A 144,179-nucleotide genomic window follows, 5' to 3' on the forward strand; every position below is an offset into this window, starting at 1 on the left:
TATAGCTATATCGTGTTTTATAAAGTGATAATTGAAATCATATTCAAATTCATAGACTACTATATTTCCCCGAATACTTCATGTAATGTATATAGAACAATGCAGATATTTTATGACTCAGATTAAGTTCATCTACGCTCCATGCGAGGCTAATGTAGTGAATACAAAAGTTAAGTTGATTTAATCTATATTGCAAATGGATAATTTATCAAACCATACAACCAAGAACAGTATACACCTTGTTTAAAATTCATAAACTCAAATAAGTACTTAACATTTCTCTAATATCTTGCTATAAATGCCCCTTGTGTATCACAAACAATCTTTGATAAATAGCGTCATAGCATGCCATATGTGTACATTGAAAACAGGGAATTGATATAAGCAAACAATGAAAACAGGGAAAACAGGGAATTGATATAAGCATACATTGAAAACAGTGAATTGATATAAACATACGATGAAAACAGGGAATTGATATAAGTATTCAATGAAAACAGGGAATTAATATAAGTATACAATAAAAAGAGGAAATTGTTGTAAGCATATATAATGAAAACAGGGAATTTATATAAGCATACGCTTAAAACAGGTAATTTATATAAGCATTTACTGAAAACAGGGGATTGATATAAGCATACAATGAAAACAAGAAATTGATAAAAGCATACAATGAAAACAGGGAATAATATAAGTATACACGGAAAACAGAATTAATATAAACATACACTGAAACAGGTAATTCATATGAGCATACAATCGAAAAAGGGAATTGATAAAAGCACGCACAGTAATATGGATTGATAAAATCATACAGTGAAAACAGAATTGATATAAGCATACTCTGAAACAGAGAACTGATACGAGCATACACTAGAAATAGTGAATTGATATAAATGTACATTGAAAACGCGATCATAGTTTAATATAAACAAAATTTTATGTACTTTGTACCATTGGATAAATTGAATTGTGATGGGCAGATAGTTGAACAATTTTTCTCTTGAACAAGTAGAAATGCATGAGATCCATGTATGGAATGCCACCTGATACTTAGAAAGAGGAAAATATAAACAGTGTAGCGAAATAGAGGCTCTTATGGTTTATCTATTTAATCGTACCAGCGTTATGTCTTGGTCTGGCTTCTGTAATCCTAATAGACACAAGTTTCTGCTTTAATTTGGATATGAAAATAGTGTCTGACTACCACCACTCAATATGACCACTAGAATTATATAAATTAGTTTATTTAATTAAAAGAATACCTGCATACACATGTCTTTGTGCAAACACAAAACCTGCCACACAGACATGCACCGTGTGGTTTCCGGTGCAATAACAAAATTTGCCATGGTATTAAATAACTACAACTTACAAGAAAAATTAGAAGCAAGGTCGAACGATATTTCAAATGCTGCCAGTAGCACATAGTAAATGTTAATTTGGCACTTTTGCATTTTGACAGAAATGGTTATCCAAAACTGCTATCAGGTCGACTCTCAATTTGGGTCCCCAAAAACTATCCTGGATGACTATTGACCATTCTGTCAGACGGTTTGTGGATGGTCAAACTATACACAGCTGATTGGTATATAATTTTTTTAAAAACACAGAAATCTACATACATTTTAATACTGACTCAGTGATGTTTTAACGTTAAGACGTATTCAATCAGCTAGTCCTTTTTATTTTGCAACGTTATTTTAACCTGCTAATGCCACATTATGGTCTAGAATGTGCTGATGTGCAATCAAACAACACACAGGTAATGCTAATGATGGAAACGGACCATATTTCTTATGCCAGGAATATCGCAGATGAAGCTACCCTATATACCCAGTGATAGGTCATTTGTTTTATGATAAACCCATTCCCCTTCGCTTGTGATTGATTGATTACCTTGACTTCCTGTCCATGTCACGTGAGAAATTACACATGACTTTCCAATAGCATGCATCGACTTCAGAGTTCTAATCCATTAGCAATATTATAGAACTACTTCTAGTGGCACTGGTGCAAGACAATGATTTAGATGACACAAAATGTCTGATCATTTTCAAACAGAGTCAAATTCATGCGTCTAAACACGTTTTTCCTCAGACCTCACTTATGGCATCGTTTTTTTTCAAACCACACTCACTACTACGAACTATTCAGTATAGATTCTGTGGTATACTGAGGCAGGCAATGCGGGCGCAGTTTGTGTGAGATTTACATTTTTTATCTCCTTCTTAGGTCTATAATAAATCTTATTTTATTTGGTGCATTTGACGGCCTATTACTGATTAGCCTATATACTGGTCCACATCTCACCTTTTCTTTCTGCGACGTACTCCAAATTACCATCTGTATTGTAATGTCTGTTTGGATTCTTCTCCTGCAGATATGCCGATAAGGGTATAATTATTTGGTTGACTAATGCACATTTGCTGTAGGTTATAACCCACTTTGTGTGGGGCCGCTAGTGGCCGAGTGGTCTAAAGCGCTCACCGTTACGGATCACTGCCATGTCACCTTTGTCTGTGTGGGTTCGAGTCTCGGATTCGGCTAATGTGGTTATGTGAGAAAGCTTGGCAGTATCTTCTCGTGAGTCGGTGGTTCTTTCCGGGGTTTTCCCGGGTTCATCCTCCACCATTTATACTGGCCGCCATGTATAGCCTATCTTGTGCTGAAAAATGGCGTTAAAACCCTACAACAACAAACCACTGTGTGCTACCATACTTTCGTCCAATATATCTATATATACAGACTAACATAACTTAATATTGTTTAAAACTGTAATAGGGAACCGGACGTTTATCTTTCCCTAACATGTAATTGACTAGAAGAAAATAAGAAAATCTATCGAACTTGTCTTGCTGATTTTATGTGCAATAACAGTCTTTGCCATGGTGTGAAGCTTAAGCATAGAAATTGAAGAAAAAGGCCGAAGATATTCAAATGTTGTTAATAACACAGAGAAAGTATTAATTAGCCGCGTTTTCGTCCGACAGAGATGATAATCCAAAAATGGTGTCATATCTATCCTGGTTTATACATACATATGGTTATTATAGAGAACAATATACCTACTATAAATAATTGTATATACTATAAAATGAATGCAAAGAAATTTACTTTAATGTATAGATTTTTAACAGCGTACTGAATTACATACATTACCTGTATGGGTTTTTGCACATTACTTGCATAGGGTTTTGTCTTATTTGTAGTATTCAGAACTGCCGTTCAGTGACAATCAGGTTTGTTGTTATTGTTCTTTTCGTGGTTGTTGTTTTCATCTGAGCACTGTGTATCCATTAAAAAGTCATAAGCTTATTAATTTTATATTTATGGCAAATTTACCAGTCCTGAGAAACTTTTCACACATTTATTTGCGTTTGGGACTCTCCATATGGGTCTACATCGAAATAAAATCCTCGATGTTGATGATCTCTCTCATTTAATGAGTCGCTCCAGTCTTCACACCTCACTTGCATGTCGTAAAAAGAAATACAAAATGTCAAGTTCTAAATAGAGAACTTAGCAAACTTTCATCTCCACTAAACTATATATGTAGTCATTGACACAAACAAGTTTTAAACAAACACAATTTTGAATTGTTTCAAATTCATGTCTAAGTGTATTGACAGGAACACGTTTTCTTCACTGCATTCAGTATATAAAGTACTGTTGAAAATAAATCTGGCACTGTTCGTAAAGATGAACAAAATATATACAGCTGCCTTCTGCAAACATTCTAACAATTACTCCTGCATTTTACTCATTTTTTTAATTTACAGTTTTACACTTATTCAGTTTGCTAGACTTTTAATCGCTCTTGTACTTTAGTTAAGTTAATAATGCAACCATATGGTCTGGAATGTGCTTATGTGCCACCAAACAACACTCACTCAATAAATTTATGTTACTGCAGAAATTTTATCCCGTCTTTTTATGCCAAATATTTCGCATATGAAGCTAAAGTATTTATCCGGTGATAGGTCGTTTGCTTGATAATAAAGACATCCTCTACTTTTGATGGTTACTTGTGCTTCCAGTTTATATCACGTATGAAATGAATATCGTTATACAGGGCTTTCCAAAATCATAAGACAACGGCCGAGTTCTATTCCATTAACAATGTTAGTGATCCATTTCGTGGGCATTGTCCATTGGCACTGAATCAGGACAAGGTGTTAGTTGACATAAAATGTCTGCGGATGACAATTTAATTATTGTGATATCTTTAGTCATTGTCAGAATACAAAGTCCCAAAATTATGAATAAACGTTTCTCAATTTGCAATGCAAAGGACGATTTTATACAAGGTTGACTATGTTTTTCACCCTTAGCATGCATAAAGATATTTCAGGCATGGATATGTACAAAAGCTTCACATGTTTATTACTTTAATTATGCAGTTATAGACACTGTGTATGGTATTAATATATGATTTACACTACTTCAGTACCTTGTCATCTCGCTTACCCACGCAGTTCATTATATTGCAAATTCGCTTTCCCACACACATTGCCGTCTCGCTTCCCCACGCACTTCAGTACCTTGCCCTTTCGCTTTCACATGCACTTCAATACACTGCCATATCGTTTCTCAACACATTTCAGTACAATGCCATCTCAAGTCAACACACACTTCAGTACCTTGTCATCTCGCTTCCCTACACTCATCAGTACCTTGCCATCTCGTTTCCCCACACATTTCAGTACATTGCCATATCGATTTTCCACCCACCTCAGTATATTCCCATCTCGCTTCCCCACACACCTCAGAAAATTTCCACCTCGCTTACACACACACTTCAGTACATTGCCATCTCGCTTCCCCACACACTTCATTATATTGCCATCTCGCTTCCCCACATACTTCTATATATTGCCATCTCGCTTCCCCACACACTTCTATATATTGCCATCTCGCTTCCCCACACACTTCAGTACCTTGCCATCTCGCTTCCCCACACACTTCAGTACATTGCCATCTCGCTTCCCCCCACACACTTCAGTACACTGCCATCTCAAGTCACCGCACACTTCAGTGCTGCCAGCACTGGTCACCACGCACTTTTGTTCCTTGCCATCTCAAGTGTCCTAACTTTTGAAAGTGTTGTTTGAGACTCAGAAGGGACAATCTGAAAAAAAATCAGATCTCCACTGTTCAACATATGAAGATCGAAAAGGGACCGATTAATGGGTCATGTTCTGCTAAGCTATGTCATTACCATAATTGTTAATTTCATCAACAAATCAGACGATGTCTTATATCTTCGCGTTTGGAGACTGATGAGCATGAATGTGTACAGAACAATTTGATTCACTTTCAGATGTTTGAAAGCTGCATTTTCATTGGCTAAGTCAAAAGTCAAAAGAACATGACCTTTAAGCGGTCGTCGTCCGATCTTCACATAGGACAGCAGAGATCTGATTTTGATCAGATGTGACCTGATATTCCCTGACCTGACTCGACCAATCCCAGTTTCAGACTCTGGTGTAGGGCCAGGATTCTCCTATGTTGTGTGCTTTCAGGCAAATGTAACACTACCTGTTTATGTAGTGAAGACAAAAGTTCTGTTTATTTAATAATCTACATAGCAAATGAATAATTTATCATACCATACAACTAAGAACATGATACACCTTGTTGAAAATTAATAAACTCAAAGGTACCTCAAATTTTTCTAATATATTGCATGAATACCCTTGTGTATCACACCCAATCTTTGATAAATAGTGTCATAGCATGCCATATGTGTACATTGAAAACAGGGAATTGATATAAGCAAACAATGAAAACAGGGATAGATATTAGCATACAATAAAAAGAGGAATTTGATAAAAACATACAATGAAAACAGGAATATGATATAAGCATACACTGAAAACAGGGAATTGATATAAGTATTCAATAAAAAAGGTAATTCATATAAGCATACAATAAAAACAGGGAATTGATAGAAGTATACAATAAAAAGGGGGGACTTGTTATAAGCATACACTGAAAAAGGAATTGGTATAAGCATACACTGAAACAGAGAACTGATATGAGCATACACTAGAAATAGAGAACTGATATAAACATACACTGAAAACGCAATCATAGTTTAATATAAACAAAATTTTATGTACTTTGCACAATTGGATAAATCGAATTGTGATGGGCAGATAGTTGAACAATTTTTCTCTTGAACAAGTAGAAATGCAATCGATCCATGTATGGAATGCCACCTGATACTGAGAAAGATGAAAATATACAACAGTGTAGCAAAATAGATGCTCTTATGGTTTATCTATTCAATCCTACCAGCGTTGTCTTGGTCTGGCTTCCGTAATCCTAATAGACACACAAGTTTCTGCTTTAATTGGGATATGGAAACAGTGTCAGCCTACCACCACTCAATATGACCACTAGGATTATATAAATTAGTTCATTTAATTTAAAAATACCTACATACACATGTGCATCCTGTAAAGTCTTTGTGCAAACACAAAACCTGCCACACAGACATGCACCATGTGTTTTCCTTTGCAATAACACAATTTGCCATGGTATTAAATAACTACAACTTAAAAGAAAAATGAGAAAGCAAGGTCGAATGATATTTCAAATGTTGCCAACAACACATGGTAAATATTAAATTGGCACTTTTGCATTTGACAGAGATGGTAATCCAAAACTGTTATCAGGTCGACTCTCAGTTTGGGTCCCCTAAAACTATCCTGGGTGACTGTGCTGTCAGTCATTTTTTTGGATGGTCAAACTATACACAGCTGATTTGTAAAAAAGACAACAACACAGAAATCTACATACATTTTAATACTGACTCAATGATGTTTTTTACGTTAAGACGTATTCAATTAGCTAGGCTTTATGGTCTAGAATGTGCTGATGTGCTATCAAACAACACACAAGCAATGTTAATGATGGAAACGGACCATATTTCTTATGCCAGGAATATCGCAGATGAAGCTACCATATATACCCAGTGATAGGTCATGTGTTTGATGATAAACCCATCATCCTTTGCTTGTGATGGATCGACTACCTTGACTTCCTGTTCAGATCACGTGAGAAATTAGACATGACTTTCCAATAGCATGCATAAACTTAGTTCTAACCCATTAGCAATAGTATAGATCTACTTCTAGTGGCACTGGTGCAGGACAATGATTTAGATGACACAAAATGTCTGATCATTTTCAAACAGAGTCAAATTCATGCGTCTAATCACGTTTTTCCTCAGACCTCACTCTGTGCATCGTCTATTTTAAACCACACTCACTACTACGAACTATTCAGTATAGATTATGTGGTATAATGAGGCAGGCAATGCGGGCGCAGTTTGTGTGAGATTTACATTTTTTATCTCTTATTTGGTGCATTTGACGGCCTATTACTGATTAGCCTATATACTGGTCCACATCTCACCTTTTCTTTCTGCGACGTACTCCAAATTACCATCTGTATTGTAATGTTTGTTTGGATTCTTCTCCTGCAGATATGCCGACAGGTGTATAATTATTTGGTTGACTATTGTACATTTGCTGTAGGTTATAACCCACTTTGTGTGGGGCCGCTAGTGACCGAGTGGTCTAAAGCGCTCACCGTTACGGATCACTGCCATGTCACCTTTGTCTGCGTGGGTTCGAGTCTCGGATTCGGCTAATGTGGTTATGTGAGAAAGCTTGGCAGTATCTTCTCGTGAGTCGGTGGTTCTTTCCGGGGTTTTCCCGGGTTCATCCTCCACCATTTATACTGGCCGCCAAGATCACGAGGAAAGGTCTTTATTCATACTTCACGTTGATTCTCTCTCTCTCTCTCTCTCTCTCTCTCTCTCTCTCTCTCTCTCTCTCTCTCTCTATATATATATCGATTTAATAATCTACATGAGTCTAAATGAATAATTGATCATACCAAACAACCAAGAATATGATACACCTTGTTTAAAATTAATAAACTCATAAAAGATACCTCAAATTTCTCTAATATCTTGCTATAAATGCCCCTTGTGTATCACACCCAATCTTTGATAAATAGTGTCATAGCATGCCAATGTGTACATTGAAAACAGGGAATTGATATGAGCAAACAATGTGTGTGTGTGTAGGAAACCGGAAATTTGTATTTTGCTTTTATTGTGCAAGACATGGTGTTAAGTAACTACAACTTCAGCGCAGAAAAAGAAGCAGCAAGGCCAAAAGATATTTCGAATGTTGTCAATAAGACAGAGTAAATATTAATTCAGTGACGTTTAGGTTTGTTGTTATTGTTCTTGTCGTTGTTGTTGTTTTCATCTGAGCATTAAAAAGCCATAAGCTTGTTAATTTTATAAATTTACCAGTCCTGAGAATTTTTCACACATTTGTGTGAGTCAGGGACTCTCCCTATGTGTCTACATCGAAATAGAGTCAGGGACTCTCCGTATGGGTCAACATCGAAATAAAATCCTCGATGTTGATGCCCTCTCTCAGTTTATGAGTCGCTCCAGTCTTCACACGTCAATTGCATGTCGTAAAAAGAAATACAAAATGTCAAATTCTATATACAGAACTTGCTTCACTTTCTACTCCACTGAACTATACCATTAGTCTTTGACAGAAATAAGTTTTAAACAAACAAAATTTTGAATTTTTTCAAATTTATTTCCAAGCATATTGACAGGGACAGGTTTTATTCACTGTATTTAGTATATAAAATATTGCTGAAAATAAATCTGGCACTGTTCTTAAAGATGAATAAAATGTATACAGTTGATTTCTGCACACATTCTAATAATCACTCCTGCATTTTACTTATTTATTATTTTTACACTTATTCAGTTAGCTAGACTCTTAATCGCTCTTGTACATTAGTTAAGTTGTTAATTCAACCATATGGTCTGGAATGTGCTGACGTGCCATTAAGCAACACTCAGTCAATCAATTTATGTTATTGCAAAAATTTGATCCTGTTTTTTATGCCAGGAATATTGCATATGAAGCTAACGTATTTATCCAGTGATCGGTCATTTGCTTCATAATAAAGACATTCTCTACTTGTGATGGTTACCTGGGCTTCCTGTTTATATCACGTATGATATGATGTCGTTACCTAGGGCTTTTCAATATCATAAGACAACGGCCGTGTCCTAGTCCATTAAAAATGTTAGTGATCCATTTCGTGGGCATTGTCCAGTGGCACTGAATCAGGACAAGGTTTTAGTTGACATAAAATGTCTGTGGATGACAACTTAATTATTGTGATATCTCTAGTCATTGTCAGAATACAAAGTCCCAAAATTCTGAATGAAGGTTTCTCATTTTGCAATGCAAAGGACGATTTTATACAAGTTTGACTATGTTTTTCACACTTGGCATGCAGAAAAGATATTTCTGGCCTGAGTATGTACAAAAGCTTCTACATGTTTATTACTTTAATTATGCAGTTATAAACACAGTGTATGGCACTATTACATGATTTACACTACTTCAGTACCTTGTCATCTCGCGTACCCACCCATTTCAGTATATCGGTAATATGCTTCCCCACACACATTGCCGTCTCGCTTCCCCACAGTACCTTGCCATTTCGCTTTCCCACAAACTTCAATAGAGTGCCATCTAGTTTCCCAACACATTTCAGTGCAATGCCATCTTAAGTCAACACACACTTCAGTACCTTGCCATCTCGCTTCCCCACACACTTCGTTTTATTGCCATCTCGCTTTCCCAAACACTTCAGTACCTTGCCATCTCGCTTCCCTACACATTTCAGTACATTGCTATCTCAAGTCACCGCACACTTCAGTGGTGCCATCACAGGTAACCACGCACTGCTGTACCTTGCCAGCTTAAGTGTCCTAACTTTTGAGAATGTTATTTGAAAGAAGAGAAAATCTTATTAAAATCTCATCTCCACTGTTATACATGAAGATCTGACAGGAACCGCTTAGGGATCATGTTTTGGTAACCTATCGTTAATTTCACCAGAACATAACCCTTAAGAGGTCCACGTCAGATCTTCACGCAGGACAGCGGAGATCTGATTTTAATCAGATTGACTGAATTAATTAATTTAAATCCGGCTGACGTAAGAACTCTGCGAAATGTATGGCGTGCCTTTTTGCCATAATTACGATACAAAAAGTAAACTACTCAACAAATATCCTTTATTTAATCATCCCTCTTTAACATCTTCCAAGGGACACTAAAGCTGGGGGTGGGTCAAAAACATGTCCCTTCTTACATAATATTACTATTCAAACAAGAAAAATATCGAAATTGGTTAAATTCCATCAAGCAGCTTTCGAATACATACAGAGTAACGGACAGATGTACAAAGAGCCATATGGTCATTGTAACAATATTCCCAATGCGAAAGGATGCGGAACAAATATGTGTATATACAGTCATAACTACTCTGTTAACTACGTGTATATAACAAACTGTGTCTACAAATTTTATTTCCATAGATTATATTTATACATAAATCATTGATCTATGTATATGTATATCAATACAATATGTCAAATATACCAAATTTAGAGTAGTTATTATACACACGTTTGACTGTATTTGTCTATAAAATTTCTGTGAGCATTGGAATGTCAATACAATTAAAAAAATATATGCATGCCAAGAATTTACTGCTTCAGCAACAAGGTAAATATCTTAAACTACTCCTCCTTCAAGGCCAGGTTACTGGCTTGTTTTTTTTTTTTTTTACATCAGCTCTGTCAATTTCTGCTTGGAAGACTGATTAGCCTCAAGCTGTACCTTATACATAAGGGCAAAATAGTTGTTTCGATGTTTGTATGAGTCACCAAATAACATGTAAGTCGGACTTTCAAAGTACTGGTGTAACAGTTGCCTTGTACATTACCAAACTGCGTGTAAACTATTTTCGTTGCAACATGCTCGACGAGTGTATAATCAGAAATTGGATACCAACATCAACCACTAAGTTACAGTCAACGGGAATGTCCATCTGATTAAAATCAGATCTCCGCTGTCCTACGTGAAGATCTGACGACGACCGCTTAAGGGTCATGTTCTGATGACCTTTGAATTAGCCAATGGAAATGCAGCTTTTAAAAATCTGAAAGTGAATCAAATCGTTTGGTACACATTTATGCTCTTCATCCAGAATGCTCTGTCTCCAAACGCTAAGTTATAGGACTCCATCTGATTGGCTCATAAAATTAGCGATTATTGTAAGAATAATGGTTGTCAGAACATGGCCCCTCAGCGGTCGCTGTCAGATCTTCATGTATAACAGTGGAGATCTGATTTTGATCAAATTGCGGTAACTTGTAAATCTCTGAAACTTGCCTAACTACATACTGACAGTGAAGTTGACGTTGACAATGTCGTGAGCAAGAATCTATGATGTCTTGATTATATATACCGTCAAATATAGATCAGTCAACACCTGCAATGAACTCCATGTAGCACAAGTCATGAAATACTTGGGTCTGTTGAAGACCCACACATTTATCACATTCCCTGACCTGACTCGACCAATCTCAGTTTCAGACGCAGGTGTAGGGCCAAGGCTTCTCCTATGTTGCGTGTGCTTTCAGGCAAATTAACTATGAGGCGCCGTAGCGGACAAAAGCTGGTCCAATGAGAAAGTTGCAGTTGAAATTTTGATGTCATATGTCGAGAAATACAATATCACGCGTTGGATCAAATTGCATGTCCTTAAAGTTTCATTTTCAAGATCGAGATTTTAGATTTTATATGTTGAGTTATACAGTGGTGGTTAAAAGTTCTATTTCCTATGTCGACGTTTTACAGTGTATATTTTGAATTACGCAGCGGTGGTTGAAATTTCAATATCATATGTCGTGAATTCCTAATTAAAACGTTGTATGTAACTGTTTATAATGAAAGTTCCATATTATATGGCGAGTATCTAGATTTCATCTGTTAAATTTCACAGCAACGAGAAGCAGCCTCCTTGTTTAAAAATAATGCGATCCGTTCACGTGAGCGACCTCTAGCGAAGAAATTCATAGTAATTCTCTAACTGTGAATGATAACTTTCAAACTGTAAATGCATGAAATGTAATGGCTCTTCATAACTGAATACACGAATGATGTATCTTAATACTCGATATCATTTTAAATATTTAAAGTGGACATTGTATAATGTTACTTTTAACACCAATACATCATTTCACCACAAAAAATTAAAATGCTGACAAGCACAATAAAATGTCCAACCATCGCTGTGTAATTCAACCAATACAATCTAAATACTCAACATACAAAATGGAACTTTCAGCACAATCAATGTGATTCAACATGTTAAATAGAAACTCTCGACATATGACATTAACATTTCAACAACCGCCGTGAAATTCTAATTCAGAAGATACAGTCTAAAAACTCGACATTGGACATCAAATTTTCAACAATCGTTGTTGAATTCAAGAGATGAAATCTAAATACTCAACATATGAAATGGAACTTTCAACATAAACTTCTATGACCAAAACGTAAATTAGGAATTCTCGACGTATGACATTAATATTTCACCCACATCCGTGTAATTCAAACGACACAATCTAAAACCGAGACATAGAAAATATAACTTTCAACCACCTCTGTTCAATTCAACAGATACAATTTAAAATCTCGACCTGGAACATGGACCTTTAAGGACAAGCATTTTTTATACAACACGCGAAACTGGAATTCTGGACACATGACATTAACATTTCAACGACAATGTTCTGATTGGAACAGCTTTTGTCCGCTACGGCGCCTCATAATTAACACCACCTGTTTATGACTAAACTGTAATAACTTGTCAATTTTATGACCAAAGATTTAAGTTTCCTTCTTCAGAAGCATTGTATGTGAGATCTTCCTCCACCACCGTCGGTGTATGTGTGTGTGTGTGTGTGTGTGTGTGTGTGTGTGATCTGGATTTGTAACGTAACTTTAACAATTTTTCAGTCATTTCGCTACGATGTCCGCACTGTAACAGTTTATAGTGATGTCTAGCACTGGGGCATCATGCCGCAGACATGTAGCATAATGTCCCACCCCGTCACAATATCCTGACACCAAGCCGACCAGTCCTAACACTAACCTCTTAATTCTGAACGCCAAGCGAGGGAGCTGTTAGTACCATCTTTGTAAGTCTTTGGTATGACTCGGCCGGGGATCGAACCCACGATCTCCCGCATCCAAGGCGGACGCTCTAACCACTAGGCCACCGGAGCTGTCCACCACCATCGGTAATAACAGCAATGGCATACACTCAAACATGGTAGTCACCTCTTTTAATCGCAACCTGTCTCTCCCCTGCTCCTGCAACCACCATTTTTCAGATTAAAGCATAGCTTCTACTGCTCGCCTGTTTCTATAACCGCGGATGAGAATTATGGATTAACTGATCAATGTACATTCATTCATTCACAGCACGGTCCTGCCTGTACAAAAGAGCTACAAACATCGATTTGTAGTTTCATGAAATTTGATAAGGCAAAGGTCATACTTTGTATTGGTGGTCATACATGTTTTATTCTCCGGCACATTTGAACAATTCAATCAGTTATTTCTTTTAAAAACAACACTGAAAAAGTACTCAACAATACCCCCTCAGATCTGAATGTTTAACACAACATCGGTATAACGTTGTAAAAATGTAACACTATCCAAGGAAAGATTACACCATTTGCTGTGCAGACTGTTATACTGATTGCGTGTAAGTGTTATTTACAAATTTTGTATTCTTTTGAGCTTTGAGGGCTATTAAAATCATGTTTATTTGCTTCCACGACGTTATTTCAGAAGATAGCTGAATCACAACCTTACAGCAACGTTTTAGTTGCAGCAATTTGCACGATTATGAAATGTTCTGTGCTTCAGGCCCGATGAATCCGATATTGCCAGCATATCATTCAGATATGCAGATCCGTTTCCGGTGACCGTACTGCCCCCAGAAATCTCACATTAATGTTAATGTGACTGCCCTTCTCGGGTTTTAAGTTGAGGACTTGTTTCAACCTTGAAAACCCTTGTTGAATCCTCGTCAATAAAAATGATCCCAGTCCACGTGATTCTTCTTTCGATTCCAAGGTAATGTCACGGAAAACCTTCCAAGCTATTATTATCGCTGGTTAACGTGTAAAAGTTTGAAGGATAATTTTAGGGGTATGCTTTTCAAACAGTAAAATTCATCATGAGTCTTTAATCAAATTTTTTCTCAGATTTCACCCTCTAGGTCCTCTATTTTAAATCATACTACGAACCATCCTATACAGATTTTATGGAACATTAAGGAAGGCATTGCTTGCACAATTTGTGTTGATTTTCCATGTTTTATAATAACTTTTAATTTACTTGTTGCATTTGACGTCCTATTGCCAATGAGCCCGTATACTGGTCCAAACGTATTGAGACATTGCCCTTTGTGTCTGTGACATATTCGGGAATTACCACTTTTAATGCAATGTCTCCTTGACTTCATCTGTTGCAGATATGCCGATGGCAGTATAAATATCTGGTTGGCTACATATATAACGTCTGCTTGACGTCATCTCTTGCAGATATGCCGACAACAGTATAAATATCTGGTTGGCTACATATATAATGTCTAATATCCACTTGGTGTAGATTATAAACCACTTTGTGCTACCATATTTTAGTTCAGACCAAGAGGAGTTGTGACTTTATTTAAAATAGATACTTCACATTGAAGTTTCCTATATTGATACATATACAATATACTGACAGAATTTGATATTTCAAACTTTAATAGGGAACCGGAAGTTTACAATTGAATAACATGTAACTGAGGAGAAAAACATGTAGCAAAATCTACCAAACTTACCCTGTTGTTTCCCTGTACATTAAAATTGATCATGGAGTTGAATAACTACAACTTAAGCACAGAAAAAAGAAGCCATGGCGAAAGATATTTCAGGCGTTGTTAATAACACGGAGTAAGTATCTGTTAGCCGCTTTTTCTTCTGACAGACATGATAATCCAGACATGGTATCAGGTCTATCCTGATGTGGGTGATATTTCATTAGAGTAATTATGGTATGTACAATTGTGCCTTCCACAGAGTAATTACATTAGAGTAATTATGGTATGTACAATTGTGCCTTCCACAGAGTAATTACATTAGAGTAATTATGGTATGTACAATTGTGCCTTCCACAGAGTAATTACACTTGCGATTGTCATTGGTTCAATACTATTTCTCTGCTAAAATCGCAACTTGCTATTTGTCCCATGCGCCTTGCCTTGTCCAAAAATAAAGTTCTAAGGTATATGATAATCAATGCAATGTTTATATACACATACGGTTGTTGTAGACAAATATACCTACTCTACATGAGTGCATACACTATTAAATGAATGCAAGTAGTGATGCAACCATATACTGGTATACCGGTATCTTGCTGTTTGCTGTTCTGGTAATACATACCGAAATATAGTCTTCTGTAAATGCGATTTTTTTTCGCGGTCTTGATTTCATTCTACAAATCTGTGTATTCCTCACAATTTTTCCAATTTAATTCAAGAATCATATTTTCGTTTTCTCCTAGATACACGCTTACCACGAGATCGCAAGAAGATATAAAACGCGATGCACAGTTCCATTATTCGGTATTCTAAGTTTAATGTGGAGGGGGAGGGGGCAGGTCAAGACCAGGGGATATTGTTTCAGTTAAAATTAATAATTTATAAACTACACTTTGCCTCATATTTTTATGTCCTGTTCCTAATGCAACTAAATCAACAGTACTCAATCCAGACTTGACTATGTCCTGTTCCTAATGATACTTAATGAACTGTATTCAATCCAGACTTGACTATGTCCTGTTCCTAATGATAATAAATGAACTGTATTCAATCCAGACTTGACTATGTCCTGTTCCTAATGATGCTAAATGAACTGTATTCAATCCAGACTTGACTATGTCCTGTTCCTAATGATGCTAAATGAACTGTATTCAATCCAGACCTGACTATGTCCTGTTCCTAATGATACTAAATGAACTGTATTCAATCCAGACTTGACTATGTCCTGTTCCTAATGATACTAAATGAACTGTATTCAATCCAGACTTGACTATGTCCTGTTCCTAATGATACTAAATGAACAGTACTCAATCCAGAATTGACATGAGTGAAACATAAGGTTGATCTGGTCAGGAATGAATCCATAATAATGTTGGATGAAGATCCTTTGAAATGGTGGAACGCTCAACGTTACACGTTTCCACTCTTTGCACATGTAGCCAGGAAAACGCTATGCATTCCTGCCACTTCTGTGCCATCGGAGACAGTCTTTATTACAGCAGGATACATTGTTACTGCACCGATGGCTGCTTTTAGTTCAGATGTTGTCATTATGTTAATATTTCTCCAGAAAAATATACAGTGACTTATTTAACGTCTTGCTTAAATGAAAATTAAGAAAGACAATTCAAATGTTTTGAGACATTTGGAACAATGCACCTGTGAAGTTTAAATTAAAACACAGACAGAATACTAATAGCTGTGAGAGTTCTCGCTGTTGATAATTTTACAGTTTCAGGTGTTTGCAGACTTGTCTCATTTTTATGTTAATTTATATGTTCAGTTGTCTACCATTTGAAGTCTTCTAAGGTAACATCGCCTAGAGACGTTGTATTTTTCAAGTAGTAAATGTTAAAGTGATTATTTTATTATTTTTATTAAGTATTACTGTATTGTAATACGTATTGCATTATGGGTTTGTTGAATCAGCAATATATCGCAGTAAAGTTTAGAGCGTATCATTCCACCCTAAATGCAAGTAAATTTACTTTCGTGTGTAAACATCCAACATCATATTTAATGACATGCTTTTTACCTGATTACATAAGGCATTTGTCTCTTATTTGTAGTGCTCAGAATTGCCCATCAGTGGCGATCATGGGTTTTTGTGTCTTTTGTTTTGATTTTATCTGAGCACTGCCTATCATTTCAGTCATAAAAGGTATAATATTACATTTATCAAACATTTACCGGTCCTCGTGAAATTTTCACACATGTCTATCTATGCGTCAGGGATTACCCGTAAGGATCAAATGAAAAATAAAATCCACGACGTCCGTGTTGTCTCTCAATTTGTGAGTCTCTCCAGTTTTACCTCATTAGCATTCTGTAAAAAGAAACACAAAATGTAAAATTCGATAAGGGACAATTTAGATAACTTTCTACTCCAATGAATTATATCATTAGTCTTTGATATAAACACTTTTTAAACAAACTTTTGAATTGTTTCAATTTCTTTGCTAAAACTAATGACTGGGAGACATTTTGCTCAGTTTATGTAAGTATGTGTTCAAAGATACACCTGCTACTGATATTTTAAAGATGAACAAAATTTATACACGTGATTTGAAACCTTTTTTTTTTCTCTGCATGCACTGACTCACGCAAATTTTGCCATGTCTACACTTATCAACTATGCTAGGTTTTTAATGGCTCGTGTACTTCAGTTAGGCCGCTAATGCAACCATATTGTCCGGTATGTGCTAATGTACCATTAAGCAAGTCTCAATCAGTCAATCAATGCCAATGGAGAAATCTGACATGTTTTTATGCCAGAAATATTCCATATGAAGCTACCGTGTTTACCCAGTGATTTGCTTGATGATAAACCCATCCCCTACGTGTGATAACATTATAACTTTGGCTTCCTGTTCAGATCACGTAAGAAATGCTGTCATACACGGGGCTTTCTAATATCATAAGACAACGACGAAATTCTAGTCCATTAACAATGTTATTGATCCTTTTCATGGGCATTGGCCAGTGGCACTGAAGCAGGTACACTGTTGTGCAATGACATACACTTAAAAGTAATCATACGATAGTTGAATTAGTATACTAGCAAAGAAATGTCAATGACTGCATAGGCACCCCAATCCCGCGAGAGGTTAACAAGGACGTTACTCAAGCTCAGCATCTAATAGGTAAGTATCAATGATTTTAGTAGCAGTTGTACGATTGAAGCCACTTCAGCACCTTGCTCAACACACGCTTCAGTACATTTCCTTCATAAGTCCTCTCACTTTTATGACAAACTGTGCTGTTTGAAAGAAAGCACTAGACTGAATTTGAGATGCCCACGTGAATTTTGTGAAATGTAAGGGTGTGTTTCTTGAGATACTTACTTAAACACGGAGAACTAATATGTGTATGCAGTGAAACCTGTTCTTTTGACTGCCTGCATATAAGGACCAGATGTGTCTACAGACGTTATTTCTATACGTCCTATTTATACATAAATCAATGATCTCTTATTTGTATAGAATGATTTTTTCGACAAATACTAAATCTATTGTAGTTATTATGCACATATTTTACTGTATTTGTGCATAAAAAAGCGTGTTCGTATTGCAATGTGCATACAAAATTCGTGCTGGCATTGCAATGTGCATAAAAAATTCGTGTTGGTATTGCAATGTGCATAAAAAAATCGTGTTGATATTGCAATGTGCACAAAAAAATCGTGCTGGTATTGCAATGTGCATAAAAAATCGTGTTGGTATTGCAATGTGGATAAAAAATCGTGTTGGTATTGCAATGTGCATACAAAAGTCGTGTTGGTATTGCAATGTGCATAAAAAAGTCGTGTTGATATTGCAATGTGCATAAAAAAATAGTAGTGGTATTGCAATGTGCATAAAAAATCGTGCTGGTATTGCAATGTGCATAAAAAATCGTGCTGGTATTGCAATGTGCATAAAAAATCGTGTTGGTATTGCAATGTGCATAAAAAAGTCGTGTTGATATTGCAATGTGAACAAAAAAATCGTGCTGGTATTGCAATGTGCATAAAAAATCGTGTTGGTATTGCAATGTGCATAAAAAATCGTGCTGGTATTGCAATGTGCATAAAAAAGTCGTGTTGGTATTGCAATGTGCACAAAAAAATCGTGCTGGTATTGCAATGTGCATAAAAAATCGTGCTGGTATTGCAATGTGCATAAAAAAATAGTAGTGGTATTGCAATGTGCATAAAAAATCGTGCTGGTATTGCAATGTGCATAAAAAAGTCGTGTTGGTATTGCAATGTGCATACAAAATCGTGTTGATATTGCAATGTGCACAAAAAAATCGTGCTGGTATTGCAATGTGCATAAAAAATCGTGTTGGTATTGCAATGTGCATAAAAAATCGTGTTGGTATTGCAATGTGCATAAAAAAGTCGTGTTGGTATTGCAATGTGCATAAAAAAGTCGTATTGGTATTGCAATGTGCATAAAAAAGTCGTGTTGGTATTGCAATGTGCATACAAAATCGTGTTGGTATTGCAATGTGCATTAAAAAAATCGTGTTGGTATTGCAATGTGCATAAAAAAATAGTAGTGGTATTGCAATGTGCATAAAAAAGTCGTGTTGGTATTGCAATGTGCATACAAAATCGTGTTGGCATTGCAATGTGCATTAAAAAAATCGTGTTGGTATTGCAATGTGCATAAAAAATAGTAGTGGTATTGCAATGTGCATAAAAAATCGTGTTGGTATTGCAATGTGCATAAAAAATCGTGTTGGTATTGCAATATGCATAAAAAAGTCGTGTTGGTATTGCAATGTGCATAAAAAAGTCGTGTTGATATTGCAATGTGCACAAAAAAATCGTGCTGGTATTGCAATGTGCATAAAAAATCGTGCTGGTATTGCAATGTGCATAAAAAATCGTGCTGGTATTGCAATGTGCATAAAAAAGTCGTGTTGGTATTGCAATGTGCATAAAAAAATAGTAGTGGTATTGCAATGTGCAAAAAAAATCGTGTTGGTATTGCAATGTGCATAAAAAAGTCGTGTTGGTATTGCAATGTGCATAAAAAAATCGTGTTGATATTGCAATGTGCACAAAAAAATCGTGCTGGTATTGCAATGTGCATAAAAAATCGTGTTGGTATTGGAATGTGCATAAAAAATCGTGCTGGTATTGCAATGTGCATAAAAAAGTCGTGTTGGTATTGCAATGTGCATACAAAATCGTGTTGGTATTGCAATGTGCATACAAAATCGTGTTGGTATTGCAATGTGCAAAAAAAATAGTAGTGGTATTGCAATGTGCATAAAAAAATCGTGTTGGTATTGCAATGTGCATAAAAAATCGTGCTGGTATTGCAGTGTGCATAAAAAAGATCATGCTGGTATTGCAGTGTGCATAAAAAATCTTGCTGGTATTGCAATGTGCATAAAACAATCATGTTGGTATTGCAATGTGCATACAAAATCGTGTTGGTATTGCAATGTGCATTAAAAAAATCGTGTTGGTATTGCAATGTGCATAAAAAATCGTGCTGGTATTGCAATGTGCATAAAAAAATCGTTCTCCTATTGCAATGTGCATAAAAAAATCGTGTTGGTATTGCAATGTGCATACAAAATCGTGTTGGTATTGCAATGTGCATAAAAAATCGTGTTGGTATTGCAATGTGCATAAAAAATCGTGCTGTTATTGCAATGTGCATAAAAAAGTCGTGTTGGTATTGCAATGTGCATAAAAAAATAGTAGTGGTATTGCAATGTGCAAAAAAAATCGTGTTGGTATTGCAATGTGCATAAAAAAGTCGTGTTGGTATTGCAATGTGCATAAAAAAATCGTGTTGATATTGCAATGTGCACAAAAAAATCGTGCTGGTATTGCAATGTGCATAAAAAATCGTGTTGGTATTGGAATGTGCATAAAAAATCGTGCTGGTATTGCAATGTGCATAAAAAAGTCGTGTTGGTATTGCAATGTGCATACAAAATCGTGTTGGTATTGCAATGTGCATACAAAATCGTGTTGGTATTGCAATGTGCAAAAAAAATAGTAGTGGTATTGCAATGTGCATAAAAAAATCGTGTTGGTATTGCAATGTGCATAAAAAATCGTGCTGGTATTGCAGTGTGCATAAAAAAGATCATGCTGGTATTGCAGTGTGCATAAAAAAATCTTGCTGGTATTGCAATGTGCATAAAACAATCATGTTGGTATTGCAATGTGCATACAAAATCGTGTTGGTATTGCAATGTGCATTAAAAAAATCGTGTTGGTATTGCAATGTGCATAAAAAATCGTGCTGGTATTGCAATGTGCATAAAAAAATCGTTCTCCTATTGCAATGTGCATAAAAAAATCGTGTTGGTATTGCAATGTGCATACAAAATCGTGTTGGTATTGCAATGTGCATAAAAAATCGTGTTGGTATTGCAATGTGCATAAAAAATCGTGCTGTTATTGCAATGTGCATAAAAAAGTCGTGTTGGTATTGCAATGTGCATAAAAAATAGTAGTGGTATTGCAATGTGCAAAAAAAATCGTGTTGGTATTGCAATGTGCATAAAAAAGTCGTGTTGGTATTGCAATGTACATAAAAAAATCGTGTTGATATTGCAATGTGCACAAAAAAATCGTGCTGGTATTGCAATGTGCATAAAAAATCGTGTTGGTATTGGAATGTGCATAAAAAATCGTGCTGGTATTGCAATGTGCATAAAAAAGTCGTGTTGGTATTGCAATGTGCATACAAAATCGTGTTGGTATTGCAATGTGCATACAAAATCGTGTTGGTATTGCAATGTGCAAAAAAAATAGTAGTGGTATTGCAATGTGCATAAAAAAATCGTGTTGGTATTGCAATGTGCATAAAAAATCGTGCTGGTATTGCAGTGTGCATAAAAAAGATCATGCTGGTATTGCAGTGTGCATAAAAAAATCTTGCTGGTATTGCAATGTGCATAAAACAATCATGTTGATATTGCAATGTGCATACAAAATCGTGTTGGTATTGCAATGTGCATTAAAAAATCGTGTTGGTATTGCAATGTGCATAAAAAATCGTGCTGGTATTGCAATGTGCATAAAAAAATCGTTCTCCCATTGCAATGTGCATAAAAAAAATCGTGTTGGTATTGCAATGTGCATACAAAATCGTGTTGGTATTGCAATGTACATAAAAAATCGTGTTGGTATTGCAATGTGCATAAAAAATCGTGTTGGTATTGCAATGTGCATACAAAATCGTGTTGGTATTGCAATATGCATACAAAATCGTGTTGGTATTAACATGTGCATTAAACATTAGTATTGTGATTTCCAATAGTTTACTGCTTCAGTATTTAGGTATAGTTCTGTTATTTTTACTTCAATGCCAGGTTACCTACTCTTTATTTTAAGCCTCTGATGCTGGAGGTCGCGGGTTCGATCCCCGGCCGAGTCATATCAAAGACTTATCAAAAATGGTATTTACAGCTCCTTCGCTTGGCTCTCAGTATTAAGAGGTTAGTGTTAGGACTGGTCGGCCTGGTGTCAGGATAATGTGATTGGGTCTGACATGATGTTACATGTCTGCGGCATGATGCCCCAGTACAAGACATCACTATAAACTGCCACACTGCAGACATCGTAGCGATATGTCTGAACTATTGTTAAAGTTGCATTAAAGATCCAAATCTCTCTCTCTCTCTCTCTCTCACACACACACACAGTTTATGTTTCTCTTCTGGACATCACCTCTTTATGTCTTTCCTAAGATCGACGGAGAGACTAACAGTGACCATGGTCTGAGAGAAGATGGATCCTCACTAACAAATCTGTTAAAAAGATCTCGACGTGATTGCTCTGGCTGGGTGGGTGGCTTACGGCCGATAAATCAGCCCTTCATTCGTGATGATGTTGATTTTTCGGGTGAGGGGTGGATATCACCTATTCATTAAAAGCTGCAATTATCTGCATCCAAATTTGCATGCACACATCGGTGTACAATTTACTTGGAACCTGTTTCTGGATCGGAACAAACACAGACCAATCACCATCTGCTATGAACCTCATGTACCAAAACTAATGAACTTGTTCTGTGTGTTAAAAATTCTAATATGTTATATCACATAACATGGCCTGATTCGATACGTCCCAGTTTCTAAACCAAAGTGGGACTCATGCTTCTCCTGTGTTGTTTGTGCTTTCTAGCCAAAGTAACACTACTTGCTTATGACTCCAAAATATGTAGCAACTTGTATATTCAAAGACTATACAAATTTATCCAGAAAAATTGTAACTGTGTTTATGCAGAATTACTCCACCCTTCATCGGTATTTACAGCAATGGCATGCACTTCAACATGGGAGTCACCTCTTTCATATCAGACCGTTCTGGTGGCCTAGTGGTTAGAGCGTCCGCCTTGGATGCGGTAGGTCGTGGGTTCGATCCCCGGCCGAGCCATACCAAAGACTTACAAAAATGGTACTAACAGCTGCCTCGCTTGGCGCTCAGAATTAAGACGTTAGTGTTAGGACTGGTCGGCCTGGTGTCAGGATAATGTGTCTGGGTGGGACATCATGTTACATGTCTGCGGCATGATGCCCCAGTGCTAGACATCACTATAAACTGCCACACTGCAGACATCGTAGCGATATGACTGAAAAATTGTTAAAGCTACGTTAAAAATCCAAATCACTCACACGTTTTCATATCAAGCTGTCTTTCCTCTGCAACAACAGCCACCATTCTTCAAGCGAACCTGCTTCCACCGCTCACCTGTTTCCAGAACGTTATAATTAAGTTATAGATTAACTCATCAATGTGCATAGCTACGCAGTTCCAAGCAGTAACAAACGACACGTTTCAGCTACAGTACGTCCTGCCCGTTCAGAAGCGTTACGAACTTATGCTGGTAGTTTAGTGAAAATTTGATAAGGCAAAAGTCATGTGTCATGATTGAAATCATTCAAGTTGACGAATGACATATTTGTATTTTATTTTCTTTTTTGGTCGGTACCACGTCGTAAAATTATAGCATATGAAACCGTTTGCTGTGTATACTGCTATACTTGTTGCATACAAATGTTATTTATAAAAAATTTTTTTTATTCTTTTGAGCTTTGAAGACAGTTAAGATCATGTTTATGTGCAATGTTATGGCACAATTTCCGAATTTCCGCGCGTAACTAAATCACAACCTTATAGAAACGTTGCAACAGCGTTTTGTCTTAACCATGTTCTTCTTCAAGTTTACGAAAATGCTTTAGGTCAGTGTTTCCAAAACTTATAATATTCCCATGCCACAACTATGAAATCGGTCTTATCGGTGTACCCCTTCTTCCAGTGCAGTAGTGTTTTTGGTGCGAGGTTTTGTAATTTGTTTTCTGAAACTCTCTTTTGTACCAACGGTGGAACGGTGCCAAACTTTGAAAAACATTGCTTTAAGCAAATATTTCCGGCAATCATACTCCTCCAAACGGCTTCCCTGTTTTCAAAGTCTTGTTGCATCCACTACACTTCACCAGTCAATCTGATGCCAATCCATGTAAGTCTTTTTTCGATTCCAGTGCTATGACAAAGGAAGCTTTTCAAGCTATTATTGTTGCCGGTCCACTTGTACATGCAGGAATGGTAATTATGGAAACATGTTTTTCTAACAGTCAGATTCTTGTGTATATTGCCACAACACTATTCAGACTTCACACTGTGTATCGTCTACTCCAAACCATGGTCACTATTACGAACAATGGTCACTACTACGTACCATGGTCACTATTCCAAACCATGGTCACTACTACGAACCATGGTCACTACTACGTACCATGGTCACTATTCCAAACCATGGTCACTACTACGAACCATGGTCACTACTACGTACCATGATCACTACCACGAACCATAATATATAGATTTCGTGATGTATTATATGAGACAGTGTCTCTTTCGAATTTGCATGTTTCCACTCCTAATAACTATTTTTATTTGTTTCATCTGACGTTATTTGACTACAAGACGATATACTGGACTGCCCGTTTTTACGCCTCTCTTCTTTCCGTGATGTCGCAACAAACCAGCTTTATAATCATGCATGCTTGTCTTCATCTCTTATTATTCCATTACATGCTATTGTAATGTAACTTTATTTACTGGAATAGAGTTAAGTTCTGACTGATTTGTTTTTATTTTTGACGTAAACAACTTTATAGAAATGTTGTATCTAATGCTGATCTAGTTCCAGACCTTAATTCAGAACCAGTATAGGGTTCTTGTAAACAACTTTTAATTTTTAAAAAAAATTCTTGCCCAAAGTAAAATCATTGGTTTTAGTCAAGGCCATAAAGGGAACACGTGGTGTTATGCATGTAAAAAGCTTATATGTTGTTCTAGAAGGGTGATCATGTGACCCTAATATGGAAATCTGTTTTGCGTCTTAAATTAGTGTCTAACTGTCTTCTATAGATAATTTGGGCATTCGGGCTGTAAACAATTGACACTTAAAGGTGTTTTGTTGTGACCAGTTTGAGTTCAAATTATATTTTTTAGAATACAAGTGATTCTTTTCCCTGGAAATATACATGTGCTCATACAGAATTCTTGGACAAGGACAGTTACAGAAATTTACACGGAGTTCAAACAATGGTATACCATTTTCTGTGATAGGTCATATCCTTCCATTTTGGATTTCATTGGGATTCGAACTCAGGTTCATTAGGACTTTTTATTCCCTGGACTTCTATTTTTTAAATCTTGGATTATTTTTGGATTTGATTCGTAAAACCGTAAGTTCTTTGTTTCATGTTTACCTTGTCTTTCAAGGGAAATAAAGTTTTTGTTAAATGTTACAAAGCTTGTTTTATTTACTCTTTTTGTTCAGTTTTGTAAGAGCCTAAACGTAACTATATATATATATATATATATATATATATATATATATATATATATATATATATATATATATATATATATATATATATATATATATATGAATATTTAAAATTTTGATCATTATTTATTCAAGAAACAATGTATCAAATTATCACATATAACAATAAAATCTATATAGAATTTCAATCAAATTATCAAATATAACAATATAATTTATATGGAATTTCAATAGAAAGCCGGAAGCTTTCTGAAACCTCTTCCTATTGCAGAGTAAAATTAATAATCAATAACTGTCTGCCGATTTAATGTAGATAAATCATATATGACTATAAAGGTATACTTGAACTTTTCTTGTACACATAATTATTGCAAAGATCATTTAATGGTAAAAAATAAAGCTGGAATACTCTTGTGTGGTTGTGACCTGCGTGTTAGCTTAAAATCGTTTTGTTAATTGTATGAAGGTTTGCACTGCCATAAATATATGCGCATTGATTTCATCGGAATACATTTGAATACATCGGATTAGCGGATAATAATGCATTAATTGTAAGTCTAATCGATAATGTGAGAACATGATGTCTCAGAATTGTATAAGTTCTACATTCTGAAAGAAGGTCTTCAGCTGTTTCTACTTGTCACGTACAGGTGCGGTATTTATAATTAGAAACATGATTTAGGAATAAATCATTATTTAAGCCATTGAATCTGGTTCTCAGTCGTGTATGCTTAACTTGATCCACCCAATAACCAGCAAAATAATACGAAGGAATTTTATGTTTTTCTCGGTCCAGGTAAAGTTTATAATTTTTAATGGATGGTTTACTAATTATTTCAATCGGCAACGTGTTCCACAGTTGAAATGTGGAGGATAAAAATGATTTTTGATAGTGTCGTTCGACATAAAAGTGGTCGAATAGTATTGAATGATCGAGAGGTATAAGGATCGTTATTACGAACAAAAGGCTGAATTATACCTTGTAAGTAATTTGGTGCAAAATCGTAGTACAATTTAAACAATTGAATTAATTTATGTTGATAGCGTCGATGAGTCAGGTTAACCCACCCGCTTTCCTAGAATTATAATGCCCGAGCTACACTCTTGGTAGCACCTGATACTATTCTCATAGCCTCCAAATTTATTTTGTTCCAGTGATTTTTTTTTCCTTGCGTAGCACACTTATCCCAGATACAATCAGCTTAGTCAAACATGGGTAGTATAAAAGATGTATACATTCTTTCCAAGGACAAGCGGTTTAATCTATATTTTAAAATTTAAAAAAAAAATATGTACGTTCTCCCAGGCCTTTTCAGACAAATGATTGACATGAGCTTGCCATGTGGAATCACAACATAATACAATAACTAAATGCTTATGTTAGAATACTTCTTGAATATCATTACTGGATATCTGCAGTTTAGGATGGTTATTTGAATTTGCTTTCATGTTATGAGCATAGGTTCTGTTATGTCTGGGTTAAAGCAAAGACGGGAACAGTCCTATAATTTTTTAATGTCTAAATTTAGAAAAACTAAATATGATAACACAGAGATTAGCATCACCTGAGATAATTGTCAAACTCGTCGTCAGTATCGTCAAAGTTAGTACGGGTACGATTTTGTTTGGATTCGTAGTTTCGTGTTACAATGTTGGTTGCACGAACCCCGCAGATACAGTAGTGTGTCTAATCAGAATGTAATACTTTAATAAGGGGCCAAAATATGACCTTTGCCGAACGTGTAACTCTACTGAATACAGGAAAACCCGTCTTTGTTGTAACCTGTACTAACCTGATCTGTGAAGTAAGCCTGATATCATGTGTATCAGGAAAACTTCGCTTGATATCAATGCCTGCTTAATTTCCTTTGTGACCACTATCTCTTTCCTTATGTACACCGCTGAGAAAACAATGCACCGGAAATGAATATAAAAACATATCATTCTCTCACCTTCACTGCAAATATAAATTCCTTTGTCAAAATGACAAATATTTTAATTCTCTTTCTATCTACAAAAGTTTAGATAATTTTGGTACCCGATAAACATCAATAATAATAATAATACTTTCAAATCGGAACTACTTTACATCACGGGGCCCCGAGTGGCCGAGTGGTCTAAAGCGCTCTCCGTTACGGATCACTGCCATCTCATCTCTGTCTGCGTGGGTTCGAGTCTCGGATTCGGCTAATGTGGGTATGTGAGAAAGCTTGCCAGTAGCTTCTCGTGGGTCGGTGGTTCTTTCCGGGATTTTGCCCGAGTTTTTCCTCCACCATTAATACTGGTCGCCATGTATAGCCTATCGTGTGCTGAAAAATGGCGTTAAACCCTACAATAACAACAACACCTTTACATCCGACAAGTAAACATAAACTACGCAAATGTTCCCGTTTCAATGTTTGGGTTTCAAAATGAAAAAGCCGTGAAAAAGCCATTTATAGTTACTTTATAACGTATGCATAGGAGAAAGGTTGTCTGCATGAATTAACAACCAGTCACCTCATATTTACGGATGCTACAACCCCAAAACTTGTTTGATAGACATCCATAAAGGTCAAGATTTGCTGACGGCAAAGGGATCTTAAACGTTAAAAACCTACAGACAAGCATAGATTTGTCGACAGGAAAGACCGACCAAAAATTTCTTTCGATGGGGCAAGAATTATCATCAGCTCTAATGTTGACGCTATGGAGACAGCCGTTCTCACTTCTGTTCTTGTTGTAGCTAATTTTACCCGTACCAAAACCAATTAACACCTGATGTTTGAAACGATGGCGGATAATGATGTTGATTACATTGATGAATTATCTAATGCTACAGCTCATTTTCATGAAATGTGCAAAGATCATGTTTTATGGAATGGGTATGATACGACGCTGCACGAAATCGACCAATCAACTTGTTCGATAGTCATCCATGGTTCCAATCAATCATGTTTACTTACAGAATGCGAGTAAGTCATCGACTTCACAACAGTGAAGAACAACACACTGGATATGTTTTTTTTACCAATCGTCCATCTCTGATCAGCAGATGTTCTCATCTGCCTGGCCTGAGAGACCATGAAAAGGTATTTATTGATACAATCGTCATTGTAACGAGAAACCAACTCAGCGACTTACTTATATACGTGTGGTAGAAGGCAACCATAACCTACATACTGAGATAACTCATAGGACTTTCATTGAAATGACACTGCTATTTCCATCCAAGTGGACTCCTTCTGGACGACGTTCAAAGGGAACTGCATTCACGTTATGAATGCTCACGTCCGTACTAATCTGACGTCTACCAGATTCAAGCAACCCTGGTGTAACAGATATGTAGACTCTCCCGGAGGAACCACAGTTCATACAACAAAACTAAACGTACCAAAACCAAAAAAGAAGCGACAGGTCCACGCCAGTTTTCTTCATATATTTGAAAGAAGACAGCATCCCAGAACACGCGTCCTTTTACAAACCTCCTATAAGCAGCATATCCTGGTCATACGGGGTGTGAAAAATGCGATTGTTAGAGTCCTCGATAACGTCATCAATTATTTCGATAAGAAACGCTTGTAAGACTAAAACATTCACTTATAGACCAGTGTCACAGACCTCATTGTGCTGTCCAGTCACATAAAATATCAGGTATAGCCTCCTAACAAATCTCCTCGAGGAAATAAGCTGCTATCAGACAGAACGGCCTTAGAACGAACGTTTTGCGACAGTTGGCAAATTATCGTCATAAAGAACTTGGCATCTAGACTAAATAATACGCAACTGACAGACTCACTCCTAAATAGATATTAGGAAAGTAGCCACACATAAACGTATTACAATCACACTACATTATGGTGTCCGTGGCAAGAGCCTGCAGTGGATGATATGTTTTCTAGGTGGTTCGTAATAGCAGGAGCTCTAATTCTGTCCCAGTAGGGTTCGTGCGCCCTTTTGGCTATTATGCCGTGTATTTTGGCCATTTGGCTTCCAATCAGCACCATCACGAGCAATACAATGTAATTACTTCTAAATTATAAGACCGTCCAGATTACATTTGTTGCAATTAAGTTATAATTAAGTTATAATAAGTTATTAAGTGCCACTAGAACAATGAATTTTTAAAAAATATTTTTCAAACCTTCGCAAGAAGTTGTCAAAGTCCAAAAGATCCAGATTTTGTTTTAAATTCACCTCCTAAAACTCATCCACAGCATCAGTGACCACTATGGTTTGAATAGATGACCACTATGGTTTGACTAGATGACCACTATGGTTTGAACAGATGACCCTGTGGTTTGAATAGCTGACCCTGTTGTTTCAATAGATGAACAATATGGTTTGAAAAGATGAACACTGTGGTTTGAAAAGACGAATACTAGTTCAGAAGATGAATATTGTGGTTCGAAAAGGCAAACATTATGGTCTGAGAATATTAACAGTATGGTTGAATATGTGACAATTGTGGTTTAACTAGATGAACATTATGGTTTTGAAAAGTTGAACACTATGTCTCAATAGATAAACAATATGGTTTGAATTGATAAATACAATGATTTGAACCAGTGCCGGATTACCAAATAGGCAGCGTATGCACCGGCCTATGGGGCCTCGCGACAACGTTTGTGTAATAATATTTAATAATTTTTGTTTAATAACATAAAATGTTAATTTGAGTAATACCATTAATAATTGTTAATATCTGTTTTGTGTAATAAAATTAGTTTATTAAAATTGTTGGTTGGTAAAATTAAAAAAGTACATGGAGATAATTTGCGACGGGGTGGGGGCCCCAAGAGTTCGACTGCCTAAGGGCATCTGCAGGGTTTAATCCGGCACTGGTTTGAACAGATGAACACTGTGGTTTTAATTGATGAAAAGTATGGTTTGAATAGATTAACATCATGGTTTAAATATATGAGCACTATGGTTTGAATAGATGAACACTATGGTTTGAATAGGTGAATAATGTGGTTTAAATAGATGAACACTATTGTTGGAATAGATGAATAATGTGGTTTAAATAGATGAACACTATATCCTGAATTGATGAATACTGTGATTTGAATACATGAACACTATAGTTTGAATAGATGAATAATGTGGTTTGAATAGATGAACACTATTGTTGGAATAGATGAACAAAATGGAAACAAAGCATCTAACATGTCCATGTTTTCTCGTATAAATGTATCGGGGTTACGTGGATATTGTTTTGAAACGTTTCGACTTAGTCAGTTTCTAGTGAAGTTTTGGAAGCTAAAATTAAATGGCCGATTTGACCTTGAGAACTAGTTCATGACTGTCTGATTTGCCGACAAGTAAACTTGAGTAAAAAGTTATTACAAGAATACTTCAGTCTACTCCAATGAGAGGAAGATTAACTGGACGACGAACATCAATCCAATAAATACAAATTTATCCACATCACCAACAACACAAGAGTTGTAACAGTCAGCTATAATGTCCATGTCCAAAACCTAACAACCACGTCAAAGGCCAATTATCTAGGAGTCAGAATAAATAGTACGTTATGGAGGAATAGCCGGGCTGATTCCATAAACAAGAATGCCAACTGTACCTTTCTACGCAGAAACATCTTCATCTACCCTAAGGCTAAAAACCTGGGTTCGTTCACAGTTGGAATACGCGTCCATGGTATATGAAAGTTCAACCATGTCTAACATAACCAAGTTAGACGTAATAACTGGTACAGCGGCTCGCTTTGTCACAGGAAACTACCCCCAACAGTCAATGTTCCAATCATATTGAAAGGTTTTAGATGAGAAGAATTTTGAAGCGCAGTCTGCACCATAGGAGTCAGACGTTTTATCAATAAAGTACGATGAAATCTCTGACTTTAGTTTCGTCATTACGGTCACAAAATCTTTCTACAGGACTCCATCAGGCGGAAGTGGCCGATTTCACCAGATTATACCCTGCAGTAAATAAGCGTTATGGAGCAGAGTCTTTATTATCTTTTAATACTACCGGGTCTAGCATCGGTCTTAGCTTTAATATTGGAAATGTGATAACGTCATAAACCGTCCTTTCTACTATTCTAACTTTAACTAGTTATTTCTATTCAGTAAATTTATATAAAATCTTCATGTGATACGATCTAAAATAGAGAGCAAGTTAAACATTTCATTCTGTGAAATTACTTTCAAAGTGTTATTCATCCCGTGGCAGAATCTGCTACTTCCGCCTGATGGAGTCCTGTAGAAAGACTTTGTGATCGTAATGCTGAAAAGAAAGGTTAATTCGTAGGATTAGGTTCCTGCGATGGTCGTCTAAGAGTTTTGCCATTTGGAATCCGTTACTTTTGAAGCTTCCTGTTCTCCAGGCTTGTTGATGCCCAGTCTCTTCACGCCTTCAGTCCTCGGGGAGGTGCAGCATTCCGGGAACTCTAGTCAAGAGGTGTTTTTTTATGAAACACCGGTGCTGTCTGAAGATGAAATGTCAAGTATATGACGTACATACTGCTTTATATGATGTGCCTTTGTCCTTATATTATGCGTAAACTTCTTTATATGCGGTGCTTTCGTCCGTATGTAATGTGCAAACTTCTTGATATGCGGTGCTTTCGTCCGTATGTAATGTGCAAACTTCTTGATATGCGGTGCTTTCGTCCGTATGTAATGTGCAAGCTTCTTTATATGCGGTGCTTTCGTCCGTATGTAATGTGCAAACTTCTTTATATGCGGTGCTTTCGTCCGTATGTAATGTGCAAACTTCTTTATATGCGGTGCTTTCGTCCGTATGTAATGTGCAAGCTTCTTTATATGCGGTGCTTTCGTCCGTATGTAATGTGCAAACTTCTTTATATGCGGTGCTTTCGTCCGTATGTAATGTGCAAACTTCTTTATATGCGGTGCTTTCGTCCGTATGTAATGTGCAAACTTCTTGATATGCGGTGCTTTCGTCCGTATGTAATGTGCAAGCTTCTTGATATGCGGTGCTTTCGTCCGTATGTAATGTGCAAACTTCTTTATATGCGGTGCTTTCGTCCGTATGTAATGTGCAAGCTTCTTTATATGCGGTGCTTTCGTCCGTATGTAATGTGCAAACTTCTTTATATGCGGTGCTTTCGTCCGTATGTAATGTGCAAGCTTCTTTATATGCGGTGCTTTCGTCCGTATGTAATGTGCAAACTTCTTTATATGCGGTGCTTTCGTCCGTATGTAATGTGCAAACTTCTTTATATGCGGTGCTTTCGTCCGTATGTAATGTGCAAGCTTCTTTATATGCGGTGCTTTCGTCCGTATGTAATGTGCAAACTTCTTTATATGCGGTGCTTTCGTCCGTATGTAATGTGCAAACTTCTTTATATGCGGTGCTTTCGTCCGTATGTAATGTGCAAACTTCTTTATATGCGGTGCTTTCGTCCGTATGTAATGTGCAAGCTTCTTTATATGCGGTGCTTTCGTCCGTATGTAATGTGCAAGCTTCTTGATATGCGGTGCTTTCGTCCGTATGTAATGTGCAAGCTTCTTGATATGCGGTGCTTTCGTCCGTATGTAATGTGCAAACTTCTTTATATGCGGTGCTTTCGTCCGTATGTAATGTGCAAACTTCTTTATATGCGGTGCTTTCGTCCGTATGTAATGTGCAAACTTCTTGATATGCGGTGCTTTCGTCCGTATGTAATGTGCAAACTTCTTGATATGCGGTGCTTTCGTCCGTATGTAATGTGCAAACTTCTTGATATGCGGTGCTTTCGTCCGTATGTAATGTGCAAACTTCTTGATATGCGGTGCTTTCGTCCGTATGTAATGTGCAAACTTCTTGATATGCGGTGCTTTCGTCCGTATGTAATGTGCAAACTTCTTGATATGCGGTGCTTTCGTCCGTATGTAATGTGCAAACTTCTTGATATGCGGTGCTTTCGTCCGTATGTAATGTGCAAACTTCTTGATATGCGGTGCTTTCGTCCGTATGTAATGTGCAAACTTCTTTATATGCGGTGCTTTCGTCCGTATGTAATGTGCAAACTTCTTGATATGCGGTGCTTTCGTCCGTATGTAATGTGCAAACTTCTTGATATGCGGTGCTTTCGTCCGTATGTAATGTGCAAACTTCTTGATATGCGGTGCTTTCGTCCGTATGTAATGTGCAAACTTCTTGATATGCGGTGCTTTCGTCCGTATGTAATGTGCAAACTTCTTGATAAGTTATGTGTGTGTGTGTCCTTATAATATGCGTTGCGTTGTTTCTTTGTATTTGGTGCTTTCGTCCTTATATGACGAAAAACTTTACATTCGTTCGAAACCTCTGTATGAATATGAGCCAAGAGTGAACTTTCGCCCACGCGCGTAGGGGTCTAAGGTGGATATATTGTATTACTACAAGGGACTATGCTCTTAGTGACTTCACTGAAATAAAATGTCAGACTGTTAGTCTAATATCCTCAAACAAGTGAATTTAGGTCCCTAATTTGCGGTCTTTATAGAGCAGAAAATCTCGCCCGATATTGTGTGCAAGCCATCATTGTACGACTTTCAATGCCGGTGATTAATCAATAGGTTTGACTATAAGAAACGTTGCATGGAATGCGTAAAATACTAAGTTGTCAACCCGATTTGGTCAGCAATCCCCTTGGCCGCCAAGAATTTCACGTTCAAGATTGCTATTTTAAAGCGGTTCTTTAGGCAGGATTTACAGTTCTGGATAACAGTAACTCACTGTCTGTTTCAAAATATACAATATACTTGAGAACGGGAAAATACAACCTCGGTAATTCGATTTCACGGATGTTCGTAATCAAACACTCGACTTGTCATTGAAATATATACGATATTTCCCACTGTGTGGCTAATAATGATAAGACAAATCTTGTTCCAGAAAAATTTCAAGGTTTCTCTTATTCTTTAACATTGTTACGATTACATTTTGGTGACACTTAGAGTAGCCACCGGCTCATATACCATGGACAGTAAATGATTTCATATATTGAATATTTCAATTTAACAGAACATTAATTTCTTTTTTATCTCCACAAATGACACAGAAAGACTTGCTTCCCTTGTCAATGGGCATGTTGTGTTCTTTGGATTACATTGTCTTGAATGGGAAATCGTATGTCTTGCGCCACCTGGACGGAACACATTCAGCCAAGAAATTTTGTTGTTAGACCAATTTGCAAAGGACTTTTTATAACTGACCTTGAAAAGTGATAACATTAAGTTTAAACTTAGATTATGCGTCTCGCGCCTCATTGATGGCTAGCTTTGTTACTACAGAATATATGACATTATGTCATACTGTTAGATAGGTAAATACCACCCATTTTCAGACGAAGCTTTGTGTGATTAGCCTGTTTACTTGGTTACTTCAGAGTATATAATATTATGTCATACTGTTAGATAGGTACATTTCACCCAATTTCAGAAGAAAGTTTGTGAGATTAGCATATTTACTTTATCGTGCCATTCTTGCATATTACAACAATCTATAAACCGCTATCTGAATTGCACAACAAATAAATCAACATCGCCAATATCACTGTCATGATATCCACACAAAGCCAAACCCGTATTTGCAAAGTAGCTAATACAAGTGGTTCAAGTTATTCTCTCTCTATTATCCATTACCATTAACATCATGTAGTATTTCCTGCGATATATTCACCAAGACCTCCCGTGTTTGAAGATTGTCTTCTACGAGACAAATAAAACTTACAGAACAGTTGATGGAATGTTTCTACAGATGTTCTGCTCTTGTATCCTAACTCTTTGATAAACAGGATAGAATGTGCTTAATACGAACATCAAAGAAAGCACCACGCAATGGGTCACAAATTGCACTTCGGAATCAGCATCAGTGCCTCATTAATCACTGTGCACTCTCGTCAAAATGCTCACAAACAACCACACCATAATGCTCCGATTCTAACTAATATACAATTACCTTTAAATCACTACCAAGAATTATAAATCTCTTATATCATCACTAAAATTAGCGAGAACAAAATGCTTTAAAAATACTGAAAAGGAAAAGGAACCGGAAATAACAATCGTGACCCGAGTCCATACGTAGCTTTAAATAAACAAGGGTCATAACTCATTTGAACAGTAATGGAGTATAAAGAGTGATAAAAAAATATATGCAATCTTCAGATGACGACCAGGTTGCGCAACATAGATCATTGGCATTACATTTCATTTTCCCAAGTAACCTAAACAACAAAAATTCCAAGTGTGGCATAAATAAATGTTATCGCCACACAACGCCCAAGTGGGCAACAAGTTTTTATCGATGATTATCTGAATTTCGATTATTTTGTATTCTTGAAAATAAAAATAAATAACCAAAGATAGGGTTTTCAACATATAAGTTTCATAGTAAATATTTTGGATTGCATTACGAGCGATTTCTTCTTGGGCAACCAGCTCATCCTGTCAAGCAATCTGATATTTCATGCTGAAAGTTTGTTTATCAAATCAATAAATCATGGTAAGCGTGTGGTGTACCGGTGTAGTAAGACAATACATCCCCTTCGCTCTTCTACAAAAGTCCCGGCTTTGCTCTTCACAATAAAGAAGTTTAGACCGAATATAAGGAAGTTTAGACGGACCATAATTGTTTTTGTGTCGCTACATAATATAAAGACTAAAGCGCTACATTTAAAGAAGCTTGAACATAATGTCGGGACTAAAGAACCGAATATAAAGAAGTTTGCACATGATACCAGGACGAAAGCAACACATATAAAGAAATTTGCACGCACTATCAGGACAAAAGCACCATATATAAAGACGTGTGTCCATCATATAAAGGCAAAGACAAGACACATAATATAAAGAGGTATGTTCATCATATAAATATTTGTTATCAAAAGACAAATCCGGTGTATTATAACTTTTACCCTGGTTGTAACCTGTATATACAAAACTTCCTAAGGTACCGATATGCTAACCCTATCTACACTTTGGCTCATCGAGCTGATATTTATGTGCTTCGGATCTGCGAATTTCATTGGGTGCGGCCGCAAGCCACTGCATATAATCAAAACTGAGTTGTTCAAATTTGAACACTGTTCCTACCTGATCGAGACAAGGGGAGCACACAGTTTGAATGGACCAGTAAATAAGCAATTTTCCAGTGCCGGTCCGTGTTTGCACAAAATCTTTAACTCAAAAAGACCTTAATGACTGCCATTTGGTACACAATCACACTTTCGACGTTAAACTTACAAAGTATCATTTTTAGGTCAATTGCATCCACCATTTTCGGCCGATGTACAATCAGGCCCGGCCCTATTATGTGCGGGGCCCAAGGCAGCAAGCGATAAGAGCGGGATCACCAGCAAAAACAACTGCAGTGCGGAGTTGATTTCATGAAAGCGCGGGGCCGAAGGCGGTTTTACTGGTTCGCTTTGCCCTAGGGCCGGGCCTGTGTACAATGCATCACACTATTGGTTAGCTGGCATAACATACTAAGGGAGGCAACTCATGAAATCCAATAGCTGTCGCTGGACAAAGCACAAATATATCTATTCGATCCGCCAAGGTGTAGACAGGATTATCATATCGGAACCTTGACTAGCGAAGATAAACCTTCCATTGTGTGTACACAATTACTGTTGTGCACCGGAATAAACCCAGTACAACATTGGAAGATGCTGACTAAAGACGATGTACGGGAACGCCGGACAACTGAAGTACAGGTTTAGACAGGGAGACTCAGCTGGTAACTCGTTTTGTGCAGATTAGATATATATGCAGCCAAAGTTAGTCGCACCATTAAAATAAAAGATAATTTTAAATTAGCTTGCAGTTTAATTTATTCAGCGATCGTGTGCCATTACACAAGCCTACATGGTCTATTATCACACACACAAACACATACGTACACACACACACACACACACACACACACACACACACACACACACACACACACACACAGGGGCCCCGAGTGGCCGAGTGGTCTAAGGGGCTCTCCGTTAAGGATCACTGCCATCTCACCTCTGTCTGCGCCGGTTCGAGTCTCGGATTCAGCCAATGTGGGTATGTGAGAAAGCTTGCCAGTAGCTTCTCGTGGGTCGGTGGTTCTTTCCGGGGTTTTCCCAAGTTCTTCCTCCACCATTAATACTGGCCGCCATGAATAGCCTATCGTGTGCTGAAAAATGGCGTTAAACCCCACAACAATAACAACAACAACACACACACACGTGTGTGTGTGTGTGTGTGTGTGTGTGTGTGTGTGTGTGTGTGTGAGAGAGAGAGAGAGAGAGAGAGAGAATTTCAAAGATATTCACACCCACAAAAAAAGAAATCATTCATGTTAAGTACACATTGTTCCATTCCTCGACTCTCTTTTATATACAGACATCGTTTGCATTACCTCTGTCGTGTTTGCTACTTATAACACGCCTGTTTAAGTGTAACTTTGAAAAAGAAACTTTACTTGTATGTATAATACGGCTGATAATCGTGGATTGGGTGCTAGATCATTTCCGCAGCGTAACTTGCCATCCGCCATCGTACTCAGTGAAAATGGTACAGCACGAACTGCGTCGGTCGATTCACTGTTATTACGTTGTTGTTGTCATAAACCCTTATCATAAGCTTACTCTTAAGTTTCGTGAGGGATTTCTTTTATATCTGATGACTGTGCTTTATCAGATGCATGATGACTAAAACTGCTTGCAGGTAGGAGCATAAGCGTGCCATGAGCATAAATACCAACATCCATTTTTCATCCGCTTTTTGGAGTTTAGAAGAAATCAAATCATCTAAATTTCAAACAGACATACGGTAAATAACGACAAATAAATAAATACATAAATAAATAAATAAGTAAACAATCATTAAATGTGACGGTTTTGCTCAAACGTCATACTTATAGTACAAAAAATGATTTCATAAAAACGAAGTGCACGAAGTACTGTACTGTTAATACCAAACGTTACACCCTTTTGCACCCCTTGTTCACTAAGTTTAAATTAGGTGTACACTTACATTTCACATTAAAGTGAACACTTTTGCACGAAGGTAAGCCCAACTTCAAGCGCTCTTCAGTGAAATGACATAGTTTCAAATCGTATGTATCACTATGTGTGTGCTTCTGTGTAGCCAAGAGGCATATATGGCAAGGATCCTAAAATTAGAGTGGATCCTATTCATTCATTCATTTATTTATTACACACCATTGCATAATTTTACATTAAATATTTTAACAAAGTATAACGTTATTATTAAACATGCCAACTAGTAAAGTCTCATCACGCATTCAGCTGACAGCAACGACTTTATGTTGTGTGAGTGTGCGTGCATATATATATATATATATATATATATATATATATATATATATATATATATATCCAAATTAATAAATTCGGATGTTTGTTCTTCAGATAAAATACGTTGTACTTCTTAGCTCTTTGACAAGAGATACAATTTTCGGTCTTACTGTGACATCTTTGGTTCAATCCATTACAGATAATTTTAAAAGAGGTCACCATGTTTCTTTATTATTTTTTCGTATACTTTGCTTAAATGTTTGTTTATTCGTATTTTTATCAAAGACATCCTAATTGATTTATTTTGAAATAAATATGAACACGTAAGTGTATTTTTGATTAATATAACATTATCTGATGGATGGATCGAGGATAGACAGGAGGATTAGGGAAAAAAAAGCCTTTCTCGCATTGATCGTTGGTTATATGTAAGCTTCAGGTCGTCACGTGCTTTTGGTAGATGGAAAGGAAATTAGTTCGTCGTCGATTTTACAGTACTTCGTATTAAACAGAGACTTTACACCACTGCCCATTGGCGTGTATTATAAAGACCCAGCCACGTGTACTCTTACGTATATTTATACTAAATCATTTCCTCAGGGTTTCATGTAAATTTTGATGTTTACAGTACCACTTTTTATACCTTGGCGTGTACCTGACATAAAGCATGACAACCCCAATGAAACTTACTAATACCTTCTCGCGGCAGGTTGTAATCTACCTAGCGTCACTGTCCTTGAACAGGAAATTAGAACACGCTGCCTTAATAGTCCGAGCTTGCTCTGACCATTCCCACCCCGTGAACATTTATGTTGAGGTATTGAGTGACAACGTATTTGGTATCGAAAACACGGAATTTGCAGAAACCACGCCGTAGCGACACGAGTAATCTCGTTAAACAAGGGGCTACTAAATTCAGCACTGGGACAAACTTGACTGCTCATGTCGACAATCAAAATGTTTATCTTCTCACTCATAGCAATTAAAATCGATTACACCTCTCTGCACGAGCCAGAAATCATCACGATATGTAGTCATGTTGTGTAGGGAGAAAGCCGATTGTAATCGAATATTGATGTCGAGCGATTTGGTGATCATGAGAAGAAGTAATGCTGCATGGATAAAAGGAGACTGTAAATCGGTTCATTTATCTACCTATTAAAAATACAAATTACATTGTCTGAGAAGATGAATAATCGGTTTATCGATACGCGGCGTGTAGTTTTATTGTGCTAGCCTCTGTCTCAAGTTTATACTGCGTTGTTTCGGTGCATATCCTGTTTTCGATAGGACGTACACTCTGACCTCACACCCCCAACCAGTGGCGTCGCTGGGGGGGTGGGGGTGGTGCGGATCGCACCAGGTGACACCATCTCAGAGGGGTGACACCAAAATGAAAAATTGCAAATTTTACAGAGCACACACTGCTCGGTCTAGTCGGATTTCATAAGCGGATAACCGATCATAGTTAAATACATGACTGCAGTCTGCAGAGCGTCTGGTGCTTATTTGAATGAGATTCAGAGCTGGTCGAAGCAAAATTTGGAGTTATTTTAAGAAGAAGAAATCCACGGTGGAAGTCTGGAGGGGTGACACCATGAGTTTACCGCACTGGGTGACACCAACCCTAGCGACGCCGCTGCCCCCAACATAAATATTACAAAAAGAATATTTAAAACGTGGGTAAGATTAGAGGAAACTCGAACTAACAACTTTAACTGGTATCTTCTGTACTTGAATCTACAAGCCATATTCGTTACTAGTCTTTACAATAAAGAGTGAAAATAATTATTTGATCAGAAATCACCCTTTATGATTTTAACTTTCGTTATGTTGTAAGCATGTGTCCAAAGATATTGTTTGTGAGACAAAATATTTTAACCATGAGACACTGATTGAAAATTATTAAGTATCCTTTAAACTTGGGTCAACTTGAAATTTTTCTCAACTTTTCTTCTGAATTGTCTGTTCGTTTCAAATATTACAGGATCGTTCAAGATGTAGTTTTGCACTGAATGTCACGGATTTCTGATAGTTTCAAACAATATATAAAATCTAGTTTAGAAACTAACTCATATCTCTGTCTGTCCGTCTGCCTGTAGCTCTGTACAGAATGGCTCTTCTACACCCCAAAGTGGAACTATGCAAAATTCCATTGAACACATTCGCTTGTTGCCCATGTGGTAGAGGGATACACTATGTCGCTGCATCACTGTGGGTTGGTGGATGCCAGAAATAGGCCAAAGGTCATGTGTATATCCATTTCAATTGCATTTAAAATATCTGACTATACGTTTTTTATACATAGTAATGGTAAATATACACATCATATATGTGGAAAATATGGGTTAGTATTACCAATTCACTATCAGAAAGATAGGGTTGAGTTGGAGAAATAGAAACAATATATTATGCATATTTTTACAAAACGAGTGTATTTGCAAGGGAAACAAAATGTTATTTGGGTTTATTATGTTGGCGTTATTATTATTATTATTATTCCTTTATTTATTTATTTTGCTAATCACCTCGAAGAAACATAAATTACTGAGATGTAAGATTGCAACGTATCAATCATGGGCTGTAGCTTGATTATATAATTTACGCTATCTTGACTGTTTGGCCTTATTTTCGTCCAAGGTGTGACGTACTCCGTACCAATCATGTGGCCTCTCGAGTTAAAATAAAATAAATAAATAAATAAATAAATAAATAAATAAATAAACATGCTTGTTAGACCACATCATCCAAGTTAAGTTTAAGATAATGCGCACTAAAACAGAGAATAAATAACATAAGAGTATTAAAGTATCAAACTGAATATTTTGATTCAATAGAAAATTATCCGGGGCAAAGTTGTCAGGGTCTCGTAACCCGCAACAACTCCCCACCGGTTGGTCAAACCAAAATTGTGTTTCCATGTATTTCCTTCTCCAATCAAGCTACACATTCCGATACAGTATCAGACCCCTTTTCAAATCCCCATTATATCATGGTTATCATTACATAATGGTAACTAGTGCTTTTCGGCTCCCTCAATGTCGGTGTGATAAATGCACTGTCAGTTACCGCCCCCGACAAAAGAAAAATCCCTGAAGCCACGTGACTTAATACAAATTTCGGACTTGGTAACAATTCCGGCCACTAAGTCCGGCGGCTTTACTGACAATTTCATTGAACCTTTTGTACCGTAAGGCACCCCACGAAATGAGGCATAGGTCACGTGATCGGTCATAGAACGCAAGACCAAAATGATGGTCAGTTAGTGGTTTTAAAGTGAATAGTTATCAAGACAATCGATGTATGTGCATCTTCCTCGGTATGTGTTTCAGTTATGTTTATTTTACATTACTGTGATGTAGTCTATCGCTTTTTATTTTATTTTCGACAGACAAATGAGCCACCGTCTCTTCGACCATCCCCTTTTTACCTCTGATCTATTGCTGGCAATAATTATATCTGTGTGGGGTCAGAGGGAGTAGCACTAATGGGAAAAAATGAAATAGTGTGTGTGTGTGTGTGTGTGTGTGTGTGTGTGTGTGATTTGGATGTTTAACGTAGCTTTAACAATTGTTTAGGAGGCCCCGAGTGCCGAGTGGTCTAAAGCGCTCTCCGTTACGGATCACTGCCATCTCACCTCTGTCTGCGCAGGTTCGAGTCTTGGATTCAGCCAGTGTGGGTATGTGAGAAAGCTTGCCAGTAGCTTCTCGAGGGTCGGTGGTTCTTTCTGGGGTTTTCCCGGGTTCTTCCTCCACCATTAATACTGGCCGCCATGTATAAGCCTATCGTGTGCTGAAAAATGGCGATAACCCCTACAACAAAAACAAGAACACTTTTAAGTCATATCGCTATGATGTCTGCAGTGTGGCAGTTTATAGTGATGTCTTGCACTGGGGCATCATGCCGCAGAGATATAGCATGATGTCCCACACAGTCACATTGTCCAGGCTGCCTTGTTCCCCGTACATCCTAGGGCTGGACCTGGGCAGACCAGTCCTAACACTAACCACTTTATGTTGGATGCCTAGCGAGTCAGCTGTTAGTACAATTCTTATAAGTCTTTGGGATTACTTGACCAGGGATCGAGCCTGCGACCTCCCGTATCCGAGACGGACGCTCTAGCCACTAGGCCACCGGAGCGATCCGATATAAAGTGAATAAGGTTAGACAGACAGAAGGTTTGAATTGATAATGAACTCAAATAAACAACCAATAAAGGACACACGTGTAATCTAAACTATATCAATAAAAAAAGAGTGAGGAAATGACGATCAGGTTTAGCATTGTGTTAATTTTAAAGTTAGGATGAACAAATGAGAAGGAATGTTTGTAGTCTTGAATACATTCCATAAGGTTAGGGGCTGAGGTGCATTCTAAAGGTCACAAGTACAAAACTGCGGATACTCTCAATGGCATCTTTGATAGCACACTTTAGCCGGGTTTGTACTTATGTGCTCTTAAAGCCAGTACATCTATCCATCATACCTACTTCACTACTGACCTACATACATACATACATACGTACGTACGTACGTACGTACGTACCTACCTACCTACCTACCTACCTACCTACCTACATACATACATACATACATACATACATACATGCACACATACATACATGCATGCATGCATGCATGCATACATACATACATACATACATACTTACGGGCAAGGTTATAAGGCGTTTAATTTTGTGAAAATACCATTAAAACGGAGTGTGAAACAAGATTCTAAACGCATGTATGAAACTAAATAATTAATTTAAAATTGTTAATTAACTTGTGTGGTTGTATACAACTGGAGGGTAATTGTTTCGAACACACACTCCCACCCTGTATAAAGTCAGTATGGGTCTAGCTTTTCCAAGGTTGATATTATCGGATATTCTGGCACATCTGCGCTTAATGTTTCATTTCATATATCAAAGTCTGGGCCAATTACAACTGGTCTAGTCTTGTCCTTGTGTGTGTGTGTGTGTGTGTGTGTGTGAGAGAGAGAGAGAGAGAGAGAGAAAGAGAGAGAGACAGAGATGAGTGTATCACTCCATAATTCTTCCTATATGCATTAGGGTGTGACGGGACAGCCCTTCATCAATACTAGAAGAAGAAAGAACACTCTTTATTGCTAAAGATCCTATCAGCCCCTGACAAACATATAAATATACAAAATGCATTAGTTAATCCCAAACTAGTATGCATCATAATATATATATATATATATATATATATATATATATATATATATATATATATATATATATATATATATATATATATATATATATGTGTGTGTGTGTGTGTCAAACTATGAATCACTGTCATTCTTATATCTATGTTAATTGCTACAAAAGAAGTAACTAAACATTCTTGAGACGACAAAGAAAAAGAAAGAAAGAATGGAAAAGTACACACAATCACATCAAAAGGAAAAGAAAAAGAGGAGTACATTATCAGAAAACTAATTAGTTAAACAATAAATAAAATAAATGTATAATAATCATCCTATGCATCAGTTTATCGAGGCTAGTTGAGAAAATGTACTTTTCATTAAATGTTTAATATACTGATGGAATAATTATAGTGCACATTTAAATAATTCACTGTGAAGTCTAAAAGATCTAAATACTAAACTTGTAAAAATTACCACTGGTTTATTGCTTTTAACGGTTAGAAAATATACATCGTATTCATTGCAAAAAGGCAAAATGATTTTTTTGGTGTAAATTTTCTTTACATGAACTTGTTTTATGTGAAATTTACTTTTTTGTCTTCTCTTTTATTTTTACCTCTGATGTCCATCAAAAGTTTTAGTTGCCTGATGCAAGAAAATCTTGATGGATCAATTATAGCCAGACTTGGCAGTCTGATATGGCAACCTAACGTAAATTAATCATATTTGGTATATATAAAACTGACTTAGCTTTTGTTTAAAATATAAATGTTAATGTTCAAAATAAAGTAAGCAAACTCTTACAGAATCTAGAAAATCAACCATGGATTGCAAATTAAAAAAGGAAGGGTTGATGGATTACCAATTAATGACAGAACTATTTATTTGATATAGGAGAGAAAATATTTGAGGTAAGTTCCACTTTTTGTTGCTACCTTTTACATGTTGCAGAAAAGTCTGATGTGAAAAATTAATTTTACATTACAACCAATGCGTTGAAATCTCGACAACTCCTTCTGTTACACAAATGCATTGAAATCTTGACAAGTCATACTATTTGTACATTTCACTCACAGCAATAAAATCTTCATATCTCATATTATTTTACGTTTGCATTCAATACATTTAAATATTGACATACGATATTATTACACTCAATGCACTGAAATCTTGATAAGTCATACTATTTGTACATTGCACCCAACGCATTGAAACCTTGACAAATCATACTATTACACTCAACGCATTGAAATGGTTACAAATCATACTACATACTACACTCAACGCATTGAAATCGTGACCAATAAAAATATTTGTACATTACACCCAACGATATTATTTTATATTACACTCAATGCACTGAAATCTTGACAAATCATATTTTTATACTACAGTCAACGCATTGAAACCTAGACAAATTATATTATTTGTATACTACAACCAGTGCATTAAAATCTTTATAAATGATATTATTTTATATTGTACTAAACGTATTGAAATCATGACAAATTATAATATTTGTAAATTACACCCATTGCAATAAAATCTTAACAAATGATATTATTTTATATTACAGTAAATGCACTGAAATCTTGACAAACCATATTTGTACATTACACCCAATGCACGATTCTTTTTTTACAAATCATAATATTTGCATATTACACTCAATACATTGAAATCTTGACAAATCATACTATTTTTATATTATTCCAAACACACTCAGAACTTGACAAATCACAAATTTGATGAATGTTATGGAACATTTGTTGCTGTTATTATTATTATTATTATTATTATACGGTTCTTCTTGTTTCTATATATATAAAAAGAACTGTAGGGATTTTTTTTTACAAATTTTAAATTTATTTATATTTATTTATTTATTTATTATTATTATTATTATTATTATTATATGGTCCGTCTTGTTTCTACCTGAATAAACTTCATTATATATAATATAACGTTCTGTCCATGTATGTATGTACGCATGTACTATGAATTTTGTATATGTATTGCTTTTCCTAGTATCTCTTGAGGCGACCTGTGCGTACAATAACTATATTACATCTCTAATTTCAAACAATAGAATATTTCATTCACTTAAGGGGGATTGTCTAAATTTTGCATTTATTTAGGTTAAAAACACTAACAAAATATATGACTTCAGCATGAATTAGATGCTCTTTTCAATTGCTTGTATGCAGACTTGTTTTAGCAGCCTGTAGTGGTGTTAGCTACATGTAAGTTGTACTTGTTGTAGCTGCCAGTATTGGACCTAATTACCTGTCAATTATACTTGTTTTAGCTACATGTATTGGTCATAGCTAACTGTAAATTATACTTGTCTTAGCTGCCTGTATTGGTCCTAGCTACCCATAAATTATGCTTGTCTTAATTACATGTATTGGACCTAGCTACCCGTAATTTTACTTGTCTTAATAACATGCATTGGTCCTAGCTACCTGTAAATTATACTTGCCTTAGAGACCTGTAATTTATATTTGTCTTAATTACATGTTTTATCCTAGATATCAGTATTATCTGTTTGTCTTAATTACATGTATTAGTTCTAGCTACCCGTAATTTGTACTTGTCTTAATTACGTGTATTGGTCTTAGCTACCTGTAAATTATACTTGCCTTAGAGACCTGTAAATTATACTCGTCTTAGCTACCTGTATTTTTCCTAGCTATCTGTAAATTATAATTGTCTTAATTACATGTATTGGTCCTTAGAAAAGCATAAAATTATGCAAGACTTATTATTTACAGCTAGCTAAGAAACGTATAATTGACGTGCAGGTAAGACCAATACAGGTAACTAAGATAAGCATAATGTACATGTAGATAGGACCAATACATGTAATTATGACATGTATAATTTGCAGGTAGCTAAGACAATACAGGTTTCTAAGACAAGAATAATTTACAGGTAGCTTGGACCAGTGCATGTAATTAAGACAAGTATAATTTACAGATAGCTAGGAACAATACAGGTAGCTAAGGATATTTTATATCTTAAAAGTTACTGGCAACCTAACGCTAATCTCAGTTAATAGGAACATGTTATTTCACAGATCTAAAACAAAGTCGTACTTGATAATATACGTGTAAGAAAAACAAGTCATCATCATCATCATCATCATCATCATCATCATCAATTGACCGATTGTCAGTGCATGAAAAATATCTCTGTTTGTTTGCCTTCGTTATGCAACGATCAATGATTCCGTGCACGTGAAGCAGTCATATATTATACTTTATAACGAAAAAAATTATTTATGATCTTGTTTAATTACAATAAAAAATTTCTATAAAATATTTGTAAATATTTGTCTGATTTTTCCATCTTATATGTAAAATGATTGCAGCATTGCCTTATAACTTGTCATTTGTACCAAACTTAACTGGCAAAAGGTAACTAGATTTTTAATGCTAAAATAGTATTCCCATTTCATTAAAAATATACGCATACATTAAAAGCCGATAAGATTAATAACAAAAATTATGCTCTTTACAAGATAGACAATACTGAATTAATCATATAGATCCCAAGCCATGTGCCCCCAGTAAATTTGAATTTCTTATCTCGCTATAGATTTTAATATTGTAATTGTTTACATAATTTTATATGCTCATTCACACACACACAGACGCGCGCGCGCACACACACACACACACACACGCGCACACACACGCACGCACACACGCACACACACACATACATACATACATACATACATACATACATACATACATACATACAACATACATACATACATACATACATACATACATACATACATACATACATACATACATATTGTATTGCAGCATTTGACACAATAGACCATGATATATTACTTCACCGTCTCCAGCATGTATTTGTCATTTATGATACAGCCTTACTGTGATTCAAGTCCTACTTGGTCAACAGGACACAAATTGTGTCTGCAAATGGAATACACTCCAGCCCAGTTAATCTATGTTGTGGTGCTCCACAGGGGTCTGTTCTTGGACCTGTTTTCTTCATTCTGTACACTCAGCCGCTCTCAAGTGTCATAGATCATCATCCAGTGTCTCACCAACTGTACGCTGATCTGATGACACACAAATATACAAATCTAGCCACCCAACTGAAGCTGATACTACCATCCAAGGTGTAGAGAGGTGCATTTCTGATGTGAAATCATGGATGACATGTAACAAGCTGCAGATGAATGATGATAAAACTGAGGCTATTCTGATCACAACACAAAGACTTTCTCATTCACATCCTTTACCTCAAACAATAAATATCAGCAACACCAACATTAAATTCACACAGTCATTACGAAACCTAGGTGTTACTCTGGACAGTAATCTCACATTGCACCAACATGTCATGAACATATGCAAGACTGCATATCTTGAGCTGAGACGCATCAGCTCAATTCACAAATGTCTTTCAGCTGATGCCACTAAAACACTTGCGTGTTCATTAGTACTTTCAAGACTGGACTATTGTAACTCAACTCTGTCTGATTCATCTCAATACCACTCCAGAAACTTCAAAAAGTTCAAAACACAGCTGTTCGGATCATATTTAGAGTATCACGATCAGAGCACACCTCCCCGCTGCTCTGTACCCTACACTGGCTATCCATTCGATCCAGAATCAAGCACAAAAGTTGTTCTCTGTGCTACGTTTCACTGACGGACTCGAGTCCAACATACCTATCCGACCTCACCCATGTGTACACACAAGCAAGACGCTCCTCTTCTGACAATCGTATACTCATTATTCCCACTATGAAAACGAAGTCATATGGACAACGTTCTTTTGCATACCAGGACCCAGCAACGAGGAATGAATTGTCCATTGAACTTAGACACAAAGACACGGTGATCCCATTCAAGAGTGCTCTTAAAACCCACTTATTTCGACTGCAAAAACAAACTTGAAGACCAAATAATGTTTCCTACCTTAAATATTTTCAGCATGTTTTTTATGTTTTCTAATTTCATGGTATTTGTTTTTTGTAATCGTATCATTATATATTTTTTTATGTTATAGGTGTTGTCTAATGTTGTAAAGCGCTTAGAGCTTCTAAAGATTAGGCACTATACAAAGTCCCCATTATTTATATATATATATATATATATATATATATATATATATATATATATATATATATATATATATATATATATATATATATACATATATATATATCTATCTATATATATATATGTATATATGTATATATATGTATATATATGTATATATATATGCATATATATATGTATATGTATATATATATATGTATATATATATGTATATGTATATGTATATATGTATATATATATATATATATGTATGTATGTATGTATGTATGTATATATATATATATATATATATATATATATATATATATATATATATATATATATATATATATATATATGAGAGTGTAACATTATGCAAACAACCACTGCCAAAATAAATTTCCAAAATCTCTAATCTTTCCCCACTAGTGAGCTATAATGCTAAAATTCATAATTAGGGGCCTTATCCTGTGGGCAAACTACAGCCCGCCAAGGGCTTTCATGCGGCCCGCCAAGGGTTTTCATGCGGCCATGGAACAAGTCATCATTCGCACTGACTCATGTTACTCTGTTTATCAAATAGATGTGCTTCTTTTGAAGTATAAATTTAAGTTTTCAAATATTAACAACATATTGACAACTGAAAATTAATTAGATGTTATCTAGAAAAACCTTTTGTTTTTGCTATTTCAAATATTAATTCTTTTACTTAATGAACTATGCGGCCCGCGACAAGGTGTAAATTTGTGTATGCGGCACCTGCACTGGAAAAGTTTGCCCACCTCTGCTATAGAGAGATTAGAACCCAATCACGTAAATGCAAAATAACAAAAAAGCATACTGGTGTACCACATGGTTCAGAAAAAGAATCCAACTGGACGATGCGTACAGTAAGACTCAGCTAATGTATAGTATTACACATTTGTCTCGAGAATAGTGATACACATCTGTCTGGTTTTACTTTTTCCATTTGTCAATAAATAAAACGTGTACCTCGTACGCAATAAAACTCGAACTATCAAAGTGGGTAGATTTGGGGTATGCTGGAATAGAATTCCTAAATGGCTGCCAGTTTCTCAGCTGACTGTGGAATTAGCCTCAAACATGCCTACCCGGATCTCGACAGGCAAGAAAAATAAACAAGACCAAGGCTAGTACAAACACCCGAAATAAACCTATGGTGAAAGTTATATGTCATCTTGCGAAAGAATATTTACCAGCTGATTTCATTTAATGCACGATCTAAACCTGTTAAGCGTTAATCGTGACCTTTCCAATAACTGAAACCGAAAATGCCAGGTTTGCAGTCGATACATCAACGAAAACAAGGATGAGGAATTTATCAATAAAAATACCTTCACAATATAAAGACATTCTTCATCTAGAATAAAGCAGGTATCCATTGTGAATGTGTAGACTTTGCTGAAAAAAGGTGATTAAAACGTTGCGACCTTAATCTATATCACTTTTGTTCAGTTTCACTCGGTGGAGGTGGTCGATGACCAGCAGTATACTTCATCAAGTTGGACATGTGACACGATGAAGTAAACATCGACATGGACAGTTTTCTTTATCAATTATATCTGACAAATGTCATGTACATGGTCTTCTGTCCGCCACGCACCTCTAACAGGTAAATCTTCATATTTAATGATTTGTCATTCTACCTATCGACAGCGAAGTCTCGCAGTATTATATAGCACCTGATCGATAATCCGTCATACATACAGCAAACAGACTGGCTGTCGTTGTCAGTATATCAGTAGTAGTAATAGAGTCAATACGTCGAAATCATATAAGGCACAGATGGTAGACGACATTTCACAAATCAGACGACGCATACAACGGGAACTCATTTAATGATATTATGACTGTTGCACACAAGGTGGGGTTCTTTCTGCCTGCCGTTTCATTGTCGTTTTAAGTGCTCGACCTACTTATTTGCAGGTATTTAACCTGGACGGTGTAAATATTTAGAGAGCTCTCTCTCTCTCTCTCACGTGACAGTTAGCCAGTTGAATTGTTTTGCATTTGTCAGGAAACATACGACTGATCGCCGATATATTATTTTCAACCATGTGACAGCGGATGTTACCGGCATTTCATGCGAAGCCAGTAGTGGTGTTGGTTACATTCATAAAGTGGTTAATTTTTTTTCCCTATTGTGACTTATTTGCGCATAACATAACAACTGGAATCGTGGGATTAAACAGGTACGTACACGATTTGTTTGTAAAAGTCTAATGTTGTAAAATAATGTAAGACCTGCTTAGTATTTATATCGGCTAAATCGGTTCCTGTTTTATTTTAGGAGAATGCGCAATGGTGCATTACATGTGTTTTAATCTATTCTTAAAATCAGAGACGATGTGTGCTAAGTGGTAAACCGAAATAATATCTTGTAATGTAGGGTCTGTCCCCCAGGCGGTAACGTACATCATCCATCGTAATGGCGTAGTATTCTCACGGCTTGACACGACATCAGGGGGAACATTTTAACGTGTTTTCTTGCTTCCTACTCAGCTTCCGACGCGAGATTGAATCACGCGAAAAAGAAAGTATATTTTTGTTTTGTTTTAAACGAAGTACTATTATAACGACATTTGCACAGAAAACTGCTGAAATGATGTATCGTGAAAAGAATAAATAAACACTAGCAACCAGGTTCGTGTACCTAAAAGTCAGATGAAAAAAGCTTGGCTAGATGCGTTGTCGCTAAGGCATCATTTCGATAGGCTACAGAGATCTTGGTAACGTGTCTTCGCTTCCAGGCTCCCAATTTATTTTCAAAAGAGATTCCATAGTGTTTTTACTTCATGAAGGGTCCTAACTTGATATGGTGGAGTAGGGTATTTTTGCTTATTTGTTTGTTTTGCTGTATTGTTTCGTCTTTTTGCTTTAAACATTCACCTTGTTATTTTTCAAAATCCAAATATGTACTATTTTGCCTCTCACCCAACCCCTTTCTCATTATCCCGATTCCGTCATTGTCAGGTAGCAGACTTCTACTTTTCAAGATGTTTCCGTAGTTTCATATGCATTGGATTCCTTGTTATTTTTTGTTAGCATTGTGCATCATTTTGGAAAAACGTTAGACCACCGCTCCGGTGGCCTAAGTGGTTAGAGCGTCCGCCTCGGATGCGGGATGTCGCAGGTTCAAACCCCGATCGAGTCATGCCAAAGACTTACAAAAATGGTACTTGCAGCTGCCTCGCTTGGCGCTCAGCATTAAGAGGTTAGTGGTAGGACTGGTCGGCCTGGTGTCAGGATCGTGTGAAATGGATGGGACATGATGCCCCATTGCTAGTCATCACTATAAACAGCCGCACTGCAGACATCGCAGTCATATGACCGGATTTTTTTAAAATATAAAGCTACGTTAAAAATCCAAATCACACACACACACACACACACACACACACACATCAAAACGTTGGAGAGAACACTGGATTTTATTATGCCCCAGTAACTCTCTACTCACCTGCCACCCATTTCTTCGGTCTGGAGTAATGGCGGTTATTTGGAAGCTTAAGTTAGTCATCAGGCTGTGGTTCAGATACCGATTTTCTAACCCATAGTCGAATTTAAACGGTAGGTGGCGTGTTTATATGGGTTTTTGAGGTGTTATTCCGTTTATGAGAATGGAATCGGTACTTATTATTATTATTTTTTTTAAATTATTATTTTGGCAACCATTCATTTGTCTGATGAAGGTCGTTTCACGCATTATGCTCATAGTGGAAATGCCACCACTTATGCTACTCATGTACTTGGCGTGTCCTTGTGGCATACATGTAGGTCTATGTGTTAATAATAAACAGTGTCATAAGCATGAATAGCTATTTATCACATGACTACATAAAGACAAATAACGCATAAAGAAATGCACTGGAGGTACAATTATATGTTTTAACATCATAAAACATTCATTCTACACTAGAGTGAAAGTTTTATTTTATAACAATATTTTGTATGATCCTTCAATATTCGAAGCCCTCGGATTTCAAAACTAGTGTAAATACGCAGTAGGAAAATTCATAGATTAGTTAGGTCTTTTAGTCTCTAATTTTTCCTTTATCACATTTTTAAAATAAAAAAAATTATAACTTTTTATAAAAAAAAGACTTAAGAAGTTCCGGAGTTTTTCAAACCCAGTCACCTCTGTTTAGGCATTATGGGATTGCAGATTACATGCAGTATTTAATTATCTCTGAAACCGAGAAGCCTAATAAACGTGCAAAACTACATACATCCGAAATTGAAGAATTGACGACGAAAGTGCTCAAGTAAGCAAGATATTTAAAAATCACATGCTAACACATTTTTAACGTAGACTTTTATTTAGTTTTAATTGCAGTCAAGAGATATATTAGACTGACTTGAGCAAGTCATAAAATTCAATAACATAATGGGCCCAAGTGTTCGGAACTCTTTTGTTACTCGTAATTTACAGACGCAACCTCTGCGTAATGATAATAACCAAAACTGGATAGTAAATGGCTCCGATAGCAGCCGAGTCGCTTACTTGGCGGCAATGGTTCAGAGAATTTGATCTAACTTGTCTTCACCGTGTCATCGATGATTATTTTTTCCACCTGCTTTGCTATCTGGTTAATTACTTTCTTCATATTTCAATATTCTTAACATCAAACCAGTCCTTCTTTTATGTTTCTTTACACTGTGGCAATCAATAGTTTCAAATCGCCATCCACCTACCACATCATCAAAAGTTTTCCACTTCGACTCAAAAACTCTATGTAGTATTCTTCCGCAAACGAAGGGAATTCAGTACATGCAGCTCGGGACCATAGACTTAAATATTTTAAAAACTAATTTCGGCCCTCTAATACCTTGCTCCGATCTGTAGAGGAAAGATAAACACTTATTATGTCCATATATTTATTATGTTGGTTATCAATGAAATGCAATTTATTTAGGTACAAGCAAAATATACTCGTTGGCTGAATAAAAAAAACCCCCAGATCACCAGATCACTTCTCCCTCCACCGTCGAAAATTAAATTGTTGTTCTCTTATCGATAATTTTTGCCCTACACGAATATATATATATATATATATATATATATATATATATATATATATATATATATATATATATATATATATATATATATATATATATATATATATATATTGCAGCCCATATCCATTAGGCAGGAGTGTAATTTCTGTATGGAATGTTTTATTTTCATTATAAGGTGGCTCTGACAAATACGTCACATGGCCGAGTACAGGCATCTCACCTATAATTTGTCTCTCAGCTTCCCGCCCATGTGTGATACATATATCAGGAATTAACCAATCAAACAATACAACCAGTGGAAGATGGGGCTTTAGGGGCTTTAATAATTTTGCATAGGTATGAGAGCCTTTCTGTTGGGATGTTTCAGTGGTCTATAGGTGAAATATATATGAATTATCTGAACCATACTTTCCACCCCACTCTATCCCACCCCATCCCACTCTACCCGCGCAAAATACAGTACGAACACTTTTATCTCTACGATATTTCACAATGACATGTGTAAGATCACAACCCAAAACGAACTTCCACGATGAACCCCTATAGTTAACACGCGTCGTGACGCACTGATATTATATATTTTACCTCAAACAAAACAAAAATAGACATTTTTTCATAACTCACGAATGCCCCACCGAAGTGGCACGGGAAAATGCCTTCGAAGCTAATCTAAACCGGACAGACTAAGTATTTTCGCGAGGAAAAACAAAAACAAAAAACAAAAACAAAAAAAAAATCATTACAGTCAAGGTGGTGGGTTTGTAATGTAATGTCACCGAAGTCTGGCAATTTACTCAGGTAGCGACTTTCCTATAATCTAGGACCTTTCCGTTCGCCAGTGGGAATATGAAGGCATTTATCTCTACATATGGCATTGTCCTGTTTTAGTAACGTGATTAAATAACTCCAATGTGCATTCGAAAGATCGAGGCCAGTCGTACGATCATATCATATCCCAAATGTATGCGGGTAGATGCCACTACCGCTGCTGTTTACGAAACAATGATTGTCCGAGACTTTGCCAATGCATCTATATTTTCTTTTATAACTTTTATAACTTGTCGTCCATTCTGCAGTCACTCATCTTGTAGAAATAGCAGGTGTGGTTGGAATATATTTTCTTTCTGTGCAGAGCATTTTCTGGCGAACAAAATGTATGATTTTTCTGCAATTTACTGCGCTAACATATATCTAAAGCATAACTGCGCTGACATATATCTAAAGCATAACTGCGCTGACATATATCTAAGGCATAACTGCGCGGACATAAATCTATGGCATAACTGCGCTGACAAATATCTAAGGCATAACTGCGCTGACATATATCTAAAACAACTGTGCTGACATATATCTAAAGCATTACTGCGCTGACATATATCTAAAGCATAACTGCGCTGACATTTTTCTACAGCATAACTGAGCTGACATATATCTAAGGCATAACTGCGCGGACATATATCTAAGGCATAACTGCGCTGACATAAATCTATGGCATAATTGCGCTGACAAATATCTAAGACATAACTGCGCTGACATATATCAAAAACATAACTGCGCTGACATAGATCTATGGCATAAATGCGCTGACAAATATCTAAGGCATAACTGCGCTGACATATATCTAAGGCATAACTGTGCTGACATTTATCTAAGGCATAATTGCGCTGACATATCTGAAGCAGAACTGCGCTGACATATATCAAAAGCATAAGTGCGCTGACATATATCTAAGGCATAAATACGCTGACATATATCTGAGGCATAATTGTGTATCACAGAAATAATCGAGGTGGCCCGAGTGTCCAAATGCTGATAAATAAGTTACAGTTGAGTGTGCCTGACAGACGTATGCACTTATTACGCATCTTAGACAAGGCTGTTACTAAACGATCCTACCCTATTCTTCGTGCAGGTGTTTGAAAACCATCATCTTTTAATGTCTCAATTAAATTCAAAGTCAACTTCATAATGAGTCTTGTTATTGTTCATCAAATAACAAACACAACACGACATACACACCCACGCCACTCTGATTATTGCATAGTTTTATGAATAAATTACGCACAGAGTGTTAGATTCTGGTAAATTCCCTTTACATTTAACAATGTGAGGAACATGTTTGTGAAGACCATTTAGTACAAATCAACAATGTCTTCGTTACGAAAGAAAATCAAGACACGAATATCTGAGTGATATTGTACAAGCCATGTTTTCTACCTGTACACAGGCAAAGCGACAATGCCTGACCGTACAAAGTATAATTACATACGCTTGCTGAGTTTCTTGTATATCATAATTGTATATATACATCATTCCCCTCTTAGTGACACTAATGGCTGATATGTTAGGATACCACAAAGCCATCAACTACCGATGATCTCTCTCTCTCTCTCTCTCTCTCTCTCTCTCCACGAGCAAGTGTTTTCTTTAATTAGATTATTATTCAGGGGTAGGAATAATACATTATAATTTTAATAAAGTTACGATGTAGCAGGTTTATAATCAGAACAGTAAAAATATGCATTTACTACGCCAAATGAACGGTACGTTATCACAATTTTTGTCAGATTGCAGATCCACTTTTTTATCTTCACCCACGTATGTAAGGCTAGACTCATCCATTTGCAAGGTCAAATATGCTAAACGTGTTTGTACAGCTGTCTTACTTTGTACAGCTGTCTTACTTTGTTTAGCTGTCTTACTTTGTACAGCTGTCTTACTTCCTTCGAGCAACAGACATCACACTCAGGCCAAAGACAAAATGTGCTATATCTATTTTAAATCAGTTACGACAGAGGACGTGTCTTTTTGACTGTTTGCTTTCCATTAATATCAATATTGGCAAATCAACGTGTTATAAAATATGCCCTAGATAGAAATGTGCAAATTGTTCGTTCCTACTTTATTGTTCATATTGATTATGCTAAAGGAACTACAATTGCGGTAGCGAATTTTCTTTATGACGTTTCTCTTTATTTCGTGTGTTATCGATACACGCCGACTGTGCTGATTACGTGGTATTTTCAATGCATAACTAGCGATGCACAGCATTGAAATTACGTAGCCCTAGGATTAAGGAACTAAAGCATTCAAGTTGATATTATTCTCGTCTCTACACAATGGTATTTGTTCAACCTCATTATATGGGTTGACGCAGGCTATTCTGAGAGCTGCGATCCCTATATTCAAGACTTCCGCATCCAAATGTGAGAGTTTACAGTAGATAACTGGTTGAAGGAATGTTTGTATTAGTGCTTATATGTTTAGGAGTGTGAAAAATGATGAACTATTATTACTACAACACAATATACCGTGATTTACTGATAATAAGAAATGGTATGCCATTTTCTTTCAAAACTTCGGAGTACGACTCTCATTTAGAATGTAGGCAAGGTCAAGGTTTTTTGCGAGAGGTTAGGCACCGGCTACACGTGGCCGTGCCTGTAAATCGCAACTTCGAAATAATGGTAAATAACGCCATAGTTCTATTTTGTTTTAGGCATGAAGGTTAACGCGAAAAGTGAACTCTAATGACGATTCGACAAAGCAACAGCAGCTGTGAAGTGTTGTTGTCATTAGTCTCAAACAAAACTGATAACACCCAGTTATGTGTTATCAACGGTAGCCTTAAATCTTGCGCACATACGTCAACAAAAGAAAATGAAACAAGTATAGTCAATCATATTGTTTACAAGCTGGAAAACGCGTATTTCTTCACGTATCGCATGCACGATACTGGACAGCCCTAATAATTTATTACGTGACACGAACTCGGAGGTATACAAATTGTAAGGACTGAATGCAACAACATAGCGATTTATACGGCAAACAGAATAGAATCTCGCACTCCAAATAAAATCGTTCACAAAAAAACTTGTCAGAGGACGGATATGAATAGCAATTTTTTTAATATAATTCTCATTTGTGTTATGGACAAATTTGGTGCATCAACCAGCCTAATATAAAAATTCATTGAAAAATTACGACATACCAATGATGCCAGATAAATCCATATTTTATGCATAGTTATAATTAATCAAAGCATAAGAATGTCGTTCGTTTAACCTGACAAGTTAATGGCTCATATCACCCCCGCCCCATATTCACAAATGAATTTTTCATCTCCGAAGGTAATTTTTGAAGCAAAGTGGTGCAATACAAACGGAAGCCCTTTCCCTGTGTGATAAATTTTACAAAATATTCCACCCGAATTATTTCTGAGTTATCCTACTTGTCATGAACTCATCGTGTTTATTGGTTTGTTTGACTAATTATTCCGCTAAACCAACTGCTATCATATCATTGTCGGGAGACTGCGTTGTTACTAGGGTAGGTGTACATACCTCACGTCAGTTTTTATGAAAAAAATCCCCACTCATTTACATATACATGTATATCTATATCTTCAATCATTAAACAATAATAGCTGAAAATGTCACTTCATAGTCTAAAGTTAAGAAATTTGACAACGTACAGTTTTCTTAACTATCCCTGATATATGTTTCTCCATTATCGTACAAGAATGCGCACACATTTTGCTTATTACGAGTAGCCGTTCGTGACATATATGGTAAAATTAACGAGTTACATTTTTGTAAGAACACAACACGATAGCGCCTTACAAAACAGTAGCTAAAATTTTAATTAAGTTTCGAACTGCAAATTGGTAGGTGGGTTAATGTTCCCACCTAAGAAAGATACTTGCACACTTTGTCAAGTCTCGATAAATAGTGGATGAATATATCTATCTTCTATCTTGTTCATATTTTCACGATGGAAGATGGTAAGTTATAACTCACTTTTACACTTCAAGGACTAACGTTTATAAATATAATCAGTTAATGAATATAGATCACGTACGACTCTTACAAAACATTTGCAGGTGTTTAGATTGTGTTTTCAAAATAGTGTAAACCCTGTTAAGCATTGTGTATCATCTATTCTTGTTCTTGTATCTTATATCCCTCATATGTTGTAACCTTTACAACCTGAGTGTATTCAAGTCGTGTCTTGACCTGGACAAAAAGCAGCATGTTTTTTGTACTAACGCTTTACCGTTCATGACTAAAGTAAAGTATTATGCAATTCTTTACCTTTCATGACAAAAATAAAGCGTTACCTTTTGTTGCTCGATTTTAACGGCTCCTTTAAGAAAGCTAGTGATTGTATTATATGCAAAGGAAATGGGAGCTAAGGACACAGAGGCAGTCGACCTGGTTTGGCCTGGGCGGATACCGAACCCACTAGCCTTGGCTTACAAGTACTACGATCTACTAAGCTACCTTGGCACTATGTTTCACTTTAGTAAAACTAACGCGTTACCATTTTTAAAATAAATACCAGTCGACCAATGAAAATTAAGATGACAAATCATATGGTATAACGGTACCAATTGCGCAAGTCCAGGTGGGCGGAGCTTAAGGTGTATGGAACATTGTATTCAGAATTAAAGAACAACACTAGCTGTGATTGGTGCATTATGTAAGAGTTGTACTTTCTGTTTGGCTTAAAAAAAGTTGAGCCTCTTGGCAACATGTGAGTTTGTGTTAATTTCTATCTAGATCATATTTTGTATTTTTTATGATTTTATTTTAAATATGGTACACATGGCTGAAAATGTGCTTGTTGTGACTAGATAACTCTTACCCCTGTCTAGTTCCAGTAGAGTTATCTCTCTTAAATGCAGTGGAGTACCTGGTTATGTCATTGTCAAATTGACAATCTAGCATTGTTCTACATGACAGTGTGTGACATGCATGCCCAAGTAGGAAAGAAAGTATATTTATTTCACAAAACATTAGCATTGAGGTATATGGAAAAACAATTGGTACCGTGATACCATATGACGATAATACTTCGAGATCCATATTTTAACGTCAATTAATCGAACAGAAAGTGCCTAGATCTGATAGATATCCGAAAGGTCCCATAATTCACTGCATGAAGCTGCCTTTCTGTTTAAAGTGGAAAATAATCAATATGTAATAAATTGAAACATTTTGGACAAAAGAGAACAATATGATCTCTTCCCTGTCGATCAGTATAATAATGAGAGTATTGATCAGGTTTAATACAAACAACATTCTATGCACATCAGATGGTTTGACAATGAGTAAAGTACCGCCCAAACAACTCCAGCAAATTGTGTGTGTGTGGGTGGGTGGGTGGGGGGCTAGTTGGGAACAAAATTCCCGTCAAGCAAGTTTCTTTTATTCGGAGGGAGAGCCATAATTAAGTTTACTGGGTGGGTGGGGTGGGGGGAATGAAGTTTTTGATACGCTGATGCCAGGTGGGATTTCATTCTTTTATTTCTTTATTATATTATGTTTTCTGCAATGCTAAACGTGTTTAATAAGCAACGTCGCCGTGGACTTTAGTCAACTGGGCTAATTAATACATGTCACTCTTTGATTTTAAATAACACTGGTCAACAGTGAAATCATTACTGACTTGAAAAGGCCCTAATCTGTAGTATTTTGGTGTGCCGAACACGAATATAACCGTGAAAAATTTGTATTGGCTCTCGTTTTGAAGATATTCATATACCTCATTTTCTATGTTTCACTGTGTAAATTTCTCCAGTAGGACTGCAGCAACATCCGGAATAATGATGTAACATTGCATAATACCATCATGCTCACATCATCCACAGTTGATTGCATCATTTTCTGATGCAATGCAATACTAATGCCATGCGGCTGCTGAAGTAAGTTGACGTCAGCAGTGTACTATACATGTGTAGGCCTATTATACTAATGCCAGGCGGCTGCTGAAGCTGACGTAAGCAGTGTACTATATAAAGCCCAATCAGATAGGTTCAGCATTTAAAATATTTTAGACGTTGTGCGAGACAGTTCAAGCTACTGTTACATAAAACTTATTATTTTATCCATTTACGTACAATAAAGAACAGTAATGCCTCGAAAGTGTGTTAATACCGCGGACAATTTTTGCTATATTTGTGGGGAAGTGACATTTGCCAACCAGAAGAAAAGTATCAATTCTCAAGTGAAGAAGGCATATCATCTTTACTTCGGATGCAAGGTTGGTGACCAAGACAAGCCTTGGGCTCCGCATATATGCTGTGCTACATGTACAACACAGCTTTCACAGTGGTTGAATTGCAAAAGGTCATCAATGCCGTTTGCAGTCCCAATGGTGTGGAGAGAGCCAAGCAACCACCTAAATGACTGTTACTTCTGCTTGGTTCCTCCTCTTTCCGGCGGAATAACGAAGCGAAAGAAGTCGAGAATAGTCTACCCAAACATTCCGTCTGCATTGAGACCAGTTCCACATGGTGAGGGACTTCCTATTCCAGAACCTCCAGCAGAATATTCTCTTGATTCATCTGACGAAGACAAAGGTGAGTCGACCTGTTCTTCTCCTGGTCCATCAGCATGCAGTGATCCAGATTTTCACTGTGGTGCATCATCAACCCCACACAGAATAACACAGGAAGAACTAAATGACCTGATTCGTGATTTGGACTTATCAAAGAACAAGGCAGAATTGCTAGGATCAAGACTCCAACAATGGAATCTTCTAGAAGAAGATGTCACAATTACTGCATATCGAAAGCGCCACCAGCAATTGGAGCCTTTCTTCAGAAAGGAAAGTAATCTGATATTCTGTTCCGATATTGAGGGCCTCATGAATGCTTTAAAAATCACTCATGACCCACAAGAATGGAGACTATTTGTGGACTCTTCGAAACTGAGTCTCAAGGCTGTGCTTTTGCACAATGGAAACATTCTTCCATCTATTCCAGTAGCGTATGCTGTCCACATGAAAGAGACATACGATAACTTAAGGCAGCTACTGAATTCCATTGAGTATAACAAGTACAGCTGGCACCTCTGTGGTGATTTGAAGGTAGTTGCCCTTTTAATGGGACTGCAGCAAGGATATACAAAATACATGTGTTTCTTATGCGAGTGGGATAGCCGAGCAAGGGAAATGCACTACATGAGGAAGGAATGGACTCACAGGCAGAATGTAGCCATTGGAGAGAAGAATATCCAACACCCAGCTCTGGTTGAGGCTCAGAAAATCTTGCTACCACCCCTTCACATCAAACTAGGTTTGATGAAGAACTTCGTGAAAGCCATTGACCGGACTTTGCCAGCATTCCGATACCTGCATGAAAAATTCCCTCGACTCAGCGAAGCAAAGATTAAAGAGGGAGTTTTTGTGGGTCCTCAGATTCGAGAGCTTTTCAAAGATGACCGGTTCAACAACTTGCTGGAAGGTGACGCGAAACAAGCATGGAATGCTTTTTGCCTAGTTTCTACAAACATCCTCGGAAATGTTAGGGCAGAAAACTATAAGGAACTAGTAGAAGACATGTTGATGAAGTATAAGAAACTTGGCTGCAATATGTCTCTAAAGATTCACTTCCTTCATTCCAATTTGGATTTCTTTCCTAGCAACTGTGGTATTGTTAGTGATGAACACGGCGAACATTTTCGTCAAGATATCGCAACAATGGAACAAAGATACCAGGGAAAATGGTCCACTACAATGCTGGCTGACTACTGCTGGACACTCCTCAGAGATGCTCCCGAACAGCTGTACAAGAGACAGGCGAAGAAATCTAAGATGTAGTCAATGACTTGATTTTTTATAGGTAGGCTATTACAGTTGACCTTTTACTATTGGAATGCATTTCGTTATGTAAACATTAATTTCTTGCAGATTACAAAAAAACTAGAGCCAATTTTGCAATTTGACTGTCATATTCGTGTTCAGCACATAAAAATTGATAAGAATTGACTAATTTTATTTCAGTAACATGACTTTTGTAAAAATTTGTTGTCCAGTGTAAACCAACCGTTTGCTTGCCCATTACGTCACGCTAACAGCCGATATCCATATCAACATCAGAAAACAAACCTAGGGATAAGGGTGGCCCTAAAGCAATCAGCAGTCAACTAAGGAAATCTCCTTCAAACGATCCGCCATAATTAAGTCTGAATTGCTACGCAATTATAAGGCGTTTGTCTCCACTAGGAATAGAGGACGAAAATCTTGTCGACTTAGTAGCTATAAGTTTTATCAGGATTAATTGGCCAGCCGGAATTATACAAATCTTGAGGATTTAAAGATAATTACTCCCCTCCCCAATTCCATGGTATTTTTACTTGATTTGAGAGAGAGAGAGGGGGGGGGGGAGGAGAAGGGGAAAGGGACAGGGTAGAGAAAGAAACGTGACAACTTCTCAAAACAGTATATCACTTCTAGTGGCAAAGGTTCTATAATTCTAGTCATAATAACATAAATGAGAAACATGATATGCTGTCATGCTGCATAAACTACACTGCATGACAGTGTTGTGTTTAGTACATTTTTAATATGCGTCTCCGCGGTGTTACATGTTGTCAGTTATGTAGGTAGCACGCTTGGTGACTACCTTACCCCACTCACCGGTATAACCAAAAGCAATTTAAAAATGTCATCATCCTCATAAAGCGTTATTTCATTTCATCATATTGGGCATGATTACACCGGCAGTAGGATCTCGCGGATCTTTCCGCACATGTGTGTGTGTGTGTGTGTGTGTGTGTGCACGCTTTTCCTACTTGTAGAATTTTAGGTGAATTTTCATATCTGAAAAATACAAAATGCAGAAATGAAATAAACTATTTAAAAACCAAGAAAAGAACATTTCCACGTTGTTTTCAAACAAGAGAGTCAATGCACAAATGTCTAAAACCATGGTTGTTACTGCTGTTACGAGTGGTGAACTTCAGCTTTACAAATGTCTAAAACCATAGTTGTTACTGCTGTTACGAGTGGTGAACCTCAACTTTACAAATGTCTAAAACCATAGTTGTTACTGCTGTTACGAGTGGTGAACCTCAACTTTACAAATGTCTAAAACCATGTCTGTTACTGCTGTTACGAGTGGTGAACCTCAACTTTACAAATGTCTAAAACCATGTCTGTTACTGCTGTTACGAGTGGTGAACCTCGATTTTACAAATGTCTAAAACCATAGTTGTTACTGCTGTTACGAGTGGTGAACCTCGATCTTACAAATGTCTAAAACCATATATGTTACTGCTGTTACGAGTGGTGAACCTCAACGTTACAAATGTCTAAAACCATATATGTTACTGCTGTTACGAGTGGTGAACCTCGATTTTACAAAAGGTTGTTTAGGGCTTCAATTCAAAATAAAATCTCAATATTTTGGACTTGGTCAGGTTTTTGTGAAGTTTGAGAATCAAAACATAAAACTAAAATTATTTGTTTTAGTGGCATTTTCTTAAGTACTTTATTTTAATTAATTAAAATTACCATACTCTAGTCTTTTTGTTTGTATTTCTTGCATTGACATTGTTGTTTGTTTGTTAATTATCATCCAACTGTTGGCTGCGCCCTTAAAAATCTATGACCCTATTTCACCTGCACTTGTGAAAACCCATATAATTTGACTCTTGGAAGATTTTTGTATTTGAATCTGTTAATTCAGTGTACCCTCAATGTCTTGGACTGTACTTGAGCTTCACTCTTGATGTATTTTAATCAGGCAATTCGTTTTATATTCTATACATATGACTCTATCTAAAAGACACTCATGTTATTTGGTGTGTATCTACATGGCAACAGTTTAACTTAAACATTTCAAAATTAGGTCCACCTGATCCAGTTTTCACGCTTAAGTGATTTGATTTTAAGCTTTTCGCGACAGTCACAATATTATCGGCCTTCAGATACACTCGCAAAATTTGGTAAAGTTCCTGAGACACAACCATAACACAAGCAATTTAGAAACCGCTGTCGGGTGATTTTTTTCCAGCTTGGGTGAATTTTGTATTTTCAGGCATTTTTTTTATATTTACGTCCACGATATCCGAGATCCTAGTTCACCTGCACGCACGAAAACTCTATGTGGATGAGAGCGAGAGTAACCCAACACTATCTAAAAATAGGTCATGCTCATGTGGCGTTCGTATTTACCTCCCTATATTTACCTCCCTATTAGTCTGTATATTGTCAGTTACTCCAAACGTACTTCCGGTGACCTCAGAATACTTAAAAACGAAAAATTAAAATTTGGTAAAAATGAGAAAATACAAAAATACAGTTGTGAAATGTGTTTCGAGGTTGACTAAATACATATTTTCTTATGTATTATAACTCATAAGAAACAGAGTTTATCAAAGAATAAAACATGTTCTTTTTTTTTATATTTTATTGTTGTCAGCCTTCTGTCATTCGTCATAAGCTATGACCAAATATGGAGGTCGTTTTTATTATTATTGACATAGAGATAAATACTACATGCATGAACTACATATATCTTAGTGAATTATTTGAACCAGAAGACAAGCAAGGGGAAGATGAAAGGTGAGAGGGAAGGAAAAAAGAAATTATTGAATAGAAGAAGAAATAGCTTGCATTAAATAATTTCATGATAACATATAAATACATACGATAATATTAGTAATTCTAAAGAAAAAATATGAGGGCATGCATAAACCGTCATACTTATGTACGAAACAATTCATATACGCATATATACACATTTATCTATACCCGCATTCATCTGCATATATGTGCATCCCTGCCCACATACACGTACGAGAAAGGGAGTGAGAGAACAAGGGTTATATTTTTCAGTCAACTTTTCATTCAGTTATCACTTTATTCCATTATTATGGCATTACTCTATTTCCCGATAAAATATGTTTTCCCATGATTCCATTTAGTAAATAACTTTTTTGTAGCTTTGGATCTTCCAGGTTAAACTTAATAGCTTCAAATGTAAAATGAAATATCTAATCAGAGTAGAGCTCTTGCAGGTTATTTGTTGTTGTCGTTTTAATATTTCGATCTAAATATAATATATTTTGGTAGTAGTAATACTAGATTTACAAAATTTGACTGACAAGAGTCGTTTAAATCTCCAAATGAAATAAGATGTTCAGAAATCTCGAAATTCACCCCAAATCTCAGCTCTACAAAAATGTAAAACCCGTCCCCAAAAATGCTTTACAGCAACACAGTTGCAAAATAAGTGTTTCATCGTTTCTTTTTCACTATTACAGAAAGAAAACCTGTTTATCAGCTACGAAACCAATTTTAAACAGAAATAGTTTTCTGTTCAAAATATGGCGGTCTTTTGCGACTACCATCTTGTTTCTGGAGATTGTCTATTCACTGGTTGGGTTAATGGCATCATACGTTCATATTAGGAAGGTCGCAATAACGCATTAACAGTGACCAAAGGTGAAACATATATATGGTCACGATCGCAAAAATAATACTTTATAATTTCGTAGTAGATATCGGTACAAAAGGCTCATAGTACATAAATAGAGCTCGATACAAATTCCGTATTTTGCCAGTAGATATTTCACTGTGTATCCTCTAATCGACGATTTTTGATCGTGCTAATTGCAGCGTGAAGGCATAGGTAGTTCACCCCTATATACCCCAAAGGAATGATTTATTAATGAAAGGAAATGCGGCACGCTAAAATGTTTATTGATATAGTGACGTAATCTTATTAAGATGAACGTATTGACTATTTAAAGTTCATATCTGATGTCCTTTGGCCAAATGTGTAATGTCAATACATTTTATAAGGATATTTATATAGTTTATTTTACTTCTATTATATTGTACGTTATTATCCTAAAGTATATATATTGAGATAAAGATAAGAATTAGGTGGCCAAGAAATTGTAATATTATGCACACCATACTGTATAATACAACCACCTAGCGAGTAATGCGTAATTAATGACACTAATAGAAATAGAATTATATGAAAGATAGGATGTGTGGGAACGGAAGAAAAATGTGTTACAAAGTAGAGACGGTTTTGGCAAAAAAAGTTGCATGTACCCTGTCTCTGCACTGAGACCTTAACGTACATGCTGGATTTACATGTTAGTGACACTGTTATTTAATGTTATGTCATTTTATTATATTTTCAACTTTGTCGCAATTACAGTGATGCTATATGTTTCTGTTACAGGTAAAGGTTTATGTACATGTTCAGTTTTAGGGATGATTATTCCTTCGTTTTGTTGACATGTCCTTTTTAAGAAATCATAAACCGGTGTGTGCGTGCGTGCGTGTGTGTACATCAAACGCGAGGCCACGTGCTTGATTAATAAAACCCTGATATTTAATTAAACCAACAAGACACACACGCTTTTCTATATTTTCTATTGATCACATATACAAATGAATAGCATCAAAAACAATTAGATAACAATCAGATAACATACTCTTTCTTAAACGGCTTAAATACAAGTAATTTGTAAAACAAACCGCCTTAATATCCGTCTCTTTTCAACAGCGGAACGACTTTAGATTAGTCTGTTGTCAGCCCTAATCTATGTCTAATCATGTCTAGTAGTTTTAACTTCGTGTGCCCTTGGGACATTTTTCTGGACATTGTCTCGCAGATACGCCTAGTGTATGCTTACCGTAACTATTCTGTTCCAGCAGCGCGTGTCAGGATTTTAGCAGCTAAACAAAAATTTCAGCAGTTAGTGGGTGGGACATCATGCTACATGTCTGCGGCATGATGCTCTAGTGCTAGACATCACAATAAACTGCCACATTGCAGACATAGTGGCGATATGACTGAAACATTGTCAAAGCAACGTTAACAATCCAAATCACACACACACTTTATGAGATGGTACCTCGTTCAGTTCTGGTACGTGTCACTCTAATCGTGAAGGTTAAACGAAGTATAGCGCATTACATGGTTAGTGACGGTGAATATGACATGTATTCATGTATATATCCATGTGCTTGTCAACATTGGATTCTATGGTGTGTCGAATATGCCACGTATATAGGTCAGGAGTTTACATTTACGTGTACAAATTAATTACATACATATTAGTGGTGATTTAGTGACTTTTTATGTATTTGTGACTAGTTATTTTGTGTTGATTTTGTATGACATTTAAAATCTGGACTCGATAATATTAGATTATATCATTGTACAGTGTAGTTATTTACAAAGACACAGGTGCTTTAGAAACATGCATATAGTGATGCACCTGAATCTGACTGGCAGGGCCGTGGAGAGCGATCACGGGCCCTGGTGTAAGAAACACCCGAGCCTCTCATAGTTCTTGTTTAAACAAAATTTATCCTTTACAAAATTAAAAAGGACCGCTCCGGTGGCCTAGTGGTTAGCGCGTCCGCCTCGGATGCGGGAGGTCGCGGGTTCGAACCCTGGCCAAGTCATACCAAAGAGTTACAAAAATGGTACTAAGCGCATTAAGCATTAAGAGGTTAGTGTTATGACTGGTCGGCTTGGTGTCAAGATAATGTGACTCTGTGGGACATCATGTTACATGTCTGCATCATGATGCCCCAGTGCTAGACATCACTATAAACTGTCACACTGCAGACATCGTAGCGATATGACTGAAAAATTGTTAAAGCTACGTTAAAAATCTAAATCACATACACGTACAGTTTGGAAAGTTGAATTTTCAACAGTGGTACAATAGATAGTTCAATGTGTACATAAAAACATGTGAGCAGAGAATATGAATATTCTGGACTCTTGATTTTGGGAAGCGTGATAAATTTTGCGACAAAAATTATATCATTATTATTGTTACCAAAACTAACATGGAGAATTGTGCTATTATCTTCATGATTAAATGCTACTTACGGCCAACACAGACCTTCGTACCTCATTTTCACTGCATACAGACTCCATACACTGCATCAAAGGACAACAAGGTATGGAATTGTTTTTATTAAAAGGTATTCTTTCACACTCACTTTTAAATGGTGCATGATATTTAACTGAAATAAATGGGAGTACCAAATCCCACCCAAGTGTACCGTATTGTGCATTACCAAAAGCACTTAAAGAAGGAAAAGATTTGGGACTCCCACACCAAAACGGACTTGAGGTGATTCCGGTATATCATGGTTTTAAGGTATCTCTTACATTCCCCAACACCCATTCTCTTCTCTCCCTTTGCCGACGTACACAGCACACGCGTACTTTTTGTATCAGAAGACAACAACAATGGAAGTATGCACTGGTCATTTACAATTATATACATGTATTAAGACTGGCATAATAAGAATTTCTTTACTTTATTTATTTTGACCTATATAACCAGTCCATAGATATAACCGCTCATTCTACGCAACACTGGCACATCGTATACTTAATAGTCCTTGGCATAAATTGCACGTGCGGACTGCACTAATGTGCATGCCGGGCTTCAGTAATGGACGCCAGATTTCTGTTTCGTGGAATAATCTTCAACTCTCAAGGTAACAATTTCTAATATAGATTGGAAAATTATGTGGCAGCTGCCAGAGTATGAGAAATATAGATATGAATTTCCATTTCACTTGCATGGAAACTTGACATGTATAACATACTCTTAACGTGCACATTTTATTCGTAAGTGCAGTGTAGTTCGATTCGAACTAGGAATGAAAGTGTACCAATTTCTTTCTCATATATAAATTGGGACGACCTTCATTTTGATCCCAAATCCTCTACATGGCACCTAGTATCAGAAACCCCGTAGAAATGAGTAACTACAAGGGTCTGTCACATTTCATGTTTGTAACCATATATACAAGGTTTATTTACAGTATATGCAACTGTTTATTTCAAGACAATAAATTTTTTTTCTTTTTCTTAAGGACACTAACGAGCACTAACAGGTCACATGTCGTTCTTCCCTTCTCCTTCATTCCGCCTCTCTCTCTCTCTCTCTCAACATTCTACCCGAAGTTTTGCATACACTATGCTTCTTTGCACGACAACTCTACTAAAGTACTTTGATATTCACATTCTTAATTTGTTGACGTCACAGATTGATGTCATACATGTAGAGACACAACACAATCGGATGGCTTCCCACATGACCTGACTTGGTCAACTCGATTTAACCGTTGTCAAATGAACATACCCCAACCTGATTCATTATATCCAGGGATCAACCATTCAGGCTGCAACTTCTATAAAATGTTAACTGTGCATTCTGATACACTCTGGAAGTTTGTTGAAATGACAATTTCCAATTTCTTACCATTTATTTTTTACCCTGGTCTAGAAGTATTATGAAATACATGTAAAATAGAAGGAATAGTCTTTCCTCGTGTTACGTTTGTTGGTCAGTACAGGTATCTATTTAGAATTGTTTTATTAAATATTTTTTCATCGTCTCCTGACCGCTTCGTTGGCCTAGTGGTTAAAGCGTTCGCCTCGGAAGCAGGAGGTCGTGGGTTAGTGTTAGGACTGATCGGCCTGGTGTCAGGATAATGTAGGACATCATGCTACATGTCTGCGGCATGATACCCCAGTGCTAGATATCACTGTAAACTGCCACACTGCAGATATCGTAGCCATATGACTGAAAAATTAAAGCTACTAAATTAAAGTCTAGCACAGGGTCATCATGCCACAGATATGTAGCATCATGTCCCACCCAGTGACATTATCCTGACACCAGGCCGACCAGTCCTAACACTGACCTCTTAATGCCGAGCGCCTGGCGAGGCAGCTGTTTGTACCATTTTTATAAGTCTTTGGTATGACGTTTCCGGGGTTCGAACTAGTGACATCCTGCATCCGAGACGGACACTCTAACCACTATGCCACCGGAGCGGTCCCCTTCCAAATGAATGGTCGTTGCTGTTGTTGTTGTTGTTGTTGTGGGGTTTAACGCCATATTTCAGTACACGATAGGCTATGCATGGCGGCCAGTATTAATGGTGGAGGAAGAACCCAGGAAAACCCCGGGAAGAACCACCGACCCACGAGAAGCTACTGGCGGGCTTTCTCACATACCCACGTTACCCGAATCCTAGACTCGAACTCACGCAGACAGAGGTGAGATGGCAGTGATCCGTAACGGAGAGTGCTTTAGACCACTCGGCCACTCGGGGCCCCATGAATGGTCGTAATAACCTGTGTTTTGCACAGAAAGACTTGTGATGTCTAGTTTGTCCTTAATGAAAATAGTGCAGCTCGTAGTTCCACTATCGTTACAACTGTCACCATCTTGAGACTCTTGTTATCGCCACTTCTCATGAAAATACGGCCGTATCAACATGGAGATTTAAAAGAAGAAAAAAAATTCGCATAATGTCAAGTTGGTTCTAAATGAAAATGTTGCTGCTTAGACCTCCAATGTCGCCAACACATTGTCATCGTGAAAATCACTTCTGAATAAGTGAACATATCAGTATTGGGTTTCCACTGAAAGACATGTAATGTTTGGGGCCCCGAGTGGCCGAGTGGTCTAAAGCGCTCTCCGTTACGGATCACTGCCATCTCACCTCTATCTGCGCCGGTTCGAGTCTCGGATTCAGCCAATGTGGGTATGTGAGAAAGCTTGCCAGTAGCTTCTCGTGGGTCGGTGGTTCTTCCCGGGGTTTTCCCGGGTTCTTCCTCCACCATTAATACTGGCCGCCATGTATAGCCTATCGTGTGCTGAAAAATGGCGTTAAACCCTACAACAACAACAACAACAACATGTAATGTTTTGTTCATAAACAAATATGGCGCCGTTCTGACTTCCAATATGGCCACCACAATGGCCATCTGGGAAATCTTACTATCGCTACTTCTCCTAGACAAATCATCATATCGATATTGTGCTTTAACCAGAAGACGTTTTTATGATGTCTAGTTTATCCTGAATGGTGGCTGTTGTTGTTGTTGTAGGGTTTAACGCCATTTTTCAGCACACGATAGTATATACATGGCGGCCAGTATTAATGGTGGAGGAAGAACCTGGAAAGAACCACCGACCCACGAGAAGCTACTGGCAAGCTTTCTCGCATACCCACATTGGCCGAATCTGAGACTCGAACCCACACAGAGAGAGGTGAGATGGCAGTGATCCGTAACGGAGAGCGCTTTAGACCACTCGGCCACTCGGGGCCTCTATACTAAATGGAAATGGTGCGCATCTGAAACGTAATGTGGTCGCCATGACAGCCATTTTGAAAATCATGCAGTTGTTACTCCTCCAAAATGAAAAGACCAATCAAGAGATGGTTTTAACCAGAAAGTTTCCTATAATGTATTGTTGGTACCAGATTACAATAGTGCTGAATGTACATCCAATATAACCACCATGGGGACCATCTTGAAAATCTTGTTATCACTGCTGTTCAGTGGAAAGTTAGTTTAACATGGGGTCTTCAAGAAGAGTTCCTACGGTGTATAGTTGATTCTAAATGAAAATGGTGCAAATCAACCCTCGATATAGCCATCATGGCAGCTGTCATGAACATATTGCTATCTGTGCTCCTCGCAAATGGATGGTTACATGTATATTAACATAGGTTTTCACCGATATGATACCTAGCTGATTCTAAGTGAAAATGGTGCCAATCAAACATCCAGTATGACTGCCACGACGGCTGTCTTCAAACTTTCGCTATTCTCCCTGAATGGATGGTTATATTGACATGTGATTTCATCAGAAGAGTTCGAATGATGTCTGCTTGGTCCTAATTGTTAAAACTAATGTCATTCTGATATCCAAGATGGCCATCACATCAGCTAAATTGAAATTATTTTGTTGCTGAAGAATATTAGAGATAATTTCAACACTCACCAGTTAATAGGAAGAAATAGTCTTAATTTGAATGCCATGAAATTCTTTTCGCTCACTAGGGCGTCAGGTCCTTCAAGGGACTCCTGTTCAGACTCACGACAAGGAGAGTGCTGAGTTCAGTCCTGATATGTACAGTGCTATTATAGCTGGGAATCACTGAACATATTTTTGTCAGTATTTTAAAAATATAAAGAAGAACCCAATTTGCGTTCTCAGTGGTTTAGCGCATTTCAGATGGCAGGAACGTGAGCTTATAGTTTCATCCCTAATGCACATTTTTTGCGAGGCGAAATTGTTGACGTTTGAGCATCTAGTAAATATGAGATATATTTAATGACTTAATATGAATTTGCGACATGTTTACTGACTTTCTCATAACGGAAAGAAGGCAAGGGGTTGAGGTGAGGTAACAAAATATTTTGTGGCAAATTGAAACAGCCGTATTTACAGAAGACCCTTCACATACTGAACGATTTCAGGTACTCACACATACAATTGTTCTTTGTTACGTTGTTTTCGTATAAGCAAGTTCTGTTTCTTTCGATTTGGTCTTCCACACCCACTTCAGGGTTCAGTTATCTCCTCAAAACATTTACGTTATTGATTGAATTCGTTTTTATTTACCCTACCACGAAAGTGGAAGAGGCATATATTTTTATGATTATCCGTCTGTTTATCCTTGTGTCCGTCAATCTGTCCGTCTGTCACGGTTTGGTTAGCTTTTGTATTCAGTTTTCAGAACAGTAGTGGAGCATTCGTGTTCCATAAATATTTTTTTGAAAAAATGTATTATCTTTTATTCAAGTGTTAATCTAATCACCAATGTCACCTTGCACTGGAATTTTAAGAATGTTATGTGATGTGATGTGATTTTTGATTTTTAACGTAGCTTTAACAATTTTTCAGTTATATTGCTACGATGTCTGCAATGTGGCAGTTTATAGTGATGTCTAGCACTGGGGCATCATGCCGCAGACATGTAGCACGATGTCCCACCCAGTCACATTATCCTGACACCAGGCCGACCAGTCCTAACACTAACCTCTTAATGCTGAACGCCAAGCGAGGCAGCTGTTAGTACCATTTTTTAAGTCTCTGGTATGACTCGGCCGGGGATCGAACCCACGACCTCCCGCATCCGAGGCGGACGCTCTAACCACTAGGCCACCGGAGCGGTTAAGAATGTTATGTGATTTTTTTGTATACTTTTGTACCCCCATTATCTTTTTCGTCCTTTTGTTAAAGATACGAGTGTAGTTACATAATCGGGTATCTCAAATCGCTTGTATTGTCTACAACGTGTTGTTCTCGGCAGAAGCGGCTTGAGTGTATACGTAATTATTAAATGTGTTTTATATACAGTGGCGTGTTTAGGAGGGGGCGAGGGGGCGGTCCGTCCCGGGTGACATCCAGAAGGAGAGGGGGTGCCATTGGGAGAATCGAAATATCAGTACAATTTTCAAACCAAATTAAACATTCTTATTTCCAGTTTGCTTATGACAGCACTGTACTCTTAAAAACGTACTTGCAAACATAATATATTTTTCAGTGTTTACATTTTAAAATTATTTGTGGGGGTGCCAAAGGAAGGATCAGCCCCGGATGCCAAATACGTCAGGTACGCCCCAGTTTATATCCAACCATTATTTTAGAAACCAAAAACAAACTCCCAACAAAATAAAAATACGAAATCGTGGTACATTCCTCAAGGTGGACGAGTACGAGTACATTCATGGTGAAAATACCGCACTCCACCTTGTTTGGCTTTGTTCGGGTATCACGATTCGTTAAGGGAGTGTATCAAAACCTGTGTGTTTTTTTTTAAAGCGTTATTTCCCTGTGACGGTGCGAAACTGACATTGTTCCTGATGACCGGTACGTATCAGTCTAAATGTTTTTTTTTTGTTGATAGTTCGTCTGATCCAGGTACGACAACACAAGGGACAGTTAAATTCTGGACGATCTGCAGGTGAAGGTGTATTGATTTTTCAACATCAACATAGTAATTTGTGAAGTTAAGGAGTGAAATTTGGTAGATAAGTTATCCGCGTGTAAAGCCATATAGGTATGCAGAAAGGTACCTGGCTGACAGGAGTGTACATGCAGTATTGAAATATTGCCGTGGAACCATTCGCTTACGGATAGGTATGCTTCTTTTCACCATCGGAATTTAATTACATGTAATATGGGATGGTATTTTATGCAATGTCATGCGATTTTGGTAGTTAGTGAGAGTAATTGGAAATATGCCAAGAACAAGATTATTATTACGTACACTTTATAGTTGATCATCATATCAACTGCTAGGATAAGTCTCTCTTTCTCTTTCTCTTTCTCTTTCTCTCTCTCTCTCTCTCTCTCTCTGATGTGGGAGGTCGTGGGTTCGATCCCCGGCCGAGTCATACCAAAGACTTGCAAAAATGGTACTAACAGATGCTTCGCTTGGCGCTCAGCATTAAGAGGTTAGTGTTAGGACTGGTCGGCCTGGTGTCAGGATAATGTGACTGGGTAGCCTGTTAGGACATCATGCCACATGTGTGCGGCATGATGCCCCAGTGCTAGACATCACTATAAATTGTCACACTAGACATCGTAGTGATATGACTGAAAATATTTTAAAGCTACGTTAAAAATACAAATCACACACACACACACACACACACACACTTTCTCTCTCTCTCTCTCTCTCTCTCTCTCTCTCTCTCTCTCTCGCTCGCTCGCTCGCTCGCTCACACACACACTGATCATTGCTCTTTCGGGCTGTATGATTCTGCCGCTGCTTGCTATGTTCATAATGACACAACTCCCCCTGTACCGTTTAAGCTCGAAAAACACGGGGGTATATTTTGTTGTGGTCTTTATATCTGCCTAAACCGTGTAAGATTAAGACTTAAAACACTGGGATCTGTATTGGTGGTGTCTTTAGACCCTCACCGCTTCGATGCAGCCTTTGGGGTGGGGGTCGGGTTGTTTATTGTAAATTTAGAATAACTCCAAAATTATGACGCAGATATATTATAGAGTTCATTAGTTTGATAGATAACCAAATTTAGAATAACTCCAAAATTATGACACAAATTTGTTTTAGAGTTCATTAGTTTGATAGATGACCCAGGCGATGACAAATGTGAAATGGGAATTCGAATGAGACCACTGGGTCATGCCTCCAGGCATACAGTCGTGTTCCCTGTGCCATAACTTTAAAATGATTGGGACGCTAATTTATGTTAGTCAAACGCTTACTGGACATAAAAAGACGAATTTTGAGATATAACTAACATTGGCCCCAGTGTCTATTCTTGCCGTATGAATTTCATCGAGGGGCATGGCGGGGGTGGGGGTGGGTGAAAAGGCGGGGTTGGCGCGCGAATATGTTTTATAATAAACAGTTATTGATCTACATAGCATCATACAAAAGTTGGCAACTGTCCTATATTCTCTCCATTCATACTGTAATGTTTGACGTCATTGTCTCATTGATTATCGATGTGTGGCAGTATTGTTATATCATGACTGGTAAAATATAAGCACATTACGGGTTAAGAAAATACGCCTTCTACAAATCATGTCATTGACACACTGACCGCGCCCTTGGTTTAATGATATCACGAAACTTGGAATACGGGCATGGTCCTAATGGTTAGAAGAGGTACTTTAGGGCATCCCCCCACCTCCGATACATACGTACCGAAACAGAAAGAACCAACCGACTTAGTTTTCGACAAGCTATGCTGCAGACCATTCAAAATACGAGTAAATTAAATGATTCAATACGTTGTTTTGTTTTTTAAATCTTAGATATCACAATTTAATTGCGAGCAGATTTTTATTTTTATGCAGCATTGTCTACTTGATAGATTTTATTTTCATCAGGATGCTGAAAAACTCGTACTAATAATGTAATCAGCGCTTTGTGTACAGGACCGCTCCTGTAGCCTAGGTGGTTAGGGCATCCGCTTCGAAGGGTTCGAAACCCGGTCGAGTCATACCAAAAGCTTATAAAAAATATTACTAGCAGCTGCCTCGCTTGGCACTCAGCGTTAATTGGTAGTATTAAGACTGGTCGGTCTGGTGTCAGGATAATGTGGGATATGATGCTGCATGTCTGCTGCATGATGACCCAGTGCTAGACATAGGGACTGCCACAATGCAGACATCGAAATGGTAGGACTGAAAAATTGGTACAGCTTTGTTAAAATTCTGAATCACACACACACACACACACACACACACAGTGTATACTTACTGGACTACTGTTCTCATACTCACAAGGGACCCGGGTTGGACGAGTGGTCTAAGGTGCTTGCCTTTACAATTACTCACACGTCTCAGCTGTCTGCGTAAGTTCGAGTCTCAGCTCGAGCAACAATGGGTATGTGACAAAACTTACTTGTAAGCTATTCGAGCGTCGGTGGTTCTTTCAGCGGTTTTCACGGGTTCTTGCTCCACCATAATGGCGTTAAACATATCAAACCCAAACCAAACGCCATACTCACAAGAAATGCGTTTCTAACACACATACAGATTTACAGATATAGAAGAATTTTATTCCTCGTTTAAAATTGTAATGATTCGGCAACTTGGTTACTTGATTTAGATGCATGCATCTTTAGAAATGTATTCTCTGTTTTGAAAAGAATCATGCATATGTTTACGCGAAGATAGTTGACCCTAACTTGACGATGGTTAGTCGTGTGGTTTTAACACTATTTTTAAGCACATGATAGACTATACATGGCGGCCAGTATCTTTGGTGGAAGAACCCAAAGTGACCCCTTGAAGGAACAACCGTCCTACGCAAAGCTGCTGACAAGCTTTCTCTCGTTTCAACGTTGGCTGAGCTGAGGCTAACACCCACGCAGGAGTGAAATTTCGATAATTTGTACAAAGGCAATCGCCTTGATCGCTTGGCCATCCGGGGCTCTCCAAACTGGACGAATCATTCAGTGAAAATACTTTTCTTATCGTCGTACATTTATCATCTGTGCAATGGCGATTTGATAACTGACTTGGAAATTCATTAGTGACTAGGTTCAGTTTTTGAACTTAATTGAATTTCTCTGATGCCGTTTCCCTGTAAATTCATGAAACTCAGTTGATGTCCGTGTTCGTCTCGAAAGGCATCACTTACCATGGACATCAAACCACCTACCTCTTACATTCTAGCGAGCATGTAAATCCTTTGTATTGTGCCGACCCCTTCCTAACAAAAGAATTCGATAAGAATTTACCATTTCCCCTCCTTCCGAAGCTATCTTAACATTTGCTACTCCGCTGCTCGCATGTGTTCTTTTCACCAGGTAGTGAATGACTGGGAATATGGTTTCAGAAGAATAAAATGTGACCCGTAATTATCAGGAATGTTGTGTTAGCGTGTCATTTTTATAATTGCTAGTAGTGAATTAACATGTAATCCGGACATAATACGCAAGAGCTGATTCAGTGCATTTTTTCCGACATAACTCAAGTAGAAGCAGAAACGTTGTGCACACGTGTCCATTATGGTGTAGCTTATGACACTTTTTGTAAGTCTTGAGTTCTGTATGCCTGGCCACGAGACTGATGCATAATATATTTAATCATTTGCACTAACACAAGCTTTAAGTAACATACAGGTATGTGCAATCCGTAGAAATATTACCTGTTACCTTAGGCATGCAGTAAAACTGGTCTAATATAGTTTACCTGGTATTTGGTCGCGTCTGTTTTGACAACTTACTTAATATTACTGGTTAATAGATTTCGAAAGATTTATCATCCGGTTGCAGGGTGTACTTTTTTTTTATTAAAGGGAAAGTTGCTATCTAGAAACTAGATTCACATGAAAATGTACATCGTAGATGCCGCACCTCCCTTTCTTAGCAGTTATTTATCCGATTTATTGTCAGTATAGCAGTGATACATGTACATAGCGTATGCAGATTCATACATGTAGCTTTACAACTTTATCAAGTGGCTACGGTAAGGTGAATATATATTCTAGTAAGTAGATTTTGTTAGGTTAAATTAGTTGGACCGCTTTAGTGGCCTAAGTGGTTAGAGCGTCCGCCTTGGATGCGGGATGTCGCGTGGTCGAACACTAGCATGGTCATACCAAAGACTTCTAAAAATGGTACTGGCAGCTGCTTCGCCGGGCGCTCAGCATTAAGAGGTTAGTGTTAGGACTGGTCGGCCTGGTGTCGGGATAACGTGACTGGGTGGGACATGATGGTACATGTCTGGGACATTATGCCCCAGTGCTCGACATCGCTATAAACTGCCACACTGCCGACATCGTAGCGATATGACTGAAACGTTGCTAAAGCTACGTCAAATATCCAAACCACACACTCTCAATCATTTGACATAATTTCTGACACAATTGGAATGCCTCGCCGCAACATTGTAAGGACATAAAGTATTATCTATGTCCGTCATACCTTTGTTTGTGTTGCTTTTAGGTAAGCGCCTAGGCACAGTGGTGCGGCATCCGTGTTCCAAGAACACATTTATTTCTTGTTTTCTTTCGGTTTATTTGGCACAGATGATTATAACAAGCTGCTCATCCACTCGCTCTCTCACACTCGACCACATGCACGCACACATTGGTGAGATTAGCAATGGACTAATGCATACTTTTTATATTGAATTAGCAGATATATATATATATATATATATATATATATATATATATATATATATATATATATATATATATATATATGATGCACAAAAGTAAGTAACTTTAATTACGTTATATTCTCCAGAGACTGTATTCATTTCTTGCAGCGGAGCCAATGTTTTCAAAAAAAATTCTGGTGCACACACACATACATACACATTCACACACATACACACACATTCACACACCAGTGATTATCCACGAATTCTGTTCGACTCCATGAATCACATCATCCTTTTCCTAAAAATATCAGGTCATGTATCTGAGGGATGTAATTTCCTTGAAACATGGGAAATCATTATGCTTTTAACAGATCTTGTACGTTAACATACCGGTATTTGTGCTATGTTATGGGGTATGGCAATATAATGTCTGACATCATCTCCACTCCTTAAGATCTTTTTGTTATCCTTATCTACGGAGTTATTGCCCAGATCGAATAATTAACATAAAATATGAAAATAAGGGATAGATTAACAGAGGACTGAGCAGAGATATAGAATAGAGCAACACGAACCCCCGTATATAAAACACAATAATTTATTCAATTACATAAAAAGTGACATGTGAATGACATATGAATGATTCGCTTTTTCTCCGCAATAGAGTTACAAAATTATGCGAAATTCATTTTATCTCATATATCCCAGAGTCGAGATTTCCCTTTCGGCAGAAACACTTGGACTGGTCAGTTTTATGAGGGCGACTAATCTAAACCCTGAATTCCTTATGGGAACACACTCCTCATTTAGTTTAGCCAATCAGACTTACTACTTCACCCGCCAAATTCCTATTGGTCCCGTTGAAGTCAGAAAATTCTTTCCAATCCGCCCTTATGAATAGCTATTCTGGGAAACATCATTTTATGGCACCATTTTCAAATGGACCACAACTTCCTAAAATGTTCTCTGGTTTATATCTGGACAGTTTACTGCTGTGACCTCGCGTTAACACCGCACTCGTGTCGGGCTCGAACCGTTAATCAAGTGAGCCCTCATTAAAATTCAGTTCATGCCCAAGGCAAAACAGATTAATTATTGCAAGTAGCCAATACATCAAACTTAAAGTTTCCGTACCACGTTGACCCCAAGAAATGCACTACGAAAGGGTGTACTTTGAAATGTATACCACAGGCAAGTTACTCTGTATACAGAAATATTCTACGAAATGTTGCACCATTACAGACACAAATTTGTATTTTAGTCAACTTTACAAAGACTTTGTTTTTAAAGAAAATGTTGTTGTGCATTCAAAATATCTTCATTGTTTGGGAAATTACCATATTCTCTGTTTTGCAGGTCAAAGGAGAAGAGAACTTAGGAATCCAAGAGGGATCCAATATTTTCCACATCACGCCATGGAGGCCGAGTTCGCAGTACAGTACTTAGGTGATTCCATGCTGTCTAAGGGAACCACCGGCTTGGGGGTCATTCAGAAGCCATTGAAGGATAAATACTTCCAGTATCGAAAGTCAGATGACAGAAAATATGCGCCAGATATTAGCATTCGGATAAAGCCTTCGGGAATATGTTTGGTGTTTCCCAAAGGATATCCTGGGAAAAGGTCTGAGGAATACTTCGACATTTCGTCGGTTCATTACGTGGAGGCAGTTAGATTCGTCACGGAAAAGAAAGAAAAGAAACAATACTTTGCATTTCTTCCAGTAGATGAAGCTAGTGCTACCAATGCCTCCAATGAAAAACTATTCTCAGTTCTTGAAAAGAAATATAACTTTCTTCTCAAGCAGCACCATCCTCCTATAGTGGCATGTGTCATGCGCAGAACCAGTGGTGTCAAAGCAGTTGACTGTCATATGTTTATTACTTACAACGAAAGTGATGCTTTCGGAATTTCCTCAGTGCTGAATTCATTCCAGAAAATAGGAGCAAGAGAGTATTCCGGTCCGCCTTCTGGACCGTACGGACCCTCCGCCTACACGAGCAACCAAAGAAGCCAGGATGACATATCAAAAGATAGAGATGAATTCGCACTAAGAGACAGCAGACAATTTGAACTGAGAGATGACTATTTCAGAGACAGTTCTAGGGGAGAAAAAGCAAGCTACGATCCAAATCGTAGCTCAGGAAGCTACTATGACCGTGACCACATCAAGGAAGTCAATAGGTCGTTTCCCAAGGACTCAAAAGAATACTTGGGATGGGAAAGAGAAGATCGGCCGAATCTTCGTTACGATGACCGTTACCCAAACGTTCCACAGGGCAGTAGATACTTAGAGGAAAGAGGGCGACCCCCAAGTGATCATGATAAATATGGGCGTCCAACATCGCCAAGTCTCCCAGGTGGAAGTAAGTATTATGATGACAAAGAAGATAAATATAAAGTGCATGAGATGCAACGTGCAAATGACGTTGAACAAAGGGAGTTGTTGAGGATGCGTCAGGTCTCTGGCGCATACGATAATAAATTCGACGATCGCTACAATAATCGACGTTCAGATGACTACGAGCGTAATAGAGATGACATGTATTCCCCCAGGATGATTGCTCGGCCCTCATCCCCTGGATTTAGAGACGGAGCTAGGCCACCCGACATGTATCAAGGCCCCCCTCCAACTTCTGGAGATCCATTCAGAAAGTCTGCTCCAGGGAGTCCACGTGGGCCCTCGACACGTGCTTTCTCACCAGGTCGCACGAGATCTCCTCCTCGTGCGAGATCTCCCCAGCGGGCTCTTTCACCAGTTCCCCGCGGTCCACCACTTGACGAGGTCTACTCGGCATCGAACCTCGAAAGTCGACAAGAATTTGACAGAGGATCCGATTCGAGAGGAAGACCTGTTGCTAAAGTTCCCCCTCATATGGTAGGTGGAATCAAAGTGTTACCTACCGGAGGTTTTAAAGTCCCCCTCAAGCCAGCCACACCTCGATCACCACCCATCTCACCAGTTTCTAAGCCGAAATCGTACGATGATGATGGGCATAGTGATGAGAACTCGCCATATGATAACGCCTATCCTAAAATCGGACTTCTTGCTGTAAAGAAAACTAGACCCCTCTCGGACAACGACAAACCTCCATATAGGAATCCATACGGGGATACTCGAGATCGCTTTATAGAGGATAATAGAAACATTGGACGGTCAAAAAGTGAAGTTTACTACCAAAATGACGAAAGTTATGATCGCCATAGCAATAATCCTGTCGACAGAATAGACAGTTCAAGGTACAGGGAAAATAGCGGTTTTGACCAGTCGTGGTCATATCAAGAGGAGATAGATAAATTCTCCAAAAATGGAGGTTGGAGGAACGAATATAAATCCCATTCGGAACAAGACTTCTCTGAAAGACCTTATTATTCTGAGCGCGCGAAAGGGAGCGGGCATGATAGTAACCGTTCGGGATCGGGTCGCTCTCACAGTAGGGACGCGGAAATAGCTGATATGTTCACAAATTTACGAACCGGGTCCAGACCTTTTGATGCGAACTTGGAACAAGGACTTGGATATTTGCCGTAACATGCTTTTTATCTTTGTATATGATCTGATTTTATAATCAAAACAGACGAATACACAAAGCTTGTTACTCGATATAAGCAATTGGTGTCAAAACTCTTGCGTAAGGAGCAGATAGTCTTTAGTAGCGTCGTCACTATTTCTTTTGGAATAATAATGAATGGACAGATCTAAACGCATGGCTGCCATTATCCGGAAGTGAAACGAACAGGTTGGATCCATGAAGTCCCCTAGAATTACTTTATTTTTCTTTCTAAAACACCTGGAATTAGCATAAATTTTGCAAACACATTGTTGTACATACATACATACATACATACATACATACATACAAGCATGCGTCGATGCCTAATTTCTTTTTCTCCTACCTATCGACAGCAGTGGTAGGGTGGGTGGATCAAACAATAAAATACCTGAATATGCAATTTGTTTGCCTATACGCTAAAAAGGCTGGTTTGTTTGCGTTATTGCTGGATAATTTTCTACACAGTTTAATGTATAGCTACATGGTTAAAAATTGTGTAAGCCAATGACCGTACCTCCCTCGACGGCCTTGCGGCATGCATATAGCATGGAATGCAGAAGTTAATACGTTGATTGGTACTTTGTCTCATAATTTCGATTCTTTTAGTAGTTATTCGGAAAAGAGTATCCAATAATTGTTTCTAACATATTACAGTACGATAAAAAAGATGTGGAGGGACGCATGTCATTTTTTTATGAGAAAAATTACATTTGTACATGCACTGGTACGTAATTTATTTTCTTCATTTTTTCCTATATTTTGATAATCTTTTTTTTCTTCTTGCTTACTTGAATCATTTGTAAACGCTGTCGAATAAATGGCAAGCCTTTGTTCTCTAAACGGTATCTTGTTAGATGTTGCTATGTATATTTCCAGAAATTACTAGCGTAATGAATGGTTTCAGGGCATTTTGTAAAGAGAACCAACTCAAACTGAGACTACTATGGATATTGATGGCCAAATAAGCTTGCAAGATTCGCCTCCCTTATAGGGTAGGTGCCTGGAAAAAGCTTATCAGAATTAGAACAACTTTCTGATGACATCATGGAATACCTTCTAATCAGTGCTTAGATATAGATCTTCATGACAGTTGTAAAATTTAAATGCAATTTCATATATTTTCACTTTTTTTTCCTACTCAAGAACATGTATAAATATATTTTGTGAGTTAAACTTGTTTAATGAACAAATCCAAATTCGCAATGTAAATGTAGAATCGATGCACTCGGTGAAAATTTCAACTACTCCATTTGATTTTAGAAATTGCAGCTTTAATTTATTGTTAATCCAGGGTTTGAAAATCCTGAGATCATTTCACGCATTAAACACCAAAAGCATAAAATATGTCAGTAATATATGCGCCAAATGATCGGTCTGGAGCAAAGTTTTGTATTCCTATACGAAGAGATGATCCATCCCGTGCATTTTTTAAATTCCTATACAGTTGAAATATCTAGTGCATAGTCGATGTTCCTATGCAAACAAATGATCTGTCTCGTGCATAGTTCATATTCTTTCACAAACAGATGATCCATCTAGTGCATAGTTTGTATTCTTTTACAAACATGACCCGTCTCGTGCAGAGTTGTTTTCATTACTATACGAAGAGGTGATCCATCCCGTGCATTGTTTATATTCATATACAAACATGATCCATCTCGTGCATAGTTTCTATTCGTGCAAAAACAGATGATCCACCTCATGTATAGTTTGTATTCACACACAAACAGATGATCCATTTCATGCATAGTTTGTACTCGTACACAGATGATCCATTTCATGCAGGGCCGTAGAGAGCGATGACGGGCCCTGGGATAAGAAACACCCTGGCCTCTCCTAGTTCTTGTTGAAACAAAACTTTTCTTTTATAAAATTAAAAAATGTTGTTCGGCCCTGGCCCCGGGGATGTATCTCTACCCCCCCCCCCCGTCGGCCCTGATGTCATGCATAGTTTGTATTCGTATACAAACAGATGATCCACCTCATGCATAGTTTGTATTCGTATACAAACAGATGATCCACCTCATGCATAGTTTGTATTCGTATACAAACAGATGATCCACCTCATGCATAGTTTGTATTCGTATACAAACAGATGATCCACCTCATGCATAGTTTGTATTCCTATACAAACAGATGATCCACCTCATGCATAGTTTGTATTCGTATACAAACAGATGATCCACCTCATGCATAGTTTGTATTCCTATACAAACAGATGATCCACCTGATGCATAGTTTGTATTCCTATACAAACAGATGATCCACCTGATGCATAGTTTGTATTCGTATACAAAAAGACGATCCACCTGATGCATAGTTTGTATTCGTATACAAACAGATGATCCACCTCATGCATAGTTTATATTCCTATACAAACAGATGATTCATTGCATAGTTTGTATTCGTATACAAATATAAACAGATGGTTCATTGCATAGTTTGTATTAGTATACAAACAGATGATTCATTGCATAGTTTGTATTTGTATACAAACAGATGATTCATTACATATTTTGTATTCTTATACAGATGATGCGTTGCATAGTTTGTATTCGTATACAAACAGATGATTCATTGCATAGTTTGTATTCGTATACAAACAAATGATTCGTTGTATAGTTTGTATTCGTATACAAACAGATGATTCGTTGCATAGTTTGTATTCGTATACAGATGATTCATTGCATAGTTTGTATTCGTATACAAACAGATGATTCATTGCATAGTTTGTATTCGTATACAAACAAATGATTCGTTGCATAGTTTGTATTCGTATACAAACAGATGATTCGTTGCATAGTTTGTATTCGTATACAGATGATTCATTGTATAGTTTGTATTCGTATACAAACAGATGATTCATTGCATAGTTTGTATTCGTATACAAACAAATGATTCGTTGCATAGTTTGTATTCGTATACAAACAGATGATTCGTTGCATAGTTTGTATTCGTATACAGATGATTCATGTATAGTTTGTATTCGTATACAAACAGGTGATTCATTGCATAGTTTGTATTCGTATACAAACAAATGATTCGTTGTATAGTTTGTATTCGTATACAAACAAATGATTCGTTGCATAGTTTGTATTCGTATACAAACAGATGATTCATTGCATAGTTTGTATTCGTATACAGATGATTCATTGCATAGTTTGTATTCGTATACAGATGATTCATTGCATAGTTTGTATTCGTATACAACCTCATGGATAGTCTATATAATATAAGAAGTCATATCCAGCTACAAGCATTCTCATTTTGTTATTTTTAAAAATTATATTTAGTGTTCTCAAGCTGTATATTCTCCATTTTGAAATGATATCTTGAGTTTATTAGTACCAAGGCATCTTCATGTAGAGTCTTAGGAGACTTTCATCTGTTATCAACTGAATGAAATAGGTCAACTTAAGCGACGAAAACTGTATTTATGAAGTGTTAAATAATTAATTCATGTTATATTATACTTACAATGTAGATGTAAGTTTAGAAGTCGATTCATAAATTAGACTGATGACATGTACGGAGAATGCTGGTGAAGACTGTTTATTATATTTTGTAAAAACAAAATATTGTTACGGTGCATTGATACTAGTGCATATTTGTCAAATTCCTTTCCAGCTCTCACAAATGTGCATAAGTGGATGCATTTGGCACATACATTTCTGTGCCGTAGATACACATGTTATATATATATATATATATATATATATATATATATATATATATATATATATATATATATATATATATATATATATATATATATACCATCTGTGTCATTTAAATACGCGTCTGCGTTGCATACAAATACCAATATAAATATCATGTCACTTGGACAATGGACAATATACACTATACAATATTCAGTCTGAGTAATCAGCTTTTTTTAAAAATACCTATTTCATTTTTAAATTACCTGAACTATGTTCATGGACCACTATTTTAGAAACGTTTATAGGTAAATGATGTGTAATCAGATTATAAATAGCTATAGCTGCGACCCGTTTTAAGCAGAGTTGTATGTGCAGATGTTTCTTTTGACCTACTCCTATGCCTAACCATTTTTTATCGTTTGGCAAGCGAGTAGGAAAACATTCAATTGAGGAGGTATTTTTGAGAAATTTAGTGAAACCTCCCTACCTCTCTCTCTCTCAGTTATCAGTATAATTTAACTGTATAAGGTGTGTCGAGACTGATGTTCTGAATAAGAAATTATAACATTTTTCCTTTCTTTCTAATCTTGCAACTAGTAAAGTTATCAAACCTCAGCATAGTTTGAAATATGATCATGAATTTGAATTTATGCTCAGTGGACTGCTGGACTGGACCAGGAGATACAAAAACGCTTGAGCTAGATTAAAAAGGTCACTTTTGATTGGCTTATTCGTTTTTTTTAAGCCGGTTTAATATGAGCTTATTTAATATTTTGGAACTATAAGTGCATTACAAAGGTCATCGATATAGGGCTGCTTTTTTCTTCTTCGTCGTCTTCGTTTTAGATTATTATTATTATTATTATTATATTATTATTATTATTATTTTTATTATTATTATTATTATTATTATTAATATTATTATTATTATTATTTTTATTATTTTGTTGTAGTACTTGTTGTTCTTTATGATGATAATTATGGAGGAGGATGGCTATGACTACATCCTATGCAGTCATTCTGTACTATTAATGACTACAGTTGTTGGGCGTTCATTTACAATGATAAAAACTGTATTTTTGTGTTTCTCCACCACATACGGATACCTGTCGGTTAGACAAGGACACGATCAGATCAAGAGCCATAGTGGACTACCTGTTATCTATCATTATCTTCGTTTGTCATTTCATTCTTTATTGTTATTAATGCACGAGTGTGTCACAGAGAGAGAGAGAGAGAGACAGACACACAAACAGACAGAGTTGATATTCATCATGGATAAAAAATAATTTATTGTTATTATTACGTTTTAAGATATGTGATCATGAGAAATCACATCGATGCATTTTAACGTATGTTATATTTTGAAAAGAAAATGAATACTGAGATTTGTACATACTCCACATGAGGCAATTCAAGCATGTTTTCATTCTTTGTTACGGTTGAATTTCCTCTTCCTTTGAAATAAACAGAACTGTATAAATAATTTTGTCTTTATTTCCATTCCTTTTGATTATTCGCATAAACGCATCCCCTCCGAGGATATGAATACATGCTACGAAAGTACACTAAGAAGTTAAAGACCGCTCCGGTGGCCTAGTGGTTAGAGCGTCCGCCTCGGATGTGGGAGATCGTGGGTTCGATCCCCGGCCGAATCATACCAAAGACTTATAAAAATGGTACTAACAGCTGCCTCGTTTGGCGCTCAGCATCAAACAGGTTAGTGTTAGGACTGGTCGGCCTGGTGTCAGGATAATTTGACTGGGTGGGACATCATGCAAAAATTGTTAAAGCTACGTTAAAAATCACACACACACACACACACCGAGGATATGAATACATGCTACGATAGTACACTAAGAAGTTAAAGTAAGTGGGAATTTTGGGACTGAAACTCGCTTCATATTTGTTTTACTTGATATAACTAAACACGTCACGTTGATATAACTAAACACGTTGATTCGACTAGACACGTTGATATAACAAGACACGTTAATGTAACTAGACGGTTTATTTGAGAGGCAAATAGCACGCACTCTTTTTAAAACTTTAAAGGAGGTCACTGTATACAAAACAGATGATCTCGGTCATTACTACAATTGTTACATAATTTTTGATCGGTTGAGCAAACGTTCGTTTTACCATTTGAAACTACAAACGCCAGTGTCTGAATTCAACTGGAACACAACACCTTTGTGTATAAATGTGAAATAAAGATCTAAATCACCAGTTAGTACTGGTATGTAGGTAGGTCGGTATCTAGGTAGATAGGTCGGTATGTGGGTAGATAGGAAGTTAGGTATGCATATGGCGATAAATGCGCACTTATTGTACTCTTTAGTGTGTATGTATGTATGCATAAACATACATACATACATACATACATACATACATACATACATACATACATGGGGAAAAGCGAATTAAAGACATAAATTAGTTACAACATGAATGATGAATAAACTCTCTTTTATGCACAACGACGAATAATGACTTTACAAGTCAACTCGTTTAATACCAATCGCGAACAAGTAAAATTCATTCATCAATTACTGACTTAGTGCTTTGTACCACATGGTGGCGGTACGGCATCCCTCCAATTGCAGGTTACCAATCCTTCATCGAAAACAAGCCCTGTAAAATAAAAAATGAATATTTTCTTTAGTAATTTAGCAAATGGCGTTGTTGTTGTTTTTGTTGTTGTTGTTGTTGTTGTTGTTGTTGTTGTTGTTGATGATGATGATGATGATGATGATGATGACAATGATGATGAAGGATTCTGTTTTCAATAATGCTTGGATACACATTATCCCTATGTATCATCTCTCGGTTACACGCCATGACACAAGTCTATGGGAAGTTATTGTTGTTGATATTGTGTGTGTGTGTGTGTGTGTGTGTGATTTCGATTTTTAACATAGCTTTAAAAAAATTTCAGTCATATCGCAGTCTGGCAGTTTACAGTGATGTCTAGCACTGGGGCAGCATGCCGTAGACATGTATCATGATGTCCCACCCAATCACATTACCCTGACAACAGGCCGACCAGTGATAGCACGAACCTCTTAATGCTGAGCGCTAAGCCAGGCAGCTGTTAGTACCATTTTTATAAGTCTTTGGTATGACTCGGCCGGGGATCGAATCCACTACCTTCCGCATCAGAGGCGGACACTGTAACCACTAGGCCACCGGAGTGGTTTGTTGTTGATATTGGAACCCTATTTTTAAATAAGTTTCAGTTACATATTTCCTCCACGCTAGACACGAACCCACGGTTGCTGGATTTGAGGATTACCATTTTAGACTTTAGAAGCTATACATCAGTCCAGGGCCGACAAGAGGGAGGGGGGCAACCCGGGATATATCCCCGAGGCCCGGGCCTAACAACACTTTTTAATTTTATAAAAGAACAAGTTTTTTTAAACAAGAACCAGGAGAGGTCCGGGTGTTTCTGACACCAGGGCCCGTGGTCGCTCTCTGCGGCAATCCATCAGTCGTCATGCACACTAGTAAAGGAACTTATTGTGCCTTCATTCATGCACACTCAATGTTCATTTTATACTTGTTCCAATACAGGTGTGTATCGCACATACAAACATTAGTGTCTTACCTTGTACATCACTGAACTGCCTATTTCTATAGGACTGGAGCTAATTCCTCAGGTGAACTCGATGATTAAAGGAAAGAACTTTCAGTACCACTTCGAATGCGTTTATAGTTTTGTACATGCATAATTTATATACAGTGTATTCGATGTTTGAAGGAAAGAACTTTTAATACTTCTTCGAATGCGTTTATAGTTTTGTACATACATAATTTATATACAGTGTATTCGGTTTTTCATTAAGATACTATCCAGAAACATGCAAATGTTACATTTCTGCTTGACAAACAGACAGACAGACAGACAGATAGATAGATAGATAGATAGATAGATAGATAGATAGATAGATAGATAGATAGACAGACAGTCAGACAAAGGTACGAAAGTCAGGCAAGGATACAAATTTCTAATTTGCGGACTGATGTTTTTAATACAGAAAATGCCTTTCACGTGGCTGTAGTGTAAATTACTGGTGTACAAGAAAAATTAGCCCTATCAACTCAGCAGCATCGCATGTGGTTTAACAGTGTAATATAGTCAGACGTACATGAATATAATGAACAGATTATTCTGGCAAAATAATATCAACAAGTTTAAACAGAGAACTTGTATATTGTTTTCATGTAAAAAGTGAACGTAACACGCTCTCACTTTCATTTAGGCAAAACAAAAAACAAATAATGCTTGTGTAAGTCAGATAATAGAATATAATTTTCATACACTCAGACCTGTCATCTCGTTCCAAGCTTTGAACATTTTGCTACACTAACATACTATAATACAATTTTTTGAATGTGAGCAATCGCATCCTGTTATTATTACATGACTGGGCTTTTCATATTCTTTTATTTTTATATTACTTAAAATATACAGGGAAAGAAATCGATTTTGTGAAGGTTGTTTTTTTTTTCTCACTTTAAAGTTCAGAGTTTGATCTCTATAAATAATTTTTATTACTGTCTGAAATTATATAATCTAAATATGATTTAAGACCATGGAAACACGCTTAAGTTTGTTTTTTTTTTTGTCAGGGAGGAAATGATGGCACGTGAATATGTGCAGTTCCTTGCGAGATAATCAAAATAAGTGCAAGAAGGACCGGTCTTCACTTAGAATTTGGTAACGAGGCCGGAGGGGTTGGTAGGACTCGGAAATGGTGCAATAGAAACTATTTAAAAAAACAAAAATTCGGTAATTGACCATTTAAGCTGATAGATAGATAGATAGATAGATAGATGGATAGTCAGACAGACAGACAGACAGACAGACAGATAGATAGATAGATAGATAGATAGATAGACAGATAGACAGATATATATATAGACAGACAAACAGACAGACAGATAAATATTGTTTCCCCTTTTGTCGATACTTGCCTGCTGGGCAGATGTTATGGCCCAAAAACTTTTCCTCATAGCATGTGTAGTAGGAAGTGCAGTGATAATCAACATCAGCATATTTTCCGTTTGCTTTTCCTGTACAGTCCTTTGCTAAGCCACATGGAGGTTTCACGTTAGCAATGCTGAACAGAGAAAGTATAAAACGTCATACCACTTTCCCATAAAGATTGTACTATTGTTCCAATAACCATTGTTGGAATTCTTTGCTCTAGTAGTTTAGCGATTAGAATGTCAGATGTGTTTATGAAACTGGATTTTCAATTTAGCAACGGAATTCTTTGATAGATGGAATAAAATGTGTCCAGTAATCGTGAGTCTAATGTATACTTGAAGACTTGTGAGACTCTATCAACTTTAAACCTAATGAATGTATTTCAAATGTATTTTGTTTATCTCCTTGCAAACGAAACGACGAACTATATTATAACAATTCCATTGTCGCGAGTTATCGGTAACCAGATAATCGTATATTGACTGAAAACCAAACAGTCACATATTTCGGATGAAAAATTCGTCACAGCACATATGTCGGTATATTTTTGCCATTTCGTGGTCTCTGGACATTTTATAATAAGGTCTGTAACTTTGTATGTGGATCCCAGACAATGCTTACTTTCTGAGTCATGGACAATAGGAACGTTGAATTTAATTATAGTAAAAAAAAAATAATTAATTGTTTTAGCTAGTATAGAAGTTAACTTAAGGTATAAAATTAAGAAAGGTTGTTAGCAACAGTGTCGGGTATAATTTGACACACGTGGGAATGTTGTAAACTCACAAAAAGACACGCTTCTAATAGCTTTCATGATTTTTTTGTGTTCTCTTTTGCTTCGCCATTTCGTAGTTTCCAGTGTGGCTGTTATTTAATTTTCATGTTAAGTTAATTACCTTGCCCATTTTCATCGCATTTGATGATACTGTGATTGTCAATATCTAAAGGTGCAAACGATGAAATATCTTTGGTCATATGTTAAAATAACTGTTAAAATACATATATAAACGTTAAAAGTTAACTCACGCGTCACACAATCCTGTATTGTTGTTGAATACTTTAGTTGGTTCACAGTCTACTATAATGCCGACACCTCCTTTGCAGACGGCAAAAGACCTACACCCTGCCTCGTAGGATCCGTCCGGAAGCGTTGTGCAATTCACGGCTTGGGATGTGGCTTTAAGTAAAAGTTCCATGTTTAAATTATTCTTATATATATATATATATATATATATATATATATATATATATATATATATATATATATATACTGCAAAAATATTCAGCTTCTGTTTAAAAACTCCTGTGGTAGGTATAATGATAATAAGTACAGATATTTTTCTAAAAATGTGACGGGGTAGAGCTAGGCAAAGAACCTGCTAAACTTAGATTCGAGGATGGCGCAGAAAGATAAAAAGGCAGACCTGAGTTACCAATATCAAATACCTCTAAATTATTATGAATGATCACTTATGCAATATCCAAACAGTTCGACCTGATGCGATTAACAGCTATCAAGATATTTTAAGCTTAAATATTTCCCCTAGGTCTCGTGCAACTTCGTGAGTTTCATCAATAAAGTCCATGTGACGTTACAGTGGGAACCTGCATTGCGAATCACAGTTGTTCTACCATTGTCGAGTGTGAAGTTTCTCTGGACTGCTTTCTGACTGCGTGCATTATTCAGTATAGGAAGGATGTGTCGCCATTTCAGCGTCAGTAAAAATTAGTATTCGCATTTCAGGGAGAGGGGTATGCGGAACAATGGAAGACAGACAACTGCAGCAGCACACGAATTCAAGGCAGGAATGCATATACACACATTTTTTACATTGGCTGCAGCTGCAAATAGAAATCATGGACAGGGGCAAATTATTTTTTTAAGTACACATGTTCTGAGCAATCAGGACTCTTTTGAATTGATTTTTATTATCTACATAAATCAAATGATTTTAGAAAAGACATTCATTGTCCTTCTTTTGTGGCGATTCTGGCAAGATTTTCATACACAAGCCAAGTATAGCACCCGCCAACTGGTGTAAAAATCGCTTACAATTTCAGGTCTTGGAGCCCTCTCCTATGCCCATGAGAGATTCATCTTGAAATCATGAAAATTTTACAAATTAATATTCATTTAAGCAATAAATTTAAACTAGCTTTTACGGACAAGGATCATTTTCTTTAATCAAAATTACGCTGTAAATTTCTGGACAACAATATTAAGGTGTTCTAAGTTAGATAGTTTCGGAAAATATGAATTATCTGAACTTATTTATTATCAGTTGTCCAAGTATAACGAATTGCTGGAATGCAGTAGAGACTATTAAATACTACGTTCCTAGTCTGATAACTTAGTGTAATAATCAATGACACATTTTTCATAGCTAATATCCTAAACCAGGGGTGGGCAAACTACGGCCCGCGGGCCGTATGCGGCCCGCCAAGGGCTTTCATGCGACCCACAAAGGGTTTTTATGTGGCCTAGGAACAAGTCATCATTCGCACTGACTCTGTTTATGTTACTCTGTTTATCAAATAAATGTGCTTCTTTTGAAGTTTAAGTTTTCAAATATTAACAACATATTAACAACTGAAAATTAATTAGACGTTATTTAGAAAAAACCTTTTGTTTTTGCTATTTCAAATATTAATTATTTTACTTAATGAACTATGCGGCCCGCGACTAGGTGTAAATTTGTGTATGCGGCACTTGCACTGGAAAGTTTGCCCACCTCTGTCCTAAACTAATACCCTTTCCACCGAAGTAAGGATCTCTGTTACAGGGCACAAATCTACAGCAGCAGTTCGCCTTACTGCGTACTAATATAGATGACTCTAAGTTTTGTATCAAACATCGCATGAACATGTACTATTTATTTACGAAATGTAGCGCCTTCACTGTTTAAGGACTTTGCACGTGGTTTCCGTTTCCGTGTAAATCGGTGCTTGCTTCTTTTTGTTCTTTTCGTTATTTTAAACAGCGATAGTTGTCATTTGGGATTGAAATGTCGATATACCGACCGATTAGTTTTCATATCTAACAATGTGATACAATTATTTCATTCAAGAGAAAGATGTGCCTCAGGTCAAGTCAGTGTGTGGGTCAGTTCATATTTCATTGAACAAACGAAACACGTAAGATTCCTAGAAGCGTCAGTGTCAGCGATATATGCTTTCCACCTACCATGATGTCATCTTGTTCGACTACATTATTGAAATTAAATTAGGGATGGACATACGTGTTTGACATCGGCAATAGCTGCAAACCGAAATCGTGCATAGACGCAACGAACTCTGTCTAAAATACTCGTTCTAAATATAAAGGACTCTTTTGAATTGATTATTATTGTCGAGATGTATGATCGACATAAAAAGCATTGATTTTTTATTTGGTATCCAGCTATTACAATGTTACGTCTTTTTTGAAGAAAGGAATAAAAAAGACATAAATTATCCTTTTTGTAGTGATTCTAGCAACATTTGACACGCAAATAGGTGCTAAAAAATAAACATAGGCGAAACATATTAAATGAAAATGAAAAAGGTGTCAGAGGTAATCAAACGCACCAAATGGAAATATAGCAACATTTAAACAATCCTAAGAAACAAAAAAAAAAAAAAAACAACAAAAAAAAAGATTTATTGGAACTGTCTTTGACTTTAGTTCATATGTACACCTTTCCCCAACTTAGGTCACAAATGTCAATTGCGCATTAGGCTGTTTACGAAAAGTCGTTTAGCTGTTTCCTTAGAGGTTGCATTTTGGTGGTAATTAAATAGCCACATCTTCAGATCCAGTGAACGAAAGTGCGACAAGTCATATAGCAGTGCACGTGAGATTTCTAACAAATTAAGATTCCCGATCGTGTATATAGCATTCGGGTCTACCCTAAAATGAAGACGTGTTTACATTTATTTAGTATAAGTCATAAACGAGTTAATCAGATCGCAATGATACAAATTAATATAATGTTATACAGAGCGTAACTGCGTAATGTAATACAGAACGTCGTGATGTAATGCAATACAGAATGTAACGGTGTAATGTAATACAGAACGTCGTGATGTAATGCAATACAGTACAAAATGCAATAACTTAATGCAACGATGTGTCCATAGCACACGTTTAAAGCAACAATATCAACACACACACACATACACACACACACACACACACACACACACACACACACACATACTGTTCAATCATGTAAATCTACCATCACTGTTAGATTCTACAGTCATAAAGGTGCGCATGCCCACATTTGTAGTGGCGTCACAAGATATTCATGTGGGGATTTGCAACCCGTGCGTTAATCTGAAAATACCTATTTCTTCTATACTTGAAATCTTTCGAGTTTTACTATAGTTTAAATTGTTAAGAGTTGTAGGATAGGAACACATTTTTAAAAAAAAGTATACAAGGTTAAAAAAAGATATATTTGCATGCAAAGTGAGGTACTTCGCTACGATGACCCCTTGATGAAAATGCATCACTTTTGCGACAAGCTGACTCATGGAAACTTATGAAAACAAGATAGTGAAACACACACAAGCAGACGTGAAAGATAAAAACCATCGTACAAGCTTTTCTGATTTTGACAAACTTACCAAATGTGGCCACCAGGACTGTACAGAGGAGGATGGTCTTCATTGTGGAGAGAATGATAATGCTCAAAGCAGCTTGAATTCACGAACGCAAACGTTTCCAATGCAACCACTCATTCAAGATCAATGGAGCTTTATATATAGTCCTGTTGCGTTTGACACGTGCTCCCATCGGCACCCGCAAAAGGTCATTAAACAGGAACGTTTAAATTTATGATCAAATGTCTCTTTAGATATTTAAACGTGATCACATTGGAGGTCTGTTCCACCACTGAATTTTGTATTTATCAAGAACAATAAATTTGATGTAATTTCTAAGTTATTTGCAGTTTATAAACATAAAAAATATATATTGAAATATATACCCTTAATTTAGCCCCTTTGATGAAGTACGTCTTGGACAAAGCGCCTATCAGGGAGGGGTGCTTCTGCCGGTATTAAATACCGCCGGTTCCATGTCCGTCTAACTTCCAGAGTATTTGAAATCGCTTAATTACAGGAGCATTAATGGCGATGTTTGCATACTGTTGTTTACGAACAGCCCATATAATCATCAAAGCATGATTGTATAAGATCATGAAAGATAATGTGTACTCCCACCTTGCAAAATACCCCTAATTGTCTTATTTTTTAGTACATTTTGACGGATCACAACTGCAAACACTTAAATATAGTGTATGCGACCAACGTACTGCAGTACAGTGATGTCTTTTTTTTCTTATATAGTGCGCCTTTTCTGTAAATATTGTTTGAGATGAAGTCAGGATAAACAGAATTGTGTACATATTGGTTTAATCCGGGGCATTCGGTGTCTTATTTGAAAATTATTTGAAAACAAGGCCCTGGTTTTACGAACTTTTTAAAGACTATTCCTGAAAAGGAGATTTCGCACCGTAATGCTTATGATACATTTGACAATATTAATATTTAAATCATATCTAGAGAGAGCAGAAATAATGTAACATGACTCTAAGTTTTATAATGGGCACACATTGCAATCGTTTTGTTCCTGAGAAAAGAATAGTGCACAATGACTCAGTTTTGAGGAAATTCTTAACTTTTCCTCGGAGATAAAGCAAACCTCTTTATGGATTCATATAGATTATTATGGCCTATTTTAATCATTGATAACTGATGAATATTATTTGACAAAATAAATTACTGCCAACATAGTAATAAATACGATCTTAAACAATCATAATTTGAGTAAGAACATTGCTCGAGGTATTGGCAAATGTTAATGTTGACATTTTATTCTTGTCAGACTTAATTTTAAATATTAATTAATATTATTTAATTAATTAAATCAGCAGGAGAACAGAAATGAATACTGAGTGTCATAAACAGTAAAGTAATAAATCCTCTAACAGACGAAGGAATTTTAATTATTGAAAATGCAGCTTTCTGCAAAATTAATTACATAATTTGAACAAGGTAATGTATTATTTAGGTGAAGATAGTGAGGTTTTCGTTGGACAAAAATTAGGCTTACTAATGAACTTGCGTTTGTTCATTAAACCGCGGTAAGAGTAAACTTATCTAAAACAAATGTGAATGAAAACTCATCCCTCGAGTAATTTCAACAGAATCATTTTTTCTCTTCCATATCAAATCTCTGAATCACTTGTGATTCAAGCCGAAGGATTATACTCTGCTAGTTGGTGATTAATTTTTGTTAAAAAAAATCTTTGCGTTATGATTGAATTTTTAAAAAACATTTTCAGGAGAGTCTACAATTAGTTATGTTGATAAGGACCGCTCCGGTGACCAAAGTGGTTAGAGCGTCCGCCCCGGATGCTGTATGTCGCAAGTTCGAACCCCGGCCGAGTCATACCAAAGACTTGTAAAACTGGTACTAATAGTTGCCTCACTAGGCTCTCAGCATTAAGAGGTTAGTGTTACGGCTGGTCGGCTTGGTGGCAGGACAATGTGACTGGGTGGGACATGATGTTACATGTATGTTGCAAGATGCCCCAGTGCTATGCATCACTATAAACTGCCACATCATAGCGATATGACTGAAATATGGTTAAAGATACGTTGAAAGTCCAACACACACACACACACACACACACACACACACACACACACAGAGTTATGGCAATAATCCTGAGAGCAACATAGTCTAGACTGTGTCATTATAAAAGAAAGAGTAAGTATTTAAATTTTGGATGCGGTCGATTATAAAATTATATAATTATACATATTTTATACATTAATTTTGGTAAATCCTTTCATGTTTTCTTTCATGACTCAGATCCATTGAAACAAGTTAGTTCGTTATTTACATTTTATGCCGCAAAAGCTTCACATTTTTCTCAGCTGCAAAAATTAAACCGCGAAAGGTTGTGAAGTTTCATTGTTTATATATTTGTCAATAATTATTAAATTCTGTCCAATTGATACGCTATGAAGCCGATGCTAATTGTGCATTTTCTGAAGGAAAATGTCTTTCCTGTTTATTACAGTATACTTTCAAAGACGCATGATCATTTCAATGGTTCAATTTGAAATCTATTCCTTCAGTCCTTCAAGCTAACTATACGGTATCAAGATGATTGCCAGACAATGGTCGGATTATGGATCCTAGAATATATATAACCTATACCATTTACGGATTATGGATCCTAGAATATATATAACCTATACCATTTACGGATTATCGATCCTAGAATATATATAACCTATACCATTTACGGATTATGGATCCTAGAATATATATAACCTATACCATTTACGGATTATGGATCCTAGAATATATATAACCTATACCATTTACGGATTATGGATCCTAGAATATATATAACCTATACCATTTACGAAATCCATTTATTAATAGACAATAATATGCTGTAAATGAATATGCATTTCAAACACACACACACATTACATACCAAAGATTTACAAAAATGGTACTAACAGCTGCCTCGCTAGGCGCTCAGCATTAAGAGGTTAGTGTGAGGACTGGTCGGCCTGGTGTCAGGATATGTGACTGGGTGGGACATCATGCTACATGTCTACGGAATGATGGCCCCGGTGCTAGACGTCACTATAAACTGCCACACTGCAGAGATCGTAGCGATAAGACTGATAAATTGTTCAAGCTACGTTAAAAATCCTAATCACACACACACACACACACACACACACACACACACACTATATATATATATATATATATATATATATATATATATATATATATATATATATATATATATATATATATATATATATATATATATATATATATATATATATGATTCATTCATTCCACACAAGAACTTGTAGCAGAGTTTGTTTTTCCCCATGAACAATATTTCAAGTTGAGTTTATTTGTTCTAGGTGGATATAAAGCCACAAGATAAATGATGGGGGGGGGGGGGGGCGGGATTCGTTGTCGTGTGTACCAACTCAGTGTCAAGATAGAGCTGATAGTCTGGGTCAGTGAGCGTATTCTGAACCGTCCGGTCACCGCGTCACCGAGTTTTAGTCCGCGGCCATTCCAGGGATGGAATCCTGCATTCTTTTTTGGGACGTATTTATGTTGTAATACCCATTGGAATTGTGGCACTTAAGGATCGCTACCTTGGGTCAGACTCGCAGCAAATAACAGCTTTTATTGGTACTCTGTTACTACCAAATGGGAAAGATTCTCACTTAGATCCGATACCTCTTCCAGGACAAACTGGGTAGAACCAGATTGAAACCTGTGAACGACGAACGCTTTTGCATTGAGTTTAATGTGAATAGAAACATGAAAAGGCGACAGAAGCACAGCGACAACCAATGCCTAGATACGATGTATAACTACAATGCCAGCAGCGGCTAGCAGCCGTTCCATGATACATGGAACCAACACGTATGCCTCCGACTTTTCAAAAAAGCACAGTCTTGGCTAATTTCCATAGGACAGCCCAGCAGCAAGGATAAAAAAACCCACGACTTTGTGTATTCTTTGCTAAACAAGTCAAGAAGCTTTACTGGAAGAGGGACAGAGCGTCGCAGCGATATCGTTTGAATGTACATTAGGGAAATCGTGACGTGCAGCCAAAATGCTCAATAGTCAAGAAAGGCCCCTTAATGTACAAAACAATTTCTTGTAAACATAAACCATATGATCGCCTGTGCAGAGACCCCCCCCCCCCAAAGTTGTTACATACGTACCGGGAATGGCTCGGAAGCGCAAGCCATATCTGTTGGAACAACGGCGCAAACCAAAAGATGTATCCCCCCATAGAAGCTGAAGACCACGATGGCGACAAAAACAGCCCTTGTCGGGGGTAGGATTGCGGTTGGACTTGAGGTGATTTGGTTTCTCCGCTCTTGAACAACGAGCATTCTGTTCTGCTCTATCTTAGCGCCCTATATGGTGTCTGTACTTGCTAATTTGAAACTGGAGGACAGCAAAGAATGTCGCTTATATCATAATGACAAGCAACATCAAATGTCGGAACATCTAGTCAATAACATTGCACACTCGTTTAGGAGGAACGACTCAATAGTGCCAATGATACGGGCTTCATCTCCTAAAGTTGCTTTCCTGCGAGGCTTCTCAACATCGTGGTCTGCTGCTCCAGTTGACGTTTTGTCCATTCGTTTGCATTGCTTGGCTCAGGTGTAGGTGTCCGGGTGAAGGAACGTGGTGTCGGTATGTCTTTGTCACCTGCGATTGAGGGAACATTTACACTACGATAAAACTCAACCCTACGAGTTTTCTCCTCTTTTCATCTAGATCTAGTCTATGGTTATTGTATGGGTAAGCAAAAGCTCAATGCATTATGTCTGAAGGAAGCGTCTTGTTGAGACCAAGGATCTTTCTCGCATTGGTAGGTTATCAGGCTCTTTCTTTGAGGGACGTGTCCTGTGATCCAGGCACAGAGTATAACACCATGTCTGGCAGCCTGCTATTTTCGCCTTGTATTTCCTTTTGAGAGCTTTCCCCACGATCCAGCTGGTAGTGTATCCTTCTTGAGCCGTATCGCATGGATAAACGGAACCAACGACCCTTAATGTGGATAGGCCAAGAATTTACTCTGGTTCTTTCTTTTATATTGTCGAGATCCATTTACGCCCCTCCCCCTTTACTACGAGGACTTATTTTCGTTAAAACTGAGCTTGAAAGCGCGTTCTGGAGTAAAGGCCATTGTTTTGTGGTACGAATCAAACTCGGCCATGCGTTGATGTAGTCCCCTTAATGTAGACATGATCGTCATGCTTTCACCCAATTGGCACTTCACAGCCGCCAAGCCCTTACTGGACTCGGTGGTAAGTGTGGTTTGATTTTCCTCGGGAAAGTTCTTTTCACGATCACTAAGGTTGGTCATTTAAAAGTCACCAATCATATTTAACAAAGAGCTAGTGAGACGCAACGACATAATTAAATATATTAAAATAATGGTACCTGAATGGAGAAATGTTGATGTGACTAATGACCTGATCACCACAGACCAAAACGTTCACTTATTATCAGATTTCCAAACCTCACCAGAACCGCTAGGCTGGCATTCATAATCACTTTTAGCGATTTCCCGTCCGTGCCTTAAGACAACCATGACTTGTAAAAGCAACTAGGCTCCATCATCGCCAAAAGATCAGTGTTAATGTTGAACGAAACAAATTGGCGATTGCTATTTTTGTGGTGCCTACGAGGTTATATAAGCGTATACAAATTACTAACACTGACGCTATACGTTTTAGTACAAGAAATGCACTCCCTGATATCCAACCTGATACGGGTTTAGCTTCCGATTTTCACAACCGCTTCTTTGTGCCGCTCATCTTCGATATGTTAATGATCTCATGCCAGTCCGACCTTTCAAACCAACTCATCTTCGAACTGATATTTATAGACTCCAGATCCAAATCACTAACAATGTTTCATTCTTCACCGTCAGATGCATCTCTCTGGAGTACGACATCATGAAGACATTGTAACTCAAGCAGAATCTCGCACGTATGACCAGGCAGCAATACACATGAAAAGTGGTTATCTTGCACATGTGAGTGCGTCGCTATTGATGGATCCTGGTGAATAAAAAAGACTATAAGTGGAACATCTACTTGAACACGCCGCCAAAAAGCTTGAGGGCGATAGGTTTGATCTTCGAGGACGCGACAAAGAGTGTTGAGTTCGCGTCAGATTTCAATGCAAACCATTTATCAAGAAGGTGATGGCGACGATCAAGGGCATTCTAAACCAGATCTATATTTAGAGACAGTTAAGATACCAGCAGTTTGAACATGTCCTAAAACAATGGTGAGGTAAATAAACAATGACATGAAGTTGCTGTCGAATGATGTTGGTAAGTTTTTACCAAAACTTGCTTGCCTTTCTCGATGTGACAAAATACCAGTGAGAAGTCACTGTTTCGTATCACGCTCAATTTCAACCCCCGTTGGCCCTTGAGCTCTTCCGTGTTCACCAGGTCAGACTTTTTATATTATACTAATGTCCACTCACTCTCCTCCTCATGATCCCAATCATCGTGAACGAGAAACGCTTTGCCTATTTTGCTTCTGTCAATTGGCTATTTAAGACTAGGTTAATCGCAGTGTATATGATATCACGGCATAATTTTAAAGTCTCAAAGTCCGATCGGGTCTTTATCCCAGATGGAAATGTGCTAAACACGTGCACAGCGCTGTTGGTGTCACGAAGACGACGGTACCAATCAAAGCCTCATCCCGCAATGCACAATATTTATGAATGTTACTGCAGTAGACTATTCTTAATACGGACACACGAGGACAGTTCATGTAACATAAGACAAAATACTTTTTATACACGTGTTTTTGCAGTGGGCAAACCTTTGGGCCACTCTACAAGTGCTTCAAGACCCACACATATTATTGTGATTGTATTTCTACCCTGAATCGGTGACAACGAACAGGAGAGCTGCGACATTGTCTTTGCTTTACCTTAGGATTACACATTACTCACAAATGTAGTTCCTGTTTCTTATCTGCACTGATCAAACGACACTGGGATGTTGTGTCCACTTGTACTGTGGATATTGTATCCATCAGGCAAACCATATTGTAGAAAAATATTCATTTTCTGTTCAGGCTCACCTACCATCAAGACTGTAAAATACTTTATTGCAAATCTCACACAGCGGCAAACCATCGGGCAGACTTTAAGACTGTCGGACGCAAGCATGATCAGTGTTGTTTCGATATCAGCTGCTTCCTGTTTGTCTCGACCACGGAACACTGTGTGGCCTTTGGATTAGCCTCCAAGTCTTTCGCATGTACCTTACTCCCGGACATTTCTTTTCCGGCTTCTTTGAGTTCCTTTAAGGATACTGTCTTCGTCTTTGGCTAGACCAGTGGTTCTACGGCATTCGTACCTTGTAATATAGTACAGAGTTTACTTTCCAGCCAGCTGGACTTCACTTGCTCTATATGGATAGTCGGCATGAGTTCGTTTATCGCCTAAACAATCAGTTCCGTCTGCGTGGTCTCTGGTATGCTTGGCGTGAGGGCGGTCGGTAAGCCAATTTTATTGACCTCCATGCGTTTCGTATTTTGTAGTACTTCGCTCTCGCGCGTTTGTTTCTCGAGTCGCTCTCTATGTGTTTGCAGAGCCACTCTACTCTGAGTGTAGGAGGAAAGAACACCTGTCTAAGCTTCATGCACGTTCGATACTACACCCGTTTGTTGTGAATGCGTCATTTCAACAATATCACTATGTCAGTCAATTCTCTATAAAAAAAAATCTTTCGTCTAGGCAGACTCCATGGGGACTCCGAACCGATGACGGGTCCTATTTTTCTAAAGAGGGTACCCAAGAGATAAATATCATTTTCAAACAGACACATTTTTGTATTGCTGGTGGGAACTACATCGGGGCTTCTATAGTTGTGTACGCTTTGGTTGGTCTGATCGAGCTGTGGCTTGTGCGGCGGGGGTGGGGAGTGGGAGAGCGCAGCCCAAACAGTCTGATCACATACCCGTGGCTTACGTAAATTTTTAGATACAGATTGACATTTATACGTACATATATGAGTGAGCCAGAACATACATACATACATACACACACACATATATACATACATACAAACATACATATATACATACATACATACTTACATACATACATACATACATACATACATACATACATACGTACATGCATATATACATACATACATAAATACACATACATACATACAAACAAACATACATACATACATACGCACATACACACACATATATACATACAAACATACATACATACATGGATACATACATACATACATACATACATACATACATACATACATACATACATATACATACATACATGGATACATGCATAGAATACATAAGTAGTGAAGGGGGATACATTAGCGACAATGGGAATTAGCATTACAGACCCCCCTGGGAACGATTAGCGACAATGGAAATTTAACATGGAGAAAAATCGTGGGACAGATTAGCGACAAGGGAAATTAACATGGAGAAAAATCGTGGGACTGTTGAGCGTCAAGGGGATTTGAACATGGGAATAGGGGACTGTATAGCGTCAAAGGAATTTAAACAGGGTGGGACTTTATAGCGTCAAGGGAAATTCAACATGGGATTTTTTTTATATTTTAAAAAAAAAAAAATAAAAAATAAAAAATAAAAAAGGGGTAGGCAATTGAAAAGTCATTCTCTTTTCGAGAAATATGGCTGGCCCTGAAAAGGGCCTTTGGGTTTATGTCAATGTATTCATTAACATAAAGGGCACCGCATTGGTCTTCTTCTTGTCCTTAGGCTGCGTCTCACTGTTGGTCCGTAAATCAGCACTCTTTTCAGGCATCCTTGTCTTTCAACGTAGATCCTACGTATCCACAGGCTTGTGTTTGTCCTGTGGACAACGGTCCACTTGGATCGGACATACATGAGCATGTCCGTCCTAAACATCATGGAAGACACAGGGTGGATGACTCAACTGTGGTCCACATCTTGAAGCGACGAGAACAGGTGAATCAATGCAGTGAACTGCGCTTATTTATAGGTAGAGGAAGGATTGAAACGGATTGAGTTCATTCACCAATCCGAACACGCGTTACAAAATTCAGTCAGCTCGCATCCAATCCGAAGAGAGCAGTCTGTGACGTCACGTGGTCTATATAGATTCGCTAGCGCTTGTGTGCAGTCAATCTATGCGACAGTGATTCAACATGACGGAAACTCAGAAAACGATCCATTTGGGGCGCACCAACAGGGGAGACCGCCCAAGGGAACCCGGACTTACTTTCAGAAGAGGTGAATTGGGATTTTGTGGATTTTCTCTCCTCGCAAGAATTTGTTCCGGAACCTTCGTTACCTTCTTCATTACCGCAAGTGGAGAATTTTAGACAGAGACAGAAAGAAGAATTGGAGAAATTTATACAACGACAAAAGGAAGCGGAACAAGCTTTTCTCCTACAGCAACAGCAGCAAGAAGAAGAGGTAAGAAAAAAACAACAGCAAGAAGAAGTAGCAGCAAAGAAACAAGAGGGTGAAAATCAAACGGTCACGGTACTGTTGGACATTTTAGCGGAGTTAAGAAGTCTGAAACAAATGTATCAGACTTCTTTATCACGACCGAAGAGAATACGACCTTCCCGAGCTAAACACGTCAACCCTGTGACTAAGCCTACCGTACCACCCTTAGTGATTTCAACCCAATCATTATCATCATCAACATTACGCAGTCCAGAAGTAGGCCTTGGCCGTGGCAAAGGCTTAAGGCATTTAAAGTTGATTGCTTAAACTCACCCCTACACCAAAATAAAAAGGCCCTTTTCAGGGCCACCCACATTTCTCGAAAAGAGATAGCCTTTCAATTTGCCAATAACTAAAAAAAAACCCCACCCATTTTACCCTTATAGTACGTTTCTGTGTATGAGTGCGTGAGTGTACGTTCTTATTTTAAAATCATAACTCAAAGACACATACCTTGTATAATTAATTTATTCTTTTCTCCATTTTTTTACAATCCAATTCACAATTCATAATAGAACACTTTAATTAAAAGTTCATTGACTTCTTCTGTCTCCTTGTTTAGTCTCTCTGTTTTTTAAATTTCTTCACCGTCACACTCTTTTCCTCTTCTTCTTCCTCCTCGCTTTCTTCCCTTCTTCTTTTCTTCTCCTGTTTCTTTTTCTTCACCTGTCTTCTTTCTTCCTCAGAAGAATCCCTCTCTTCTTCCGAAGAATCCCTTTCTTCTTCTGAAGAATCCCTCTTTTCTTCTGACTCCCCTTGTTTCTTTTTTGGGCAATCTGGACACCAATGTCCTTTTTCTTTACAATAATAACAGGTATCTTGACTTTTGTCTTTTTTAGCCCCTGTTTTTGTTCTTTTTTGACGGTCTGGACACTCTGAAGACCAATGCCCTTTCTTCTGACAGATATAGCAAGTATCTTGACTTTTATCTCTCGAAAGGAAGGAGAGTAGTCCGTAGGCTGGTCTGAAGAGAATTTTCTAATGACCCCTCGCAAAGCTCTGACGAAACGTTCGATTTGGTTAGTCTCTTCCATCGTTGTGCTCGGCTTGAGAGTGAAATGAATAGTGAAAGGACAAGACACACACCCTTTTATATACGCTAGTCAACCATGACTATAAATTAGTCTATGGTATTTGAACTTGAGTCATTTGACGTTTTTCACTCAAGATGAAACGATCCTATTCATTTGAGAAGAAAGAAGAAGAAAGTAAGAGGCAGAAACGTGATCTATCGCCTCGTACCAGGGCTGAAATCTTGGCACAAATTCATGCCAGTGATTTTGAAGAGGACATGAGTGAACCAGAATTTGAAACCTCTAAACCAAGTTCACCACCCTTAGTCAACCCTGAAAAATACTATTCCATTCGAGAGACGGAAAAGCGCTCCTCTAGAAAATTTAGAACCACGGCTTACAAATACACGGTGAAGTTTAAAGATTTCAAGGCTGAAGTGCCGTTAGAGAAAGCAGAAGTATTCATCACTGGGGTGTGGGATTCTTTGCTCACTGCACTCAAGCGACAATGTCAACCCAAAGAAGACGATCGCTTGAGACTTTCCATACAACACGACGGTTTGAAATCCCCTGTTTGGATCGAGTTTAGCACCCCTGCAGAATTGACCGCTTCCAAAGTCATGGACAAGATTCAACACGTACAACAATCTAATGATCAGTTTGACATCACCAATGGTAAAGCCACACTGGACATGACCCACGTCTCTCCTCCTCAAGGGACTGGACGCAAAAAGATGTTATTGGTGGACGACCTTCGCAACACCAAAAAGAGTCTCGTCCGAATTCACAACCCTCATGAAAAGATGTGTTTAGCCCGTGCCATCGTGGTGGGACGAACCTATGCCAACAAGAACGACACGGTAGAATGGAAAAGAACCTGGAAAACTATTCAACGATCCGATCGAGCCAAACAACGAAACGAAGCAGAACTCCTGTTGCAACAAGCTGGCCTGTCCAAAGACACACCCTGTGGCATTCCTGAGATGCAAAAATTGCAAGATGCCCTAGCTCCACGATACACCTTGAAAGTGCACCCTCAAGAAATGCGCGGGCCTCTGTTGTTTCGAGGGAAAGATTTTAAGGACGGAAAATACATTCATGTTTATTATCACGATGACCATTTCGATACCATTACCAGTATCACCGGATTCCTGGGATACGGTTATTACTGTGAGAAATGTGACCATGGTTATAATAATCGAGAGTAACACAAGCATTGTGGATTGAAATGCTCAGGATGTTTGGCCTCTTCACCCTGTCTGAGCGAAGAACCAGTGCCTTGTTCAACTTGTCTGCGCACGTTTGTCAGCCCTACCTGTTACCAACAACATCTGAAAACGCAAGGTTCACAGAAGAAATGTGCTTGTCAACTCCTGAGATTGTGCCCTACGTGTGAACAAGTCATACGTACCAATAATACCAAGGCACATGTATGTTCAGGAAAGAAAAAATGTCACATTTGTCACCACATCGTGGACTTGGAACACCAATGCTACGTGCAAAAATACCAACCCCCACCAGAGAAAGAGGATGGTCACAAGAAGAAAGGCAATTTCATCTTTTTCGATTTCTAATGCATGCAAGAGACCGGCATTCACATTCCTAATTTCTGCGTGGCTCATCGAGCGTGCGAGAAGTGCATTCAAGAACCTATCTTCAGTCATTGCCCTCTCTGTAGCAAGATTCCTGGAGGGCGTGAAAAAATCTTTCGGGGGCCGAACACGTTAGCCGATTTTGCCCAATGGGTCTTAGACCCCATCGACAAGACGTGGAGCCAAGAGGACATCGAACGTTATGGAGATTGTCATCGTCATGCCACGGTGATGGCTCACAATTTTTCCGGATACGATGGACAGTTTCTTTTGAGATACTATACGGAACAAGGCACCGAGCGTCCTAAAGTGACTTTGAACGGAGCCAAAATCATTTTCATGCAAGTGGGACAAGTGCAGTTTAAAGATTCGATGAGTTACTTGGCCATGCCTTTGAGTCGAATGCATAAAACGTTTGGAATGACAGAAATGGCTAAAGGGTACTTTCCACACTTTTTCAATACGGAAGCCAGTCAACACGCCGTTCTACTCCATTTACCTGAGGCTCACTATTACGACCCCGACAACATGCGTACCGAACAACGAGAAGCTTTCTACGCTTGGTACCAGGCTCACGCCTCGGACCCTTTCGACTTTCAAGAAGAAATGCTAAAGTATTGTCGTTCCGACGTGGACATTTTACGACGTTGCTGTGGAAAATTTCGAAAACTGTTCATGGAACACGGAGGGGTCGATCCTTTGAAAGAAGCTTGCACCATTGCCAAAGCGTGTTCCTTAGTGTACCGACAACGATTCATGCCTGAAAACACCGTGGCTGTCATCAGCCCACAAACGACCCACTATGTCAAGCGTCAATACTCGGTCAAAGCCCTACGCTGGTTACATTACTTGTGCGACAAGGAAGACAAATGGATTCAGCATGCCCGCAACGGAGGGGGTGAAAAGACCATCGGAACGTATTCGGTCGATGGCTGGGACTTAGAAAACCTCAAGATCGTGTACGAGTTTAACGGTTGCTTATTTCACGGATGTCCCGTCTGTTACCCTGACCGTGGCACTAAAAATCAGTTTTTGCAACGAACCATGGAAGACTTGTACCAGGACACTTATCAGTGCCGCCGAAAGTTGGAACAGGAAGGATTCCAAGTGGTGGAAATGTGGGAACACGAGTACGATCACCGTATGAAAACCGATCCCGAGTTTAAACGCCTCGTGGAAAGTTACCAGTTCATGGACCCACTGAACCCGAGGGATAGTTTGTACGGAGGAAGAACCAATGCCACCTGTTTGCTGTACCAAGCCGACGAAGAGAAAGGAGAAGAAATCAAATACTTGGACGTGTGTTCGCTGTATCCCTACGTGTGTAAATATTGTCGCTTTCCTGTAGGGCACCCGCAATTGCTGACGGAACACATCGACCTGAAAAACATTCGACAATACGAAGGCTTGATCAAGTGTAAAGTTTTGCATCCCACGAACCTATACCATCCCGTCTTACCTCACCATTGTCAAGGCAAACTGATGTTTCCCTTGTGTCGTACTTGTGCCGAAACGTGCAACCAAGACCAACCTTGTCAACACAGCCAGGAAGAACGTGCCTTGACGGGAACCTGGGTCAGCGTAAAATTGTTCAAAGCTATGGACATGGGATACCAACTGTTAGAAGTGTACGAAATTTGCCACTTTCCCAAGACACAACAGTACCACAAGGGTGACCCTACTCGGAAAGGCATTTTCGCCGACTACGTGGATGCCTTTTTGAAACTGAAGCAAGAAGCCAGCGGCTATCCTTCCTGGTGTCACACTCCCGAAGACCAAATACAATTCAAAGAGAAATACTACGAACAAGAAGGCATCTCTTTAGGCCACATCGAGAAAAACGAAGGCAGGCGATCGTTTGCCAAAGTGATGTTAAATTGCTTGTGGGGTAAAATGGCACAACGACCGTGTTTACCCAAGACGGAATATTTGACAGAACCTTCCCGCTACTTCCAGATGATTCACGACAAAACCAAATACATGAAACACGTGGACGTCGTTCGAGAGAATTTGATCTTGGTCAATTACGAAGAAGATCTGGACTTTGTACAAGACGACCCTTTTGGAAATGTCATCATTGCGGCTTACGTGACAGCCCATGCTCGCTTAAAATTGTACGAAGCTTTAGAACTGTTAGGGGAACGCGTCCTGTACTTTGACACGGACAGTTGCATTTACATCCATCACCCGATTCAACATCACCCTGACATCGAAGGAGACCGTTTAGGAGCCTGGACACACGAGCATCCTGACGACAAGATTCTAAGTTTCGTCAGTGGTGGTCCCAAAAATTACGGCTACGAATACCGGGACAAACAAGGAGAAGTGCACACGACGTGCAAAGTGAAAGGACTGATTCTGAATTATCGTACCAGTCGAGTGGTCAATTTTGGGGTATTGAAAGAAGCCTTGCAATCGGGAGAGGATGGAAACTTTAAAGTGACCACCTATCAACCGAACAAGATTGTACGTTTACCCACTCATCACATCGTCAGTCGGCCCTTGGAAAAAGTCTATCAAATCGTGTACCAGAAGCGAGTGCGACTTCCCAATCATTTCACCTTACCGTATGGACACGTTGGTATAAAACATTGGTTGTAAGAGGATAGTTACCCCACCAGAAAGATGACTTCGCCACAGCAAGATTCGAGTGAGAAACCCGATGAGAACTCCAAGTTCAAACCCTACCATTTTCCAGTCTTCTTACCTGACTATTGTGATTGTGCCCGTCGATTGGACACGTTTCAGAAATGGCCTACAGATAGGGAAGGATTACCTTCTTCGCATGTTTTAGCTAGAACAGGATTTGTCTACTTGGGACCTGAGTCAGGATTGGCATACGAGGTACAGTGTTTCGCTTGCGGACTGAAGTTACGAATGGATCTATGTATCTATAAAGATTCAGCTATTCTGGAACATACTCGATGGTCTCCGCACTGCCCTTACCTTTCTATGGCCTTTCCACCCATCACACCACGGTACAATGTTGACGGTACCTTAGAGACGGTACCTTCCAGAACAGGACATAAAAAACGTAAAAAAGGAAAGATCCACACGCTGGAGACTGCATTGCGACTAGTATAAAAAGGGGCTATGGTCAAGATCGATAGTTCATTGTGACTACCAAGACCGAGCGAACAAGATGAATACTTTCAGAGAAACACAGAACAAGTTGTTTAGAAAGGCACAATTCAAGTGTGAGGCTTCGGAAGTGGAATGCGATTGTGAACCTTGCGATGGGTACGATGCTGTACGCTGTGACCTTAGCGATGCCGTAAAGCATCATGGGAACTTTAGTGTCACTACCCCTATCATGGAAAGGGATGCTGTGCGTGTCAAACCTGAGGGATGCGAAAGTGATGCCGCTCGTCCTCTTGGACATTTTATTGGGTTTAAAGGGGAATGTTCACCTTCACGTCTACCCCCCTACGGATGTCATCCAGCCCTGAGCAAACTCCTGCCCATGTCACTCAACCCTCATCGAAACGAACCTGTGAAAGACGAATATTCGTTCCCTGTGCGTTTGTCGGAATACTGCGACTTTGAAAATCGTCTTCAATCGTTCAAAGGAAAATGGCCTAAGTATCTGGGAGGATCGACCCCCGAAGAATTAGCCAGAGCCGGATTTTTCTACTTGGGCGAAGGAGATAAAGTCAAGTGCTTCAGTTGCGGTGTGTCACTTCCCCACTGGGAACCGCAAGATTCGGCCTACGTTGAACATGCTCGATGGTCACCGAATTGTCATTACTTACCCTTAGTGGGACCGAGACATTGAAGTAACTTCTTACCATAATCTGTTCATGGATACTTTACAAGAGAACATTCGTGCTTTGCCTGTGGAGTTGAGAGAACGCATTTACCGAGAGCTGGTCAAAATACAAGTGAAACGTAAAGAACAATTGCATCCGTTACGTCACCGGTGTTTGAACCACTGGTACCTGAAGGCTATACAAGGACTGATTCAATTGAAAGTGTTCCATCGGACAGACATTGATCAACGATCCTCTAGTTTTAAAAAGGATTGGTTTGGTATGGACGATTCTACCTACATTATTGTAAACTTACTGCATCGAATTCCAGAGGAAGAGTTAACGAATTACCAACATCTTGAACACAATGTCAACTTGGTGAAAGAGGAAACTTCTGAACGAATTGTAATGTGTAGATTAGTGACTGAACGATTTAAATTCGACACTGAAGTAAAACCATGTTTGTGCAAACAGTACATTTCTTGTGTCAGGCCAAAGAGGATTTAGTATGACCTATTCATGGATACTTTGCTAGAGAACATTCGTGCTTTGCCTGTGGAGTTGAGAGAACGCATTTACCGAGAACTGATCAAAATACAAGTGAAACGCAAACTCAAAGTGATTCGTCCGTTTTTAAATTATGCTCTGTTCCAAAGTACAAGAAGACTGATTATGAGTGGATATTACATTAGGCACAAAGTTAAACGAGGCTATTGGCCACCACCCAACGATTCCAAAAACAGTGTATATACTTATGGATACTTTACAAGAGAACATTTTGGGCTTGCCTGAGGAGTTGAGAGAAAGGATTTACCGAGAGCTGGTGAAAATACAAGTGAAACGTAAAGAACAATTGCATCCGTTACGTCACCAGATCTTTAACCACTGGTACCTGAATGGTATAAGAGGACTGATTCGTCAGAAATTTTTTCAGTGGTCAGACCTTGTTGAACACTTTCAGTTTGGGGATGATGATGGACCAGACGTTCGTCATTTTGGTTACATCGAGATTCACTTACTGCAACGTATTGAGGAAGACGAGTTAAAGGATCACCAACATTTGTTACATGGAATCTGCTTAGAAAAAGACGAAACATCTAGACAAACTCTGACGTTTCAGTTACAGTATGTAACATTTAAATTCCCTACTGGAGAACGAACATGTTTGGTTAGAAATTACCTTTATTGCTTCCGAAACAAAGACACTATAAAATCAAGTTGCCATGCCACGGATTATGTCACATATCATTCAACAGATTCCGTGGAAGGTACTCAATGACCATATTCAAACCGTGGATCATTACCATCAATTATTACAAGAACTGTATCCATTCAATTTGGGACGGCAAGTGGTGTGTGTCTTAGTGACTTGTTTTCTGGGATTTCGTTTACCAGCCGATTCTTTGTGGACTCTTTACGATCAGTACTTACCACCTCAATGGCCTTAAATGGTCACGAAAAACTCCTTTTGCTCAAAGCCTTGCGTTTTCATCTGGATAATTCTCGACCTCAACAGGAAAAAAAGATTCGTCAACTTTTAGCTACCCAAGACGTGTATGACGATGTGTGTGTAGCTTGTGACTTACATCCCCATTGGACAGATGTCCGTGCCTGGAAAGAATGGGGTTTTGAGGCTTGGACCCAAGAGGTGGCCCAGTATGCACGAGAGTTGTTCAAGGAAAAAAGTTACTTTTCAACCCGTGTTAGTGACGGTGCCAGAAGAACCCGTCACCCAGGACAGGACTGTTGTGGACAGACCTGAAAGACCCTTTCGGGAGGACACTTGTGTGACCTTACCCCCTAATATAGAACTGGTTAGAACATTACCCAAAACATGTTGTACAGACACTTGTTTTTATTCCACGTTAATGGTTATCATGTGCCTTTTATCCTTGTACTTAAGCCTTTGGCTTTTATGTATTTTTGTCTTTCGTATTCATGTTTGAAAAAAAACATTCAATAAACGTGTTCTGAAAAAGTATATAAACTCTTGTCTTGTTTGTTTTCGTGTCACAAGTGACATTTCTCACACAATGGCTACCTCTGCTGTCTCTGCTCCCTCTTCCTTTACTGTCAAAGTCATCGACGAACACTTAGATCGTGCCAGTTGGGAGGCTTTGTATCTTCGCCATCCCTTTAACATGCTCATTGCTGGACCTAGCGGTTCAGGCAAAACCGAATTCGTCAAACGTTTGATCGAACATAAACATCATTTGATCGATCGGCCACCTCAACGGATCGTGTGGTGTTACAAAGAGTGGCAATCGGCGTACAACCTCTTGCGAGAAAGTCAAGGCGATTCCATCGTGTTTGTGGAAGGCATTCCTAAAGAAGACGACGGCATCGTCTCTGACTCCCGTCAAACCCATTTGGTCATTTTCGACGACATGTTAGGAGAAGACGAAGAAGAAATTAAATTGTGGTTCACGCGCAAAGGGCATCACCGTAATGCCAGTGTCGTTTACATCACCCAAAATTTGTTTCAACAAAGTAAAGCCCATCGCACCATCAGTCTCAATGCGCATTACGTGGTCTTGTTTAAAAGCCCTCGAGATAAATCGCAAGTGCAAGTCTTAGCCAAACAGTTAGGAACGCCTTGGCTGACTCAGGCGTACGACGATGCCACTCAAACTCCACACGCCTATTTACTCGTCGATTTGAAACCTACGACCCCCGAGGATTTACGATTTCGTACCCACTTGTTTCACCACTGGTGCCAAGACGGAGGGCCTGTCCTGTACACGTCTCCGTCCTCGACTTCATTTCACTCCACATAAAAAAATCTATAAAAACCTCAGACCCTTTTTCGTCTGTCTCACACAGTGTGAACATGACGTCCCTTCAGTCGCATCTTCCCGTCAAATTGATTCGTGCCTTGTATGGCATCAGTCGAGAAAAAAATCCACAAACACGAGCCCGTGTCTTAGAAGCTAGTCTCAAAGAAGTCTTACGATGGTTCACGGTGACGGCACGTCAAATACTCCAAGGAATCATTCAGATTCCTCATCAAACCAAACGCTTTTTCGATCGAAACAAAGTTGCTTTGGTCCAACTGGCCGATCCCCGCATCGACACTCAAACCAAAAAACAAATCATTTTGAAACCTGGAGGGAGCGGTACTCTAGGACGGGTCATCATTCGCTCTCTCTTAAGATGGGATCCTAATGCCCCAAAAGTTATACCCAAGAAAAAAGTCCAACGAAGCTCCAAGAAGAAGAAAAAGACCAGGTCCCCAAGGAGAACTTCTCCAGTGGCAGGACCCTCCTCTTACCAGACACCACCCCGGAAAAAGAAAAGAAGCCCCCAGAAAAAGAAACAGAAAAAAGTCCCCAGAAAAAGAAAAGCCCACAGAAGAAAACTAGTCGCAAGAGAGGCACTTCGGCCAGGACGCAACCTTACACTCGCAAACCACGACCTGCCACAGCGGTGACTGCGTCTCCGACAGCCTCACGTTTATCCACTTCTCCGTTAATGACACCCAGAACTGAAGAGTACTTGGAGACGTTGATCACACCAAGAACTTCTCCGTTGATGACCCCCAAAAGAACTTCCCCAGTGGCAGGACCCTCCAATTTAGCAGCAGTGGCTGCTGCTCACAAAGTACCTTCTCCCAAAATCAAAGTCCATGAAAGATCGGGCATGTTACAAAGTTTACTGGATTTGTCCAAGCAAGAACTGGCTCGATTTAGTCCGTTACGTACCCCTGCACGACGTGTCATGCCTGTCCTCAAACTGATACGACGTAAAGACAATCAGTGGCGACGCGTTCCAGTATAAAAAAGGCCTGTGACCAAGTAGGGTATCAGTGTTTTTTTGGTGCTCCTGAAGACTCAAAGATGTCACCCTCCAGAAAACCCCAAGGAAAGAAAAGGAAAGGACTGCCACCACGTTTAGCCAAACATGGGGACATGTTATCTGTCCTGTCCAAAGCTTCTCCACCCCTACGAAAAAAACTCATTCAAACGGCCTCCAAAGAGGTCATCGATACCGTGTGCGAATGTTGTTTGAACGTTTTGAAAGGCACGATCCCTTTGTCCAAACACCAGAAACAATGCTTAGGCAAACATCGTCACGTTCTTCGGAAAATGGTTCAAAAGAAAATTCCCATTCGTCAAAAAAAGAAGATGTTAGTGCAACGTGGAGGCATTTTACCTCTCTTGTTAGGCCCCATACTGAAAGGAGTCTTGGGAACCATGTTGGGAGGACTGGTGGGAGCAAGATAAAAAGGCCCTCGGAAGAACCAAGATCTCAGAATCGACCGCTGACAACCCCATGTTAGGACGAAAACTAGCTTTAGTGCCTTACAAACGATGGATGGAATACCATCGGTGGCAAGAACAACGCACCCCGCATTTACCTCCCAATCCCAATTTGAGCGAGATGTCCCAGTTACAACACGAATTGCAGTCCTTGATGGATCGCCAAGATTTGTCCGAAACAGAAAAATCGCAAAAGTACGGTCAACTCTTGCAACGACTGCAACTCTTTCACCAGAAAGCTTTAGACGAAACAGCTTTACCCACTCTGAAAGATGTTAAGACCTTGATGAAAAGTCCAGCACCATCATCATTACCACCACCACTACTACCATCCCCTGTGGTCACCAGAGATGCTACCCCACGACGGCCTGAGGAAGAAGAGATGCGAGAAGTGTTTCAAACACCGTCAGCAGCTCCCATTTCGAGTAAGATTGCAGCATCCTTGTTGACCCCGTCCCCCACACCCCAACGAGAAGAAATGAAAGCTTGGGTTAAAAAGATGATGTCCACTCCTCCTTCGACAGAAGTGAAAAAGAAAGAAGGGAAACCGGAAGTGAAAAAAGAAAAGAAACCCAAAGCCATTCCATTACCACCTCCACCACCACCACCACCACCACTACCTTCGACTTCTACTCCCGTAGCCCATCGGACACCTAAATCCGTTTCCAAACCACCCTTTCGACCCACCCAAAGTAGCATCACCGAAGAGTGGGTGACTTATTAACACACCAACCAACACAAAAAAATAAAAAATGGAAAAAGTCTTATCCAGCATTTACTACGATCCCTCGCATCCTGCAGGTTACGCAGGAGTTCAAAAATTGTATCGTGCTGCCAAAACTCGACTGAAAAGTCTCCGTTTACCTCAAGTGCAACGATGGTTACAAGAACAAGCTACCTACACTTTACACAAACCCATTCGACGCAAGTTTGCCAGAAATCGCACCCGAGTGGAAGGCATCGATCATCAATGGCAAGCCGATTTAGCCGATGTCTCTCATTGGCCAGCTACAATCGCGGCTACAAATATTTGTTTTGAGTCATCGACGTCTTTTCCAAATTTGCCTGGGTCGTGCCCTTGACTTCCAAATCCAGCAGCGAGTTAGTGCGAGCCCTGCAACGGGTGTTGAAACAAAGCGGTCGTCACCCTCTTCGATGGCAAACGGACAAAGGCACCGAATTTCTGAACCAAGCTTTCCAAAAAGAATTAAAGAAACGTGACATTCATTTTTTTCCCACCGAGAATCCCGAAACCAAAGCCAGCATCGTGGAACGTTTTCAACGCACTTTGAAAGAACGCATGTGGAAATATTTTACGCATCACCACACTCTGAAGTACATCGACATCTTACCGCACCTGGTGCAAGCGTACAACCAATCTTACCATCGAAGCATTGGACGTGCCCCGCAAGACGTGACTCCCGACAACGAAGTGCTGTGTTTGAGCGTCTGTTTGGTACGTCCCCGACGAGGGCTGTCCCCAAGAAAAGTGGAATGTTGGCCGTAGGAGATTGGGTGCGCATTGTCAAAACCAAACGCACTTTCGACAAAGGTTACTTACCCAACTGGACGACCGAATTGTTTCGCGTCACTGGACGAGTGCATGGCCGTCATCCTGCCGTCTATAAATTGGAAGACATGAACGGAGAAGTGCTCAAAGGAACGTTTTATTTGCCCGTGTTACAACGTGTCACCAAAAAGAAGACGACGTGTACAACATCGAAAGCATTCTCGAACGCAGAACCCGTAAAGTGGGCAAACGACGTGTCAAAGAAGTCAAAGTACGTTGGAAAGGATATCCACCCAGTTTCGATTCTTGGATCGACGCTTCGCAAGTCATCGACTATAAAAAGAAGTGACCATCATGCCCTTTCACACAGCAGACGCAGCTACGTCGACCACTCCTTCTTCACCCAGTTCTTCTGTGCAAGATTTACAAAAACAACCCTTGTGGGTGTGGTGTGGAGAACGTGTGCCTAAACGCAAATCGTTTTTTTCTGCCAAATCTTCGTGGTGTATTGTGTCATCGGTGCAGCCATTGCCAATTTGAGTTTGCAACAAGGAGACAAACAATTGTGGACCATTTTATTGAGCAGTTGCATCGGTTACCTGCTTCCTAATCCCTCCCTGAAATTCTCCTCGAACGGGAACCTTGTGTCCAGTGCCAGTGTCAGTCACCACTCCAACCACAATCAGAACCCCATTTTAGACGGAGACACGCCTCTGACGTCCAGTAACCCCTCGGAGAGCCACAGAACTCTGGAATTATGAGTCACGAAAACCAATTTTACTTAACCTTACCCAGTGACAGTTCCATGGAGGTGTTTCCCAACAACACGTTGTGCTGTTACACGGCCAAATTACCTCAAGCCACCCCCTTAGATCACGAAGCCCATTGGGAAGTGGCTTTAGTAGAAATGATTCACCCGACCCAAGTCCTCAATGTCCTTCGCAATCAAAATAAATTTGATGTGGAAGTTCATGACGAGCAATTGCAACAGTGGATGGATACCCATAGCAAATATGAAAAGAAAACCCCTAGCACAAAAAATCAAAGGTACACCATCTATCACTTGTTCATTCCCCCAGGCTATTTTTTTAGTGGCCAACATTCGGTCAGCACCATAGCCACCAGGTTTAATGGCGTTTTTCTGAAAGCTTTGGAAAATCTCAATAGAGGTATCGTCACCCTGGAGTACCACAAAACAGCTCGTCGCTTCCTGATGAAATTTCCTGAGGGGCGTAAAATGATGACTTTCTTATTTTGTCCTGAATTGTTTGACATGTTGGGCGGAGACATGGAGCAGAGGAAGAAAGTAGAACTAAAAGGACAACCCGAATTACCAGTCATTTACGACAACGATTCTTTTGCCAAGTATTTTCGTACCCCGGTAGAACTGAACCAAGGACTGAATTTGATGTTTGTGTATTCCGATGTGGTGGAGTACAACGTGGTGGGACACACCTCCGTGCCGTTACTGCGTGTCATTCCTTTCAAAGTGGATTCTGCCGCAAACGCTGACGAGGAAGGTGGAAACACTTACCACGTCCACCGCGAATTTGTCCATCCTCACTATTTGCCGGTCAGCAAGTCGTATTTGGACACGGTCAACATTACTATAAAAGGAGATTTGGGACAAAATATTCCATTCACCAAAGGAAAAGTCACTGTGAAACTCCATTTTCGAAAACGGTTCTCTCACGACTCGTAAGTAAGTCATGTATCCATTGTACCGAGGGGTTGCTCGACAGCGAGGACACGGTTTAGGAGATATGTTAAAATCAGCCTTTCGTTCGGTGGCCCCGGTGTTGAAACCGATGGTGACACGCGGATTGCACGCCTTGAAAAATGCGGCACTGACGCAAGGCAAAGAATTTCTCCAAAATGTCATCATCGACAAACAAAACCCTAAAGAAGCCTTCATGAGGGCAGGCAAAAATGTCTTGCTACAAACGGGCAAAGACATTTTAGGCCGACGAGACACACCTATAAATGCCCTGCACGCTACCGAGTCAGGCATTCAGCAAGGACAAGGCAGAAAGAGACGACGAAGAAGAAAACACCCTTTCACCAGACTTCAAGCGAGAAAGGCCAAGAAAAGAAGAACCGTTCGAGACTTAGACGTTTTCGATTATTGAGAAAAGAGACAAAAAAAAATGATGCACCGAGAGTCTTGCGCTTGTTCCAAGACGGAACTGGATCTGTTTGCCATGCCCCCCACCATGATGACCATGCAAGAATCCCAATGGGTGGAATTTCACCCCGTCTCCTCACTGACCGATTCCGCTCCCATCGAGTTTGAAATCAAAGGACAGCCCGAAGATTACATCGATCTGAATAGCAGTTACTTGTACTTGAAAGTCAAAGTTCAAGATAGGACTGGAACTGATATAGACACTGAGCCAGTAGCTCCCGTCAACAATTTCATGCATTCCTTATTCAGTGGAGTGGACATGTACTTGAACAACAAACTAGTCAGTAGCAGCATGGATACTTACCCTTATCGTGCCTACCTGGAAAATCTCTTGACGTACGGAATAGATGCCAAGAACACTCATCTCAATGCCTGTGTGCTATGGGAAGCTGACGAAGCTGAAAAGTTTGAAAATTTCGAAACTGATGAAAAGAAAGACAACAATGATGGATTTGTAGAACGAAGAAAGAGAATCATGGGACCCAACAAAAGTTTAGAACTGATGGATCGTTTGCATTTGGACATGTGGTTGCAAGAGAAATATTTGCTAAACGGGGTGAATGTCCGTCTGAGACTGAATCGGAGCAGTACCGCTTTCCATTTATTGGCTGATACTGACGATAATGACAAAACCAAAATCGAAGAAGCCAGACTCTACGTACGCCGCGTGGAAGTGTTACCTAAAGTGGGTAACGACATCAGTCAGACGTTGAGCAGAACGACCGCCAAGTATCCCATACGACGCGTGGAAGTGAAAACCTTCACCATTCCCAAGGGACAGCGATCCATGATCGAAGATCATCTGTTCCAAGGACAGCTACCCAAACGTTTGATCGTTGGTATCGTCGAAAATGAAGCCTTCAACGGAGCTATCGCTAAAAATCCTTTCTACTTCAACACTTTGGCGTGTCCAAGATCGAAGTCAGTCGCGATGGCAAGTCCTTGTGTACCCGACCTTTCGAGCCTGACTTTACCAAGAAGAATTACTTGAGATCGTACTTGTCCCTGTACGAAGCCACCGGACAGTTAGGAACCAACACCAGTCATGGTATTACGTACGACGATTATGTAGGAGGCTATGCTTTGTGGGCTTTCGATTTCACTCCTGACCAAGGCAGCGACGAGGGACATTTCCACCCTATAAAATCCGGCCAGATTCGTGTGGAAATTCAGTTTGCAAACCGAGACCCTGATGTAACGGTGAACGTCATCCTGTATGCAGAATTCGATAATACCATAGAAATCAAGAGTTTGAGAGAAGTCATCCTAGATTACTAGAAGCCATGGAAGACTGTTATCCCTCTTTACCTAGTGAAGAAACTTTGGAGATGAAATGTGAGGAGACCGTGGAAAAAGAAGAAGTGATCATGATGAAGTCGAGATGGCCAGAACAAGAAGCCCATTTAGTCTCCTGTTTTGCCAAACACTTGGTCGACAAAATGACGGAATTGATCAAGAAAAATTGTTATGGATGTCAAAACGATCATCCCAGTCAAATTCAACACGATAAATGCCTAATGTTAAGTCAAGAAGAAAAATTGGACGAGTATCTGGACGAAGCTTGGAGTCTCATCTCGAACAAAGACGTGCTGCATCAGTGGTATAAAGACTTGCGTGAACATTCTTGTCCACCATTAACCACTCAAGAGATCCATCGTATCGAAGCTCTCCTGAATCAGAGTGAGGAAACAGAACGAATAACCGTTTATTCGTCAGACATTTTCAAGCAAAAAGTCAGGATCGAATTGACGACTTATTATTACCTGTGAAGAAGAAGAAAAAAAACACACAAAACATGTATACCTGGGAACTTTATTACCTTTTGAACCACAGTTCGTATACGGCTTCTTGGAATCCTGTCGTCTGTGCTAAAGATGAACTCCCTCATCGCAAACCTAAGGACCATCAAGCTTACGTGATCAACACGGACGACAGTCATCTTCCAGGAACCCACTGGGTAGCCGTCTACTTTCCTCAAGAAGGATGTGTGGAATATTTCGATTCGTATGGATTGCCCCCTTTGGAAGATGATATCATTGACTTTATGAGAAGAAATGCTCAGACTACCCGATTCAATAACGTGAAATTACAAGGCACAGATTCCTTGGTGTGTGGACAGTACTGTGTGTATTTTCTGCATCATCGCAGCCTGGGCTATTCCTTAGAACATTTAGTGACTCATTTTGATCCTCGTTTTTCTACTAGAAACGATGTGAAAGTAGATCGACGGTTTTGTGACCATTATGCTTATCTTTTGTCTCAAGCTAGGAAACGTAGTGTCCATCAATGGCCTAATGATTTCCAACAGTGGAAATCATAATTTCATTCACAACGTTGTCAGTCCTGTTTAAAGTAGATTGTCAATTGAGAAAAAATGTTTGTGATTTGAAAAAAAATTGTTTGATGTTATATTGTTGGATTATTGTTAAAAAATGTTAGAGTTGTTGTTGGTTAGTGTTAAGTGATTTTTGAATAAAAAATGTTGTGTTTTGAAAAAAAAATGCCTTTGTCTTTTGTTTAGCTATAAGAATGTTGGATTGATGCTCTTTCATTTCTTACTATCCCTCTCATGACACTCACTGAACGTTGCGACTCGAAAACCGTGTGGGGATGTTTTCCTTCACGTCCGCGCTTTGACTTTAAGAACCGGGGTTGTTTCCAGTCTAACCATCCATTGTCGACTCATCCTCCTACGAAGATGTGCTCCAAACTAGCTAAGCTCAACGAAGCCTACGTGAATTTGCATAGGGTCAGACACAGTCTGATACCGAAGCCAGAAGAAATAGAGAATGTGAGAATGTTAAAAATCACTGAAGACCTGATAGAAGAACTCTTCAGAGAAGAAATGAACAGGGAAAAAGAAGAATGGACAGAGAAGTACAGACTTCAGAGACAGCAGCAACAGCAGCAACAACAGCAACAACAACAACAACAACAGCAGCAGCAACCTGAACCTGACAGAGGCTTTGTCGATTGCCGTATCGACACCAAAGAGTTCTTCTTCTCTTTCCGAAGAAGCAGACCTATCTTCAGAAAGTCAATCCTCAGAGGACATCGCATTCTTAGAAACTAAAAAAGAATGCCATAGCAAACAAAAAAAAACAGCCCTTTTCAGGGCTACCCAATACTCTAGAAAAGAAATAACGATCCATTTGCCAATGTGTATAGGTAGAGTAGTGTGAATATAAACACTAACTCTTTCTTAAAAAATGTGAGGGTATGTGTTTGTGAGTTTGTGTGTTTGTGTTTGTAAGCGCTCACGTAAGTTGGTGTGGATAGTAGATTAAAATCATGTTTTTTTGGTGTTTAGGTGTACATTTGGGGTTAGATTGCTTTGAGTATGTAAATAGTCTATTGAAGTGATTTATAACAAATTGTAAAATAGTGATGGGTAGCATCATTAAAAAAGTGAGTGTTTCTTTTAGGTCCGCGCATCGTTTTTTGGTCATGATCTAGGTAAGATTAATTTTATGTTATTAGGGGGATGTTTTCCTTCACGTCCGCGCTTTCACTATAAATTGAAACTCGTTCGGCAGTCTAACTACCCTTGTTGATTGATCAACACCAAAAATGAATAGCAGAATAAGCAAACTTCTTGAACTCAAGATACATCTGGAATATGTTAGGCGCCTGTTAAATGAACTGGCCGCGGAGGCTATAGTAGAAGAGGAAAGAATAAAGAAGGAAGAGGAGGAGAGAAGACAGAGGGAAGAGGAGGAAAAGAAAATAGGAGAGAGGATGTCGTACAATATTCCCGAGACAGAGGATTGGGGTGTTGAAGCGAATCATCCTCCCTCTGCTCTCCCCAGAAGAAAGGTGAAAGGAGACTGGGGAATAAGATGCGTGTGTGGCGCCAGGCCAGGAAGGTGCCATCATTAGATAGGTGCATCTGGAGTTCAAAAACAACAGCCCTTTTAAGGGCTACCCAATACTCTAGAAAAGAAATAACCATCAATTTGCCAATGTGTGTAGGTAGAGTAGTGTGAATATAAACACTAATTCTTTATTCATAGTGAGAGTGTATGTGTTTGTGTGTTTTTGTTTGTAAATGCTCAAGTAAGTTCGTGTGAATAGTAGATTATGGGTTTCTTTATTGTTTCTTAGCGTATGTGGAGAGTATAGTTTGGGTTTGATTATATGAAATGAGAAAAGTTGGGATGTTTTCCTTCACGTCCGCGCGTTGTTTGGTCATGATCTAGGTAAGATCAATTTTATGTTTTTAGGGGATGTTTTCCTTCACGTACGCGCTTTCACTATAAGAACCCACAGTATTCGTCGTTCAAACCATTCTACAAAGAAGATGGCTTCTAACCAAATTGACAAAATGCAAACATTGCAAGACGTTTTAGACAATTTAGGAATGATGGAGCAGATGTTAATAAGACTCGTTGAAGACCACTATTCCTATAGTCCCCATCGTGTAAAGATGGAAATTAATAACTTAAGAAAGGTAAAGGACATGATAAGTGGTGTCATGAAAGAGATAAAGGAGGAGAAGGAGGATGAAGAGGAAAGGATAAGAATACGCAAATGGAACGAAAAAATTGAAAAAGAAGAAGAAAATGAGAAGAGGAAGAAAGAAGAGGAGGAAGAGAAGAAGAAAGAAGAGCAGGAGACAAAAAAAGAAAGAAAAGAAGAGAAAAAGTGTAGGAGATAAAATAAGAACTTGGTGGAGAAAAAGAAGAAATTAGAAGCAGAAGAAGAAAACCCAAAGGCCCTTTTCAGGGCCAGCCATATTTCTCGAAAAGAGAATGACTTTTCAATTGCCTACCCCTTTTTTATTTTTTATTTTTTATTTTTTTTTTTTTAAATATAAAAAAAATCCCATGTTGAATTTCCCTTGACGCTATAAAGTCCCACCCTGTTTAAATTCCTTTGACGCTATACAGTCCCCTATTCCCATGTTCAAATCCCCTTGACGCTCAACAGTCCCACGATTTTTCTCCATGTTAATTTCCCTTGTCGCTAATCTGTCCCACGATTTTTCTCCATGTTAAATTTCCATTGTCGCTAATCGTTCCCAGCGGGGTCTGTAATGCTAATTCCCATTGTCGCTAATGTATCCCCCTTCACTACTTACATACATACATACATACATACATTACATACATACGGATACATACATACGGTCTAGTTGGTCCATAGTAGTTAAAGAAAATAAAAGTCACGTGAGCGCATTTGTTTTATCCATTCTTCAAAGACAAATATTTCAGAAGCATTATTCAGTAATGGCTTATCTCTAACTTATCTCTGTGATACAATGTAAAAAATTATTAAACCTTAAACCGTTTTCTGTAAATAACACGTGTCCTGCCTGCCAGTTGAGGAAAGTCACAATTTCTTGAAACATGTTATGGCATCAGAGCAATGACTTTTCATATATATATATATATATATATATATATATATATATATATATATATATATATATATATATATATATATATATATATTGCTAACGTGTTTTGTTCTATATGAACGAGTGACGTAAGAATAATACTTATCCATATTCTATGTCAAACGAATTTCTCCCGGCCCAGTATAAACACTCGGTTCTCCAACTTCGAGTAAATAAAATTAAACATTTTTGTGTTATTTGCACGTGTTCTTTTATGAAACTGTGTAAGTCTTTGTGTCGTCTCTTAATGTTTATACACAGGTGTATGTTTTCTGTTAATCATGCTGCGCTTAAATCAAATCACCAATGCATACCAGAGCGTCATTCGAGATGTCACAGTCCCCATGCTACCGTATCTGTTATTCGACATATAAGAAACTAATTCCATACTTTCTGGGCAAATACTTCGATTTTTTTATAAAAGAAAGAGAAAAGGAATAAGAATGTAACACTCGTAAAGCGCGATTATCGGTGGACAAATAGCGTTGATTCTAAGGCGGTACTGTAGAGGCTAGAACAAAAAAACTCAGGAAACAACATGGCTAAATCTCTCGAAGTCTGTCAAACAGTTTTTGGGGTACTCGTCATCTTTTTGAGAGACTTTTATAACCCCACTAGTTCATGTCTGTCTGTCATTCCGCCCATCCGTCGTTGTTTTCAAAGCAACCTGAAATAATTGTTTACTGATTTTGAAAAAGAATGGTCCTATTGAATGATGTTTAAAGAGGGTTGAGTTGTTGAAAGCGAAGGTTTCTCATTCAAGATACAGCCACCAGGGTAGGAGATATAAGATCAGGGTTGGGGTCAACCTAAAGTGTAATTACACCGACGTAGGGAGGGTTATCATATTTGGTTTGATCTTCCAGGATAATTTTAGATGATAACGAAGGTTATGAATCCGGACTACAGATGCTAGGAGTGGAGATAATAATCGGAGCGATGTGGCGGGAACAAAACTAACAAAATAGAATATCTGTTATGGTTTCCAACTTTAATTTGGAATTTGACCAAAACGGGATATTCTGGTATTGTCAGAGCGTTTGTATTATCAATAGCTACTTGACGAAAAATTATGTTCTATCTCATTCCTACATATGTGTTTCAGTGTGCCTATGTCTCATTCCTACATATGTGTTTCAGTGTGCCTATGTGGGATCCTCCTATCCAACATGATTGCACTCACTGACACGGTAGAAAGCGTCATTTTGCTTATAAGGTTTGTAATGTTTCTTGCAGTTTTAATATTAACAGGATTAATTATTTCAGCCTACAAAATGTAATCCTTTTTTTGTAAATTAAACTTCCTATGTTCAGACTAAAACGCTCAAAGAGATGCCCATTATTTGTGCAGCTATATCAGTACCAAAACTACGTAGCTTATTTATGTTCCCAACCATATTTTCAGGCAAGAAATGATAGAAAAATAATCCATCATATACTTCTGTGCGGGAAAGAAATCAGACTCTTAATTTCTTATTTTATTGACAGGAACGCAGACGACAAATTCTGACCTTCAGTGAATTAATCTCTCTCTCTCTCTCTCTCTCTCTCTCTCTCTCTCTCACGTATACAGATCAAATATACAACTGCCTTTAACAAGTAAATTGCCTACAAATAGATAAGCTATGAATGGATGTGGAGATAATGATTGGGTGTATTAGTTATGTATTCCTTGCAGGATATTTCTGGTAGAACTATTTCGATCGATCGATCGATCGATCGATAGATAGATAGATAAAAAGATAGATAGATAGCAGTGGCGTCGCTAGGGGGGTGCGGGGGGTGCGACCGCACCGGGTGACACCATCTCAGAGGGGTGACACCAAAATGAAAAACTGCAAATTTTACAGAGCACACACTGCTCGGTCTAGTCGGATTTCATAAGCGGATAACCGATCATAGTTAAATACATGACTAGCAGGCACAGGGTACCACCATGTAGTCTGCAAGTAAGTTTAATGTAAAAATAACTATAACTTAACATTGTTACAGTTCTTAAATACTTTTACCTTCTGACCTTCAATTAATTTGTTTTTGTTCTTGTCATTTTTATACTGTGGACTTATTTTAAGAAGAAGAAATCCATGGTGGCAGTCTGGAGGGTTGACACCATGAGTTTACCGCACTGGGTGACACCAACCCTAGCGACGCCGCTGATAGATAGATAGATAGACACAAACATTACCGCCCCTGAAATACATTTAACTCGGCTGAAGAGTTAATTTAGTTATGAAGGTCACTGATCTTTCAACTTGGTAAATGTAATACATAATGCAAGATGAAAATACATAATGCCAGATGAAAATGAAAAATACATGTATAATTAGGTTCATACGACCAATCACAATTTTCCTTTCAAAACTGTCGTATTTTTTCCGCAAGGTGGATGTACATTTTCTACATAATCACAAACACTCAGCTCCTTGTGAAATACGAGACCTGAAAATAATAATAATAATAATAATAATAATAAACAAATATGCCAATTAAAATGTTGTCATTAGAAAACCACGAAATTTCAGGGGGGGGGGGCTGGGAATCTTGATGAAGTTAGTGGATTTTATGCGACATGGTGCATGGAACGTGTTAAAATTATCAGTACCGGTATCTAAATATCCCTGCAGCCGTATTCAAGTATATATGCCACGCTAAGTTGTTTTAATGCAACGGTAATTTTAAACGCCACGGTATATTATTACACTTGTATTTGTTGCCGGTGCAATGGTATTCTTATACCGGTGCACGAGTATTTTATTACCAGTACATCAGTATGTTTTTTTTACCGGTACACCAGTATTTTATAAGTGTGAATATTATCGCTGTAACTGCAAAATTACCAGGGCGTCAACACATTTAGCGTTTCAAAAATAAACCGTTGCAATAAATATTCGATAACGTTGCAACGGTACATGTTGTGTAGGAACTTTACGCACAACAGAGTCTGGATGACAAAACAAAACATGGTGAGGCTCACGCTCAATAAAAATGAGCATGTACCAAACACTTTTTATCTTATGTCATACACTGATCATGGCTTTGGGAGGCATTCTTTGCCAGCAGCCCCCCCCCCCCCCACCAAAAAAAACCCCACAAGCAAACAATCACCAAAACTTTTGCTGTATCGGTTTACGGCACCTAAGAACAATACAGGCTATAAGGTGCCAACTACGGTAAAAAGTAAGATAACATATGACGTAAACAATATGTCACATACATAGATACATGATGATAAACCTTAATAATAATAATAATAATAATAATAATAACGTGGACTGATCTTTAGAAGATTTAAGAGCTTTACAGTGTTAGATAACACATAAAAACATAACCAACGACAAGGTTACTAAAACAAACACCATGAAATTACAAACAAAAGCATACTGAGAATAATTCATTAAGTAAAAATTATTAAGCCTTGAATGAGGACACAGTGTCCATGTGTCATATATCTATAGGCAATTCGTTCCACGTAGCTGGGCCTTGATAAGAACGAGAACGTTGTCCTTATGACTTCGTTTTACAGTGGGAACAATGAGAATGCGTGTGTCGGAAGAGGAGCGTGAGTTTTTTGATGGGTTATATACATGGGTGAGGTCAGATAGTTATGTTGAGCTGGAGCCAGCCAACGAAATGTAGGATAGTGAACATATATTGTGTTTTATCCGAGCAGCTGTTTTGAACTTTTTGAAGTTTCTATTGCAGATATTTGAGACCAACCAGATAAAAGTGAATTACAATAGTCCAGTCTTGAAAATATTAATGAACCCACACGTTTTGTTTTAGTAGCATCAACCGAAAGAAAATTACGAACGGAGCTGATTCGTCTCAGCTCCAGATATGCAGCCTTGCATATTTCCATTATATATGTATATAGTGGTGTAATGAAAGCGAGCTGTCAAGAGTCATCGTACTGACTGTAAATTTAATGTTGGTATTGCTAATATTTATTGTTTGAGGTAAAGGATGTGAATGAGAAAGTCTTCGCGTGGTGATCAGGATGACTTCAGTTTTTTCATCATTCATCTGCAGTTTCTTACATGTCATCCATGACTACACATCGGAAGTGCAATTCTCTACGCTTTGGATGGTAGCATAAACTTCAAATGGGTAGATATCTGAATGTCATTAGCGTACAGCGAAACACCAAATGGATCAATGACACTTGAGAGCGGCTGAGTATATAGAATGAAGAGATCTGGCCGAGAACAGAACTTTGTGGAGCACCAAAATATAGAAAAACTCCGCTGGAAGGTTTTCCAGTTACAGACACAATTTGTGTCTTGTTGACTAAGCAGGACTTGAATCATAGTAAGTCTGTATCGTGAATACCAAATACATGCTGGGGACCGTGAAGTAATATATCATGGCCTATTGTGTTCATTGCCGTAGATAAGTCAACGAAGGCGAGGACTATACTCTTTCCACAATCCACTGCAATACCCTCAAAAGGGCTGTTTGAGTACTTTGCCGAGGGCTATATGCAAATTGTACATTGCTAAAAGGAATATTTAAATTCATATGAGATACAAGTTGTGATAGAACAACTTTATCTAAGATACGTTTGAAATGAATGAGAGGTTAGAAACAGGTTGGTAGTTCTTTAAATCATTTGGGTCAATTGTCAGTTTCTTCAACAGAGGCTTATTTTTACAATCCAAAAAGTGTGTTCAAACATATCCGTTGTTATAAATTATGTTAGAGCCTGAATTTGTATACTGTTTTTAGTTTTGATTTTCCTACATATAATTTCTCTCTCTCTCTCTCTCTCTCTCTCTCTCTATCTCTCTCTCTCTCTCTCTCTCTCTCTCTCTCTCTCACACACACACACACACACACACACACACACACACACAACGGCCACGTCGATTTGTAAACAATGATAGAACGTTTTGTTGCACACATATCCAATATCAAGTTAGGCAAATGTTGTTCTTCAGTTTGTTTCATAATCATAAACTTTCTTTGTGAATTAGTTGTAAAATTGAAGAGAAAATACATTTTTTAAATGTGAATTTATTACCACAGGAAAGGATTATAACATTGAACCATGGTTTCTAAAATGTTAATATTATAAACTGTGAAAGACAAAAAACACACGAACTTTGTTTACTGAAGTGTGTTGTATTATAAAAGAAAAAAAAGAAAGGACGGACTTCGTTTCTTGAAATATGGATATTTTGTATCATGAAAGGAAAAAGGATGGTCAGTAGATGTGTGCGTGTTAAAAGCGAAAATGTAAAATTTGTTTCTTGAAATGTGAATTTGTTTTATTATGAAAGGAAACAAAACTATTGCTTTTTGAAAGGATAAACTACAAGAAACAAAGTTAATGTTAACAAAGTTAATGTTTTCTATCTTTCAAAATATAAATTTACGTTCATTATACAAGAAATTCGCATCTAAAAAGCAAAGCTTATATATTTTTCTGTCATGGCACAAAATATTAACATTTCATAAAACAAAATTTATATCTGTATCTTTCATGGCAGAAAATATTTGTTTGTAAAGAGTTAATAGGGAATATCTTCCCTATTAGTTTAATTTAGTTAGTTTTGTTTATAAGGGAATTAATTTAGTTAGTTTTGTTTATAAGGGAATTAATTTAGTTACTTTTGTTTATAAGGGAATCAATTTAGTTAGTTTTGTTTATAAGGGAATTAATTTAGTTAGTTTTGTTTATAAGGGAATTAATTTAGTTAGTTTTGTTTATAGGGGAATTAATTTGGTTAGTTTTGTTTATAAGGGAATTAAATCCTGTTTTATACTCTTTATTTAACTCCTACCATGTGTTGTCAGCAGTTGATTGACTGTTGGTCACTCCAATCGGTGTGATGAATAGCAGCTGTGAGGTATTGGTCACTCCAAACGGTGTGATGAATAGCAAATATGGGTTATTGGTCACCCCAAACGGAGTGCTGGATAGCAAATATGGGATGTTGGCCAGTAAATCAATAGTTTGCCAGTGCTTATCAAGCGTCAATATGTAATTTTTAAATGACAAAATTAAATCTAGGACGCCGAAAAACTAAAACAAAGTATTAGAAATTCTAAACACCGCTTGGTGTTGTTTTTACATCGTCCTCTGTAATGTCTATAAAGAGCACTCCGTTTCTTCTTTCACCCCTTTGTGTGATTGTGTATAAGTATGTTTGCGTGTATAGTGTGTATATTTCTACCCTTTTTTCTCTCTTGCACTTCAATGGTAGAGTTATAGGTATTATAGGGTGGTAGGAGTGATAATTTTGTAATAAGGGGACGATATGAAAGTTATTGGGAAATGGGGAAGTAGGGAATCACTTCGCAATCTTAAGGACAAGCACAGTTTTACCACTCAATGTAAAAAGCCACCACCCTCACCCCAAATCGCCAACAGAAAATGTCACAACCTTACACCATTAAACTCGTTAGATTAACAAACTTTACCTCATAAATAGTGTTTAGCACTGAATGATCAAGTCAGGTCTTGAGGGAGGGAGAAACAATTACTGGCCAGATAGGAGCGAGAGCAAAACGAATACGATAAAAGACGTCCGATTTCTTAACAGTCACTTACTTAAAGCTACAGAGTCTGTTGAATTCGATGGTTTATACTTATATTGACGTATTTGCAGAACTATTTAGTGTGATATGTAAATTAAAAATTTCTTACACACACAAAATTTAAAAACCCCTCATCAGCTGTTCAATTTTTTATAACTTGGTAGTGCTTGCAAGAAGTAATAATTCATGAATCATAAAATCCTTGAACTTGTCTAATGCCCAATAAATATATGATTTTAATATCATCACAAAGGAATATACATTGTAATCCTTATAATATCATCACAAAGGAATATACATTGTAATCCTTATAATATCATCACAAAGGAATATACATTGTAATCCTTATAATATCATCACAAAGGAATATACATTGTAATCCTTATAATATCATCACAAAGGAATATACATTGTAATCCTTATAATATCATCACAAAGGAATATACACTGTAATCCTTATAATATCATCACAAAGGAATATACATTGTAATCCTTATAATATCATCACAAAGGAATATACATTGTAATCCTTATAATATCATCACGAAGGAATATACATTGTAATCCTTATATTAATTAAACTTAATTCTCTGACTCGAGAATATAAATGCAGGGGAGGATCCAGAAATCCAGAAAAATGGGGGAGGGGGTAAAGTAGATAAGAGGGTCTGTTTAATGGAAACTCTGGTGGAGGCCGATCCCCAGAAGCGTCTGCACTCTAAGCGTTTGAGGTGCATGATTCTGAAAATAAAACTGGAAAGAAAACTTACTCCAGAAATGTTAAGATTGTTTGCCTCCTCCCCTCCCCACCCCCACCTCCCCGATCAGCCCTGAAGTGTTTCATAAACTGGATAACTTACCACCTGGACAAAGAGTGTGTCCAAAGAACACCCCAGAGAAACAGGTGTAAAATGATCGACACTGCGTCTCTAGATCTGGGTACGACCCGTCCTTGCTATCCGCACAATCACGGTACGTTCCACATGGCGGATCGACTGTCCATTTGCTGAAGATTTAAAATTAGACGAATCAGTACCTTTGACAGCTATCTAATGAGCTCAAATAAAGCTTTTTCTTTGAGAGAGAGAGAAAGAGAGAGAGAGAGAGAGAGAGAGAGAGAGAGAGAGAGAGAGAGATTATGCTATGTTTTTCTTATAGATCTGTATTGAAAGTTGTAAACTAATAAGCCATTTTAAATAAAATTCTAAATTTTAAATTGGCCAGATTCAATTGTAACAACTACCTTCATGTCATATTACATTGTTGTAACATAAAGAAAATTGTGATGTGTGTGTGTGTGTGTGTGTATGTGTGTGCGTGTGATTTGGATTTTTAACGTAGCTTTACAAAAAATTCAGTTATATCGCTACGATGTCTGCAATGTGCATTTTATAGGGATGTCTAGCACTGGAGCATTATGTCGCAGACATGTAGCATAATGTCCCACCCAGTGGCATTATCCTGAAACCAGGCCGACCAGTCCTAACACTAACCTCTTAATGTTGAGTGCCAAGCAAGGCACTTTTTAGTACCATTTTTTGTAAGTGGAATCTAACCCACAACCTTCTGCATCCGAGGCGGACGCTCTAACCACTAGGCCAGCAGAGCGGTAACGTATGTATGTATGTATGTATGTATGTATGTATGTATGTATGCATGCATGCATGCATGCAGCATTTACGGATGGATGGATGGATGCATGCATGCATGTATACATGAGTGCATGTGTGTGAGTGTTTGTGAGAGAGAGAGAGAGAGAGAGGGGGGGGGGGGGGGAGGGGAGGGTATATACTTTTCACATATGTCTGTCTTCGTATTGAAGGCTTCGTCTACCCCACAATTCACCACCTCAGCTTCTCCCTCAATACAACGGGTGTAAGAACGACAACTCCTCTCGTACACGCCGTCTGTTTTATTGGTGCAGTCAACGGCCTTGCTCAAAGCTGTGAAAAAATGAAGTACCAATATTGGAGTGGTGAATATTTGATCATAAATCTTTTCATGATAAAAGGAAGGAAGTGGTGATATTTTCTCGTAAAATAGCTTCGAAATTATACCAGGCGACATCTCATGTTTCTGTATTAACATTTGATGGCGGATAAATAATATTATAGTCATACTATGATATTGGTTTATATGAACCGTACGACACAAATTTACTTTAAAAGATGTCAACATAAAACACAAGTTTTAAATCTTCTAAAAACATGTGGTTATGTTGTTTAAAAGTCTAATTTAGAACAGTCAACTGCCCTTCAGCTGCATAATGGTCTTTACATTTGTTTTTTTTTTAAAGGATTGCTGTTGTACGTTATATGGAAATAAGTATAGGTCACATTATATATTGCTAGTGTTAACGTAAAGGTTCTGAAAAAAATCTAGACTGACATTCAGCGTTTTATAATGCAAATACTAGCAATAGCGTGATAGTCGACTTAAAACAAAGTGTAAACCAACCATGTAAGTCATTAGAACACATATGTTTATTTGTTCATAGATTATCTGTGCAAGTACAAGTGCTTGAACTGTCACCAAAGGACCTGACCCTATTCCTTGTTAGGTCTAGATACAAGAAAACAAAGTTGTGACCTTTAAAAGACTGTGTCGCTTGGCGCTTAGCATTAAGAGGTTAGTGTTAGGATTGGTTGGGCTCGTGTCAGGACAATGTGATGGGTGGGACATGATGCCACATGTCTACGGCATGATGCCCCAGTGCTTGACATCACTATAAACTTCCACACGACAGACGTCGTAGCGATATGACTGAAATATTGCTAAAGCTACATTAAAAATGAAAATAATACACACACATTTATTTAACGCTGATTATGCTACGTAATCGATAGATAGTTTGGTAAGTAAGTAAGTAGGCAGGTAGGTTGGTAAGTAGGCAAGAAAATTCTTGCATATATTTTTTATTTTCACCAAACTGATCAAATGTATCATAATCACAAAAACAGTTTTGTCATTTTACCTAGGGATAGTGGTGATAGTGGTTGTACCAGTTGTTCTAATATTAGAAGAAGAAGAAGAAGAAGAAGAAGAAGAAGAAAAAGAAGAAGAAGAAGGAGGAGGAGGAGGAGGAGCAGCAGCAACAGCATGTTTCTCAGTGCACATACGTGGCTACCTGTCTTTGATGCATATTCCTGGATATTTATAAAAAATGGACTCACCCATATTGTTGATCACGATGACAAGAAAAACCGGAATAGATTTTCCCCACATAATTGTTATGACAAAAAAGTACTCCTTTGCGAAAATAATTCTGAGTAAAATATCGGCTGTTTTTGCTTTGTTTTGTTATGGGTTGTTTTACGAATCTGTCCACCAGATGAGAAGAACAGTTTATGAACAGATCTGTAAATGTATGCAATGGTTAACGAATCAAATCGGACGCGCATTTATACCATTTGCGATATGCCCTGGAATGTGGGCGGCCACCATTTTGTTTATGATAACTAATCCCCCTCCCGTTATATCGCATTTCCAAGAGAAAGTAAACAGAAGACGTGGATCTACCCATTCTGCCATAGCTGGGTATCCTGGTCTTGTGCTAACCAAGTGGTTCTGTAGCCAGATCAATTACAAAACAGACCTATTTTCGGCGTGACTGAATCAAAATCATGGTCTTTTTCTTGTGAGAACCGAAACTGAGAAGCTCCAAATATGTAAACTTCCTCAATCAAAGTACTTTAAGAGTATCCATGTTTGGAACAACTTCTCGAACGGATTAATATTGAGAGATTACTAATATATCCAACCACTGCGCCCTTTGATGACGCCATATTGTTTTCAGAGACTATGTTAAAATTCTTGTTAAAATTGTGACATTTTGGAGATATTCAGTGACGAATCGAAAATGATGTCATATCAGGACTTTTAAATGTGAAAAAAATTAACTATGAATAAAAGTATCCTTTTTTATTGGCTTTCATTTTAATAAAATCTACAAAGGTCGCATCCTTAAGAGCAAATACCATGTCCACTATTCATAACTATCATACCCTATGTTCCAAACCTGCAACAAACTTCAAGTGTCCCTTCATGATCGCCCAAAGCATCATTGGCAAGGTATTAGCTTGTTTCTTTTACTATCGTCTTGGCGTTGAGGTTAATGTAATTAAAACGACCGCAGACAAGGTTGTCTGCGCCTTATTTAGACATCAAGTTACTTTTAATATGGGATAATAAATAATAACGAAAAATAATATAATCACCAGGTGTGGTATTCAAGGAGTTCCCACATCTTTGTTGAAATTTTGTAAGCTTCAAATTGATAACTTAAACTCTCATTGAATCTGAAAATTAGTTCGACGGTGATTTTATGGCGAGGTCATATTTTAGTTGAAGAGTTGATCATTTTGGTGTACTTACAGTTTTCCTTCCTGGACCTAACGCATGCTTCGTATCGTGTACATTTTGGTGTACATACAGTTTTTGTCCTGAAATTAACGCATGAATCGCATCAAAGACACAAACTTACTCGACTTTATTAGCAAATTAATTTCTTTGTTTCTTTAATGTGGGCATGGACAAAGGTCAGCAATGAAAGTGAATTTAACTATTAAAACCCTTGTTAAATGTGAATATTTTTAAATAAAAATACTGATTGTTCTTAGCGATGTTTGATCTCGTAATCAGTGTACGGTCAATACACGACGGAGAACCTTGTATACTTTGTCAGTTGATATGAAACCTTTGTCAAACATTATTCGCAGCATTTGTTTGTGTTTGTTCCGAAAAATATTGTCAGGCACTTTATATTAGTTAACATTTGTGCAGACTTCCAGTACGGATTCATGAATCTGATGATGTATATGACGCCCTAAAGTCAAGTTACACGAGTGTATTTTGATGTCGTCGTCATCTTCGTCATACAGCAGCATGTCTGTTAAAGAAGGTAATCGGAGCTCTGTAATAATTGGATAATTATCTTTTTTTTCCCTGTAAATATGAATAACGTTTAAAACTTTGAAACTTTGAAAGCGTAATAAGGTACTTTTCATTTAGGTCTATACTCGCTTATATGCCGATCCGACTGTAAACAGCAAAGATCCTGATCTGCCGTAGCATAATCCGCCTTCGGATTAGGATCGGTGTTGTTTAATCTAATGATTACTCCTAACAAACTGCACATTATACAGTTTGCAGTTGAAATCGTCTTGTAAGAGAGTAAAACGGGATTTGATTTTCCTCAGAGGCGAAGTGGACTGTATAGCAGTTTCTTGTTCAGTGCGTTTCTTTTGAAACACTATAAGGAGTCTTTTTATAAAGTTACCTCCCGTAGAATGCCCGCCAGACGTCGTGCTTAAAAGCTAGAAGAATGACTCGATTGTTTACGTAGATGTATGCCAGTAGTTTTGGATTCGACGCCAATTGTGATTTTATTAAGGAAAATTTTGTGAAATTGAGATGTACTCTTGCAAAGAAAAGAAAGAAAACAAAACGTTTGACTCTTACCATTTTCATATTTACAAACTTTAGGCGTGGTTGGTATTTATGGTCCATCGCTAAATATAAGTTTTTGGTAGTGATTTTAATTTACGAACGATTATTCTAAAGATCTCGCTTGGAAAGAAATCTCTTTGATTTAATAACATCAACTGACTTACTTGATTATCTCTGTCAAGTAAATTATCTCATGTTTGTTAATGTTAATCTCTCTCTCTCTCTCTCTCTCTCTCTCTCTCTCTCTCTCTCGTAAGTAGAATAAAGGTAAAACCGTATATTTTATTTTGGTAAATTGTGCTCCTCTGTTAGCGTACTAAAATTCAGGGATACAGTTATATTCGAAATAATAATATTCAATTAGGGAATTATAGTTATCTTTCGATGGGGATACTCAAAAGGAAACGGCACATCAACGAATGAATATTTATATCGTATGAACCAACAAAAAAAAAAAAAGACACACTCTAACGTTGCCCGGGAGGGAATCGTAACCGTATTCTTCTGGTCGCGAGTCCGGTACACTAACCACTTAGTCACTGGTTTTTGTGAGGTAAAAATATTTCTAGTAATTCCAAAGTACCTAGGTATACGTCAAACCAAATTCATTCAACTTTCGTAAACACGCTCTACAAGTCTGTAAACGGCTGTAAATTCTAATTTGGGCTAGATACTGTGTAAAAATATTGCCAGATTTGAACCAGAATTTAAGGATTAAATTATACCTTGGAAAGAAAAATGAAACAGAAGTATCTATGTAACCTGTGTCTTGCACAGCCTAATTTGGATCCATCATATGTTGAACTAGATAATATAAACATTCTACGTGAATTGAAGCTAGATTGCTTGATAATTTTATCGACGATAAACATGTTCCCCATAACAAGCCTAGTTTATATCTTAGACTCCAAAGTTTGGAATTATAACGCCCAAAACAGAACTCAACAGATCAAACTGTGGCTTATATCAGCAACCAAATCTTAGTCCATGGGAGTAAACCGAGAAATCTTTGTTTTGTTTACTAACCCCAAACATCAGATTAGAGTAATCCGCAAAATGATATAAGTCGCAACTTGGGTATCTTTCGGCGAATATAGTGTCACGATTCGACCTGGCAACTGTGTGATTCTGAGTCAAAGAAACTGTGGCACAGTGTTTGGGACACTGAAAATACTTGTATGAAGTTTTAGAGACCGACGTTTGAGTAAAAGAAACACAATAGCTATGAGCATTTGTATTGGTAGTATATTTTGAGAAACAAACATGAGTTTAAAGATATGTTAAACACATTAAGATAAAAATTACATCTCTATGTTACAAATAGTAAGATAATAATTACATCTATGTCCATGTTACAAATAATAAGATAATAATTACATCTATGTTTATGGTACACACATTAAGATAAAAATTACATCTCTATGTTACAAATAGTAAGATAATAGTTAAATCTCTGTCCATGTTACAAATAATAAGATAATAATTACATCTATGTTTATGGTACACACATTAAGATAAAAATTACATCTCTGTGTTACAAATAGTAAGATAATAGTTAAATCTCTGTCCATGTTACAAATAATAAGATAATAATTACATCTATGTTTATGGTACACACATTAAGATAAAAATTACATCTCTATGTTACAAATAGTAAGATAATAGTTAAATCTCTGTCCATGTTACAAATAATAAGATAATAATTACATCTATGTTTATGGTACACACATTAAGATAAAAATTACATCTCTATGTTACAAATAGTAAGATAATAGTTAAATCTCTGTCCATGTTACAAATAATAAGATAATAATTACATCTATGTTTATGGTACACACATTAAGATAAAAATTACATCTCTATGTTACAAATAGTAAGATAATAGTTAAATCTCTGTCCATGTTACAAATAATAAGATAATAATTACATCTATGTTTATGGTACACACATTAAGATAAAAATTACATCTCTATGTTACAAATGGTAAGATAATAGTTAAATCTCTGTCCATGTTACAAATAATAAGATAATAATTACATCTATGTTTATGGTACACACATTAAGATAAAAATTACATCTCTATGTTACAAATAGTAAGATAATAGTTAAATCTCTGTCCATGTTACAAATAATAAGATAATAATTACATCTATGTTTATGGTACACACATTAAGATAAAAATTACATCTCTATGTTACAAATAGTAAGATAATAGTTAAATCTCTGTCCATGTTACAAATAATAAGATAATAATTACATCTATGTTTATGGTACACACATTAAGATAAAAATTACATCTCTATGTTACAAATAGTAAGATAATAGTTAAATCTCTGTCCATGTTACAAATAATAAGATAATAATTACATCTATGTTTATGGTACACACATTAAGATAAAAATTACATCTCTATGTTACAAATAGTAAGATAATAGTTAAATCTCTGTCCATGTTACAAATAATAAGATAATAATTACATCTATGTTTATGGTACACACATTAAGATAAAAATTACATCTCTATGTTACAAATAGTAAGATAATAGTTAAATCTCTGTCCATGTTACAAATAATAAGATAATAATTACATCTATGTTTATGGTACACACATTAAGATAAAAATTACATCTCTATGTTACAAATAGTAAGATAATAGTTAAATCTCTGTCCATGTTACAAATAATAAGATAATAATTACATCTATGTTTATGGTACACACATTAAGATAATAATTACATCTCTATGTTACAAATAATAAGATAATAATTACATCTATGTTTATGGTACACACATTAAGATAATAATTACATCTCTGTGTTGCAAATAATAAGATATTAGTTACATCTATGTTTATGGTACAAAACTTAAGATAATATTTACATCTCTGTCAATGTTACTTACAGTAAAATAATAGTTATATCTATGTCTATGTTACAGACATTAAGATACTAACGTATATGTCTATGTTACAGACATTAAGATACTAACGTATATGTCTATGTTACAGACATAAAGATAATAGTTACATCTATGTCTATGTTATATAGATATATATTACGATAATAATTATATATATATATATATATATATATATATATATATATATATATATATATATATATATATATATATATATATATATATACGTTACATACATTGAGGTAATAGTTACATACCCGTCCATGTTTTAAAAATTAAGATAATAGTTACATCTCTGTCCATGTTACAAATAATAAGATAATAATTACATCTATGTCTATGTTACAGACAATAAGATGCTAATTACATCTAAGTCAGATTTGTTATGCAATTCATCTAAAAAGGTGCGAATCTTATGTTTAGGTCCCTCTTTGGAACTTTAGTCCAGACATCCCTCTTTGGAACTTTAGTCATGACATCCCTGGTTGGAACTTTGGACCTGACAGCACTCTTAGGAACTTTAGTCCAGACATCCCCTTTTGGAACTTTAGTTCAGACATCCCTGTTTGGAACTTTAATACTGACATCCCTCTTTGGAACTTTAGTCCTGACATCCCTCTTTTTGAACTTTAGTCATGACATCCCTCTTTGGAACTTTAGTTCTGACATCCCTCTTTGGAACTTTAATCCAGACATCCCTCTTTGGAATTTCAGCCCTGACATCCCTCTTTGGAACTGTAATACTGACATCCCTCTTTAAAACTTTAGTCCAGACATCCCTCTTTGGAATTTCAGCCCTGACATCCCTCTTTGGAACTTTAATCATGACATCCCTCTTTGGAACTTTAGCCCTGACATCCTTCTTTGGATTATTAGTTCTGACATCGCTTGCGAGTTCGGAAGCAAGTAGTCTACAACATATGCTATTCAATCCGTCCGGAATGAATACTACAATTAATCTAATGCAGTATTGTAAAACAATTTCGTGTAACACACTTATAAAAGGTATGAACGTAACGTATTTCGATCGTGCTTGTGTATCGTCATTGTTCGTACCAACGTCTTACCGAAGATTACCTTTGGTTAGACAGGAGCAAGACTCAGACGGTCGCCATATTTAACCGTAGAATAAAAACAAACAAAAGATGGGGGCAGAGGGTCACCATAGTTGATCTTACATTACCGTTTTCGCTCGTGAACGCAATTATGTTTTGGTTTACTAATTCCTGGTCAGAAAAAAAACTCTTATGTTACTTGTTTAGGCTCGAATAAACAGATACAGAAGAAAGAGTGAAAACAACAAGCTTTGAAAAAATATAATTTATTTCCCTGGAACATTCTGTAAAAATGAAGAAATAAGATATGAACTTACGGTTTTAGGAATCAGATCCAAAAATAATCCAAGACTAATCCATGAATACAATTTTTAAAGTCCTAATAACAAAATGTTCTAATAATTTCAAGTACGAGTCCCGACGAAGAATCCAAGATGGAAGAACATGACGTATGTTGTAATATGTAGTGTTGAAGTCTACAGTTCCTTGTAGAAACAAGAAATATCACTCCGATTTTGGAGATCTGAATAAAGTTTTATAAAAGCTGTCCTTGTTCAACAATTTTACATGAGCACACGTATTTTCCAGGAAAAAAAATCAATTCTTTTGAATCCAAGTAATTTGAAATAACTCCAAACACCACAACATACACCTTCCAGTGTAAAGAAAAACCCCAGCTACTACTGAGAATATTTCTCCAAAACGAAGGTTATATCGTATTTCAAAACGCAAAAGGTGGTCACGCGATCATGTTCCAAAACCTCATCAAAATTATGTACTTGATAAAGATCATATACACCCAGTGTGGCCCTGACGAAAACAAATCATTTTACTCATAGAAATAAAAAATAAAAACTTGTTTACATCTTAAACACGTAGTCCCATCATGACCTCGACAGCAACCAATCATTTTAAAATAAAGTTGAAATTTACTTACGTGGTTGCTACTAATTTTGAATTAAGGTCAGGATCTACATCAACACCTGACTGTTTACAAAACAAACAAAGTATCATCTCTAGTAAATAAATTTACATTGCAATATCATGTAATGAAATTTAAAAAAAAAATATAAAACTGACAAACAAACAATTAAATTGAAAAAAATATATACTAAATCAGATATAATTAAATCAAATATACATAACACTTCCCCCATAAAGAAAAGAAAGATTTATATGATAAAGCTTGCTTTTTATCAGAGACTAATTATAAATGAGGTTATAAAGAACTTATATCAATTACACACTGTGTACATGAAATAATATATTGTTATGCACGGGGAAGTGTGTCTGCTATTAAATTATATTTTCCCTTGATGTGCCTGACGTCAAAATTATATTCCTGCAACAACAAACTCAACCTAAGTAGTCTTTGATATTTAGTTTTCATCTTGCCGATGAAAGTAAGGGGATTGTGGTCACTAACGCAATATTCGAAGAACCACTACAGGCTATAACATACGGCATCGTCTTTCATCTTGGATTCTTCGTCGGGACTCGAACTTGAAATCATTAAAACATTTGATTATTAGGACTCTAGATTTAATGCAATCACTGACATTATATTTATGGTGACTTGGATAAACATTGGCAGAAAGTGTGCTACACAATATTCAATGTCAGTGATGGAAAATTTTTTTTTCTTCTCTTTCTTACAAATGTACTATTTTCGTTTTCGTCGTTTCCATAAGCATTGGCAGAAAGCGTACTACAAATTATCCAATGTCAGTGCCGTATAAAATTTTACTTTTCTTATCTTTCTTAAAAATGTACTATTTTCGTTGTCGTCGCCCTAGACTTTTGATCGTCTCGGTGGAACGTTACGCACTGTAATGCACTGCTGGAGCAAATAGAGATAGCCATTACTATACTCTCAGAGAGGATCGGAATTTAGCGTTAGATAAGGTTTTCGTGTAATTTAGGGTTGTAACAACACGCATGGTTCTGCTACTTGACCGATTAATCGAGAGAGCGAATGCTGACAAGAAAGCGAGTCGTAGTTACACACTATAGAGTCCGTTATTATTAATAATTTCAGCATTTTGTGTCATTCTGCTGGGTATTGCTCCTATCCATGTGTAACAATTTACATCAATATTCAGCACACCTAGAGTAATATGTAACGCACAACGGTAGTGTACCAAACACACATAGAGTAATATGTAACACACAACGGTAGTGTACCAAACACACATAGAGTAATATGTAACACACAACGGTAGTGTACCAAACACACATAGAGTAATATGTAACACAAAACGGTAGTCTGCCAAACACACCTAGAGTAATATGTAACACACAACGGTAGTCTGCCAAACACACCTAGAGTAATATGTAACACACAACGGTAGTCTGCCAAACACACCAAGAGTAATATCTAACACACAACGGTAGTGTACCAAACACACCTAGAGTAATATGTAACACACAACGGTAGTCTGCCAAACACACCTAGAGTAATATGTAACACACAACGGTACTGTACCAAACACACCTAGAGTAATATGTAACACACAACGGTAGTGTACCAAACACACAGAGTAATATGTAACACAAAACGCTAGTCTGCCATATTCTCCAATGGCAACCTAATTAAGTAATTATTCACATTGCATCAGATTCATATATGTCGTTTACAGAAGCCCCTTTCAACGCTTTCAATACATTTTGAATATGTGTGGACCCAAATTTCAGAACCATAACATAACATAGGTTTTAGCATAGTGTCAAATATTTTAAAGCCATTTCCATCTCTCACAACATAGGTTTTACAATAGCATAACATATTCTAAAGCCATCTCCACAACTAAAGTACCTAAATTTCATTTGGTAATAAACAGATTTATTATTCTGTACTAATAAT

The 144,179-nt window shown here is 37.7% G+C and overlaps 2 protein-coding genes across 4 annotated transcripts; one reads left to right on the forward strand and one right to left on the reverse strand.

Moving 5' to 3' along the window:
- The first annotated feature begins 49,538 nt into the window (after positions 1–49,538).
- Positions 49,539–88,051, forward strand: LOC149775688 (uncharacterized). 3 transcript variants are annotated; one of them, XR_016416567.1, is made up of 3 exons: positions 49,539–51,328; positions 80,708–85,450; positions 85,526–88,051. XR_016416567.1 is itself a non-coding variant. In XM_089943993.1 (3 exons), exon 3 carries the CDS (start codon positions 80,767–80,769, stop codon positions 82,879–82,881), a length of 2,115 nt encoding a protein of 704 aa, XP_089800119.1. In that variant the 5' UTR covers positions 49,539–51,328; positions 74,661–74,893; positions 80,708–80,766; the 3' UTR covers positions 82,882–88,051. The 3 variants fall into 3 exon arrangements, 2 of the variants coding, with proteins under 2 accessions (XP_089800119.1, XP_089800118.1); XM_089943993.1 differs by adding an exon at positions 74,661–74,893 and having other exon boundaries at positions 80,708–88,051; XM_089943992.1 differs by having other exon boundaries at positions 80,708–88,051.
- Positions 88,052–89,017: 966 nt separating this feature from the next.
- Positions 89,018–96,327, reverse strand: LOC149775689 (chondroitin proteoglycan-2-like). The gene is made up of 4 exons (XM_089943996.1): positions 96,173–96,327; positions 92,588–92,738; positions 91,546–91,691; positions 89,018–89,199 (listed from the first exon to the last, which is right to left on the reverse strand). The coding sequence occupies exons 1-4, from the start codon at positions 96,213–96,215 to the stop codon at positions 89,123–89,125; spliced, it is 417 nt and encodes a 138-aa protein (XP_089800122.1). The 5' UTR covers positions 96,216–96,327; the 3' UTR covers positions 89,018–89,122.
- Between the last annotated feature and the right edge of the window lie 47,852 nt (positions 96,328–144,179).

Source organism: Sinohyriopsis cumingii, chromosome 19, assembly GCF_028554795.1.
Source record: "Sinohyriopsis cumingii isolate HCF-2022 chromosome 19, ASM2855479v2, whole genome shotgun sequence".
Classification (NCBI taxonomy): domain Eukaryota; kingdom Metazoa; phylum Mollusca; class Bivalvia; order Unionida; family Unionidae; genus Sinohyriopsis; species Sinohyriopsis cumingii.

Coding starts and splice junctions, on each gene's coding strand:
- LOC149775688 (XM_089943993.1), top strand. CDS start 80,767: ATGGAGGCCGAGTTCGCAGTACAGTACTTAGGTGATTCCATGCTGTCT.
- LOC149775689 (XM_089943996.1), bottom strand. CDS start 96,215: ATGAAGACCATCCTCCTCTGTACAGTCCTGGTGGCCACATTTG. Junction 92,739..96,172: donor AGTCCTGGTGGCCACATTTG/GTAAGTTTGTCA, acceptor TTTTACTTAAAG/CCACATCCCAAGCCGTGAAT. Junction 89,200..91,545: donor CCATAACATCTGCCCAGCAG/GCAAGTATCGAC, acceptor TTTATTTTACAG/GGCTTGTTTTCGATGAAGGA.